We start from the raw sequence: 142,012 nt of genomic DNA, 5'->3' as shown, positions 1-142,012 counted from the left end.
CCTTATGTCTATACCCCAAGCGTGACTGTCAAGGGCTGAACAGAGGAATGACTAGCAATCTGTGAAGGGTGGAGTTCATTTAGGATAAGGCTCTGTTCCTGAGATTCAGTCCAGCATGCCCGACAGCACAATAGTTTGGCCATGCCTGTCAAGGAGCTGGCCAGGGAGGCCACTAGTGACATCTAGTGGCCACAGCTAGAGTCACAAGGTGGGAGTTGTGTTTGGCTCTGGTACCAGGCTACTAGGTCCTCCAGCTGACTGGGAGAGGCTTCTGACTTCTTCAGGATGCTGGGACAGCAGCATGGGGCAGGGATAGGGTTGTTAGGTGTGAGAATGGAGGTCTGGATAGACATCATGCCTGCTTATTTCCAAAAGAGCTTGTCTTACCCCTGTGCTCTCCAGCCTGGCTCCTCTGGGTTCTTGGAGTCGCATAAGATCTGCCATCTTCCGCTTGCTCAGATAGTCCCCTAAAGAGCTGCCTGTCCTACCTAAAGCTAGGCTTGTGGACTGTGGAGCAACCTCAAGAGACCGCTCCTACAGATGCCAGCACAGGGTAGGCCTGAGGATGGATCTGGCTACAGGATTGAGGACTTGCTGTTAGTGACACTGGGCTCTCCTGGGCCTTACGGCGGATGAGCATGCCATGTGCTTGAGATGTGCTTCGGAGCAGTAAGGCTCCCACTGAGGTGGAGGCAGCAGGGAGTTCCTAGAACCAAAGACTGTAGGCTCTCAGCGCCCCCGGGATAAACAGCTCTCCGGACAGATCTCACTTTCCCTAACAATCCTTTCCCATGAACTTTTTCCCACTCTTGAAAAGAGGGGAAGAGGATGGAGTTCTCAGAGGAGCAGTCTGCCGGAGTGTTTGTTGTACTTTACATGAACTTGAACTTCTTCTTCCTGCCCCCGCATCTCCCCTTCTTTTCTCTCTGTCCCCTGCCCTGGTGCTGCTCTCTGGCCCACTCTGTGGGTCTCTCCTTTCTGTTTCCCCTTCTGACTATCTGATGCCTGCCCCCTTCCTTCTTGCTTCCGGCTACTTCCAGGTCTTCCTGATTTCACTCCTAGCTGCTGCCCCATCCTGGTACTCCCGACAAAACCAGGCTGGCATCATTCAAGGACAATAACAACACTTTGTTGAGGGGTTGGGTGAAGAGAGATCATAACCTCCCTGATAAGCTTTTGTATCAGAGAGGAGGCAGCAGCGAATTCACTGTACCCTGCGGTGTAGCAGGCTTTCTTTCTGCCCACCAACCAGCTCCCCAATAAAGACAAGGAGATTTAATATTAGCTATGAATGCTCAGCCTTATCTTATGCTGGCCTACTAGCTCTTCAAACTTAAATTAACCTGTTTTTCTTTATCTGTATTTTGCCTCAGGACTTTTTAGTTTTCTTTCATTCTGTGTGTCCTACTCCATGTCTTTCTGTCTGGCAGCTGCCTGGCCCTGGGACCTCCCTCTCTTTCTCCCTTGTTCTCTTCTCCGTCTTCCTCAGTCTCTCTCCTCCTCCTCATTGTCTCTGCCTGACAGCTCTGCCCATCACTCTACTTCCTAGCTATTGGCCATCCGACTTTTTAATTAGCCCAATCAGGCGCCCAATCAGGCAAAGCAAGACATCTTTGCATCATTAAACAAATGCAACACATCTTTGCCTAGTTAAAGGGATGTCCCACAACACTGCAGCCCCCTCAGGTGCTAACGAACTCACCTCATCTTCCCCTCTGAGCTGGACCAGTCTTCAGAAGCCTGCCCTGCCCATCCACCTGTACGGATAGGAGCATGTGGGGAGTCACTGTGAGCATGTTTACAGGTGTAGTGGGCTCTTTCCTCACTGGTCCAGGGGCGACAATAGGAACTTTCATTTCCATCTGTAAATCGAACCCTATGTTTAATATCTCTGTGGCTCAGATGCTGTGGGTTCACATAGCAACTTCCGAAGGATGGTGGGAACTGATCATCCTCCTGTTGTCCAGAGGTGCAAAATGAGATCTGAGGATTCACCCAGATAAAAGCAGGCCCCAGGACAACTGATGGACAAAAGGTCTAATTGTATGATCTCTTCGCGCCAAGGTTCAGTTAGCCCACCCAGCAGCGATGGAAGATTCCAGAAACCGGAATGCTCAGAGCTGTCCAGGAGTATTCTTCCGCCCTGCCCATCTCCTCCTTAGACATTGCACTGGTCCCCAGTGGTGCTAATGCCTTTTGCAGTGTTTTTAAGAGGAATATGAATGCATGGTGTTCCACGTTCTCTGCATACATTCATTCCGTTCCCAAGTCACAAACCCACCCACTCCAGATGATCATCCCTTCTAATTATGACAGTCGTTGTCTGGTTGCATGCTCTGACTCCACAATTTTATTTACTCATGTTAACTGAATAATTAAGACAAGCAACTGCATGGTGGGGGAAGGGCTTGGAATATTTCCTGGCTCAAAATAGGAATCCAGTATCCAAACAGGTGCTTCTTCTGCCCCCTTTGGGAGGGCGGTGGAGACTCCAGGGGAGTAGTGACCATTTCTCTTAGCATGTTCGGGCACCACTAACTCAGTTGTTACTGTCCTCATGGCCCCAAAGTCTCTGTCGTAGTTGTACCTGTCTACACATAGTTACTAGCTTTGGGGAGCTGAGCCTTGTTAGGGCTTTCATGGACTTCATTTTGGGGAGCCCAACTCAAGTGGCCATCTCCAGAGACTTCTCATGACTGAGGCAGCTCAAAGCCTGGATAAATAATTTTCGGAGGAGAAGTTAGGGGCAGATGGCTGACTTCATCTTCAGCCTGGATGCTCCCGGCTCCCTCCAGAAGCCGCACACCTAGGGCAGACTGCAAGCTATTCCCTTCCCTGACTCACCTTCCTCTGTCCCCTGTAAAGACCACTTAGAGCTGGCCCTCCAGAAAACCTTTGAGGGTTAGTTAGTTCTGCTTGGGTATCTCCCATAGGATGGCTCCATTCCTGTCTATCCAATGGTTTGTCCACCAGGGGGGTCCTCCCCTCAAGGGACTGAGGATTCTTAAGTGACCCTTCAGAAACCAAACACATCTCTCTTTTCATTTGCACAGATACCCACATCTCCACCATGGAGCCCACAGCCCCTCCCACACTGTGTGTGCACTTGCAAATTCAGACTTACTTCACATTCTCCTGGGGAACTGGCTATTTAAATAAGTATTATAGAAAAGCCTTTGGTAAAGCCTCATATCACTTTCTGTTTTATTTTCTATATAATTTTGGATTTTCCTCTTTCTAGGGAAAGAGGCAGGGCGAAGGAGAGGCTGCAGGGCAAGTCTATGTCTTTCCCCAGTCTATGTACTTGGGTCCTGCATGACCCTGCCTGGCTCAGTGTGACTAAATTGGATCTCTTCTACCAACAAGACCATCTGTATATAAAATTCAGTGTACTGGAGGCATCATGATGAAAGAGACTCAGACCCTGCTCAGAGCGTCAGGGGGAAAGGTGGAGATGTTTGTGCTGGGCATACCAACCAGTGGAGGAATGGCATCACAGAGGGATGTAGGATTGCCTTTGCCCAAACCTGGGGAAAGGAGAGGCTTCATGGAGGAGGGGAATTTTAAGGCAGTCAGAGTTTGCAGGGTGAGTTGGTAGAGTTTGAAACAAGCAGAGACAAAGGCAGGTTCATGTGGCTGGGGCAAAGGATGAAAAGTGGGGAGGTGGGGAGGATGGGGTGCTAAGCAAAAGACCAGGCTGTAAAGACCTCAGGTGCCACAGCAGGAAAGTTTCCAAGAGCAAAAAGAGTTAAACTCGGGATTCACAGTAATTTTAGGACCATTCTTTTGCCTGTGGAATGAGCGGGTCCAAGGTAGTAGCTGCATCGAGGAGATGACAGTGAGTTCAGAGCGGTGGCTACAGTGAGGCCTCAGTCACTGGGGGCAGTGGGGGCCAGCGGGGAGATGAACTCTGGAGGACTTTTCAGCAAGAGCTTCATTGGCTGGAATTCCTGACTTGTGAGTGCTGGGCCATCTAGGACCAGAATCTGGGTCATCGGACAAGCGCGAGAACACGGGAGTGGAAGAAGAATGAGTGGAGGTAACGGTCCTGGTGCTTACGGTTATTTCTTTCAGCTGCTGTTAGAGGTCAAGGTCAGAAGGACAAGTGAAGGTTGGCTAACCCTGGGACGGGGGTTGGGGTCAGGGACTGGAAGGGCAGGCCCAAGAAGGCCGTGGTGATTGTCAACAATGTCATCCTCTGTAGAGTCAGGGTAGCAGGAAAGGGAAACGAGTAAGGCGGGAAGGGAGGAGGGGAAGGGAGAGCTTGGGTGCTGGGGAGACCTGAGGGATCCCCTGAAGCAGCCAGCACACCCATTAGGGGCATCAGCTCTTCTCTAGGCTCACTCACTTCTCAGCCAAGACAGTACCATCCTTGCAGGCTAACACGTGGCAACACCTTCAAAGGGCTTAGCTTGAGATCAACAACGCGCTGCAGGGAAACTTGCCAAATACAACACTCAGATGCCGAACTAGCATCCTGCCCCTTATGTGCCGCTTCACACCAGAGTCTGCTCAGTGCCCGGCACATGGAAGATACTGAGTAGATGTTGGTTCAGGAGGCAAGGCAAGGCCACCATGAAGACACAGCTATGTGCCTCTTGGCTGTAGGATTGAATGAGCCTGCACATTCCCCTCCCACAGGCAGGAATTATCAAAGCATCTTGTAGGTCGTGTGGATTAACTTGAGGCCATGGATATAAGACAGACACCATTAGTGCTCCTGACCTGTCTTTCTGTGCTGGATTTCCTGTGGTCTCTCCTGCTGACATCAAGAAAGTACCCAAGGCTCGTGCTGAGAAAATTGGCAGAAACGCTGTTGTCATGGTTCCTCTCCCGTTTCTCTTTCTCTGTTTCAGCTCTCTTGACATTTTATTTCCTGTTCACTTCACACTCCCCACCCCACCTCTTCTCCCCTCTTTCTCACAGGAAAGATGCTTTATGTTTACAATGTCCCTCTGCTGTTCCTAGTGTTCTGCTATGGAAATGAGCAGAACATTGTGACATCACTGAGCATTAGCTAGTGGCTGCCCAAGTGGGCTGGGCCCTTGCCCTGCTGGGAGCAGTGGCCCTCTCGTGACAGGGTCACCTATAGGGCCCTCTACCTTCAGGGCAACTGCCAGAGCATGGATCCCTCCTGATTTCTCTCTGGCCCAATGTTCCTCACGGTCAAACTGCTCCTGGGCCGACGATGCAGCCTGAAGGTCTCTGGAAAAGAGAGTGTGGCCACACTGAAGAAGCTGGTTTCTCAACACCTGCAGGTGCCAGCGGAGCAGCAGCACCTGCTGTTCCGGGGCCAGCTCCTGGATGATGACAAACACCTCTCGGATTACAGCATTGGGCCCAATGCCTCCATCAATGTCATCATGCGGCCTCCAGAGGAGGCAGCGCTGGACAAGACCCACCTGCCCCAGCCCCTGTGGCTCCAGCTGGGCCAGGTCCTAGGCAAACACTTTGGGCCTAAGGATGCCAAGGCGGTGCTGGGGCTATTGAGGCAAGAGCATGAGGAGCGCCTGCAGAGGCTGAGCCTGGAGGCCCTGGAGCAGTTGGTGGGCCAGCTCCTGGCACAGCAGCAGCTTGAAGAGCTGGCTGAGGAAAAGGAGGACCTGGCTGCTGCCTCAGAGCTCCAACAACGTGATGAAGGAGGTGGAGAAGAGGAGGAGGAAGAGGAGAAGAATGGGAAGGAGGCTGATCAGCAAACTGGTCCACCCTCTTTTGCTCACTAAACTTCCCCTGGCCTGATCCTTCCTGTTCTCGGGCAATGTTTCTCATTACCTTCTCCCGATGGAGACACATTCATCCCTCTTACTGAACCTTGAAGTAGCTGGAGGGTATCTGGATCCCTCTACACCCTCTAGCCTGTAGGTCCTCGTCTGAAGTGCAGAATGATTCTAGCACCATCAGTCTCTGCTACAAGAGTTCTGGACGAGCCAAGGTACCCTACAGGGTCTGTCAAAGTTCACCCCAGCTCTGCGGGGAGCAGTTTTGCTCAAGCTTGGCTCAGAGAAAGGTTCCATGGCTCTAGACAGTTGAGTTTGTTGTCTGTCCTCCTCATAAACTCCAGACCCCCAATAGTATAGAGAAGAGGAAGGGCTCTCAGCTGCCCTGGAATTCTCGTGAGGATGTTCTCGTTGTCCTGTTTGTGCTTCCATAGCTTCAGAGATGGGACAACAGAGACAGAAGTCAGTTAAATTGGTGGCATGGGCCAGTCCTGGGGCTCACAGAAATTCAGATGAAGTTGCAGAATGTCAGGAAACAACAGTATTAGGCAGAAAAAATGGTCTGCAAGTGGCATACTCATGGTGACAGTTATGACCTTTGCACACTTGTGGGGACAGTTATGACCTTTGACACTCTTGGGGACAGTTATGACCTTTGCACACTTGTGGGGACAGTTATGACCTTTGACACTCGTGGGGACAGTTATGACCTTTGCACACTCGGAGGGACAGTCTGAATAGTTATGACCTTTGCCACATTCTCAGTATTTAAGGTGGCACTGAACTCCCGATATCTGACTGGCTTTGCCCAGTATTCCTTTGGAAGAAAACAAAATCAAAACAGTACCAACCAGGCCCCATTTCTTCATGGGGCCTATGGCCTCAGTGAGAGAAAAGCAAAGCAGCGCTATGGTAACACAGCACAGCCTACACAGGCTCCATGACCTGGTGCTTCCAACTTGCAGAATATGCCAGAGCAGGTCTTTTGTCTACCTGGGGTTAAGAGCACAGCTGTAGATGAGAGCCAAGGAGCCCAGTACTGTGTGTGTGTGGGACAAGTTCAGGGTTGCTCATTGAGAACCATGGTCCTTCATTTGCTGTTGAAATCCCTTACTGTACCTGCAGAAGTTTGAGTCCTGGGCGCTGGAGATGGAGACTGTGCAGAGGGCAAAGGGAGACAGATGCTTGTCAAGGAACCTGAAGAAGTCCTATTGTTCTGGGAAGCACTCTGCCCTTGGCCTATAGGGCCCTTGGCTCTCAACTTAGGCCAACCAATGTCTTGGCTGGAATCCTTCCCCTGTAGGATGCTGAGGCTTTCCACTTGTACCATAGTATCCACTCACCCCAGAGACATCAATGCAGGCAAGAGGCAAAGAAGGTATAGTTGGGAGCAGTGTTTTCTAGCAGGGAGCTCCTCAGTAATGGCGGGAAGGGCCTGGGGATCCTCTACTGGGGGAGAGCTCGTTTGGTGGCATTGTCCTGTCATTTCTTGGCTAGAGACAGCTTCATTTTGCTGGTAGTATTCAGCTCTACCATGTCTGGTAAGAGGAGAAGAAAGTCAGGATTCCAAGGGTCTGATCTCCTCCTAGACTTACTGCCCACAGGTGAGGGTAGGGTGGGGTCCAGGCTGCTTCAAGTTCCTATCTGATCTCACTCTCATTCCTGGGCCATTTGCCATCTGCCGGGAGGTCTTGTGATGGGTCTGTGAATTCATTTGTGCTGGGCCTGTGCCATTTGCCAAAGGGGACAAGCCTATTATCTTTACATTAGGGGGACTAATAGTCCATTTCCCAGGAAACCTCTGAGCGATAAAAGTAAGTGGGCCGTTTTATTCTTTTTGCTGAGAGAAACTGGCATGAAGGACAGTCAAAGCCTTTGTCTCCTCTGGCTAGTCCTGGTGGCAGAGAGCAAGGACAAGCAGGTAGCCAACCTCCTGTTCCTATGGCGAGCAGTTCAGGGAGGATGTGTCCAGTCCTAAACTGGGAAGAAAAAAAGTTGGATTATCCTTCTGTCTGCACTATGTCTACACTATTGAGTTCATCCTTCCCAAGGGCTCTCAAAAGCTGAGCGCCACAGAGCATGTGCTAACATGTAAAGCTTGGCAACATTGAATTTGTCAACTTCCCCGGAGATAGTGCCACTCAATGAAGTGTCTCTTGTATAGTTATGGGCTCTGTTCCCGAAATGAATTAACATTTCTAGTCATCAGGGAAAAGCAGGTGCAGATGTATTGAAGACACACAGAGTGCATCAGTAATGTGGACCAGGTCCTCAACAGGCACTGAGTCTCCCACGTGAATCCTGCTGTATGTGGATAAACCCAGCTCTTGGGTCACCCGCCACAAGGTCTCTCCGCTATACTAGCGGCCAGTGGAAAGGTTGTCTGTTTCCTACTCTGCATCTCCACTTGGAGGACAATAGGAACAGAGACCAAGCTCTTTCTGAACTTCAGCTTTGTGCAGAAAGCTCTTCAACTCCCCACGTTATCTCTCTCCTCGCCCATGAAAGGGCATGCATGTTACTGGAGGTAACAACATTGCTCTTGGGACAGCTTAGTCTTCCTGTCCACTGAGAAACGGCATTCCCCAACATTGCCCCCTCCTGGATCACCTACCTACCTGAAGTCCCAAGCCCCTCTGGTCCCTGGCAAAACTATTTCTAATTGAAATAGGAATGGCGTCTTGGCCCATGAGCTATTGTACCATTTAGTTCATCAACAAACATTTTTGGACCTCTGTTATTGACTTGTATCAGCTCGATTGAGATCCCTTAGGCTTGGGTAATTGTCTTTTGAATATTAGATGCCTCCCATAGGCTCAGGTGTTTGAACACTCAGTCCCCCATTAGTGATGCTACTTTGGAAGGTTGTGGGACCTTTAGAAAGCAGAACCTCGCTGGATGAAGTAGACCTTTAAAGGCAGACCTTCCAATTCTAAAGTCTGCTCCTACTTCCTGCCTAATCTGATTAACTGTCTTGTGCTCCTGCCACTGTGGGCCGCTTACCTGGACTGTATCTTCCTTCCTACATTGTGTTTGTCAAACATTTTGTCACCACAAGGAGAAGAGTAATGGACCACAGAAAAATGTTGACCACAGTTTTGGAATACTGGAAGTTCAAGATCAAGGTGCCAGTCAGTCTGTCGAGCTGCTCCTCATTGGCGGTACCTTCTATATGTCCTCACACAGGTGAAGGGCAAACATGCTCCCTCCCGGGTCTTGCATGTACATACACATGAGTGTATGGGCCTGTGTATGAGTGCAGGAGCATATGCAAGTATGTGTGTGAGTACATATGTGTGAAGGAATGTATGCACGTGTGTGCAAGCGTGTCAGGGCCAAAAGTCCTCATTGTTTTCTGGGGTGGTTTGCCGCTAGCCTGAACGAATGCCAAGTAGAGTAGGTTGGTTGGCCAGCAAGTTCTAAGGATCTACCTGTCTATCTTCATAATGCTTGGGATTACAAGAGGATGCTACCCTGCACAGCCTTTATGTAGGTGCTGGGGATCAATCTCAGGTCCTCATGCTTACGTGGGTGACGAACACTTTACTGACTGAACTATCTCTCCAGTGCTTCTCCCGTCTCTTATATAAGGATAAATTCCAATCTCAAGGGCAGAGCACCTGCTAAAAGGTCAACCTCTTAATACTATTGCATCGAAGAGAAAGTTATCCATTCCCCGTCAGCCCCCTTTTGAGCTTTGTGCTCCAGCTTGAGCTGGTAATAGGAGAGTCCTGGCTTCTGGACAAGAGCAGTGCTCCCCCTGCTGTCTCTTGTTGAGGGTTTAAGTGGTTCTCCACCTTCCTGATGCTGCGACCCTTTGCTACAGTGGTGAGCCCCAACCATAAAATTATTTCATTGCTACTTCATAATTATAATTTTGCTAGTTATAAATAGTAATGTAAATATTTGATAAGCAGGATATCTGACATGTAACCCCCGTGAAAGGGTCATTCAGCACCCAAAGGATGAGAATGCTGGCTTGGGGGAGTCCCTGATATCCTGCCTTGACCTAAGATTGAGATGTGGCGGGTAAGCCACATTGCTTTTCTCCTGGCTCTGTTTTATGTATTTTGAGACAGGATCTCACTATGTATAGCAGGCTCCTTGGACTCTCAGTCTTCCTGCCTCAGCCTCTTAAACACTGAGATTATGGGCCTATGGCTAGGCCTGGAAATCTCCCCTTAGTTCTGAATGGCCAGGCAGACAATGGTCTGTCAGAGTGAAGTCTTGCAGATGTGGAAGAAGCTTACACTAATCCAGAGGTCAAAAGATGCCTGGGTACCTGATTTTAGAAGGGATCCCCAGAGCTCTCTGCTTCCACCCCTCATCAGCTCCCCACCCCATCTCAGACTATTTGCTCAGGATTGAGACTTTGGTTGTTGTTTAAAATTTCCAGCTGTTTGAAACTGGGGAAGAGGGGCATGGATGGGAGGAAGTGGAGGGCATGGCCAAACTCCCTAGAAAAGCACCCCAATCCAGTTGAGACGCCTGAGGGAAGGCATGGTAACACTGCATTGAGATGGGCACCAGATGGGATGGGCAGACTGTGGGCATCTGCCATCTGTGCTGGCTGTGCTGGGAGAGCTTCCATTAGGGGGTGAGGCTAGGGGTAGAGGGCCAGCTTCTATTTCCACATCTGGTACTTAGCTTGAACACAGGTTTGCTTTTGCTAAATGAAAACTATTATTGTGGGAAAGGCTATAATAAATGTAAGCCTGTCTGGATGTTATTCTAAAATTATTGAAGTTAATTAACCCTTACTACAGTGGAGAGGCTGTGTGGAGGCACCCATAATCTCTACCTACGGGTATCTAACCCTTTATATAACCCCTTTCCCTTGAGTGTAACTTGCTCCTAATTAATGTAATCGCAGTGTGAAACACAGTGTTCAGACCAACCCTCAGATAGGTACAGCCAGCTAGCCATCGGCTGATATGGAAGCCCTGGGTGGCCCATGCCCACTTTACTGTTTGCTTTGAGCTTTGGGCGAGTCACTTCATATTTCCGAACCAGAGATTCCTTCACTCACAGAGTGAGTTTGATAGAAGGAAGAGGGACTGGGCTTGAATTCCAAGGTGCCTTCTTGGGCTAAGTCCTATGTTGACAAGAAGGCACACCGATGATGTCGCCAGGTTGCTGGAAGCTGATGCTTGCATGGATTACTATGAGGCACTGAGGTCAGGGCTTCTCAGGAGAGGTTGTTACCAGGTAGCATGGAAATTATATATACATTAAAAAATACACTTCCAATCACATAAAACATGTTTAGGGACACACGCCTAGGAGGATATTGTGATAAGAAGGGAAATTCAACCAAGGCAAGGTTTACAGGGTGTTTGTTCTCTTATGAAGCTATGATTTGGTAAAATGGCTAAGTGGGTAAAAAGACACTTGCCACCAAGCTTTACAACCTTGGTTTAATTCCCAGGATCCACATAGTAGAAAGATAATACCAACTCTCACAAGCTGTCCTCTGACCTCCACACATGCACCATTGTACGCATATGTGCACACATACATAGTAAAAACTTAGTTACTTATATCAAGTAGTGGATACATGGGTATTATGCATGATCTCATTGTTTGGTGGCATGACTTACATGCTACATAGCGTCTCAAAACCTATTTGAAGATATTCACTGGGCTGTGTTCCCATCTGGGAGCTTGATGGGGGAAGAGCCCACTTCCAAACTCACATAGGTTGTAGGCAGAATTCTTGCTACCACAGAAACCAGGGCTTTGGTTTAATGGGATGCTGCTGCAGGCCATCCATGGTTCCTCAAAACTACCTCTGTCCTCATCACACAGGTTTCCCAACATGGTTGCTTCCTTTTTTTCAGGCCTGCAAGGAGAATTTCTAGAGAAAAATAGATCAAATTCTACTCAAGCTGATGTAATGTGGCATCTTAACCCCATTTCCAGGTTCTATCAGAAGCAAGACAGAGGCATTGTCTACATTCAGAGCTGGGGGCCATTATACACAGTCACGAACACCAAGAGGTGAAGATTAAAGGGGCCCTTACACCTCCCTGAAGAAGGTGTGATTATGTCACTGCGTTTCTGTATACATAAAAATCACTGGAAATGAGCCAGTTGCTGTATTCTGTTGATCCTAGCTGAGCACAGAGGAAGAGTGCTCATTCCTAGCTATGTCTTAAGGAAGCTTCATGGAGGAGGATACATTTGAGCTAGTAAAGTAGGGGAATTGAAGGACTGTGGTCACGGGGGGCTTTTCATGACTCCTGGGGTCCACACGACACTTGGCTGAGTATCCCACACATCTCACGTTTCTGGATGCTTCATGACAACCATGACCCTTAGAGACACAGACACACCCAAGAGGCACACTTACAAACACAGATTCTCCTATCTCCTATAGCACCTCAGACCATAGAGTGGGCTCTACAGTGGTAGTCTGATTTGAAGAAGTGAGCCAAAGGCCACTTGCACCGTGAGGATAAGATTTGGCCTTTCTGGTTCAGGCTGTTGAAACTGAGTTGACCCAGCCCAGCCTAAACCAGCCAGCATGTCAAAAGATCCTATGCTACATAGTCAAGGACACAAAGGGAAGGCCTAGCAAAGCCAAGTAGAGGCGCTGTTGGGGCTGTAGAAAGAAACAGCCAGACCAGTTCTTCTCCCCACAAGCGGTGCAGGGTACAGTCAAGACAGGAGTGTTCCTGGGGAGCCCCGGGCATGTGAAGGGTGTCACACTTCTACAGTGGCCCCAGCTGGACTTTGTCAGGTGCCTACTCACGTACATCAGCTCACACGTGTATGCACGTGGAACCCTTGCTCTGTGCACACTCTCACAGAGGTGACGAGTTTGCTTCTGGATGCCTGGCATGGCTTGGCTCATTATTCTTGTGCTCAGGGCTGGGCTTGACTGGCTGCCAGCCTATGGTAGGGGAGTGGCCAGAGGGCAGGCTGCCCTGGATCCTGCTGCCAAGCCAGCTGTCACTCCCTGAGGTGGCTAAGGTGGAAACCGTTGCCAAACTGAGGTCCTGGTGCCCTCTGGAGCAGATGGTTCCCCCTGCTGGTCACCTTCCACTCTGGCTCCCTTCTTTTCTTGGGTGACCTTCACTTCTTCTGTCCTTTCTGATTTCCTTCTTGGACCTCTTCTCTACCACACACACATCATCCTGTTCTCTCTGACCCCATGTGGGCCAATTGGACGGTATTGTATGGACATCTGGGTGCTTCCTTCAGCTTTCTGTTTCTTGCATCTCCTTCCACTCAGCCCTGCTTCCCATCCATCTCAATCCACAGTAGTTGTTTTTCTGTGAAATAGTGGCAGCCAGGCAGAGCAGTGCATGTCTGTAATTCCAGCACTTGGAAGGTTGAGACAGGAGGATTGCTGAGAGAGTGAGGCCAGGACTGAGCTACACAGCAAGTGCAAGGCCAGTGGTGACTTTTGACAAGACCTTGCCTCAAACAACAGCAACAGCAAAACATACAAAACAAAACAGATGGAGACACCATCCGTGGCCGCTCGGTGGGAACTCTCATTTATTGCCCTAGACTTATTTGTTTACTTTTTTATTGGTGTTTTCCAGACAGGCTTTTTCTGTCTTGGCTGTCCTGGAACTCACTCTGAAGACCAGGCTGTCCTAAAACTCACAGAGATCCACCTGCCTCTGCCTCCATAGGTCTGATTAAATGTATGTGTCACCAGCCCTTGGCAATTGCCCTAGACTTAGGGATCTGGAACCCATGACGTTTGGATATGTCCCTGACCCTCTACTTCCACCATGTCTGCAAATCTAATTCATAGGTAGGTATATAGGCCTAGCCTGGTACCGGGGTGCAGTGAGAAATAGTTTCTTTTCATACATACATCTCTTTGTTAACACACCTCTCCCAAACATCACACACACACACACACAAAGGGCACAGACACCAGCATAGGCAAGGTCTTCATAAATAGCCTTGGGCGAGATGAGCAAGCAGGCAGAGAGGTGAGAATCCCAGGCAAAATCTCCGCACCTGCACGGAGGGAGCCAGACAAGCTGCTCTGCAGCACAGCAACCAGCGCTTTCCATGTGGGGTTCCTGTTCTGTTCCCAGCTCTGCCCTGCTGGCCTTGGGTACCCTCATTCTCTTGACTCGATTCCTGGCTCCTTCCTAAGGGGCTGCTTGGCTCCAATAGGCTCCAGGGTTGTAAATCCCAGTCTAGAAAGGCCTGTAACCTGAGGAGTCAGCAGGAAGCCCCAGCCCCTGGATGGCTCCTACCTGCCCCTCCATTCTCTCTGACAGCATTTCCCATCAGGGTGATTTAAAGGCTCCCAGGCTGCCTTTGGCGGCTCCCACTGCCCTTGAAGAAGGGTGATAAATCTGAGGTAACTACCGTAGGCCGTCTGGCTATAAACCTGTCACAGCCTGCTGCAGCAGAGGCGTGTCTGTTGTGGGGCTAGGCAGGTCTACCCTTCTCAGGCAGCAGCCTTTGGATGGGTCCCCTGGGTACCTGGGTCTGGAGTATTATTTATGAGAGCCTCAAACCCTGGGATCAAAGCTTCCGCCCCTCCAAGAGGTCAGGGCGCTGGCCCTTGAAGCTCCCCTATGGGCCTTTCCTCTCATTCAGACCACCTCAGGCCTCCGTGCTGCTTAGAGTTGAGCTGTAATACACTGGGAAAAGCCTCAGCCCACCTGGATTCCTCTGAGTCCCTTCCATTTTCTTTCTTTTACCAACGCTGGGTGCATCCCCTTTCATGTGTGCATATAAGAACATGGACTCTGTGGAGCTTTGGTGGTGGGATTGCAGGGCCAGGCCTCTAGCTGGGCAGCTGCAGCCTGGATCATCATCAGGCCCTTGGACTTGGTCTCAGCAGGCCTGTGGCTGACATCACGGGGCAGGGGACTCTGAGGTGGTATTCTCATGTTAAACTAAGTGGCAGGATCTCTTCAGACTCAGTTTCTCTCTGTGGTACCCGAATTCCTAGAACCATCTTGGTCCCATGCCTTCTCTTTATGCATAAGATGGAAGCCCATGAGGGTAAGGAAGGCCAGTGGGGTCAGAGAATAAGTCTAGTCTTTAGAATTCTCTGAGTTTACTTGGAATCCAGGACCTGACAGCTTATGATTCTGTCTTGAGATGCTCCCGGTAAGACTTTGGTCACCTGCTCACATGGACTCATCTCTTTGATAAAGACAGCACCACTCCTGTGGGGTAGTAGATGGAGCCCATCAAGACGAGGTGTGTCAATGTTTTATAATTCTAAAGTGCAAGGCAGAAATAAGAATTCTTGTTCTCACTCTCCTACCTCCATGGGTCTCTATTGCACTTAATAGAACCCACCCTGTCCAGGTTAAGCACAAAAGAATCTATTGCAGGAAGCGGTGGGTTATAAGGTCAAGGATCCAGGCTTGGACATTTACCTGGACCACTGTGGCTCAGAAAAACATCATCACTGCCACCCTGATCATTGCATGGCCCCTTTGGTTCCATAAATGAGCACCCCAGGAACCCCAAAGTGCCTAAGTTCCTCTGCAGAGACATCTGTCATTTGGCTAATTTCAGCCTATAAGTCAAGTGAATATGTCTGCTCTGAAGATGCCACTTTGCACTGAAATCTTAGTTGAAGAGGAGTGTTGAAGAAATATATTCCAACAGTATTTTACAAAAAGCAAAGTGGTTGGATGGGTTTAAACAGTGGCTGGATATGAGATGATACTGTGGTGTTATGCTTTAAAAAGTCATCCTTGGGGTGAGAGATGGCTCAGTGGGTTAAGTGCTTGCTATGCAGACATAAAGACCTGAGTTCAGATCCCCAGACCCATGTAAAAAGTCATCCATGACATCACGTGCCTCTAATTCCCACTCTGGAAGACAGAGACAGGAGGATCCCAAAGTCTCACTGCCTAACCAGTCTAGCCAAAATGGCTAGCTCCGTGTTCAGCGAGAGATCTGCTCTCAGATAGTAAGGGAGAGGGCTGGCAAGATGGCTTAGCTGGTAGAGGTGTTTGTTGTCAAGTCTCATGACTTGAGTTTGGCCTCCATGCACCGCATGGTTGAAAGAGAGAACAGATTATCAGTTATCCCCTGACCACCACATGTATACCATGACACATTCACAGACAGACAGACAGATACACACGCACACACACACATAACACACTAATTTCTTTGTCTTTTCCTTTCTTTCTTTCTTTCTTTCTTTCTTTCTTTCTTTCTTTCTTTCTTTCTCTCTCTTTCTCTTTCTTTCTTTCTTTCTTTCTTTCTTTCTTTCTTCCCTCCCTCCCTCCCTCCCTCCCTCCCTCCCTCCCTCCCTCCCTTCCTTCCTTCCTTCCTTCCTTCCTTCCTTCCTTCCTTCCTTCCTTTCTTTTTGTTTTGGTATAGTATGATAGAGGAACACATCTGCCAACCTCTGGCCTCCACATGTATGCACGCACACACACACTACCCCCACGTACACACATAAAAAGCCATCCTTTAGCATGCATAGTGAGGCGGTGATGCATGGGATGAAGTGACACATTCATTTCCTTTGGAATAGCCCAGGGAAGCGAGAGCAGGATGGGTTGGCTCCAGGCCATGCTGGATGGTGACGCAGTTACTGGAAACTGGGGCCTGGGGGTTGCTTACTACCCCATTTTGTATTTGTTTGAAATATGTCATAATAATTTTCTAAAGAAAGGTTGACTTCATCAGCTGCTCTCAGTGTGCAAAAAACCTTCCTCCAGTTACACGGTGGCCTCAGGTGCCTCAGGAACTCTTCAAGATGAGCCATTCACCTCCTCTTTTGCTGGCCATTTCACCGTGGCCTCAGAATACTGAGAATGAGTTCCAGATCCTCATTTCCTGAGGGCCTTCTCACTTGGAATCTCTTCTGATCTGAATTACTCTTCTAAGTTGGGGGTGACAGATGCCATTCTGGCTAATGTACACAGACAGGAATTTATTAGAGGATGTTAAGTTGTTTCTAGAACTTTCTGAAGGGCCAGGAGATGCATGATTTTGAGACAAATACCCTGGAGAAATTCCACCAGAAGGATTTGGGGAAACCATTACCCCCCTGTCCATACTCTGGGAATACTAAAAACCTCCATAGATGCCCCAGGAAACCCTCATCCCCTCGGCCAGTGCTGTCTTTCATTTGCTGCCATTTTTGCCCTTTACCCCGCCTCTAAGGGTCATGTAGGAACTTCCTTGGTGAAGCCGGGTCACATGTGAATCTTAGCTGCAAAATAGTCTTGTGTGCTTTCTAATCTATCTCCTCCCCTCCTTTCCCCTCCCCTTCCTTCTCCTTTCCCCTCCCCTCCCGTCTCCCTTCTCCCTTTCCTTCCCTTCCCTCCCCTCTCTTCTGTCCTCTTCTCTCTCTCTCTCTCTCTCTCTCTCTCTCTCTCTCTCTCTTTCTTTGAGACATTGTTTTTCTGTATAGCCCTGACTGTACTGGAATTTGCTCTGTAACAGACTGGCCTCAAAATCTGCCTGCCTCTGCTTCTTGATTGCTGGGATTAAAGGCATCACTACCACACTCAGCTCACTTTCTAGTCTCTTTAACACAAGAAAACAATCCCCCCTTTGTCTCTCCCCACTCCTCCCTCCTTTCTCACTGTCTTCAGAAACCAGGATGTGCTTCCTAAGTGTTCAGTGATGTGGGAGAGCCCAGACTTGGGTGGGTGAGCAAGGAAGTTCCACACCAACATGAACTTCCCTCTGGACTGGTAGGATGGAGGTTTGGCACAGGCTACATTTCGTTTGGGAGAAGAAACATTAACAGCTAGGTCTGCTTGCCCAACTATTCATCAGGCTGAGACTGGAGGATTGTGGGTTCAAAGCTAGCCTGGGCAACTCAATGAGACACTTTCTTAAAGTTACAAAAAGGTCTGAGGATTCAGCTTAGAAGTAGAGCATTTACCCAGTATGTACAAGGTCCTGTATTTAATCCTCAATACTGAAAAAAGAGATGTGCTCTTCTTTTATGCCGTGAGACTTGCTAGGCCAAGATGGCCTTGGAAACCCAGGTCTCTTCCTCCAGCTTTTTCTGATGTGAGGTAAATGGTTTTCTGTCCTTCCTCTTACCAGACTCTCTGCTCCAGGTGAAGTTATGAAGGAATCAGGTAAATACCAGTTCAAGTCTCAGCTGCTTGTGAACTTTGGTAAATCACGAAGAGAGAGAGAGAGAGAGAGAGAGAGAGAGAGAGAGAGAGAGAGAGAGAGAGAGAGAATGAAATGACTGGATAGGTGGGTCGGAGGTTAAGAGAGTTTGTTGGTCTTCCAAAGGACCCTCATTCAAATATATAACTGAGCCACTCACGACTACCTGTAACTCTAGCGTCAGTAGATCCAAGACCTACTTCTGACCTTAGACTCCCCTCACACGTTGTACATGTACACACACACACACGGGGGGGGGGGGAGGAGGAGGCAGGAGGGAACAAGAGCCAGAGAGCCAGAGAGGGAGGAGAAAGACAGAGCCAGAGAAACAAAGAGGGGTAAGTCTTAACTATTGTGTTTTTGAGTGAATTAATTAAATTCCCTACAAATGGTTGTGCAAGACGGTGGCACTCGACTGATCTTACAGCCCGTGGCTCAGCACTCTGCGTGGCAGCAGGTATCTTTATGAAGAGATGATGTGCATGCTGGCTTCACCGACGCTAGGCGAGACCACGCTCCCAGAATTCCCTTTCCTGTGTGGTTTCACCGATAGTCAGCAAGGAGTGATAGACTCTCATGGGACTTGAGGGACACAGCAGCCGAGCTGTTTCTCTCTCTCTCTCTCTCTCTCACACACACACACACACACACACATTTATTTTATTTTATGAGGGGTTTTGTTAATAGTTAATGTTGACTATATTCTCCATCCAGGTTTCCTTCCCTCCATTTCAACCTCCCCCCAGCTAGTTCTCTGTACTCCTCCCCCCAGTTTTATTTCTTCTCTTTTATGTTGCATACACACATGGTTTTGTGTATCTGTACAAAATACAGGAACCACACATGAGAGAAAACACAGTATTTTCTGGATTGGCTTAGATCACCTCCTATAATTTTTCTCCATTTGGATCTGTTTCCCTGCAACCAGCACGACTTCATCCATCTGGAAGGACGAGAAAGACTCCCCTGTGTACACAAACCTTCCACCTTTTCTTTGTCCGTTTCTCTGTTGCTGGACACCCAGCTTGGCTCCATAGTATAGCTGCTGTGAAAACCGCTTTAGTAAAGCATTGATATCTAAGCATCTCTGAGATATACTGACGGGAGTGCTTTGGATAAACACCCAGGAGACACACTGCCCTTCAGTTAAGTGCTCAGTTAAATGCTAGTGCGACTGTGAGGGATTTTGTACCTATGATCATGGCTCCCTGTTGGTTGATTTTAAGTTAGGGAAGTTATCTTGAGCAGGCCTGACCCAATCAGTTGAAGCTCCTTAAAAGAAGGTGGAGCCACAACTCCCACCAACCAGCTCCCAAATAACCACACAGAGGCTTATTATTAATTACAAATGCTTTGCTGCCGTGCACACCGTGCCCCCGTATCTGCACACTGTGCGCTGGCACCCAGTTACCGAGCTTTGGGCAAGGGGCTGGAAGTTAAAATATACAGACACACACAGAGAGACAGCGACACGGGCCATCCTTGAATTTCCCCAAAAAGCCTCTTTTATTGTGTTCGGGGCAGATTATATAGAGATAGCCACACCCCAGCCAAACCCACCAGAAACCACTCTCCTGCCATCAGGAACTCCTGAAGATCTCGTGCTCAGAGCAGCTGTAGGCACTCAGATCAGGGAATGACAAGAAATTCAGGATCTGGTGTCTCACTGCTCCCAACACTTTGCCCATAGTTTGGGCTTATTTCTAACCAGCTCTTAAAACTTAAATTAACCCATTTCTACTCATTGTCTTGCTGTGACATGGCTAATGGCTTGTTACTTCATCTTACACATATCCTGCTTCCTTTGCATCTGGTTGGCAGCTCCCTCTTCTTCATCCCAGCACTCTTTCCCTGTCCACAAGTCCTGCCTAACCTCTCCCTGCCTAGTTATTGGCCATTTAGCTCTTTATTAAACCAATGAGAACAACATGTCTTCACAGTGTACAAAAAGATGATGCCATGAGAAGGTTTCATCCTCCCTTGAGAGGGATAGGTACCTGCCAGGTTTCCATCCACGGCTTTCCCTCCTTGACTGCTGCACAGCCAGGCTCCACTCGGCTCATCCCCAGGCATCACTCCATGGACCTCTGCAAGTGCTGTTTCTCCTGGGGGCAGTGCTGGGAGATGTTGGTGACAGGCAATCAGCCCCATATCTCCTTCAGGGACAGAGGGACTGCAGGCTGTGGACACAGTGCGTCCTGCCTCTGTCTGCACGCATGTGGTATCTGTACAGCTCCCTCTACGTGCTGGTTGTGTTGTAAACACGGTCGTTTGTAAAGAGTGGATGAGATGGATGGATGGTTAGCTCTCCTTTTCACTTGAAGAACTGGAACTTGGTAAGACAAGACACTAGACCAGGATCTCTCAGATAACTAGGTAATAGGCGGTAGAATTGACCCCAGGGGCCCTCACAGCCCAACAGCTGCACTCTCTGCCTTGTCAATTGTATTTATGTTGGCTCAGAATCTGAATGTCAAGTGTCTCTTCTGGACCAGTCCCCGAGCTGGGGCTAGGAATAAAGGAGGAACCAACAGATCCCTTCCCCGCCCTTCTTCAGCATCTCCTGGGGAAAGCCCATGAGGCTGGGGCAGAGTTGATGCTGGGCTACAGGTAAACTGCAGTTTGCACACACAGTTCCCAGGGGGATCTGGTTGCCCCGAGCAACGCACAAGCTCACATCCTTGAGGGGAAACCTCTACAGAGGAAGGTGTTCCCTTTTGCAGGAAGAGCGGGACCTCTCAGAGCACCAATAGGGCCCTGGTGTCAGTACCCCAGGGTCTCCTGGGCCTTGTTAGAAGCACAGGCAGCAGCACTAGCAAGTGCTATCCAGAGAGATGCAGAAAGGGAGGGGGTATAGAGGCTTAGGGGAGCGCTTTTCACCTGCATGCTGCCTACTGAGACTGAGCCTCTCACACTTCATTCAGTCCTGGGAGGCAGTCCACAGACGTGAGGGATGAAGACAAGTGAACGCTCCGTGTCAGCCACAGACCCTGGGAAATGAAACACTGTCAAAGCCACCTCCTACAGCCTTGGGTGTCAGACTTTTAAGAAGTCAATGTATTTTGGCTGTTTATACAAACCAGAATTGTTTTTGTCCCCTCCCTAAGTCCTAGGCTATAAGCAAACCGGCATCTCCCACACTAGTTCAATAGAATTGCTTGAGGCACCACCACGTGTCCTGCACTGGACCCCACCTCAGGCAAGGACACCAGAACCAGCTGAGTAGCTCACGGAGGGTGTCAGGAGCACAGACCTGGAAGAAGGTGGTTAAAACACCCACCTTGGCAGTCTGTCAGTTGTCGGAACATCTGTATTTCTGTCTGTGTGCATTTAGAATTTCCATCCATCAACACTTTTTAAATCCTCCCCTCTCTCATTCTCTCTCCATCTAATATAAGATGCCTGACTTAGGGTTTCTATTGCTGAGCGGAAACACCATGACCATAAACAACTTGGGGTGGAAAGGGTTAATTTCAGCTTACTCTTCCAGGTAAGAGTCCATCACTGAAGGAAGTCAAGACAGGAACTCAAACAGGGCAGGATTCTGGAGGCAGGAGCTGATGCAGAGGCCATAGATGGATGCTGCTTACTGGTTTGCTCATCATGGCTTGCTCAGCCTGCTTTCTTATAAAATCCAGAGCCAACAGCCCAGGGATGGCACCACTCACCATGGTACGGGCTCTCGCCCATCAATCACTAATTAAGAAAGTGCTTTATAGAGGGATCTTATGGAGGCACTTTCTCAAGTGAGCTTCCCTCCTCTCAGATAACTCCAGTTCATGTCAATGCCCCATTATTCAGAAGCTAAGTTATTAAATACGGGCTATTAAATGAGAAGAGTCTGATTCAATTAGAAGAAAATATCAAGCATAAATTTCCCACCTTTATTGAGCTTACATTCTAATGAGGAGAGAAACAAGCAAAATACCCAGGCACTAGTTATGGTAACGGGGGGAGAGGGGGAGTAAGTGTGCACATGTGTGTGCTACACATATGTGTATGCATTCGTACACGTGTGTGTGTGTGTGTGTGTGAGGAAGTGTGTGCTAAGCCATTCAGAGACCTTGAATGAACCTTCGTGTTTCCTGGGATAAAGGAATGACTAAGGAGAGCTTGCAATGGTAAGTAGGTGGAGAGAATGAGGCTGGAAAGGGGGCTCCCCGAATAGCTAAATATGGCCAGGGGCCTTCACCCTCACATCTGGGCCTCACCTATGGGTTCTCTGGGACTTCTGGGTAAGGTGTGGGGAATCAGGTCCTCACCACACTGTGACTTAGCCAGAGAGGCTCTAGATAGGCCTTAGGGGGGCGCTGAACTCACTGTTACCCCTCCCCCTCCCACTGCCTTTCAGTCTTCAGGCACAGGTTGCTATAGGGGTGCGAACATGTGAGGGGTTGAGGAGGTGTCCTGTCCCTGGGAGCGGGACGAGGGAGCTAGGAATTTCTCAGCAGAAATTCTAGAGGTTCCGAGGCTCTTCATACTGCTCAGGGACTCTAAGAAGCTGGGATTTACGTCCCTTCCGCGCTCCCACGTCTCTTTCTGGGGAGGGCAGCTCGTTTTTCATGGGCACCTCGTGACTTTCCAGACTGTATTTTCAGCCTCGGTTTGACGTCAGGCTCGGGCTTGGTCCCGAGGGATGGGCTTTGTACATTTCCAGGCTGGCAGGGCTGGAGCCTCCTCCTATCCCCTTGAGCCTTTCATGCTGTCCCCTCCGCTAGCTCGCCAGCTCCCTGGGTGGTGCACCAGAGCAAGAGTCCCAATGAGCAGGGACATTTTGTGAGCCAGACGGTGGGAGGGGGTAATGCGGGCGGCATATTGGGGGTGGAAAGTAAGAGGAAGGCAGGCAGGCAGCCAGCCAGGCTGGCTGAGATGTGAGGTGGCACGTTTGTCTCCCGCCTGATTCTCTGCAGATGGGAATGGGATCTGTCTCAAGGTCTTAGGAAGCTGGTAGTTGGTACAGAGGAGGGAAATAGAATGGTGTGTGAAGGCTAGCAGGTAGTGGCAGGGACAAAGGAAGGAATAACGGGGTGGATCCATGGGGCAGCTTCCCGTTTACCTTCGTAAGCCAGCTATTGTGGCTTTTCAAAGCAACACACACCACACACACACACACACACAGAGAGAGAGAGAGAGAGAGAGAGAGAGAGAGAGAGAGAGGTCTTTCTTGGCTCTCAATGTCTTACTCTTAGTCCAGCCCTGCCCCAGCTTCTATTTCACACTGGAAGGGCAAAAAGCTGAGTGCCTAAAGCAGGGACCCCCAACCCTGACCACTGCCTTCGCTTCCGAGCCTCTCCATTTAGTTCTTTTTGAAATAGGCTCTCACTGTGCCACCCGGGCTGGCCTTGTACTGCCTGTGTAGTCCAGACTGACCCTATCCTCTTAATCTTTCTGCCTCAGCCCCCTGAGAACTGGGATTACAAGCATGTACCATCATGCCTTGCTTCCATCCTCTCTTGGAGTCTAGACCAGGACTCCATCCGTGCCAGACTCAGCAGTTACAGTTGGAAGATCCCCAGCCCCTTTTCTGCCTTCATCCCCTTTCCCTGTGACTCCAGGATCATCATTGGTTTCTCTGGGCTTCAACGGATTCATTGTTTTGGTCCCATTAGTTTAGTGCTTGCTAAGCTAAATATAGGTTCTCCCTGGTCCCCAGGAGGGGCCCAGGTCCCTCTTCATCATCATTCCTGTCCAGTTAACATGACCTTTCACCTCTGCTAGCAGAAAGTGACTGAACTGTCTTTGAAATTTCCTGCTTCATCCTGCAGAATGTCTCGCAGACTCATGATTCATCTCCTATTCCAGGACTCGACCTAGCCAACCTCCATTATTGCTGATGGTACTTCCTAAATCTGAGGGGACCACTGTCCTCCTGTGTGTCCCCTGGCCAGAGCTATACCTTCCTGGCCTCCCTCTGGACGCTCTTTACCCCTACAGCTCATTCTCTGGCTTCAAGTCTCACAGTTTCCCATAAAGGACAGCAGTGGAGGGTGGAGTGGATCAGGCATAAAGCCCTGTTGCTGGTTGGTTCGGAAGAGGACCTGGTTCTTTTTCTGGTTCCATCTTCACAGAGAATCGAATGATGTGAAATATGAATATCCTTTCACACAATGGGTTTCCTGAGTCCCCCACCCCACCCCTCATACCTCTCAGTGGACAAGAGCTTTAACATAATTTCAATCATTTGGTTTTCACTATCGCTTGGGTTTGCATGGCAAAGTGGGATTAAAGACTTGGGTTTTACCTGCAGTCTCTGCTCTGTCATTAGCTAACTGTGTGGCCTGGGGTAAGTTACTTAACCTCTCTGTGCTCAGTCTCCTCACCCATAAAGCAGAGATGATATTAGGCACATGTTTCATTGGTTTATTATGGCATTAAATGAATCCTACATGTACAGTTCTAAGAAGCGGTGCTTGGCAAAGGAGTGTTCAGCAAACACTAGCTCTAAGGATCGCCTGGTATATAATAACCCCCTATGCAGTCTTCTTGCTCCCAGTTTTGTCACCTGCATTGTAGCCTTTGCTTAGAATCCAGAGGACTTTCTCTGTCACTTCCAAACAGGCTTGCCACACAAAATACAGGATGTGCGATTCCAGTTCTAATTTAACTGGACGTCTGGCATTCTCATGGCTAAATCTGGCAGTCCTACCACCATGCTTTCTTCACCACCTTTAAAATAAAATCTCAGCCCTTTAGTATAACATTCAAGATCTCAGTGATTCAAGCTATGGCCCTCAAGGTTTAATCTTTCACCTCTCTAATTCTGATCAGCTCCAGCCCCCTCATCTTATGCTCTGACCACCTCTAACTGTCCCTTTGGAACCCCAGGGGGTGAGTCTCTTGACACTTTGGTGCTAGGTAGACCATTGCCACAATTTCAGCTGGGAAAGTTGGGGGTTCAAAGGGATTAGGATCTGCACAAAACCACGACGAGTAGAAGCAGCCTTTGGGGATCAGTTAACAGGCAAATAAGAAATAAGAAAGCCAGCCCGATGGAGTGGGTGCATGTCTTTAATCCTAGCACTCGAGAGGCAGAGACAGGTAGATCTCTGTGAGTTCAAGACCAGCCTGGTTTACAAAGTGAGTTCTGGGGCAGTCAGGGCTGCACGGAGAAACCATGACTCTTAAAAAAAGAAAAAGAAAAAAGAAAAAAAGAAAGGAAGGAAGGAAAGAAAGAGACAGAGAAAGAAAGAAAGAAAGAAAGAAAGAAAGAAAGAAAGAAAGAAAGAAAGAAAGAAAGAAAGAAAGAAAGAAGAAAACCATGAAACCATGCTTGGGCCAGAGGAGCAGCAAATATGTAGGGTCAAAACCCTTGGACCCAGAAGGCCTGGCCAAGTGCTTCTCAGTTACGGGTTGGGGGACTGCTAGCTTAGAGCAATTCCTGGAGAACTGCATCACTTAGAAGACTGTAATGTCCAGGAGGTTTTGGAGAGGCAGGAGAGATAATCTGGGAGGTTTTGGGCTCAGGTACAGTTAGGACTCAGCAGAAATGCCTTTCCTGGGACTGAAAGAGCAAGGCCATATTTTCAGATTGTTCTTGGGATTTAGTCTAGAGTGGAAACTTACTTTCTTAATTCCAGGTAACTGAGAGCAAGGATGCATTGAGCTGGGGATTCTAAAAAATATATTCTTCATTTATTGTGTGTGTGGGGGTGGAGAAGGTGTGCATGTTTGTGTGCCATTCGGAGAAAAGCTTTTGAGAGTCATTTCTCTCCTTCCAACATGAGGTTCCTGGAAATGGAACTCAGGTCTTGGTGGCAAGTGCTGAGCTATCTTCCCTTCCTAGATTGGGGATTCTAGAATGTGCTAGATATCCCTGGTTGGTTCAGTGCCTACTGGTGACCACAGGGGGAAACAGAGAGTAGAAGCCATCATGATGGGAGTGGAGGCAGGTTCACCTCTCATCGTCACCCCTAGCACCAAGCACGGAGCAGACACAGTTTCCTAGCCAGATCCCAGGGACTGCCTGGCTCCGTTACAGCCACACTTGATGAAAATATCTCTGCTCAGTGCTAAAGCCTTGGTCTCAGTAATTGACTTGTATAATGTCCAAAGGCTCTGTGCCTGTAACCAGCCCCAAGCGATGCATCATCTTTAGCAGAAAGATTTATCACGGAACTCGTGGCAACCGCCCATTTGTCGGTAGCAGAAATAGGAATGACTGTCCTTGCCAGGAGTCATCCTTTGTCTTCAAAGCAAATTCCTCCATGGTTGGAGCCTTTCTGGCCAAGATCCACAGTTCTAGCATCTCTGTCCCAACGATCCCAGTCACAGGCAGCAGGGAGCAAGGCAGAAATTGAATCTCTGGATGCAGGAGCCCTCAGCTGTAGGGTTGGTGGCTACCAGCTGGTCTGTACCTTGGGCAAATCTCTTGATATTCTATGTTAGAGGCTAGACCACAAATATCCCTCCGAAGACACAGTTGGTGAAGTCTGGCCTCCAGTTAGGCACTTTTGGGTGTAGTGGAACCCAGAAGTGGTTTTAGTGGGAGGTCTTCAGGTCATTAGGGGCAGGCTCCAGCTAGGAATTATGGAGCCCGGGATTTTCCCTTTTTTACTCTTGTTTTTAAAAATAGTTTTGTTATGTGGGGCAATGGTCTTGTATCCTGTAAAGATTTGTCACTTGTATTGGTTTAATAAAATGCTGATCAGTAGCCAGGCAGGAAGTATAGGAGGGGCAACCAGAATACTAGAATTCTGAGAAGAGGAAAGGCTCAGTCTGCAGCCGTCATCCAGACCCAGAGGAAGCAGGATGAGAATGCCTCACTGATAGAAGGTACAAAGCCTTGTGGCTAACACAGACAAAATTTGTGGGTTAATGTAAGAGTTAGTTAATAAGAAATCCTGAGTTAACAGGCCAACCAGTTTATAATTAATGTAGGCCTCTGTGTGTTTCTTTGGGACTGAATGGCTGTGGGACCAGGCAGGACAGAAACCTCTGTCAACAGTTTTGTATTCTCTCTCTCTCTCTCTCTCTCTCTCTCTCTCTCTCTCTCTCTCTCTCTCTCTCTCCTATAGGTATACATATGGAGGTCAATTTGTGGAAGTTGATTCTCTCCTGTCATTTGGATTCCAGAGATCAAACCTGGAGGTCAGACTTCCTGGTCAGTGCCTTTACCCTCTGAACCATCTTTCCATCCTCTCTCTGAGTGGGAGAAAACAATAGAGCTGGCCCTGCTGGGAGAGTGTGGGAGAGACAGACTCAAGTGCGCAAGAGCAGAACTGGCCCTGCTCCTTGCTGCTACTGCATTGGGTGAACTAGCTGGGGCAGTGCTGGATAACTTGCCTGGTGGTGATGAGGGAAAGCTGGCAGGCAGGCTGACCAACCCAGCTATCACCCAGGCTCAGAACCAGGGCTATGAGCAAGCCCATCCCAACATCCTCCTCAATTATGAACTGCTGGAGTATCTAAAGGGCCAGACCTGCAGATCCAAAGCTGCAGGATCCCCATGACACAGGACAACAACGGAATATCCAGGAGGAGTCCCAGTCAGGGCCAAGTATGGATGGAGTAGCAGAATCTGGAGGCCTTGACCAACGATCCATTGCACAGGACACTTACAAGTAAAGATGTATGTACTAAGGGGTGAATTGTGTTACTCCCTGAGCCACACCACAGCTTCTACACTGAAAATTTCTGTCTTTCTTGCTTTTGTTGTAGACTATACTTTAAAATTTTGTTTTGTTTGGGGGGGAGGTCACAAAGGCAGAGGGCAGAGGTGAGGGGATGGGGAGAGGAGTGGGACCAGGATGCATGATGTAAAAACCACAAAGAATCAATAAAACGTTTTAAAAAATTGAACTATTCAAAAAATAAAAATAGTTTCTTCTTATCAGCCAGCATAGGATCTGGAGGCTCTAAAACCATAAACAAAATTCTTTTTTTTAATGTGTTGATCATCACAGTATATTGTTATAGTTACATAAAGCTAATGGACAGATTCTCTGGGTTTTTCATAAGATAGAATCTGGGACCCTGCTCGAACTTCCTCATAGGAGAAATGCATGAGGAGTCACCTGTAAGCCCTAGGTGACAAGTCCCAGGAGTCATGGTGTAGAAATCATGTGAGATTTGTGATCAGATAGATCTAGGGTCAAATCCAAGGCCTCTTTCTTATTTGTATCTGGTTAACCAAGTTTCTTAATCTCCTTGAACTTTGCCTCTGTGGGGTGGAGATACCAACAACATGGATTCCATGAAGTTTGTAAGAGATAAAAAGAAGGGGTACATGGGAACTTTTAGGACGTTGCTGGAGAGTGGCCCTCCATGACCTGCAGTTGCATGGGAACAAAAAGGCGAGAAGATGGGTAAGGCTTATTACAAGGCAGGCCCACCCCTATGGCGTATCATTGCTTGTTTGTTTACTTAGAGATAGTGTTTCATACATCCCAAGTCTGTCTTGAATTTGCTGTGCAGCTGAGGATGATCTGAACTGCTTATCCTTCTGCTTCTGCCTCTACCTCCAGAATGCTAGGATTAGAAAGCACATGCCACCAGGCTGAGTTTATGCAGAGCTGGGGATTGAGCCCAGGGCCTCAGGCATGCAAGGCAAGCACTGTTATAGCTAAGGCATGTCACCGGCATTGTGATGGTTAATATTGACATCAACTGCACACTTCCTAGAAGCACCTAGAAAAGAAGCCTCTGGGCTTAGCTGTGAGAGACTGTCTAGATTGTGTTAGCCTCTGGCTATAACTGTGAGGGATTATTTCGATTGGGTTAACTGAGGTGAGGAGACCCACACTAAAAGTGTATGGCACCATGCCTTGGGCTTGGGTCCTAGATTTCATGAAAAGGAGAAATTTACCTGGGTACAAGTATTCATTATACTCTGTCTCCTGACTACATACAATGTGACCAGTTGCCAGGGCTTCCTGCCGTGAATGACTGAATCAACAAACATTGAGCCTTTCTCCCTTAAATTGCATTAGTATTACAGTAACTACAAAAGTAACTAAGACAAACATTATTTAAAGTCATACTTGGTAATATTCAGGCTGGTCTGCAACTCACTATGCAACCCATGCTGAACCTTGAACTCATAGCCATCCTCCTGCTTCCGCCTCCTCAGTGATAGATCACAGGCATGAGCCCCTACACCTGGAATAGCTTACCTTTCAAAACCTCAACAACTCGAAATGAGGAAAGCGAGATTTGGAGAGGTAAGGACAGAATTGGGTCGATCCATTTGCGGTGGGAGTAAGCTTTATACCCGTTCCTAGCTGACTCCAAGGTCTATGATGTTTTGGGTCATGCCCGTGTACACTGCAGATGGAAACAGCACAGGTAGCCATGAGGGACAGTGCATAACAAGCTGTGGGAACAGGTCAGCCCCTTGGGCTTGGTTGGGAAATGTCCTCCACAGGCTCAGGTGTTTCGACTTTGGTCATCAGCGGTAGTGATATTTTGGGAGGCGTAGGACCACTGGGGTGTACGCCTTAGCTGGTGAGGGTAGGGCACCGAGGATGGACCTTGAGGGTGATATGCCCACCCTGCTTCACATCTGGGCTCTCCTTCTGCGTCTCTTATCACCACGGGAGCAGAGGTTGAAGTTCTCACCACCGGAGACCAATCCTTCTGGTTGTTAGATCTTTCCTGCCATGGTGGACTGCAACCTCTGATCCGTGAGCCCAAACAGACATCTTCTCCCTTTCATCGTTTCTGACGGACATTCTACAAAAGCAACTAATCCAGTGAGGGTGGTCTCCTGTTCCACCTGGGTTACCTTTCAGCTGCATGACTGTGAACAGGGATTGACTCCCGTGATCTCGTCTGTGGTAGATGCTCAGTACAGTATAAAGGTGTTCATAGGATAATTCTCATTGTCATTGTTGTTAAAAGTAAGCTGTGCTGTGCTCCTAAGGGAGGTGCCATGGCCACTAATAAGTACATAGTTGACTGAGGGACATGTTGGAGGTACTCAGGTAGGAAAGAGAAGGATGTCGGTTTGGGGAGGGGGGCATATCTTATTTAGGATTTCTGTTGCCGTGAAGAGACAGCATGACCACAGCAAATGTTTTCTTGTAAAGGAAAACATTTAAGTGGGTGGCTTGTAGTTTTAGAGGTTCAGTCCATTATTATCATAGTGCGACATGGTGGCATGCAGGCAGATGTGGTGCTGGAGCTGAGAGTTTTACCTCTTGATAAGCAGGTAACAGAAGCAAAACTGAGATATTGGGCGTGGCTTGAGCATATATGAGACCTCAAAGCCCACCTCTACACTGACACACTTCCTCCAAGAAGGTCACACCCGCCCCAACAAAGCCACACCTCTGAGGAGTGCCACTCCCTCTGGGGCCATTTTCTTTTGAGCCACCACAGGGGGTATGTGTGTATGTTGTAAGCATGCACGTGTGTGTATGTTGTAAGCATGCACGTGTGTGTATGTTGTAAGAATGCACGTGTGTGTATGTTGTAAGAATGCACATGTGTGTATGTTGTAAGAATGCACGTGTGTGTATGTTGTGAGAATGCACGTGTGTGTATGTTGTGAGAATGCACGTGTGTGTATGTTGTGAGAATGCACATGTGTGTATGTTGTGAGAATGCACGTGTGTGTATGTTGTGAGAATGCACGTGTGTGTATGTTGTGAGAATGCACGTGTGTGTATGTTGTGAGAATGCACGTGTGTGTATGTTGTGAGAATGCACGTGTGTGTATGTTGTAAGAATGCACATGTGTGTATGTTGTGAGACTGCACGTGTGTGTATGTTGTGAGAATGCACGTGTGTGTATGTTGTGAGAATGCACGTGTGTGTATGTTGTAAGAATGCACGTGTGTGTATGTTGTGAGACTGCACGTGTGTGTATGTTGTAAGCGTGCACGTGTGTGTATGTTGTAAGAATGTACATGTGTGTATGTTGTAAGAATGTACATGTGTGTATGTTGTAAGAATGCACGTGTATGTTTTGACAAGTGTGTGGATGCACAGTCTTCCTTCTCCATGTCCTGTGGGGGAAAAGAAGCAATTGTCCCATCAGTTCTTTTTCCACGTGCCACTGTGGCATCATCTCTCACCACAGTTTTTCTTCAGGGTAGGTGACACATCCCTTTTCACAAGGGAAGCAATGGAGGCTCAGAGACTAAATGAGCTCTGAAGGCCACTTGTGTAAGTGACACAGCCGGGATTCAGATTCAGGCTCTCCTCCAAAGCTGAGCAAAATGCCAGCATGTCGCAGGCCTTCCTGCATGGATGTCCCATGCGTCCTGCTGTAAGGAAGAGGAACCTTTCAGACACGGGTGCAGCAGAGTCTCCGGACTCCAGGGGCTGCTGTCCTGGTTGAGTAAACACAGGAACAGTGACTAGCATAGATGAAGTTTCGCCTTTCTGATGGAATGAATCCTCTGTCCCTTCCAGGTTGGGAAACTAATTATTGGAGTCCCTTCATTGGCTGGATAACAGAGGTGGGTGGGGACAGGAGGGACATGCTACTCTCTGATTTCTATCCTGAGGTATAGGAGGAACAGGGCAGGAGTGAAGAGAGGTAGAGCCCCTGAGCCTCTGCCTGGGTTTCTCTGGAAGCTGCTAGGCTGTAGCACACCCATGGTTTTTTTTTTTTTTTTTTTTTTTTGTGTGTGTGTGTGTGTGTGTGTGTGTGTTAACCTCTGCAGGGCCTGCTGAGCATCTGTCCCAGGAGCAGGTGATGACAGAGCCTGGAATTGCTGCTGATCTTCTAGTCCCATGACAACATCTTCATTTGTTCTCAGTCCTGTGCAGGAAAATTTTAACACAATGTTTCTTTATCTGAATTCATTGCCTCCCAGGCCCTCTGTGGCCTTCTGCAGCCCATGTGAAGGAACCATATGAATGAGTGTGTGACCAGCAGCTAATTCCCTTTCTGAACCTTGGTCACCACAGTCACACTCTCTCCCCTGTCCTCACCACCCAGCCTCTGCCCCGAACATTTCCTCTGGCGCCTTCCAACCCGTGTTTCCGGCTATATTGTTTTCCTCGCTTCCTGGAAGCCCACTTTGATTTCTGTGGTCCACTCTAATTCCAGACCTGAGAACCTCCCTGGAGCATAGCTTGTGAATTAGCAAGTCTCTTCAGACTGGGCATGGTGGTACGTACCTATAATCCCTGAATTTGGGAGGCTAAGAAAGGAAGACAAAGAATTTGATCAAGAATCAGGAGGTAGCTCTTTCTCTTCAATGAGGTGTCCGTGTGAACGCCAGCCTGCAGATCTTTGTGAAGCCCCTGATGGGTAAGATCATCACTCTTGAGGACGAGCCCAGTGACACTACCCAGAATGTCAAGGCCATGACACAAGACAAGAAAGGCATCCCATCTAACCAGTAGAGACTGATATTTGCCGGCAAACAGCTGAAGGATGGCCACACTCTTTTGGACTACAACATCCAGAAAGAGTCCCCCTTGCCCCTGGTGCCTCACCTGCATGGTGACATCATCGAGCCATCCCTTCGTCAGCTTGCCCAGAAGTACAACTGTGACAAGATGATCTGCCACAAGTGCTATGCATGCCTGCACCCCCGTGCAAGAAATGTGGTCACACCAACAACCTTGCGCCCCAAGAAGAAGGTCAAATAAAGCTGGGGCTATACCTGGTCTATGATCCCAGGACCAAATAAGGTCCCCTTCCATTGACTGGAGCAGGAAAAAGAGAGTTTGAGGACAACCTGGGCTATATAGTGAGATCGTGGCTCAAAAAAGAAAGTCTCTTTGATTTGCTTGCCCATAATAGCTAATTACTGTGGGTGTGTGCTCTCTGTGTGGAAAAACGTTCACTCCGTGTCTCTTCATTTTACCCCAGAGTGAAGCATGGACAGGCACAGGACAGGGCGGTATTTGAGACCACTGTCTGGTGGGTCTGAGACATTTTGATCAAACAGAGATCGCCATAGCTAACTAAGCCTGAACTGACTTTGCTAATTGCAGTGGGACCTCTGGTTTATTAGTCATTCCCTCCCACACTCATCAGTCAGGGTCGGGGCTGACCTGGCACAGACTGAATGAGCTCACTCATGGCCCCATCCAGATTCGGTAACACGGGAGCAGAGGAACCTCGTGTCCTGAGCATCAGAGGTCATACTTAGATCTCTATAGGCTACAGCAGACCTTGCCCAGAGGGGAGCCCTACTTGGATGGAGAGGAATCAGGGAGGACTTGCAGCGTGGGGACGGTTGCCCTAGTTTTGCAAAAGTCTTGCTGTGTGACCTTGTAGAAGTTGCCTCCCCTTTCTGGGCCTTGCTCTTCATCTGTACCAACAACAGTGATAGAGGATTGTTTTCAGCTCTGAATCTTTAATTCTCTGACTCAAAGGCAAAGAAATTTACTTCGACCTGAATTAAAAAAAAAAAAAAAAAAAAAGAATGTTTCTCCTGTGACAGGAGCCGCAGAGATTCTGTCAGAGCATCCTAACTGTCAGGCTGGAGCACCGCAATCTCTCCTGGGACTGGAGACTTCATCCTTACTCATTGTTCATCCCCTACCCTTGGTCCTCTTTCCACCTCCCTTAATCACTCCACCCTCAATCCAGGACGCAGCAACCTGCTATGAATGAAGAGTGGCTGGTCACGGGGCTAGTCACCATGGTGACGGATCCCCGCAGCTGAGGTTGGCATCAAAGTCACATGAGAACCCCGGAAAACTGGCTGAGGTATTTATAGAAACAGCTGCTGATGCTTTTATGGAAACGGGTCTATATTTGAAGCTGGTCCTGAAACCTCCATGCCTTCAGTGAGCTGACAGGATGCGGGTTTGGTGCCTTAAGTTCTCCTGGCGCCTGGTGGGACTGACGTCGCCCTCCCATTCCCAGAATTACCTGGCACATCTTCCCAGCCCCCTCCTGGCTAATGCTCTGGTCCCACTGAGCATCATTTACATTGAATGGCTGTTCACCCACCAGGCTGAAGTCAAGGCAGTTGGAACACCCTCTTTCTCTCCCTCTCAGGTACAGAGAGGAGCAATGTCCTTGCTGCTCATATTAGAGAATTTTGCTTGCTGTTTCTCTTCCTGAGCCGTTCGGAGGCAACTTGGGAAGGGAGGGAGTGTGCACATTTGAGTGCGAGGCTCAATTCCTCCTGTCCTTCCTGGCATTCTCCAGGTTTCCAGAAAATCTGTAAGCAGTAATTGTTGCTTACTGAGTGAGGGCTGTGTGCATTTTCTTCTTTACTCCTCACCAGCTCCTGCAGCCCCTCTGCCAGCCTCACTGTGCAGCCAAAGAGGGGAAGCACAGAATCAGAACCCAGCAGGTCTGCCCCAAACCCATGCCCTTCCTACTCTGCCCAACCAATGAGGAGTGCCTAGAGGGATATTATAGTTGGTGTAAGGTGTTACTTCCTTCAGATCTGCCAGGCATAAGAAGCCCACAGTGATCTATGGAATGCAGGGGTGGGGACATGGGGAACACAACACTAAAAGGCAAATCCTTATCCCATACTTGCCCCTGTTCACACAGCGCCTTACCATAGAGGAGACATGATTATTGATCTGTCAGGTATTGATCAAGAAATATCTCTGGCTCTATAGGCATACACAGCCATATCCGCTTTCTGCATTTAACCGCCCATCTTGGAGACATTTTTAGGTCAGAACATAAAGAGCAGCCCTGATCTTTTTAATGCCACTAAGAATGTCACGGCGCAGAGGTGCCATAAATGATTTAAACAGCTCCTTGCTCATAGATATCAAGACTGTTTCTGTTTTTCATATTGCAGACTCTGCACGAGGAGTATCTTCAAATGAGTTTCTTTAACCAAACGCATGCCAAATGAGTGCATGTCTTTCTATTTTATTTTATAGACATAGCCTAATGGTCAGGGGTTTGTGGCATTGGAATTTTGATAACTATAGCCTAATTCTCTTCCACTGAGACCGTACCATCTAACTCTTCTGCTAGCAACATGTGTATCCTCAACCCCCTCTCTCATGTTTAATTATTTGCCATCGTAATAGGGAAAGTGGCATCCCATTGTTTTTCCAATTGTCTTTCTCCTGTCACACATGGAACTGAACATCTGTTTGCATCTGTAAAAAAATGTAAGAGCCAATTATATTTTCACTTTTAGAATTTCCCCAATAACATTCTTCTCTGTATAACCATTTACTATTTTTCCTGCTGATATTTAGAGACCATATAGTCGGTCAATCAATCAATCAATCAATCATCAATCAATCTCTCTGACTCTCTGTCTGTCTGTCTGTTTCAGGCCCATTCACTCGCTTGCTCTTGTTCTCTCAGTGGTCTGGAACTCACAATCCTGGCTCTGCCTCCTGCATGCTAAGTTTATGGATGTGGGATGCCATGGCCTGGATTCGAAGGATAAACTTCTGGGAAGCCTTTCAGCTGTGCCATTGCTTGTTCATGTCTTCACCTTCCCTACTATCTCCAGCATCTCCTTCCTTCTATCTGTTTGGGTCCGCTTTGTGTTTTTTTTTTTTTCCTGGCGTTTGAAATGGTTGCTTGGCTCATTGATTTTTCAGCCTTTCTTCCTTGCTAATAGACCTATCTGAGGCTATAAGATCCCTCCAGGTCCTGCTCATGATGTGCAACTGTGGCTTATGTTTTTACATTCATCAATATTGGCCCATCTATAATTTATGGTGATATAAGGAGTGAGGTAAAGATTCAGATTTATTTTTGCTTCAGATGGCCAAACCAATATAATTTATTAAAATACATTTCTACCCATTTTAAATACAATCTTTACTGTAGCCCAAAACTTCTTACCTGAGATTTTCTGAGCTTTATTGCTGCTTCCTGTGTTTCTCTTGATTTGGACTACATCCATTTCAATAGTTTTAGAATATACTCTCGCTTGTGGGCTAATTCTTCGCAAATCTCCATTTTCATAATTACTTGGCTAATTTTGTTTTTTTTTTCTCTCTCTCTAAACCTCAGGATCAGCTTGTCAAGAAAAAAAATTGTTATTTATCGTAGTTTTTTTGAATCAGTTGGAGAGAATAAACATGCTTACTATGCTTTGTCTTCGAGAAACATTTCCTCCAAAGACCACAGTCTTTTGTTGTTGTTTATGGTTTTGAGACATTTTTAATATGTAGCGGGGGCTGGTCTCACACTTCCAGCCCTGCCTCACCAGCTCCCCAGGGGCTGAGATTACAGTTATGGCTCATTCAACCATCACCACTTCCTTCCTTATATTCAAGCCGTCTTTTGAACCTTTTGGTTTTATTTGGACTCTTTTTCATATTGATTCTCTACGTATCTTTAATTTATATTCCCGTTTTTCTTTTTAATTGTTGTTGCTATGGTAACAGAATCATTTCTTGAGCTCTCTGCTGTGGATCGGAAGGTTACACACTTTTAGTTTGCTAATTTTTATAACCAAACGTTGCCGAACGGTTTTCATTAGGTTTCTTAGTTAGGTTACTTTTCAAATGAAGCTTTTAGCCTTCAAGGGGAGCATGCACTATGTATTTTAAAACTTCTGGAGCAAATGGCTATTTAATGATTTAATGGTTATAACATTAAATGTTAAGAAGTTGCCCAGAGCAGTGCTTGGTGCATCTTAAGCGCTCCTACTGACAGCAGCTGTGGCAGACTGCCTTGAGTTCGTGCACTTCCTTTACCCTTACAGCATCCAGGTGAGCTCAGGGCACAGATTTCCGTTTCCATTTCTTCCCCATTTTTTACATGCCCATGCACGTGAGTGTGTGTGTGTGTGTACGCGTGCATGTGCACACATGTGTGTGAAGTGCCTGAGAGCTCCTGTGTGTGTATAGAGGACATTGGGTGTCCTGTCTTGTCACTGTCCACCTTATTCCCTTGGTGGATCACTATTTTTACCTAGGCTGGCTGGCCAGGCATCCTTCAATCTTCTGTTCCTCTAACCCCTGGCGCTGGCTACAGGTACACACATGCCTAGCTGTTATGTGGATGCCCTGGAATTCAGCTCTCATGCTTTCGCCCCATGGGTTCTTACACACCGAGCAATCTCCCTATCCCATTTCCATTTCTTTTTTCAGATAAAGAGTATGAAGTTCATAGAAACTGAACAATCTACCAGAGATTGTTTGGGTAGTGTGCAGGTAGTGCCAGCCTCAGAACCTCATATTACCTAGCTCTGCACTGCAGCCCAGGGCAACAGAGAGGAGAGCAGATCCTTTCCTGCAGTGAGATGTGTGCCTAGAATCCTGCCCTAGCATATTTGTTTCCAAAGGTCTGCTCTGGGTTTGGTACTGGATGGTGACGGTGGCATGGTGAGCTGGGATGTCCATCCTACCCAGAAAGGACTCTCTGAAGTCAGGTTCTCTAGGGGTCTTGTTTCCTGACATTGACTTCCAAGACACAAAGAAATCAGATGACGCAGCCTGCGTGGTACATCTTGTTCCTGTGAAGGGCTGTGCATTCATATCTCCACCACCAGCACGATGGCCTTGTGTTGCCATGGGAGATAAGGAACAAAGCCATTCAGAAGCTCCTCTGAGTCACGGGCAGGCGGAGGAACGTGAGGTGGCAGGCAGGAAATAGAGACCTCCATTAGTTCTCTGTGTGTCATCCTGCGCTCTCCTTCTCTGATCTCAATTCCATTCCCATTTCTCTGCCATTTTCCACCAAACCTGTTTGTCACTGGAGTCCATTTTAGGAATCTTCCTTAGGTCCCAAGGTGAGGTTATTATGAAACATACAAAGTCAACAATGAAGAACTTCCTGGAAGCTACCACAAGTGGACTCTAGGACTAGAAATTGAGAACTCTTCTGAAAAAGCAGGATATTTCTGAAAGCCTCTGGGGTAAACACCTCCCAAGTAAGCCTAGCTAAGTCCTTGTCATGATGCCTTTTCCATGTTTTTAAACTTTCAATAGCTCACTATTATTTTTTGATACTATATCAAAATACTCCCTGTTAGAGTTTGACTGTAATTGGCCCCTATAAGCTCAAAGGGAGTGCTACTATTAGGGGGTGTGGCTTTGTTGGAGTGGGTGTGGCTTTGTTGGAGTGGGTGTGGCCTTCCAGCAAGGGCAGTAAGTCACTGTAGGGTGGACTTTGAGGTCTCATAAATAGTCAAGCCATGCCCAGTGCCTCGGTCTACTTATTGTTGCCTTCTGATCAAGACGTAGCCAGCACCATGTCTGCCTGCACACTGCCATACTTCCCACCGTGATTATGGACTGGACCGCTGAACTGTAATTAGCCACCTCAATTAAATGTTTTACTTTATAAGAGTTGCTATTGTCATGGTGTCTCTTCATAGCCATAGATATCCTAAGACATCCCTCTTGTGCCTGTGAATGCACTCATGTGTGGTGTATATTTACGTGGTACATACACACGTGTACATGCTGATACACTCATACAGAACCAGAGGAAAAAGTTGAGTGTACTTTGTACCAGTCTTTTTGTATATTTCTTTGAGATAGGGCATCTTGCTCAGAGCTAGGCTAAGGGTCAACACAGTCCAGCAGTAATCTTCTGGTCTCCATGCCCATGGTTCTGGGCTTACAGGCATATATGACTTTACATGGTTGCTAAGGACCTCCTGGTTATGTAGCAAGATCTCATACCCAGTGGCCTATCTCCCTATCTCCTAAGTAGAAGCTGCTAGGCCTGAGATGTCACATTTCTATATTAAAGAACTGAATTCATCTTCCAGCTTTTCCCCCTGCTTGTTCCTTAAGCCCAGAAATGTCAATGGCCTCACTGGACCCACACCTGCCTATGAGGTCAAGGACAAAGCTGCTGTGGAAGAATCCTTTTGTATACTGTAAAGATTTGTCACTCAAATTGGTTTAATAAAAAGGTGACTGGCCAGTGGCCAGGCAGGAAGTATAGGTGGGGCAACCCAACTAAGGATGCTGGGATGAAGAAGGACAGAGTCAGAGGAGATGCCAGCAGATGCAGAGGAAGCAGGACATGCAGAAAATGAGGTAACAAGCCAGGAGCTGCATGGTACAACTTAGATAAGAAATATGGATTAGTTTAAAAATGTAAGAGTTAGCTAGTAACAAGCCTGAGCTGTCAGCTGAACGTTTACAATGAATATTAAGCCTCCATTTCTGTTATTTGGGAACTGGTGGGCAGGAAAGAAAAGTCCAATTACACAAAGTAAGTTCCTTATTGTCTTCTTTGTGCTTACTCCCATAGAGAGACACCTAGGAGGGTTTGTTCTACCTCTGCCTTCCCCTGAAAACCATAATTCTGCTAATAAGGCTCAACCTTCAGTAGCTATGTGCTGTGGTTTGCATCTGGAATATCCACCCCATAGCTCAAGGGTTAAAGGCCTGGTCCCCAGCTTAGCACTACTGGGAAGTGATAGAAATTATGAGATGGAATCTAATTGAAGAATTCCAGGTCATTTGGGTGTGCCCTCGGACGGATCTTTGAAATCCTACCTATCTATCCCACCCCCATGCAGCATGAGGCACATGGTTCTACTATGCCACATTTTCCTGTCTAGATGGCATACCACAGGCACAAGACAATGAGGCCAATGGACCATGGGCTAGAACCTCTCTACAACTGAGTTGCAATAGAGGCTTTTTCTTGACAAATGGATTATCTCATAAATTTGTTATGCTGACAGTCAGGTGACTTGACACTGTTTTATCAGCCATTTCACACTGTTATCTCATTCTTTATCTCAATGTAAGTTAAGACTCTAGGTTTCCGCGTTTATTTTCACGATCCTTGCTGCTGCCGGCTGACATGGGCAGGGAGGAATCTTTTGCAGTGGTATCGCTGATTGCAGACTCATAATTGAGAATAAGAGATGTTCTTTCCATGCCCATCCCCCAAAGAAAATAGTCCAGACGTGAAGCTATTAAAGAGAGTCCTTAAAAATTGTGATAAAGATGCAGAAGTGTAGCTCTTCACAGTTGATGACTTCCAGTGGGGCTCAGGGGTGGATAGCAGAAGGACTCCATTCTCCATGCTCCAGTGAGTATACGGGCGACACAAATTGTACTTGCTTTTTCTTTCTTGAGGGTGGGGTGGCAGTGGGGTGATATGCAAGGATGGGAGAGTGGATCTGGGAGGACTGGGGAGCAAGTGTGTTCAGGGTGCATTGTATTAAATTTCCAAATAATTAATAAAACATGATGTTATGTGTGTGATAGAGAAAAATAAACAAACTATTTCTTGCCCCTCCCCAAAGACTCTAGGTTTCTATTTTCTATAATCTCCATTATTGAAAATTTCACAGCGTGGTGGTGGCACTATGGGAATAACTTATCCATCTTTGCTTGGGAGGTGGGTCCAAGTTCCCTTAAGAAATACCAGGATTTCTTAGAGGAAATCTCAATTTCTACTTCTAGGTTCTACCTTAAAGAGAAGAAAAAAGAAAAGTCTCTAGGAGTGTTTTTTCTTTTTCTTTTTGTATAAATAATGAAATATTTATTTATATTAGTACTACTGGGAAGAGATAGAAATTATGAGGTGGGATCTAATTGAAATTAGAATGAAATATGAATGAAAATAAATCAATTAATTTTCTTCTAAAAACACAGTACTCAGACCAAGAATTGACTGGAACACCCCTGCCCCGACCACTGGGTGTTGACAAATACCCTGTTTCTTGCAACTGGAAGCATTGCTTTCCTTGATCTAGATGAAGTTCAGCATGGTCTTCTCACCACACAGGCTGCTTTGGGACGTTTACTAGGTTCTGGCCTATTACAGAGGGAAGCACCCCAACCACCTCCCAGTTGTTCTTGACTGGTGCATCAGTCATTCCTCTGCCAGAAACTGAGCACCTTGCCTGACAGAGAGATTTTCCCCATGTGTCGTTATTTGCACTTGAAACCCAGAGCACACTATGTGCCAACAGGAGGAGGTAAGCGCTGAGCTATAGGAAGACCTGCTATCCCCAAGGCTGGTCCAAGCAACCATGTGAGGAGAAGCAGCTGCCACTCTGTGCTGTCTCTGCTCATGGAAGTCCCCTCCCCTTTTGGTGGTGGTGTCCTCTTGTGGACAGGCCAAGCTCTCTCCCAGAGCTCCATTCCGTGTACACAGGGTCACAGGAAGAAGAGCACCCTCACTTCTAGACCCTACCATGTCTCCCTGCATCACCACCCCTGTTTCCAACTCATCTCTTCTCCATTGCTGAAGCTGCAGCACCTCACACGGATGGAAGCCTCACCAGGCACCCACTGCTGTTAGAAATGTATTGTCACATCTTTAAATGCCTCATCACGGTGTGACAAAGACTACAGAGGGAAGGTACCCACCTGAGAGGCTGGCATTATTCTTCTGCACAGTCAGAAGGGTGTGGAGGATTCTGTTGGGTGAGTGGACAGGAAGCAAGGGGAGAGGAGGAGGGGCTGTCACAGATTCCTGGCAGAGGGGGCAGATGGGCCGAAGCTTGAGCCAGGAAAGCGTGGGAAGAGTGGGGAGAGCAGAGAGAAGGCTGGATGGAGCAAGTGGGCTGCAGGGACGTCAGGGAGGGAGGAGTGGCAGATGAAGCTGGAGACAAGAAAGGGCCTCGAGGCACCGCAGGCTTGAGAAGGGCACCATAACATTTCACTTCTAAAAAGATTTCTCTTGTAGTCAGGTGTGGTGGCTCACACCTTTAATCCCAGCGCTCAGGATCTCTGAGTTTGAGGCCAGCCTGGTCTACAAAGTGAGTTCTAGGGCAGCCAGGGCTACACAGAGAAACCGTGTCTTGGAAAACCATTTAAAAATTCCTCTTCTAGGGGGCTGGAGAGATGGCTCAGAGGTTAAGAGCACTGACTGCTCTTCCAGAGGTCCTGAGTTCAATTCCCAGTAACCACATAGTGGCTCACAACCATCTGTAATGAGATCTGGCCTGCAGCAGACATGCAGACAGAATACTGTATACATAATTAATAAATCTTTAAAAAAAATTCCTCTTCTATGGGGCAAAGGGATGAACCTGGTATTTGAGTCAGGAGACTCTGAGGGTCCAGGTATAGTTTGAACTAAGATTGCAACAATACAATTAGAGAGAAGTGACCAGACACTCATGGCCTTTAGGAGCTAAGACCACCAGGATTTAATGGTGCCTATCATGGAGAGATAAGAAGGAGGGGCTTGCAAGGTGATGACTGGTTTTCTGTGAGGGAGACTTGGAGGTGGAACAGAAAGAAAAATGTTGACTGTTTTGCAGGCTGGGTCTCTGGATAAGGAGGTGACTCTGAGACAGTCTGGACAGGCGGAGTGAGTGTGTGCAGAGCGCAGGAGACTCTGGAATGAAGATGGCAGCAGGAGAGAGGGTGGTTTACAAGAACAATCTTGAGGGACAAAGGGACAGGGATCTGGGAAGTCCAATATATAAAGGTCAGCAGAAGAACTACAGGGATGACCAGAGGCCAAAGGGAGATAAAGACGGGGACTTAAAGAAGGAGAGAAGTCCAAGGAAATACTATAGAGGGGATAATAACAGGAGGACTGGAAAAATGTCCTGCAGATTTAGTCAGTCAGAGGTCATTGCTGACATCCATCTTGATGTCATGAGAGAGCAGGTTGATTAAGAAGTGAAGGGGAGAGGAAAAAATGGAAACAGAGCATTTGGAAGAAGAACATTGGGGCAACTTTTAAAGGAGATATCTGAACATGCTTCAAAGCCACTGAGAAAGCCCCAGAATCTAGGGTGGTCAATGTCTGAGGCTGTTAAGAAGGTGTGGGCCAAGGGACCCAGGGAGTAAATAGGACCTGGATTCTGACAGCAGGAGAGGCTCCCCTGCTCTTGCAGGGACTGGAGGGAGGAAGTGCAGATACTCAGGGGGTGCAGGCAAGGCCGACACACAGTCCTGGGTGAGCGTCAAGGAACCTCTGAGAGACCGAGGAGGTAATGGGTAGACAAGAAGGGAGGTTGAGAGAATAGAAAATTGAGGTGGCCTTGACTGGAGAGAGGAGAGATGGCTCATAAAGCCACATGGAGGCGCTAGGAAACGAGAAGGCCATTCAAAGCTGGCAACCATGAAATCAGAAACAGATGTTTTTTTTTTTTTTTTAAAAAAATATTTATTTATTATGTATACAATATTCTGTCTGTGTGTATGCCTGCAGGCCAGAAGAGGGCATTACAGATGGTTGTGAGCCACCATGTGGTTGCTGGGAATTGAACTCAGGACCTTTGGAAGAGCAGGCAATGCTCTTAACCTCTGAGCCATCTCTCCAGCCCAGGAGATGAGTTCTTACTGGAACTTCTTTTCCCAGAGAAGTTTGTATGAAGAAACCAAGTACTGAGTTCACTCAAGATTAGGGCTGTCTTGGTACCTGATAGACATGCTGTTCTCAGTATGCCTCAGATCCAGGGTCCTTCACCTTTGCTCCCAAATCTCCTCTTCCTAGGTTATCTTAGTGATAATACAGCCACCCAATAACAGTCATTTATCAAGGGTATGTGATATCAGATCATTTAAAACAATCATCTCATGTGACCATCACAACCGCATAAAACATGTATTTTCTTGCAGTGTGTACCTGTTTTACAGATGTGGAAACTGAGGCTCATTAGGTTATAGATCTTACTCAAGGTATGTAAGTAATGGCAGTCTATATTAAAAACTTACGTTTACCAGACTCAAAAGTTCTTTTCCCAACTCTACACCAACTCTATAGCCCTCCCCACAGAACCATCTACATCTGAGGCTTCCCTTCCTCCCACCCCTCTCAACACATTGGGGGGCACACTGAACTTGTTCACCCCATCACAGCTCTTGTGCCTCCTGCTTCCTTTTTCCCGCACCTCCTTCCTGCTAGTTTCCTGGCTAAGTGCACCAGGATGTAAGTTCCATAAGGGCAGGGATCATGATGGGTCTCGTCTGTTATGTCCTCAGGACCATAACAGTGTCCAGCAAACAGTAGGCTTGCTAAATACTTGTTGACTAAAAGAACCATCGATTGGGAGAAATTATTCTCAATGGGCATCTTGCATTTGCAGATGTCTCATGGGCAGAGGCACGGATGACCTCTTGTTCCAATCTAGTTCAGCGGATCTTAGCACAGTGAATTGCCTCAGAAAACAAAGATAGTGCAGGGTAGTTTTGTTTGCTGTCCTTTATGATAAAAATTCTGTTGGTACAAATCGCCAGCAGGTTTTCTTGTAGTCCGTTAGAAAACATTAGGTTTCCCTAAACTTGAGACTCCTCCCATAGGACTTGAGGAGTAGGAGCTGGCCTGAATAGGAAGCATGTGTTATTTGCCATCCCACGTAATACAAGTCCATTGTCTCTAGCCCTGGAGTTCTTTGTCTTCTGTCAGCGTCCATAAGACTGTGGCAGGACAACTGGTTAGATTGTAAGTGCAGAATCTCAGTTCCTTCCGAGTTCTTGCTTCTGGTCTTAATCAACTTTAGCTGGAATAATTAAGACAACGCCACCTTCTCCATCCCTCCCAAACAGGTACCTGCCTGTGATATGCCAAAGGTTCCCTAGAGTAGAGACAATCGTTTCCGACTCCCCAAACAGCACTTCCGGCCAGCCAGATCCTGTCCCCATGACTAACTTCACCTCTCCTCACCCTCCAGCCCTGCTCCAGCTCAGCAACCACCTGTCTGCACACATTCTTTGCTCACGTGTTTGCCCTGGTCACACTGTCCCCTCCACAATGGTTCTTCTTTCCCCTTTCGTCTATACCTTATTTAAGGCCAGCATACTTCAACAGCTTTTTGGTACCCAGTCACAATTTCCCTCTCTCTCATCGCCCCCACTCCACACATTTGTCAGGGTTCTGGGAAACTGTATTGTGCAGGGGTTAGTCTTGGTAGGATGGTGGACTGACGGTGGGAAAGGACAGCCCAAAGGTAGGAATAGAGGCGACATTCACATGGGATGCAAAAAATAACCACCAAGTAGGACTGAAATCCTGAAAGAGGGTCAAGAAGAGGTGAGTATGTAAAGACAGGTGAGGTCCCAGGCTCAGGTAGGCCTATGGCCATGAGGGCCCATTTTCCCGAGGATAGAAGCCCTAAGAAGAGCATTGAGGTCTTAAGAGGCGGCTCCTGGCAACCCTTCTGCTCCCTGCCCACCCCTCTGCTTGTGTCGGCCATCAGAGCCTCGCTCACAGCCCAGGAGCCTCGCATTGACGCGGGCCCGCGCGTGAGTCAAGCCTGCGTCACGGCGCCCCGCCGCCAGAGTGGCCTTTCGGAAAGCGAGGGAACAGTGCGCGCCGCGCTCCGCCCAGCTCCGTTCCGCTCCGCAGAGCCAGTGCGGACGGGGCGCGGGGAGGGCGGCAGTCGGTCAGGGCCTTCGCGCCACGCGCTCCCTCCGCCTCGGCATCTGGGCCTCGGGGTGGCTCCCCAGAGCCCCGAGCGAGCGAAGAGCGGGAGCAGGGTTGGGACTGACGGCGAGGGAGGGAACGAGGAGCCAGCTGAGCCGCGTGCGCCGGCGCGCGCAGCTCCGGGTCCCCCCAGCCCCGGCCCGGGGCCTGTCGCCGCCTGACTCCAGTTGCCCTCGGGAAGGACGGTGCACCCACGCCCCGTCGTGGACCACGGTCACTCGGCGGTAATCCAGGGGCTGAATCCACGCGACGGTCCACGCGGGACAGGTGAGTCGCCGTCTGATTCCCGTCTGGCGTACCCGGGCCAGCCACGGCAACTTTGCCTGCTGCGGCCCCGCCCCAGCCTGGAAGGCCGGAGGCCCCTGGTGCGTGGCGGCGCTCCACCCGGTCCGCCCGACCCAGGGCTGGCGCGGGGGCTCCTCCTGGCGCTCCAGCCGCCGTTGCCTGGCGACAGAGCCCCGGGGCGGCGATGATCTGGCGCGGCAAGGGTGCTCAGCAGCTCCTGCACAGGTTGGACTTGGGCTTCAGCTTCTGGAGCTCAGGATGCCCCAGAACTCCGGAGGTAACAGGACAGCTGCAGAGGCGAGGACCAGCGGAGAACCAGCGAGGCCAGCTCGGTGGGTCCTTGTGCCTGGAGTGCGCTCAGGGCGCAGCTCCACCAGGAGGCTCTGGCGCAGCTGGGGACCCCAGCCCCAGCCACTCGGTCTCGGGCCCGTGACCTTGACGGTAACATTGGCTAGAGAAGCAGTACATTCGTGCCGGGATAAATATTTAATTTCCAGTTCCGGGGCTGCTCCTCAGTGAATTTGGAGTTAGAATGGAAGAGCTCCTTCCTCCCCCGAGGAAAGCGCATCTGGGGACCAATGGATAGAGATAGAGGCGTGCACGGGGGGCCACAGTCTAGAGGGGCCTGCTGTCGGGAGAGAGGCCTCCGCCACATTTATACCTGTGCAGACAGACGGTGCTCTGAAGGGATGTTCTCAGTATGCCAAGGCTGCTCCCCCAGGGGCGCGGCCGCCTTGGAAGGAAGCCCAGTGCTTCAGCTATCTCTTCAGCTCTGTCACGGGTTCAAGTTCAAAAGTTCTGAGGCTACTCGGACCCAGCTGCTGTCAAGTGGGCTTTATTCTTTGAAATTTTCCCTCTGTCCCTCTTCCCATCCTCCCTTCCTCGGTCCCCCCCCCCGTCCCTCCTCCCTTCTCCTTCTCTGTCCCTTTCTCCCATCCTTGCGCTCCCCCTCTTTAGAAACAGTTTAATGGGCCATATGAATAAGGAGATTTTTAAGTAGAGCTACTTTGGAAGGCAGTTTAGCTGTGAAGAAGAGGCAAGCTGGGTTGGGTTGGGTTAGAGCTATGGGGATGAAGAAGAAAGATCGCCATTGCCTCTGTTAACAAGAACTTCCGGGGACTGGGAAAATCCTGGAATGGCTCTATAGTATCCGTCAAACTTTGGTGGGTTTCAAACTGTGTGGAGCATAAGCATCTTGTGCCTTCTGCGCTTCTCGCATTGTATCCTATCCAGTAAAGTAGATCCATCTCCTGGAAGGAAGGACTTTCAGGTCACACCTGGCTGCCCTTGGCTACAGACAAGGCCATCAGAGCTTGTAGCTCCTGTGGTGCCTTCTTCTCTAATGGAGCAGCTGTGGCCAAGTAGGTGGTTGAGTTGAATAGAGGATTTCTGCAGCTTAGCCTTCGGTGACTCAGTGCAGGAGGTGAATCGTGCCCACAAGCTGATCGGAGTTTGCTTAGCCTGAGTCACACAGAGTCGTGTTTCAACTGTTTGTGGGATCATCAGTGCAGTTCTTTAGCAGCACTCGTGAGGGGACTGGCCTGAGCGCCAAGTGACTTAGGGGTGGGTGAATCTTCAGAGTAGATCTCAGTTTGCCTGCTGTTAACATGGGCCTGTTGAACTCTATCCCCATGGGGATGGCCAGCAGGGTCAGGCTGCAGAGGAGGCACTGTGTTTATTGTCACGGTCTGGCCAGTCACTGCATCACAGAGCATCTATTTCCACAGTTGTTAAGGAGGATGCTGTTGGTACCATTTTACCCAGTCTCACTCTGTGACCGGTGCTAGACATAGCAGGTGCTGCCAGATATTGGGTTCCCACCTCTTCCACTGTGGATCTCAACCAGAGATGATTTCCCCTCTCCATGCTGTGCTCCTGAGTGAGGGTGTGTGTGTGTGTGTGTGTGTGTGTGTGTGTGTGTGCATATGAAGGTGGCCAGATCCTGTATGATTGAACCCACAGCTCAGCTTGAAGTGAACCTGTTTTTAAGTCTCCCCTGGATGGGAAACCTGGGGACGAGAACCAGGCTGGTGTGAGATAAGTAGTGTGATCATTTACAACAGCTCCTAAACGGCTCCAACAGAGAGACCTGGACTCACTGGTATTTGTTTATGACCGTGGCCTGCCCCCAAGCTGGGGTACCTGCTGAGTAGATTTCAGGGGTTCTTTCTCTTTGAATGGGTCTTGCCGTCTCTCTACTCACCAGTCCTGTCTATAACAGATCTGGAAGCTTCAAAAGGAATTGCTCAGTAGAGCTGATGTTGGCCTTTTCCTATAAGGAAGGAGAAGAATGGGTCCCCTACTTTTCTGAGGGATTCTGGACGTCTTGTCCTCCCCTTATAAAGGGTCTAGATCTAAGGCTGACCTAAGATTTCATCAAGATAGCAAGAAAAAATGGAAATGGGAGCTGACTCGTGGAACTACAGTTGGCTACTGGAAGAGAGAGAGAGTTGACATTGTCTGTCCACTCTGAAGTCAATGCCTTCCCTATTTTGTCTGGACACCTATTCCATGACCAATAGAAACAGATGCGAGGACTCCAGAGCATCCTCCTGCTTGGTGCTCTCCCGCCCCTTGGGCTCTCCTGTCCAATTCTGCTGCAGTAGGACGATTCATCATTAATCCGTCTAAAACCGCTAAGATAAGCAGCAGAAGAGTTTTAAAAAGAAGGTGGATTGGACGCTTCCCTTCCCCCCACAGGCAAAGTCTAACTTATCACTGACTTCCAGGCTATGCTGCAAGAAATCTTGACAGCCAAACATCCAAGAACCAGGGTGGGAAACGAAACAAAACCCTTGCACCTCAGACCCTGTGCCAGCCTCCTCTGAGGAGCGCTCTAGGCTGCTAGAGGTTGGAAGCACAGTCCTGAATTGCTGGTATGCTATCCCAGGCACAGTGAGGCAGTGCTCTGAGAGAAATGCCCCCTGTATCCCAGGCCCTTCTGGTACCTCTCCTCCCCTTCCCTCTCTCTATTCCTCCCACCCCTACCTTTTCCCACCCAGATAGTGTCTCAGGTAGCCCACCCTGTAGCTGAGAATGACCTGGAACTCCTGACCCTTCTGCCTCCCAAGGATTGCAAGTGTGTGGTAGCACATGCAAGCTTTTAGCAGGGGAAAACGCAACTCTGGACTGCAGCACTTCGTGCCGTGGCTGGCATGTACAGCTAATAACCAGCTTTTTATTGAGGCCTGTGTGCTGTGCTGAGTATTTACAGGCCATCTCCTTCAATCATCTCCACGGTCCCAGGAGATGGATATTGCTATCTGTAGTTTATAGATGTGGATTTTGAGGTTCAGAGAGGTTAACTAATTTGCTCAAGGTCATTCAGATTAGTGAGTGGCAACCTGAGACTTGGCACTTGCTTCTGTCAGACTTCAAATTCCAGGCTCTTAACCACTTTGTGATGTGTTTCCAATAGCAAGTTCTTAATAAGTGTGGCCAAGGCATAGGCATTTATCAAAATGAAGCTTTATTAAAATCTGTGGGCTCTGATCTTCAAACTAGTACCCAAGGGAAAGAAGAATCAGATTTCTGCCAGCGGGAAACTGGTATAAAATGACCAGACCCATATTGCCATGGTTTAAGGGCTATGACATTTGGTTCCAGGAGAGTCAGAGTCCAGAAAAAGACCTTAGGTTCTATCTTGGTGCTTTCTGTCCTGGTCCTGTCTTTATCTTCTAGATTTCACTCCCTTGAAGTGTGTCCACTTAGGGCTGGTGCCTGGAGCCGGGAAAGATGAGGTGGAGCAGGTCGGTCGCTGCCCTGAGAATCTCTGCATCCGCAGAATCAAGGACAGCCGGGCGCTGCTGGGAGCTCTGGTGTGTCAGGTTTCCCTGCTGGACAGTGCGTGCCAGGGATTTACAGTCTCTGATGAGGCCCAGACCCCAGAGCCAAGCTGCTGGTACAGCACGGTTATTCACCGTAGCTGCTGTCAGGGACTGGTGAAGGCCGCTTGCTGCCTGGTCTCACATTCCATGGAGACTCGCCTCTTCTCAGGCCTCTACCCCTGTTTCCTGGGCTGTTCTAGGATGACTGGCATGTGGCTCCTATTGTCTGTCTGTTGTCTTTCCCTGAGGTCCATATTGTCTTAGCCTGCCTCCCACCCACAGACCACCAGAGAAAGACCTTGAAGGGGAAGTTTCTGTAATAAGGAAGGATAACTGAAATGTAAGCATGAATGGTACCCTGCCTCAGCAGAAGTTATCCAGAAACCTTTGCTTCAGGGGCAGCCATTTTGTGGTGATGCAATCTGCTGGTGCTCGTTCTTTCTCTCCTCTCTTCATGAGTAGTTTTCTTTTTTAATACCAAGGTATTCATCGATGTGCAAATTCAGCTATTTAAAAACACATAATTAAATATCACTGTGCACAGGAAGCTCCTATGTGAGAACATACTCAGAGACAGTATGAATTTTTACTGAGTCATGAAGGAATTCTTATCTCAGAACCAGGTAGGTTTTGTTGGAAAACGGTTCTGGGTCCAGTGAGTCTTAGGCTGCCTCTGTCTACAGCTTGGAGTTGAGGTGTAAAGACCATTTTCTTCTGTAGTTCTTGTGGGATGGGAGTGAGGCCTACTAAGGGCCAGAGGAACCCCAGCTCTAAGCCCAGCAGTTTATCTGAAGACAGCAGGTCGCCTCACCCCACTCCGTCATTTATTCTTATTGGTTTAGCTAGAATTTCTTATGCGCTACTAATTTGCCACCTATTCTTTTGTTCACAAATAGAATTCACTGGTCCATTCTCCCAAAACCCTGTCAATTATATTTTTCTCTCTGCGACTGGAGACCCCTGTGGTTTAATGACCCGCAGGGGCTGTAAGCAGAGCAGAAGGGCCTGCTACAAAAGATGTGACTGTCACCGATAGGGTGGTCCCAGCAGGTGCTGCCAAATGGGAGGCTAGTGAGGATTTACACTACCTCTTCTTGAAGGGAAGAGGAGCTGGCGTTTTTTCTTGCTGAGCAGTTGGGCTGGTTCCCAGAATGGCTGGTGGGCGCTGTCCACGGTCCTGCCACACCCGGAAGCCAGCTGCCTACTGGTAATCAGGGGCTTCCGTATAACAGCCAGGAAGACTCTGCTTGACCTCTTGACCCAAGAGTAGTATGGTGTTGGTTTCAGAGAAGGACCCAAGGGAGTAAGGAAGCTCTTGACCTCAGGGAGAGGCCATGGTTCATCAAGTTGTTCCACTTGGCCTGTGGCGGTGCTCCGTTGTGCACGGCCACAGGACACACTACAGGTCTTCCCAATCAGTGCTAGAGGGTACCTGTGATCCAGAAACCACGATGCCCATCTCTCTGGGAATCGCTTGGGGATGGCCCAGGGTTGTGAAGCCTCCTTCATTTTCCGCAATGTTCCAGACCAGTTTTCCCAACTGTTTACAAATCGTGGTTTCTGGGTACCATGATTTGTAAACAGTTGGGAAACACCAGCACGTGCTACAGAGCTTGGTAGGTCGCCATTTAAAGCTCAACGCTTGCACTTAATGGCTGGGTAACCGTGTACACGATGGCTAGAATTTCTCTGCCTCAGAATCTTCTCCTATCAAACGATGGTGGCGCTTTCTTTGTCATTGCAAGCATAGTAGGTCTTTGCTGTGCCTTGCCCCCAGGAAGGAACAGTTTCTTGCCCAGCCATCCACCAAGCTGCACAGAGAGCTAAGGAAAGAGATCTGACTCTTCTTGTTCCCAGGAAGGAGACGCCATGTGGGGACTGTAATTAAGGGTTTCTGATTACTATTGCTTCAAGTGCTCTTCAGAACTCTGCTGGCTAACTCAGGTAATTGGACACTCTGATCCTTCTCTGTGTCTTTGGAACCAGAGAGAATAACGAGTTTAAGAAAATCCAGGTCAGAAGATTTGGGCAGATGCGAGGAGACCCATCTGCCACCATCCTGAGTCCCCATGGGTAGGAAAAGAAGAGATCAAGGCCTTCAGCTAGTCACTTTTGTTTTCATGTCTAATTTTAACCTTTTTCGTTCTTAAATTTGGTGTACACATGGACCTCATGTCTGGGGCCTGGAGTTTCCTTCACCATCCTGGCTTCCTGTGTTCCTCTCTTCAGAACTTACGCCTCTTGCAACAGCTTGGTCCAGGTTATGTCATCTTTCGTCTACCTTCCCAGTTTCTCCAGTTGTTGAGTTACAATCAGCTATTGATCCTTCTGAAAACATTCATGTCAGATCCTATCTGAATTCACGAATCTCTGAGATCTTTCTTCCAGCTTCAAAGAAAGCACAGACTGTTTCCCATGACTGTGGGTCCTGCCTGCTCTAGACAATCCCTATCTTCCTGCCTCAGCCCCTCCCAACTTCCCTTACTCAGGGTGTTCTGGTCAGGAAGCTTTCTGTTGTTTACATTTGCCAAACACCCTGGTCCTATCTCAGAGCCTTTGTGCCTTCTGGTTCCTCTCTCCTGAATGCATTCCCAGGATATCAGAATGGCTCGTTCTCTCTCTGTTTAGGCCCTTGTGTTAGCTTACCCGAGTGTGCTGACTTAACGCCTCTGTATCTCATAGCATCCCTGCCCCAACTCTATTTTCTCATACTTTGCATTATGTATCATGTATTTATTTGCCTCCCAGCATGAGAATATAAATCTCACAGAGCAGGAACATAATTTCCTCTGTTCTCTGCTGTCCTAGAACAGGGCCTGACACACAGTGTATATTTATTGAAAGAAATAAAGGAAACAAAACGAAAAAAATGAGAATGTATTTTCAGTAGTGCCTCTAACTTACAGAACTCTGGGCTCCACTCCTCCAGCCCAAGAGGACAGTGAGAGTCATTTTAGTAATGAGAACTTGCATGTCCCCAGCAGCTCACCATGTCTGCGGGCCCCGGTGTACCTGTTCCACATTTATTTCAGGGCATCATAGGATCGCAGGTGTATGTTCCTGTGGGTTGAGCCAAATTCCTAAAGGAGGCAGCTGGTATTGGCTCAATTGACCACAGTCCTTACGTTTTTATACACATGAATTAGTTTTCATCCCCCACCTTTCCAGGTCCAGAATGTGGGATCAAAAGAGCCTACATACTTTCCCAGAGACTCACTGCTGGCAGATGGCAGAGCAGGACACGTAGCAAGCTTACCTGACTCTAAACCCCATGTCTTCCTATGATGGCAGCTGGGCTGGAGTCAAACCCTGGAGTCAGCCTATGGCAGTGCAGATCCAGTGGCCTCTGCTTTCTGGCCATGCACTAGTTGCCTTATTCCACCAGTTCCAAAATGCATGTTTATGCTCACTGATACATCTTAAAAGCAGTCCGTAATGTGTAATCAATGTCCATTTCAAAATGGCAGCTGGTGTGTGGCAGGGGTGACCTACTTCCCTTGGCCTGAGATCAAAGACTCTTGAGCTCTATGAAACATAGGCCGTTCCCCATAACCTGCACTTCTTCACCAGTGGCATTTTCCTGTTAGAATTACGGAGGGATTAAGGGGGAGAGTGAGTGAGGGGTGTTAGCTCCGTGGCTTGCATAGCGGTGGAACTGAAGCCCTGTGACCTGTGTGCTACAGCTGTCATTGTTATGGCTACAGCCTGCTGTGTTTCCAGAAACCCCCAGAAAAGAACTCAGCACCCAATTCCGTCAGAGCGGACTCACGCAGAGGCACCATGCTGCCCATCTAACATACTGAGCGTGCATTTCCCCCTTGTGTGAAATGGTAAACAGAACCAAACGATCTTATTTGCGCTGACCACGCCCACGTCCTCCAGTGCCAGTTCCTCCCCCTCTGGACCATCTGCCTCTTTTCCTGCTTCTTTTCTGTCTTGACTAAAAAAACAAAATATTAGCCACACAGAACACATCCAGCAGACATGACAGGAAGGTGATGGGGGGCGTCGCAGAAGTTACAATCGACTCCTTGGCCTCATTTGTTGTTGGGAACCATCTCCCCCTAGACCCCTGGCACATGGTGCCCATCCACACTTACTCCTGAGATGAGGATGAATCCCAGTGAGGTGGTGAAAGTGGAATATAAATATTGCCTCCTTTGAAAGCAGAAAAAGCCAGTGGATCATGGTCAGGCTTCTTGGTGTACCTCAGGTTTTAAACTACCACCAGAGGACATCCTTGGGGCATGACATCAGAATATTGCATCAGAAAATGGAAAAATATCTAAACTAGGAAACTAAACTCAGGCTGGAAAAAATTAAGGGGCTTCAATATGCAGGTTCATTTTTTTTCATAGCATATTTATTGAGCATGCATGAATAGAAAAAACATCAGAATTTAGTCTCACCAAATAGGAGACCAAAATACAAATCCTACAAGCCGGCAAAATGGATGATCAGACAACCACCATTCCTTGTGTTTGACTCCTCAAGGAGTTTCTGCTCCTTTTCCTGCTGTCCATGTGGTAGCCAGATGCAGTTGGTAGGTAAGTGATGCTCTCTATTTTGCAGATGAATAAGAAACAGAAACCTGCCTTCTATGTGCTGGGTTCTCCCCACATGCTCAGAAAGCTGCATTCAATTCAGCTACTCTGGCAGAGCCCTGCAATCTTCTGGTCCTGCTTGGTGTCTCCCCAGTCAGCTCTGCTCCTTCTTTACTCTTCCCATTTGTTTTAAAAGCAGTAGTTGAAATTTCAACATGGAAAGAAGGTTGTTTTGGAGGGTGGGAAAGGAAGTTCACCCCTGGAAATTTTTCCTGGGTAACCTGTATATAACAGGCAGTAGTTGCACAAGAAATAAGGAAGGTGGACAAAAAGCTGAGCCCTTGCTTCCTGCAATGAGGAATGTCCTGTTTGGAAAAGGAATGGGGCATGTAAACAGCCGACTACCCCAGGAGCCAAGGTAGTCTCACAGAGTATGCGGAGAAGGGACGAGGAAGCACAGTTGTGCTTACTCAAAGAATTACAAAAGGTGTTGCTACGGTAAGGTGAAGAGGTGGACTTAGAAGGCTCCTGGAGGTTGAGAACATGGAAGGGTTGCTGTAGAGGGGGGAATTGAAGGACAATATTTATGTGGACATGGAGGGAATCAAATGACTTAAGAAGAGCTATAGGGCTGGGCATGGTGGTGCACACCTTTAATCCTGGCACTTGGGAGGCAGAAGCAAACGGATCTCTCTGAGTTTGAGACCATCCTGGTCAACAAAGAAAGTTCAAAGACAGGGCTACACAGAGAAACCCTGTCTCTAAAATAAAACAAAACAAAAACAAAGCAAAAGAAAAAAAGAAGGGCTATGGATTCTCTTTAGAGGGCAGTGAATCTGAGTGAGATGGTATTTCTAGCAGTTGCTTCTGAAGGTCACACGTAAGGGCCAGCAAGATGGCTTAGTGGGGACAATTATTTGCTGCTAAGACCTGTGGTGGACAGAGAGCACCAGATCCCACAAGTCATCCTCAGACCTGCACATGCATGCACCCATGCACACATACACAAACACACACACTAACACAAACATATATGTATGTGTGTGTGTGTATATAAACAAAAATGTAAATGTTCCTAAGCAAACAAAGGGCCTGAAGAGGAGCAGGGTGGTGGGGTCAGGACAGAGATGGACATTCCTGCAAGACTTCATGAAAACTGGATGGAGTGAGAGGAGTTCAAAACAGGACTGGGAGTCCCTGCAGGCATGTCCTGGGAGGGGAAGTCCAAGGAAAGCTGTCTCAAAACCATGCAGGGCGTATCAGCTTACCTTTGGTGACTGTCAGAAATTTGGAGAAAAGAATTATAAATAATTTGGAGGACAATTTGTGTCTCTGATAGCAGTCCAACCTGTGTTGAGCTGTGTGGAAGCCCAGAGGCACTGAGGTAATTAGGAAAGCTGAGGTGATATGGAGCTCAGGAAGCCACTATGTATTCTCTGAGGGAAAGGGGTCTAGCCACATTTTCTTTTTCACCACCAGATATTCCTGAGCTGGACCTTGGCCTTGAGGCCCAAAGGGTAGAGTTCTCAATTCCCGCTTAGCGTCTGCCTCCGTGTGAAGGGTTTCCTTCAGAACGACTGGGTCACAGGATGCTTTCCAGAGCCATAAACTTTAGAGAGCAGAACTGGGCACACCCCAGACTGGAAAATGTGTGCACTGTAGTGTGAATAGTTGGGCGAACGCCTACTTTCCCAAAGATGGCATCATGTTCACTCTGCTTCTCCGGGGAGCTCATATTTCCAGTGACCTGGTCCAACCTTTCTGAACAAGAGACACACCAGATTCAGAGGAGCTAATATAGCATTCCAGAAGAGACTTTTTTTTTCGTATTTAGTGGCGTTGGGGTAGGGGGCTCTGGGTGTGGTGCTGCTCACAGGGTGAGAACAGCCATGCCCTGCCCATGGCTGATTACCAAGGTGTTGTGCCTGAACATTTGTTGTGGGGCCATTAGAGCTCTGGCAGGAGATATTTCTACCTATCTGCCTCCTAGTCTCGCTATATTTTTCCCTCTCCTTTAAAGAAGATTCACAGTTCATTGCTCAGTCCTGCTTTTCTCACATGAGCTATTCCGAGCGCTGAGCTGCACGGGTTGCTAAGTGACTAGCTGGCACTGAAGACTTGCTCTGCTCTTGAGCCCCTCTGTGTTGTGCTTTAAGTCATTGAGGCGTTCCTTTCAGAGTACCGTGCAACTTCGCCGTCTGATGTGCTGCTCCTGAAAGACGTTACAGCCTACCCCAGCTACTACAGGGGGATAACTGGAGTATGGTGTGGTTGGTTGTCAACACCTCCTTACCACACTCCAGCAGAATCTCAGCCGGTGGAGAGGGGCAGAACAGACAGACCGCAGAACCTGCTGCACCCAGTGCCTGGGTGGTCATGTTTTGCTCATACCCACGTGCAGGAGTGACACTCTGGATGTATGCTGGAAGGCTGCACTGATTCCTGATTCTTGCACACAGGGAAACTGAGGTCCTGTGAAGTTAGGGTGCTGGCTACATATCTTGACTCATGGCAGGTCCTAAGGGATGTAAAGGCAGAGCAGAGAGAGTTTGCCCTCTTAGGGTTCTAGTATCCTGGTGTTTGTCCAAGGCTGTTTTAGGGCCATTGGCTAGGTAACTGTGGATCCCCATACCCTGATCTGAAATCTGGCATTTAGTCATAGACCAAGCCAGTGCATGGTCTCTAAGCTTGTAGGTTGGTGTGAGGGCTTGGGTTAAGAAGCATCATTTCAAGCTGTTGGTACCACCTTCCTTCTAAAGAAGCTCTACATGGCTCCTGAGATGGCCTAGGAGGTAAAGAAAACTGTTGCCAAGCTTGAAGACCTGAGAACCAACTCCCACAAATTGTTCTCCGATCTTCGTGTGTGTGCTGTAACATATATATATATATATATACACACACACACACACACACACACACACACACACACACACACACATATGTGCTGTGGGATAATGCTCTTGTACACTGGAAAGATTTGTCACTTGCATTGGTTTAATAAAATGCTGATTGGAAGTATAGGTGAGGCAACCAGACTAGAGAATTCTGGGAAGAGGCAAGACAGTCAGTCACCAGCGAGATACAGAGGAAGCAGGATAAGAATGCTGCACTGAGAAAAGGTACAAAGCCACGTGGCTAAACTTAGACAAGAATTACAGGTTAATTTAAGTTGTAAGAGCTAGTTAATAATAAGCCTGAGCTAATAGGTCAAACAGTTTATAATTAATATAAGCCTCTGTGTGTTTCTTTGGGACTGAATGGCTGAGGGACCTGGAGGGACAGAAACTTATGTTACACACATGTTGTTGGATTTTTTTTTTTTTACTCTAGCCCCACATTAGAACACCAAAATGTAGGAACTTTTTTGTTTGCTTGTTTGTTTTATTCTTTCGGCTCCCAAATAAATCAAACATGGAGTCTTATTCTTTCTTATAACTGCTCGACCTTAGCTTGCCTGGTTTCTAGCCAGCTTTTCTTATCTTAAATCATCACATCTATCTTTTGCCTCTGGGCTTTTATCTTTTTCTATTTCTGTATACCTTTCTTTACTTCTTTCTCCGTGACTTGCTGTGTAACTGGTGGCTGGCTCCTGATGTCCTCCTTTCCTTGTTCTCTTGCTCTTTCTTCTTCTCCACCCAGATTTATCCTTCTATTTATTCTTTCTGCCTGCCAGCTCCACCTATCCTTTCTCCTGCCTTGCCATTGGCTGTTCATCTCTTTATTAGACCATCATGTGTTTTAGACAGGCAAAGTATCACAGCTTCACAGAGTTAAACAAATTCAACATAAAGGAATGCAGCACATCTTTGCACCCTTAAAACAAATGTTTCACAGCATAAACAAAGGTAACACATTTTAAAATAATATTCTACAACACACATAAATAAATAAATAAATAAATAAATAAATAAATAAATAAATGCAATAAAAAATTAAAGCATGTCAAAGATGGCGAATAGCCTGGAGAATGAACAGGTAGAGGAGTAGACCTGTGAGGTGTGGCCCTCTGCTCACTCTGGTTCTTTCTTTCTTACTTTTTCTTTTCTTTTCTTTTCTTTTCTTTTCTTTTTTTTTTTTTTTGAGACAGAGTTTCTCTGTGTAGCCCTGACTATCCTGGAACTTGCTTTGTAGGAGATCCATTTGACTCTGCCTCCTGAGTGTTGGGATTAAAGGCATGCGCCACCACCACCACCCTGCCACTCCAGTTCTTTCTGAAGAGAAAGGAGAATCATGTAAGCAAATATAAATGAGATCTTACATAGTTTAACGTGCAAAGATGAATACTGCCAGGCCTTCAGGCTGCAGCTGTTGGTGGCTGGGCCCTAGCTCTGTGCTGGGCATTTCCAGCCATGTGTTCTAGCTTTCTGGGAGAGGGACCCTGTCATTTAATAGAGCCATTTTCATCACGAGGGAATTGGCACTTGGGTAACTAATGGGTCTTTTCCAGGAGCACACGGCTAGTATGTGTTCAACACTTCATGGAGAATGCCCTTCCAAGTCCTTACTACCCATCATACTTTCCCTGCTCTCCCTCTTCACCCTGGCCATGTGGGTCACACTGCTGTTCTTGAATTACTCACAGAGCTTCCTTTCATAAGTGTGTGTGGGCATGCACACATATGTGCATACATGAGTGAGTGCGTATGTGTGTGTGTGTGTGATTCATCTCTGCAGTGCTCTCTCCTGTCATTTGGGCCTCTGCTCCAGATGATGCCCTTCCTGACTTCTTTCCTCCCCAGCATGAAGGCAGCTGGTACCATTCTGCCCATGCTGTTTCTCTTTGCAGCGCACATCACCCCTGGCTATTACATTTGATATTTATTTCTTTAGTACCTGGCCCTCTGAAAGAAAGAGGGTCCGTCTTGCTAACTGCAGCATCATATTCCCCAGAACAGATCCTGGGATGCCTGCCTCCTTCCTGCAACCCCCCCCCCCCCTCAGATCAACAACATCGATCCTGGCAGGATACCCTGTTAGGGTGTCAGGAGGATCTGAGTACTCTGAGTAATTTATTTCCTCTCTATAAGTCTTAGTTTACACACACACACACACACACACACACACACACACATCTATATACCCAATGTCATATTGGGTCATCACCTGGAAGTATCACTGGATTCAGAACTTCCTCGTTTTGGCTACAGCCCAGCAGTGCAGCTTGTAACATGAGCTTGCGTCCTGCCATGGTACAGGGGTCCCTGGGCACCATCCCGTAGATTGGAGGACACTCTGAGTGACATCAGGAGGAGGAAAGCCACACTGAGTGTGGCCCTGTGGCCGCTGGTCAAGCAGCTCTTTCTTCCCAACTGTGTGCTGCCTCTGTCCTTGAGTGTTCCTAGCTGAAAGTGGTGGCCCTTTTTTCCACATTAGCGACTAGAGCTGCTACTCTCCAGGTATTTAGGGGAAACGTGCTCTAGCTGGTTAGCATGGAGACGGATTCTGCAGCTGGTGGGGATCTCCCCTGGCTTTTTCCACTTCGAGCCTAATGATCAGACCTAATGCGCTGCAGAACATTCCTGAACTCCTATGTGAGAAAGACAACTGGAGGAAATTCTAAGCCAAGGCATCCCAGATTGCAATCTCCAGACCCCACAACCAGTATCCCTGGCTCTAATCTGCAGCAAAAGCTTTCAAGGCTAGTTGCAGGGGAGGAGTAAGTTCCCAGACAAGGAGCGCGTGTGGATTCCTTAGGCTTCCTCCAGTTGAGTGTTGTAGGGTCCGTGGGGGCACTCGCCCTGACATGCCAGGTCCAGACACAGGCCTCCCTATCACATAACTCCTGTAGTACTCTTCACTGAGTACTGCATGGCTATATGGCAGCGGGGAAGAGAGTCCTGAGGGCTGAAGGGCTTACAGATGCACAAGTGCCACCTTGAGCACCCTCTATGGGCATGGAAAAGGGTCACAGAAGTCTCAGCTTGGTTACCTAGGTACTCTCTCATGCTGCAGAGGACACCCATGAAAAGTGGGGCACAAATTCCTTGGCCTGTCTCCCCAGGGCCTATCCTGTTCTGTGAGGCAAACCATAGAAGAGAGAGACACAGTGCGATTTTCAACTAGCCCACTGTGCCAACTTGGGGGATTTTCCAGGATGCAATGGAATATTCAGCTAGCCCACTGTGGAGTCTCAACAGAATGTCTTATTGGGAATTCTGAGGCTGACTCTGCCCCAGTTCCTCCAAAGCCCAAGACCTTGATGTCTTGTTCCTGGGGTGGAGAGGGCAGTTGCAAAAGATTCACTGCTGTTCTTGAACAAAGAGTGCAGGTCGGTGTCACCTGCTGCTGTGCTCCACAGCCTGGCCTGGGGAGAGCTAGCCAGTCTCACAGACTAGCATGGATGCCCCCACCCCTGTCATCATAAGGCCTCACAGGTTTATCACACATACAGCAGGGTTAGGTTGGTCAGGTCCTGGCTGGAGTTAGCCAGGACGGTTATGTCAACCCCAGAAGCAAGAATGTCCTGTGCCCTTCTGCCGCACAGTGACCTTGCCTGTGCTTTTCAGGGGGCACAGACACATGAGAAGAATAGCAAGTCTGGCTTCCAGAGACAGCTTGTTCCCTTAATAAAGTAATTACAGAGCTGGCTAATTTACATCCCTAGAAAGATGCAGGGCAATGGTAGGCTGGGGTGTGTGTGTGTGTGTGTGTTTTATTTTAAATTCTCCAGCCTCTCCTTAATGAGGAGGTGCCTTGAAATATAACAGAGCATTGGATTCTTCAAAGCACTTGCTTTCTTGGTGCTTTCTTTCTGTGAGGGAAAGTGTAAAAGACAAATGAGGGGTGGCAGAGGAGGGGAGGGCTTTGCCGCCCCCGCCCATGTTGTACAGACGTTATCTGCCATAAAGCTGTCGCTTGAAGGATGGAGAACCAGCTCTTGGCTGCAGTGGCCCTCAGATAATGTCAGTGCTGAGCAATGACCCAGGATTTGTTGGCACCAAGCAAACATTTCTAGGGCTCTGGTGCCAGAATCCATAGCGGAGCCTGGGCAGCTTTCCTGCCAGGGAAATAAGAGGAACCTGGTAGCTACCGTCCAGGAGCCCCATAGTGAGACTCAGGGAGCCTTCTGAATCCTAGGGAGGCTCTTATTTCTACCAAACTGGTGACTCCTTGGCCCATGGGTTATGTTTTGAAAAGGAAGAGTTTAGAGAAGTCAGACGCTGAGTTTCTCTGTGTATAGTTATTGTCTCATGGCTGTAGCCAAAGATCTGACAGGAAGCAACTTAAGAGAAGAAGGCCTTTGTCTTAGTTAGGATTCCTATTGCTGTGGAGAGACCATGACCACAGCAGCTCTTATAAAGGAAAGGCATTGAATTGAGGTGGCTTACATTCACAGGGGTTTAGTCTGTTATCATCATGGAGTGACATGGCGGCATGTAGGCAGACATAGAAGGAGCTGAGGGTCATATGTCTTGACCTGCAGACAACAGGAAGTGGTCTGAGTCACTGAGCATGGCTTGAGCATATGAGACCTCAAAGCTTGCCTCTACAATGTCACACTTCCTCCAACATGAGCATACCTACTCCAACAAGGCCATGCAGCCTAATAATGCCCCTCCCTATGGAGCTTGTGGGACCAATTTCATTAAAGCTACCATTGACTTCTTTTGCCTTATAGATCAAGGAAACACAGTCGGTCGTGGGGCAAGCATGGTGGTGAGGGTAGTGGCAGGTGGGCACATGAGACTGCTTGCTCCTCTCTGCACAGACTAGGAAGCTTGGAAAGAGAAGGCTGACTTATTGGCTCCCTTTTACCCTTTTTACTCCATCTGGGACCTCAGCCAATGGGGTGGCCTGGCAGACGTTCAGGGTGGATAGTACCCCCTTGCTTCATCCTCTCTGGAAACACCCTCTTAAAACACTCAAGGTGTTCCTTAATTCAGCAAGTTAACAGTTGAAATCAACTACCACCCCAGGGTCCCACCAAGTGGTTTTGGCTAAGTAGAACACAACAGAGGTAGGTGTGAGTCACAACCACACTACCTCAGAAGGGGAAGAGTGTGGGCATCTCCAGAGGTCTTGACCACTCTAGGCTGTGATGATAAAAGATGAAGGTCATGGTAGAGGACCTGTATTTGGGTTTTGCAGGTTTTGCTCCATTAGGTTTCCAGTATCTTCTAGTGATACCCAGGTAACACCTATGGGAAAACAGCTCCCCAGTGATCATCCTGGTGAGGACAAAGTTGAGCTCAACACTTGGAAACTGGGGGCCAGTATGGGATATATCCCGGTACTTGATTTGGGTTCTGTCTGTCTACTTTGGGCTCCCCATTTCTGGCATTGCCCACCAATCCTCCATTGTTTATCTGCTTCCACAGGCCTTTGGATGAGAAAGAGCTGACAGGAGCCGAACCCCACCTTCTCTGTGTGCTGGGGAACAGGGCTACACAGCCCCGGTGGCACCCATGCCGAAGAACAGCAAGGTGACACAGCGCGAACACAGCAATGAGCATGTCACCGAGTCTGTGGCTGACTTGCTGGCCCTCGAGGAGCCTGTGGACTATAAGCAGAGTGTACTGAATGTGGCCGGCGAGACAGGTGGCAAGCAGAAGGCAGCGGAGGAGGAGCTGGATGCAGAGGACCGGCCGGCCTGGAATAGCAAGCTACAGTACATCCTGGCCCAGATTGGCTTTTCTGTGGGTCTTGGCAACATCTGGAGGTTCCCCTACCTGTGCCAGAAAAATGGAGGAGGTAAGAGGTAACCGTGATTGATCAAGGGTACCTGGAAAATGGGTTGGGCTGGGGTAGAAATGACCACGCCTTTGCTGAGGCAGACCTGGAGTCCTTAGAGATAGGAGTGCAGAATTACGGAACAAGAATCATTGAGTCACACAGTGGCTCATAGGCTGGAGGTTATGATAAGAATGGGGTTCTGACTCCAGACTGCCACGGTTCAGATTTCATTCTAGCATAGACAGTGAGGCCTGGGCCCTAGTACAAGCTGCTGGACCTCTACTTGTCAGTGCTTACCCTGTAAATTGAACGTAAGAGTGCTTCCTGCCTACTCTTGATAGCTGGAAGGATTAAGTGAATTTTATATACTAGATTGGTAAAGAACAACTGTTGGCTGTTACTATCAAACACTTAGAGACAGGAAGCACTGTTGTAAGTGCTTAATGGCTTAACTCCTCCTCTTTGAGCATCTTGGAACAACTGAAACACCAGCTTCACACGGGTCATCCATCCATTCCTCCCAGCGACCTTGTTTAAGGAGGTCATTGTCTTTACTTTAGAGACTATAAAACCAAGGCACAGATAGGTTGGGTAATTTTCTCAGGTCATGCGACATGAAGGTTTAATGCTGTGGGATTCCACCTGGTGGGTGTGGCCTGTGCACATTACACCACATGGGCTGGCTGCCTGTAGAGGAGCCTCACGCTGCACCTGGTTACAAATTCCTTTGGCGCATGTGGTGTCCTATAAAATTGTCATCAGAGCTGACAAAGCCCAGAGCAGACAGATATCCCTAGGTGCTGTCTCTCCAGAGTGTGGAAGTTTATCAGAATTTTCCAGAGTTAGGCTGGCTTGAAATGATGGGAAGATTGCAGAAAATAAAGAAAACCTTGGTTGGCTCATGTTTTAGTTTCTTTTCACTAAAACATGAAACACTGACTAAAAGCAACTTCAGTGAGGACACAGGCCATCACGGAGGGAAATCAGGGCAGGAAATCAAGCAAGAACTCAAGGAATCATGGAGAAACATTACCTGCTGCCTTGCTCACAGTATGACACCTTGTTTGCTTTCTTTCTTTTTTAAAATATTTATTTATTATGTATACAATATTCTGTCTATATGTAGGCCAGAAGAGGGCACCAGACCTCATTACAGATGGTTGTGAGCCACCATGTGGTTTCCAGGAGGACCTTTGGAAGAGCAGGCAATGCTCTTAACCACTGAGCCATCTCTCCAGCCCTGTTTGCTTTCTTTTATAGCCCAGACCAGCTTCCCAGGGAATGGTGCCGCCCATAGTGGGCAGGGCTCTTCTGGATCAATTACTAATGAAGGAAATCCCTGAGAGACATGACCAGAGGCCAGTCTGATCTGGGAAATCCCTGAGCTGTTGAAGGAGCTGCAGGCTGTGTTCCTGCCACCCCAGCTCCTGGTCGCCTGGCTAAGCTTATGCCCCAAAATAACGACACACAAACTGTATTCATTTAAACACTGCTTGGCCCATTAACTCTAGTCCTTACAGGCTAATTCTCATATCCCGATCAACCCATCTCTAATAATCTGTGTAGCATCAGTCTTACCGGGAAAGATTCAGCATGTCTGACCTGGCGTCTGGCTGCATCGCGTCTGCCCCAGAGAGGAGAGGTATCGAGTCTGAGCTCACTTCCTCTTCCTCTTCCTCCCAGCATTCTGTTCTGTTTACTCCACCCACCTATGTTCTAACCTATGAGGGCCAAGCAGTTTCTTTATTTTTTAACCAATGACCTTCCTCCATCACTCAGCCAAGATTCTCTTCTCACATGACTGTAGTAAAGCTGACAGTTAGTGCTAACACAGAAAGCTAGAAGCTGCATTTCCAAGCCCACACCTGTGTTCCGGAGAAACCTATCCTTTCTATGAAAGCTATGAAGGGAACTGCATAGCTCCTGAGTCCCCTGCCCTGGGACCACCACATCCAGCCTGTTGGATGACTACAGCTTCCTAGGCATTTTGACTCAGCTTCTTCCTGCCGGCGAGTTCCTACTATTGTAGCCTCTCCCAAAATTTCTGCCCCATTCAGAGAGGGACATCTCACCTTTGTATTGGTTACTTTTCTCCTTACTGGAACAAAATAGCTAACAAAAGAAACTTGAGGACGGAAGGACTTAGTTTGTCTGAGGGTTTCGGGGGAGCTCAACGTGTGAGGGTAGTAATGCGAATGAGTGTCTGTGTCAGAGGAAGTGAGTTGGGGAGCTCATCACAAGGCAGGATGTAGGAAACAGGATAATACAGAATCAGGGACAGGCTATACCTCTCAAAGGCCCACCCAGGGACCCACCTCTGCCAGCCAGACCTCCTGAGGTTGTACAGCATCATTCTTTTTTTTTTTTTTTTTTTTTTTTGAGACAGGGTTTCTCTGTAGCTTTGGAGCCTGTCCTGGAACTAGCTCTTGTAGACCAGGCTGGCCTCGAACTCACAGAGATCCGCCTGCCTCTGCCTCCCGAGTGCTGGGATTAAAGGCGTGCGCCACCACCGCCCGGCGTACAGCATCATTCTTGCTTCGTCTTCTTGTTCAAAGTACCCCATTCCTTCTTCACAACACTCTTTAGAGAGTGGAGGAGTATGGAGTGACATTTTTGTAAATAAAAAATGGACACATATTAGCTGTCTCCTATGGCTTTGTCTAATACTTTCATTCTGTCTGCATCTATGACAAAATAAGAGCAAAGAGAGATCAAATAATTTGTCCAAAGTTGCAAAGTAGTTGGCAGAGCCAGGATTCCAGGTTTGACAATCTGATCGCAGAGTCTGTTCGCAGCTCTTTTTCTATCCATATTTCAATTGACTAGAGGCCAAAAACATGAGCTCTTAAGCCCCAGAAATAAATGGGTTGTGCCAAAAGCAAGGCACGGTGTATAGAAAGAGATCTGGCAAGTGCAGAGAGTCAGGCTCCACCCAGTGTCCTAATGCCCTCAGTGATGCTCCCAGCTGCTCAGTCCTGAGACTCCTCAGAGACACTGTTGCATCCAGGTTGTGTTTTCCGAGGTAGAAGAAGGTGCCGTGTGAACTCAGTGATGATTGGCACACAAGAGTGCCTTTGATTAACTATGAGTTCGGCTCACCTGAGTGTCCTGGCCTTGAGCTCCCTGGCTAGACTAAACTCCATGTGGCCTTGACCTGCAGTCATGACTCGGACAGAAGGAAAGCCAGTCCACCCTTTGGCCACAGATCACTTTTAGAGGATCTCCCCAGCTGTAGGAAGGGGAGAGAAACGTACATAGGAGACAACAGTGTGCTCTGACACCCTGATACTCATCTCCTGTACATTGTGTCCCTCCTGAGGACCCTGAGGCAAAGCAAAACACCAGCGAGGCTCCTCCTTGTCTTCCTGCAATAAGTTGCTTCTGTTGCTACTGTTTCTCTCTACCAAAGACCAAGCCAGACTAGAGGTCCATACCCACAGCTTTTCAGGCCCTCCCTTTTCTGGGCATTTGATGGGGCTGCTTGTGAGTGACAGGCTGAATGAGTGAGTACATGGGTGGGTGCCTGCACATGCATGTGTGCGTGCGTGCATGTGTGTGCATTTGTGTGAGTGTGTGCATGCATGCATGCTTGTGCATTTGTGTGAGTGTGCGTGCGCATGCGTGTTAAAATGATGTTACTCTGTGAGACTCAGTGGGAAACTTCTCTTGAAAGCTATCCCCCGTGAGTTCCCTCAGCAGATGTGTGCTCAGGTGGCCCCCTGTAGTGTGACCAATCCAGAATGTGCCTGCTGACACTGCCTAAATGAATCTGAGGAACTTGCCTCCTGTGAGGTCTCCCAGGATGGCATCTGGGTCTTCTGTTCCTCCTGCATCCCCCAAAGCCTGAATCTGGCATGGAGGAGATCCATGGTAAACAACGTTTGCTGCTGATTGACAGATTTTGTGTCCAGTAGTTGCCTGACCTCCAGTGTTCATTGGCAGATTAGGCGTGCACTTGAGAAGGGTAAGTTGCAGGGGACAGTGTAGCACGAACTCTGGTTGTTCTTAATAATAAAAACTCAGAGTCAGATATTAGGGGGTAAAGGCTGAACGATCAGAGAAGCAAAGGAGCCAGCCATTAGAGAACCTTTACCTTAACCAATGCTCAGACCTAAGGGGAGATACTGTTTCTACAGATTCTCAGACTGACTGCTGTCTCTATGAAACCGCAGACTGCATGCTCAGACTGAATCCTCAAACTGCAGCAGAGCTCTTGTCTCCTCCTGCCTTACAGTCCTCTCTACGCCCAACCATATCACCCCTGTCTCCACCTCCCTAGTGCTGGGATTAAAGGCATGTGGTTCCCAAGTGCTGGGATCACCTTTTTTTTTTTTTTTTTGACAGATTCAGTCTCACGTAGCCCAGGGTGACCTTGAACCCATAGAGATCCATCTGCCTCTGTCTCCCTAGTCCTGGGATTAAAGTTTGTGCAATCACTGCCTGACATCTATGACTAACTAGTGGCTTAGCTCTGCACTCTGATATTCAGGCAAGCTTTGTTTGTTAGATTATAAACAAAATACCACTATAGGACAGAGCAGTATAGCCAGGGCTTTTAGAGACTCCTCTCTTGAGTGGGTTTCCCTGAAGGTGCTAGGTAACCCAGGAGACAGGAACAAGCAAGGCAGTTTGATAGGCAGGGCCTGACTGATAGTGTTGCCAACAGGGCTGTGCTCTTGGCACAACTCTTGGTGGGGTGCACTCGTCCATGTCCAGCCGTGGCTTTAATTCTCTTGCTAAATGCCCTGTCACTTGGAATTGAGATCGTGTCTGCAGCTAGGTTTAAGACAGCAAGATTAATTTGTTATCTGTAATCTTTAGCAAGATCATTCCATCCTTTATGATTCCCTTATCACGCTTTCCTGAACAACTAATTTCTCTTCCATTCCTCCCAATTAGCTGTGGATTAATGGTGATGCTGATCAGACCCTGTCCCTGGAGAGCGTCCAAGCTCGGCTTCTCTCGAGTTGCTCAGTCTGCTGTGTCAGCATCTGTCTCAGATGCCGGCAGGCTGGACCACAGAGTGGGAGGGAGGGTGGGTGGGAGTGAGCCCTTGGGAATGAGTGAGCAAGACCTGTGGCATCTGGGAGGGTTGTGGACAGGTGTCCACAGAATGCTGTGTGAGGCCAATGTCTGTGACTTGACATGTGGTTCTCTGAGAGGCAATGAGGTATCTGCTTCTGAATTCAGCCTTGCAAGTGGAAGGCACTGGTGTCCGTATGCTCCCTTGTGTCCTATTCAGAATCAGAGGATCAAAGAGAGGAAAAGTCTGAATGGGCCAGCATTGGAGAGATCACAGCCTTGAGCAACAACATTCACGGGGAAGCTCCAGATGGCCTAAGCTGTGGCTGAGTCTGTTGGACATGCCACCTTTCCCTTCCATTGTTGTCACTGCCCACACACTATGTCTGAGACTGTTGGGCACGGCTGCCGCCCCTTCCCTCACTGTCCCTCTGATCGGCACCTTCTCTTCTCCTTGCAGGTGCCTACCTGGTACCATACCTGGTGCTGCTGATCATTATTGGCATCCCTCTCTTCTTTCTGGAGCTGGCTGTGGGCCAGAGGATCCGCCGTGGCAGCATCGGTGTGTGGCATTACGTGTGCCCCCGCCTGGGGGGCATCGGCTTCTCCAGCTGTATTGTGAGTTCAGAGCTGGGAGCTGGCACTGGGTGGGAAGTAGAGGGTCCACTTTGGGATAGTGTGGAGGAAGTCACCAGGTTTACAGGCCAGAGTCCTGGGCTGACACAAGGGGAGCGAGAGGGGTCATCAACAGATTCTTCACAGATGGTGACTCGGGGCCATAGTCACCACATTTCCTAAACTGGAAGTTGATGCTACTTCCAGAAACCATATGTGACATTCACCAATGATTCAAAAGAGGAAAACATGACACGTTCACAAGGATATCTCAGTCCTTATCATCCGGGAACAGATGGACCATCCAGGTCCCCACCACTCCTTGCCACTTCCTCATGGACTCCTTTCCCTTTCCTTGGGAAGTGAGTTTCAAATGTACGTGGCTTAGCATGCCTTTCTAGAGCGCCATGCAATTAAACAGTTGAAATATTCAGACGGGAGCCTTATGGCCAACCCAGGAGGCATGAGGTTTTGGGAGACCTCCTGAGCCTCGGATGGGGACTTCCGGGCTCATCTGTGTAGCTGTCAATGAAATCTTGCTGAAAGCTGTACATAACTGAAGAAACTGAGCATCCCTTAAAGGTGAAACCTGCAGGTGCCCATTCTCATACTTGAGATAAAAACTGGAATTCATTTCTGGACGGGACTGAGGGTTCTGTCAAACACGGTAGGAGGATTATCCTGTTGTCAGACCAGGCATCGCCTTCACGTGGCCAGCTCCAGTGTAAATACCAGGCTGGCCATGTTTGCACATGCAGGAGGAGGGGAACCCTCTACTTGGGCTGGAAACAACACAGTTAAGGAAAGGGCTGCTTCTCTGCGTGTTTATTCCAACGCAGCCCCCTCCCTCGTTTTTTCTCTGTGTATGTGAACGTATGCTCCTCCACATAGTTGCTCATGTGAAATGGGAGAGACCAGGAGCCCTCTGCGTTCACACTAACAAACAATCTGAATCGTCTGGGACAGCCAGGCCTCTGGAAGGGGCCTCGGAGCATCCAGAGCAGATGCAGCCAAACCCTGCCTGTTAAACATTGCTAGATCCCGCCTAGTTTAATAAAACTCTGTCAAGCTTACTGCTTTGTCTCTGGAAGCTAGAAGCAGGCTGCTCACTGTTCTGAAGGAAGAGCAGCACCCGAGAAAAGGGAAGAGGTGGAAAAACCAGCGATCCACACAGTCTCAAAAAGTACCACCATCTGGGCCTAAAAGAACCAATGCTGTGGTGTGTCTCCGTGGTCCTGGAGGGCATCTCTGATTAGAATTCCGAGTCATCAGGAGATGATGGGGGAAGGGCTTCAAGTATCTTACAGGAATTTCAAACTGGAAAGGATTAACATTTTAAGAGTTTATTGCTTAAAGGAGAAAATTTTAATATCCCAGGAATTCCTTTGTGGACTGTCTGAGTACCAGATGAATGGAGGAGGACTGGGAGCAGACCCCTAACCCCTGCTCCATCTCTGCATCCCCCCCCGCCCCACCCACATCCTCCATCAGGGCTGGTTTTGAGCTGCTGGGCCTTGAATGGAGTGCAGGGAGGGGAGGCTTTACCTGCAGCCTCCGTGATCTTACCCTGGTCCTTGCCCTCAGGTCTGCCTCTTCGTTGGGCTGTACTACAATGTCATCATTGGGTGGAGCGTGTTCTACTTCTTCAAGTCCTTCCAGTACCCGCTGCCCTGGAGCGAATGCCCTGTCATCAGGAATGGGACTATGGCAGGCAAGTGTGGGGACCCCGGAGGAACCCCAGCTGTGGTCTCCAGCCAGCCCTGTCCAGGGAAGGAGTCTAAACTGTTTAGTACTAAGATTCCGGGTTTCATTGGTTCAGTGAGTCACCTTGGAGAAACCACTTCACACCCCGATACTCACTTTTTTTTCTCCTTCTCCTGAGGAAATGATCTGGCACACAGAGGTCTCAGGACTGAATTTTGTTTAGTTATTATGAACTACTCTGTTTCTCCAATAGCATATGTCTAAGAACAATTTTGACTTGTGTGCCCCACTCTATAGACGGGAAAACAGATCCCAAAGCCCCTGTTCCCACGTTCATGTTGTCCATCTAACCAGTGACCTGACATCTGGATTTCCAGCCTCTGTCTCAGGGCGTCCCCCAAGAACCTTTAGACAAATTTGGCACTTGTGAGCAGAAGATGGTCGAGGTGGGAATTCAGCCATGTGATTGTGGCTCAAAGGCTCGTAGGTCCCACCAGAAACTCAGGATTCCTCGGGTTTCTCCAGATCATGGCACAGTCCTCCCCCAGCTACCCACTCACCCACTGCTGCCTGGGCAGGGTCCACCACAGGAGATGGCCATAAGGCTGGAAGCTGAGGCCTGTGGCCTTTCCTGTGGTTTCAGTGGTGGAGCCCGAGTGTGAGAAGAGCTCAGCCACTACCTACTTCTGGTACCGAGAGGCCTTGGACATCTCCAACTCCATCTCAGAGAGTGGGGGCCTCAACTGGAAGATGACACTCTGCCTCCTTGTGGCCTGGAGCATCGTGGGCATGGCTGTGGTCAAGGGTATCCAGTCCTCTGGGAAGGTGAGCTGGAAAAAGGCAAAGGCAACAGGGACCCAGAGAGCAGGAGCTCGGATCCCAGGCCATCGGGGAAGAATACTTGAGTGACAGCAATAGCCTCACGGGATGAATGGGAGCATTACCACCACAGGTAGCCCAAGGATGAGCTTGCTGGGTAGTTGTTACTGGGTCCCCATCTGTTTTGGTGCTTATAGCTTAGGCCTGCTCTGCAAACACCGAGGAGCTAGAGGTACTGACCTTGATATCTAGATGGTGCATCCCCAGGTTCCTAAGCAAAAGCCCTTGCATTGTGCAGTCTAAGCAGTTTTTGATGAAACTCTGCCCTATGCTGTCTGCTGATAAAGGGCTGTTAGAGCCGCAGAGAGCTTGGGGCCCCCAAACACTACAGTCAGTGAAGGTCATAACAGCCCAGCCCTGTCCTTCTTTCCCAGCATTTCCAATCCTTATTATTTATGACCTCATAGAATTTATGGGCTGCCAGGGATGGAAAGACTGACAGACATCTGATAGCCCTCCACTCATTTTATAGAAAAGGAAGCTGAGGTCTGTACTGGGGAAAGAGCCTCATCTAAGGTCTTACAGCTAGTCTGTCCAGGTCCAGGGCATGAGCTGAGGTTCTTGGTTCTTTGTCAGACTTGATGAGTCAGGATGCTGAGTTGCAGAAAGGTGGTACCATCTCAGCCACCAGCCTCTTCCCTCTCTGGAGGCCGGAATAGTAGCTGACACTTCATGACATTTATCAGGGCTGTCACATCTGCATATCCCTGGCTCTCACCAACGTTATGAGTTAAGAATATTGCAGTCCTTTAGCGATGGATGCATACTAAGCAGGTAGCCTGAGGCCCCAGGATTGGTTGATGGTAGCTGCAGGATCAGTACTCATGCAGATAGCTCTTAGCCTTCCTGTTGCCCTGTCTTAAGTGCCCCAGGGTTGGTTTCACTGCAGCCGAGGTCCCGTGATCAAATTCTTTGTGCGTGACTCTGTGCCAGGAGCATGGGGCTATAGAGAGGTGCGTGACATATATGAACTAGTAAGAAAAACATGGTTCAGGTTCGGGATGCCTAGGGGCTACTCTCTCTTCTGATGGGCTCTGTTGGGAAACAGCGTCAAGGCCCCCTAGATGTCTTCTGCTATAGAACTTCTGAGAACAGTGGAGATCCTGGAACTGTCTACTAGGGGCATGAGACTTAGGAGTACAAACTGCTAGTTCGGTCCTACCAGCTCTTGAAAGGCAGACGAGCTCCAGGCACAGCCATGCTGACTCCAGCTTGTTCTGCTCCTGCCTGGGCCAGATGGATGGTGGGTTTGGCTCAGTGCCTGGGGGCTCCAGGCTCCGAGTTCTGCTGCCTGATATCAGAGGAGGCTCATGGGCCCCAGCTGTGAGCAGGGAAGGAGGGTTCCGGCTGTAGAAGGGGCTCTGCCTGACTGGGGGGCTCTGTCTTCTCTGCAGGTAATGTATTTCAGCTCCCTCTTCCCCTATGTGGTGTTGGCCTGCTTCCTGGTTCGGGGGCTGCTGCTGCGAGGGGCAATTGACGGCATCCTGCACATGTTCACCCCTAAGGTAAGGCTCTGTGGTGTCCACATGGGGGGAACCCTGGCAGCTCCACTGGGCCTGCTCCACTGCATGCAACTTTACACCCAAACCCAACTGTCTGGCAGGTGTTTTGTGCTTTGTGCTCAGAGAAGCCCAAGAAAGGGGTCTAGGCTCTGTCCTCAAGTTTCAAGGAGAGGGACATTACTTCAATTTGGGTGAAGTCAGAAAAGGCTCCAGAAAAGAGGTGGCATCTGAAGTGAGCCTTGCAGAGCAGGAAGGGCTTCAGCAAGTATCAATATGATTTATTAATCAAAGGAGACCGTGTGAACAAGGATGTGGAAAAGCACCAGGTATGCCTGCAGTGATGGCATATTCCATTTAAATATGAGGGATGGGGCTTCAGTCATTCATTTTAGGGGTGTCTTCATTTTGTGGGCCTGTGATAATAGGAGCCAAGAAGATGAACTCACCTCAGGAATTCCAGTTTGTATACAAATCAGGGAAACAAGGAGCCTACACAGGCACCTTCCTAATCCTATCACTAGCCCGTGAAGGGACTGCGAGGGATGTGCTGAGAAACAGGTGTTCTGCATATGCATACCTAGCCTTCAGGAGGTGGTCTGTCCCCACCTCATGACCGTGACCATTTAAACCACTGGGCACAGCTACATGAGTCAGGCTACAGGGGAATCATAATTTCAAATTGTCCTAAACAATGTATGTCAGTGCCTCCAGTTGATGGGGCTGAGAATTTCACCTCCAGATCCCTCTGAGCTAAACCATGAGCTCTGTGTCAGACGGGGCCAGATGAGCTTGAAGCCTCAGGACTCAATAGTGCCACCATACATATGTATACATATGCACATACACACTCTCTTTCACGGGGAGTTCACACAGAGTGATTAAGAAAGCCCCAGATTCTATGGAGTTAGAAGTCCCCAGGTCCCATTGACTCTCCTGCCCTGCTATTGTGAGTGGGCTCCTGGTGTGTGGAGGATGGCCATGGTTAGGACCTATGCTACCCATAACTGCACAAACTGGCCTTAGACATCCTTGGACTGAACAACCAAGACTTCTACAGACATGCTCACGAAGACTCACCTTCTACAGCAGGAATTATGCCTCCCAAAGCAAACCATAGGGCTCTAAGCATGTGATATCTCCTAGAGAAGCAGTCTGCTTCCTCTGGGGTAAGTGATCACAGGAAGACCATGAGCCTCTGTGAATTACTTCAGCAGTTGCCCTGGTCGCACAATCAATCTCAGGTGAGTCTTTGCGTTGTACTTCGCTGAGCTATATGAGCGTGTTATATGCTCTGACGATGCACATGAACACGGAGCTTCACAAACATCCCCAGATAGGCTGCTGATGGACTTAAGAATCATTGGTGTGACGTCCAATAGCTTGTGGCCCAGACTCACCAGACTTGGCCACCAGCCCCAGAACACACAATACTTCAGTTCACCTCATGGGATTCAGACACCATTGCAATGTCTCTTTAATTCTGAAATATCTCAAGCTTATAATTATATATCTAGTAATATAATGGATATTTTTAAAAAGGAAAACATTACAGGTGCCTTTGCAATGCCCTCTGACATCACAGTTATTTCCTTTCTCAAAGGCAGCCATTGGCAGTCTTCTCTTGCTGTTATAACAAAATACCTTAGACTAAGAGATTTATAAGCAGAAGAAATGTATTGCTTACAATTCTAGAACTGGGAGAACCAAGGTGAAGGCACTAGAAGATTCCATGGTAGAAGGGCAAAAGAAACAGCTTGAGCCTCTATTATAAAGGCACGGATTCCATTCAGAAAAGTGGATTCCTCATGTTTTAATCACTCCCAGGGAACGACTCCTGAATATTACTTTCCAGTATGCAAATTAGCGGGTTACAGAAACTGTTATCCTGAATTTGAGATTTATCCCACTAATGCATTCTTTGAGATTTTATACATAGACCTATTTCCACAAACAGTACACAGCAATTCTACAGACCCTTAAAGTTTACGTATCTTCACAGGTATCCTTCAGTGACTCACTTTTGATTTTGCATGACACCATTCTCTTTTTATTATTATTATACTGGCGTGTAGGCTATAGCACATCTATTTTCAGTGTGGTATGATATTTGACCACACTAAAAGGTTCTCTACTTGGCAGACATTTAAGTTGTTGCCAGTTTTTCCTATTACCGATAAGGATATGTTCTGGTTAGTTTTCTTATTGCTGTGATAAACAGACAACCAAAAACAACTTAAAGAGGAGAGGGTTGACTTCATCTTACACTTTCAAGTCCCAATCGGTCATTGAGGAAAGTCAGAGCAGGAACTCAGGCAGACGCTGTGGAATACTGCTGTCTACTGGCTCACTCTCAGAGTCTAGTATATAGCTCAGATCTCTCTGCCTGGGGACAGTGCTGCCCACAGTGGGCTGGGCTCTTCCACATCAATCATTAATCAAGACAATCTCTTGCAGGCAAGTCCACAGGCCAATCTGATCTGAGTGGTGTCTCCGTTGAGATTTCCTCTTCCTAGTGGTGTCTAGTTGACAATAAAAACTAGCGCAGGCTATACTAAACCTTATTACCCGAGTCTTTGAACAAGTTTCTCTAGAGTAAATACAGTAAAAATTGAAATTGCTGTCTCAAAGGGTATGCAAATCTTCAGCCAAAAATACTTTCCAAGTGATTGCATCCATGAGCACGCACACCAGGTATATAACTCCACATTCGACAGGCTTCAGTTTTGCCCGTCAAATAGACACATATAGCTTAAGTACCCATAGAACAACAGAGCCACTCCCTTTCTCAAACCATTTCCTGGATGTTCCAGAAGCCATGTGAAGCTACCTTGGCATTTGCAGAATTTTCTGAGCTGTAAAATTAAACGTAGAAGCCCCTAGAGGAACCAAGTCCTCAAGAACCAGCATGGTGCAGCTCATGGCTCATCTGACTGGTTAGTCCCCAGGTCGAGTCTTTGTGACCCATCTTGATATTGCCCACGGAGCAGTTTCATTGTGTAGCTCCTGCACCTGACTCTGGAGGACTGCATTGAGCAAGGAGGCGTGGCTAAGAAGACTTGAACACTCTCCTGCCCAGGGCACCCAGGCAGCCTGTGCTACTGTTCACCTGGAGTGTGGTTTCTATTCCCAGATGCCCCCAGATGCTGTGCAGCAAAACATCAATCCACCCGCAGCAACAGCCATCTCATCTGACAGTTCGTCAGGATGAGGACCATTGCAGAGAGGTGGCTGTTGTAGCTCAGGACTGGGAGATACGAGATCTCTGGGGTCATTTAAAGTTCTTGGTGCCATAGAGTACCACCAGGTCACTGTCCAGAGATGCCCAGGATGAACACTGTTTCATTCATTCCCATGGATTACAATATTAACAATATCCCAAGAGGTCATGTCATTCGACACCCTGAACAAAGTCCAAGAGAATTTTGGCGAAGGCATCTCAGACTCTTTTTTTAGACTATGCTGGATGATGTGAGAGGTCCTTCTTCCTCCCCAGACCTCTTTAAACATCAGAAAATATCCAGGCTATAGGACCTATCCTTTCTGTCCCTGTCTGAAAGCAGAGAGCTAGTGGATCTGGTGTGCTGTGTGACCAGGATGCTATGATGACTCACTAGTGGCCCTGATGAGATAGTAACTTGTGTTAACAGCTAATTAACTACTTGAAATTCCCAAACAGCTTTTCCTTATCATTTCTTTCATCCAAGGACAAAACCAGGTCAACATGGGGTACCATGCAATTCTCATGTAATTTGCCCAACATATAATGGTGAATTATGGAGAGTTTTTTTTAGTCATATAAACTCCCAAACAGTCGGAATTATGAACATTCATGTCATTTTGCCCAACAATTTCACTTTTAGGTATTTTCCCAACAAATGTAGTCATATATAAGCAAAATGGTTAGTACTCAGTATTGGTTGCTACAGCATTTGTTTTAGTCGCAAAAGACTGGCATGCTCCAAATGCCCAAATGTCTATCATTCATGTTTGCATTCATCCAACAAAGGCTTGCTAGAGCCAAACACTGTTCTAAGATGGATATCAGCCCATGAATACAACAGACAAACTCCCCAGCCCTCAGAATGGATGATAGAAGATGCAGAACTGTTATTGCACAGTGTGGTGAGGGGAGGAACAAAGCAGAGAACAGAGAATCGGAGCTTCTAGGAACAGAATGCATTTTATTTTATTTTATGTGTGGTCAAGGAGTGCCTCACTGAGGAAGAGCATTTGAATAGTGACCCTCAGGCTACACGCAGGTGTGGAGATCCATTCTAGTCAGATAATGAGTGAAAGAGGCTTGAGCTGGAGCAGCTTGTGAATTCTAGGAAGTGTGCGAGAAAGAAAGAAGAGAGGCAGGACTGTGGTCTGACTAGGGCTATGAGGGTCCCGGAGGCCATAAAGGCACTTGGACATTTTTCCCTGTGTAAACTCTGGCCAGTGGGAGGTTATGGGCAGAGGGATGAGATGCTATGGCTACCCTGAGCCTCTTAGAGAAAACTGCCATGGGGAGTCCAAGAGGAGAAGAGGGAGATTTGCTGTGTGGGTCACGGGATGAGAGGAACCATGAGCCAAGCACTGATGGAGGGCTGAGAGTTGATTGAGCTGAAGAAACGCTTAGGAAACAGGCTCAAGAGGGTTTGCTGTGGCTTTGATATGAGGCGTGGGAGGAGCCAAGAGTGACTCCAAGGTCTTTCACCGGGCAGCCAGAAGGATGAAGATGACATTTACAGAGTTGGGAAGGATGGTGGGAGAAGCAGAATTTGGGAAGAAAACCCAGACTATTGTTTTGGATGTGGCAATTTTAAAATGTCCGATAGATAGGCAAGTGAAGACGTGGTGTGGTAATTTGGTCCATAAATCTGGAAGTAACAGGTGAAGGAGCAAATTTGGGAGTTCTGGGTAGTGGGTTGGAAGCTATGTCTTGGTTTATAATGACTGGAGATGAGCTCTGTCAGAAAGGAGGACTCGGCTCGGAGCCGCAGTCTTCATGGGTTGAGGGAAGGGTAGCAGGTAAGGGAGGCAGAAGAGAAGAGGAAGCACACATATCCACGCCCCCAGGCAGAGTCAGGGAAATGCTTGAACAAAGCTGAGATGGGCAGATGATGAAGACAGGAAATAACCAATCATCTGACAATAGAAGCATCATTGGTGACCTTCATAAGAGATGTTTTGGCAGAACATTGGGGACAAACTCTAATGGTAGTGAACGCGAAGTGATGAATCAGAGACAAGTAGGAGAGGGCGTTTGTATTCAGTAGCTTCACTATAAAAGGAAACAAAAATGAGAAATGCAAGAGTAAGTGGAGAAGGCCCTGGGGTCAAGGATATTATCACAGAATTTATATAATGATGAAAATAATTCACCGGACACCGACAGACTAGAATTGATTCAGTAGCTTAAAAAAAAAAAAAAAGTCTAGTGTTTCCGTATGATGCAATAATTCTACTCTTAGACGTGTATTCAAGAAAACTTAAAATGTATATTCACACAAAGATGGAGCATAAATGTTCATTGCAGCATGGTTTATAATAGCCCCAAAGCAGAAACAACCAAAATGTCAATCAGCTGAGGAATGGGCAAACAAAATGTGGTAGACGCATAAAATGGAATGGTATCCAGCCATAGAAAGGAAGGATGTGCCAGAGCTGTGATAATGGCACAGTCGGTAAAGTGTGTGCCATGCAAGCGTGGGATCTGAATTTGAACCTCAAAATGAAAGAGCCAGGCATAGTGGCGTGTACCTGGAATCCCAGCTCTGTGGATGTGGACATGGGAAAATCCTTAGGACTTGATGCTCAGCTAATTTAGCTTCTATTCTAGCCACCCATGTTCAATGAAGTGGTAGTCCAGGGAGAAACCCATCTCAAAAATAAATGGTGGCGAGCAACTGAGGAAGAGACACAAGGTTAACCTCTGACCTCCACTAGTGTAAACACAGATCTAGACAACCTTACCCCTATGAACACGTGTGCAAAACACAAGAATAGAGTACTGACACATGCCACGGCATGGAAGATCCTGGAAAATATTAAGCAAATCAAAGGATTCAGACTTGGGAGGCCACATTGTGTGGAATTTTAAGCATAGAAAGTGTCTAGAATAGAAGAATCCATAGAGACAGTGCACTAGCGGTCACTGAGGGCTGCACTTGAGGGGAGGCATGAGGAGCACCTGTTAGTTGCTTCTCTTAAAGGCAAGGAAGAGGCTCCAAACTGATAGTGGTACAGACGCGGGTTGCTCAATGCTGGTATGCTAAACGTTGCTGAACTGTACACTTTAAAAAGATCCAGATGACATCAGGGAGGGGCCCAGTGTCTTTGGGGGAAGAGTTGATGTTAGCTGCATCCACACTCACCAAGGGAGAGGACAGCCCTTGGCACCATGCTGGCAGGAAGACGCTGTAGGGAGGGGTTCTAATGGTCCTCCTCTGATAGTGGCATCTTTCTCAGTGAGGCAGGAAACCAAGTGGCCAGCTTGGAGTAGGAATGAAGGAGGGACCCTGGAGGGCTAAGGAGGTGTGAGTGTGAGGTCACTGTCCACTTGGGAACAGTGGACAGGTATGACCCTAAAAGCCGTCTGGTAGATGTGGCTCCGGAGTGGGTGTGACCTCAGTAGCACGGGCCACCCCTAGCTCTCAGCAATCTGAGGTGCAGCTTTTTGCAAACGAACACTCTGAGAGCACATTGCTTTTCATGTCAGTGAGGTGCTTACACAGTTGTGTTATACTCATTGTGTATATTCATTTAAGCCTTCTAATGCCTCTCCGGGTAAGTGTTCTGATTACAGTTGCTTTCCGAAGAGGCGAATTAACTATGGAGTGAGACAGAGCAGAGCAGCGCACTAGGCATTCTGGGACTTTTTGGGACGCCAGTTCAGCCCATTGAGGAAGTGTGGAGACCAAGAGCAAGATGGTGTGCTCTGAGAAAGGGGGAGCTAATGGAGTGTGGGAGGAACATACACACGCATCTGTATATATGTTGTAACATGAGATGTCTATCTCATGTGCTGGTGTCTGTCTGAACCTCTGGAATAATACTCAGAAAGAAAATCACAGTTACTTATTTCTGGGGAAGGAAACTAGACTTCTGAGATTAAGCGGTAAAGAAAAGGATCCTGTAGCATGATTAATAAAAAGCCAGAGACAGAAACTGGGTTTCAACCTGAAGGTTAGAAAAGCAAACAGCCACTGGGTCTTACCTCTACCTTAGTCTGAAATGGCAATTCTGCCTCCAGGAATCTCAGAATGAGACTGTATCTGAGAGCTATCTCCTCCCATTTTATATTCCTCTCTAGTGTTGGGATTAAAGGCTTGCACCACTACTGCCCGATTTCTATGGCAAACTAGCGTGGCTACTGGGATTAAAGGTGTGTATCACCACTGTCTGGTCTTTAAGGCTAATCAGTGTGACTGTTTTACTCTCTGAACTTCAGACGAGCTTTATTTATTAAAATACAAATGAAATATCACTACAAGAGACAAAGGACTAAGAATATATATTAACTCTCAAGGAAAAGCAGAGAGGTCCCTGCAGGTTCCAAGATCCCAGGCAAACAGTCTGGTTGTGGGACTTGTTGACTCCCGTTTGAGCAAAGACCTCTCGAAGAAGATGCCCAGCCTTGCGACCCCTGTGACCAGCTCACCACCCAGTTTCCACTAGGGAGGTTCCTTGACTCTTGGGGCCCACTTCTACAGCTGCAAGAGGGGGTGCAGGTGATACCCCTCTGCAGATCTGTCAGCAGAGCTCATAGGACTGCTCGTGGCAAGTGGAGTACACATGGCAAGCACAAGCTATTATTGTCTCTGTCCCTTGTGAAGGTGACACCGTTCTTAGGCAGTGGGAACTCTGCACTCCAGTGCCATCTGGTGTCTTGTAGCTCAGTCTGGCTCTGCCGGGGCAGGTGCTAGAGAGAAGCACCAAGAAGCAAGGCTGTGTGCTTCCGTCACGCGTGTGCTGCTATCACGTGTCACTCAGGCCGGTGCTCAGCAGCTGCTTGTGCATTCAGAAAACATCTTCTGTGCTGCAAAATACCTCGTTCCCTTGGCAGGAAGTGACTTAGACACTGTGTGAAAAAACCAGCAGGAAGCCAGTGCTACATCACACTGGGCGCCAGGCAGGGAATAGGCTTCTCTCCAGAGCAGAAAATCCCCGCCCGCCTCTCCTCTTGTAGTCTCATCCCAGTGTTTGGAAGGGATGTGGAGCATCCTGTCTCAATTGACCTACCCTGACATTTCCTGAAACTACATACTGTCATCCCGTGAAGCCTGACAAGAGCCTCCTTTAAAATCAAGTAACGTCAGACGTTCCGTCCCGAAGCCTCCTAATGTAGTCCACTTCCAGATTAGCTTTGGGTATCTCCAGCAGCAAAAGCTCCCCCATTTAAGCTATGGACTAGGAGCAAGGGTGTGGGAGAACATTCACACAGGTCAGTCACCCCTCCAAGGGCGAGCTTTAGTGTTAGATGATTTTTATGGATCTTCAAACCTCAATATGTAGCTATCAGTCTGCTTCAAAATCATCTAGTGCTGGGGGTGGGGGTGGGGATCAAGAAGAACGAGATTGGTCTCCTGTTGATGGTGTCTGAAACTGGGTAATGGCTATAGCAGGGGCTGGCTGCACTGCCCATCTCTACTTTTGTTCATTTTATAATATATAAAAAGAGCAATGATAGCTGTGGTCCTAATAAAAGAAACAGTTGTTTCTAGCCAAAATGATTGCGTGTACCTGAACCCTGCCCTGTCCTTTGAGATGTCCCTCAAGCTAATAGACCAGATCCACTAGTCAGTTTAGGACTGGGCTGTCTCCCTTGGTATAGCTGCTTTTGTTTAAGAATTTTGCCCTGTACGGTGATGGGGCTTGACCTATCACGGCATTCTCACTATAGCTTCAGGGAATGACAAGAATCCTAACAAAGTCCCATGCTTAGGTCTCAAAGACAGGTGAAACCGTCACAGTGGACATTAGGAAACACCGGTGATGGCCACACAACCACAAAGTATATGTAATCCCTCAGCCCATTTCTGGAGTCTTCTGGAGAGGGGTGTTTAAAGAGTCATTTCTCAGAAGCCAATGACTGCTTTCTTCTCCTTTTCTCTAATCTCTGCTTTCCTATTAAACCCAGTACAGACTCCTGTTTCTTAATTTAAAAAAAAAAAAAAAAGGTGCTTTGATTCCTGTAGAACTCACTTGGAGGGCAAACAACCTGCACAGATTCGAGCCTATTTATAATCTTTATTGACTTCACTTGGTGTGAAAATTCCTATTGTGCTGCTGACATCCCCAAGTGTTTGATTACAGGGTCCCGCCCCAAATCTTGCTGGGGAATGTTCATGTGGCTGTGTCTCACAGCACCATATTACTGTCCTAAATTAAAATCAGAAGCAAAGTCTCACTCAAGTCCCAAGGTTTTACATAGGAGCCCTGGACCTGGGTACTTCTGCAAAAACAAAACAAAACAAAAAAAAATCAAAACAAAGCAAAAGTCAAAACATTTTATCCTGTATCAAAAAGCCAGACTTCTGTATTAGGGGTAGAGCTGAGAAGCAGAACAGGATCCTGGCATGCAGGAGGCCCTGAGTTCTACCCCTTATAGTGCACATTTACACACACATACGCACTCACACACACAGTGAAAATGTGTTGGACATAGTGGTGTACACAGGAAAAGCATGAGTTCTCGGCAAGTCTGAAGTACACAGTGAGACCCTTTCTCAAAAGACAAACATCAGCTTTTGCAGACCTTTTCCTATGCACACGCAGTGGCCCACAGCAGTGCAGGCGATCCCTTCCCTATTCCCAGGACCATTTGTCTTCCAGGCTCCTCCATGACCACTGATACAGCATCTACCCTTCCGCATCTACCCTCCCCTCTTGCTTTTCAGGGAAGGCAGAGCTATCAAATCAAAAACCCCTCAAACAGTAGGCAGAAACTGGAGGTGCCAACCTGCTTGCAGCCTGTCCTGTCCTTCTCCCTCTTCCATTTCTAGTGAGGACTTCAAAGGGCTCTTGTGGAAGACAGTTCCACTCTTCACTCCTACATGCCTGCCCCCACCAAGTTTTTCATCCAGTCATCAAGTCATAGCGCCTGAAACAAAAAAATGACAATATAGAAAAACAGCAACACTGATTTCACAGATGTTTCCTGATAATACCCGCTCTGCTGCCCAAGGCTGGCCCTTCCAAAAACTAGCTTATATGCCTGGACTCTACTCTTTCCCTAGACTTCTTGACTTCCCTCCCTCCACCTGGCTCCTGGGCCTCTGATCCCTGAACAGCTGATTCTACCCGTGACCTCCTGCTGCTGGCACCCTCCCTGAGGATCTGTTACTGGGAATGCAAACTTTCCCTGTATGATGCACCACCCCAGGTCCTCCTACCCCTCCCCCAGAACCCCACTGTATGGATCTCCTGCTCCCTTGGAGATGACTACCTCTTCCCTGCATGAAACTCTAGAGATGGGTTTGGCCCCTTCTGTCCTCTTCTCGCTGTCTGTCTACAGGATAACCTCTCTCTCCAGCTGTGCTCCCTGCAGTAAACTGCACTGTCTACCTGTTCAACAGTTCCCAGACCATTAAACTCAACCTCTATAAACTGTTGTCTAGACCTGCTCTGCCCAGCACCTTGGACCTCTCTTCCCTCAGCCCCCTCTCCAGGGAGACCACAAACATGGCCGGCCAGTCTAGCAAACCCAACTCCAGTTCATCTTTCAGGTCTTCATTCTCCCTTTTACATCTCTCCCTCAGCACCACCTGGCCACAGGAAAGCCACTATCCCAGGCCACTTGAACCTCCAGAAAGTGCTTCCTTGCAGCTTCCTGGCTCCATGCACCAATGACTGTTGTGTATGCACATCTAATAGTGGCCTTCTTCAGCTCCCTATTGTATCCTGGATCAAGTGTTTTCCTAGAATGAATACCAAGATCTCTACAGGCCTTTGCCTCTTTGGGTTTCATCAGCACCACTGTGCTACCCTACCCAAACTATCCCCCCTGCACTGCCCCTCCCCTACAGCACTGTTGCATGGCGTCTTCTGCTTACATTACCCCAGCTGTACCCCGTGCTCCATCCCACCTGTATCACCTCTCCTGCCCACATCACCCCAGCTGTACCCACTGCTCCATCCTACCTGTATCACCTCTCCTGCCCACATATCCCAGCTGTATCACCTCTCCTGTATGTATCATCCCCCCCCGTACTGCCCCACTTGCTTGCCTCCCCTGCACCCCTATCTGTGCCAAACCATTTATACCATGCCACCAGTCCAGTCATGCCCCCTCAGGCACTTCCATGTCCTTTATAAGCTACCCTATGCTCACACTGATTTCTCTTCCTCAATATTCTTCTCGTCTCTGCTGTCCCTGGTCAGATGGCCAGCTTGAGGATTCCCTCCCTGGGCAGCATCCTGACCCTCTTGTCACGACTGTTCTGAACACCGAGTGCCGACTGTCCCAGCCATGTTTCAATTTAGCATCTGTTAGTTGGATCAGTTTACCAATGTTCATCTCTCCAGTTAGACCATAAACACCAAGGATGCTGGAACTACCTCGTTCCTTCTCCTTGGCTCCTTTCTTGAGGAATGAAGAGGGAAAGAAAATTTGAATTGAAAAAGACTTTGGAAATAGCTCCACACCACCCAAATTGTCTTATAGTTCAGCCTCCTGCGTAAGCAAGCACTCAACATTTTTAATTTTTGAGGTTGACACTCTCACCTGTCCTTTGCACTCGAGGAAGCTGAGGTGTGGAAGAGTTAGGGGAATTGCCCGGAATCTCCCAGCCACAACTGCTTAATACCAGGCCATGTTGCATCAGTTCTGGAGGCTGCGGAAAGGGTGGGGATGGTGGACACATGGGTAAAATCATCATCTCTTTGTTTCTTTCTTTGTCCCCCTGGTCATCCCCATAGCTGGACAAGATGTTGGACCCCCAGGTGTGGCGGGAGGCAGCCACCCAGGTGTTCTTTGCTCTGGGGCTGGGCTTCGGAGGTGTCATCGCCTTTTCCAGCTACAACAAACAGGACAATAACTGCCACTTCGATGCTGCCCTGGTGTCCTTCATCAACTTCTTCACCTCGGTGTTGGCCACCCTCGTGGTGTTTGCTGTGCTGGGCTTCAAAGCCAACATCATGAATGAGAAGTGTGTGGTCGAGTAGGTGGCATGACCCTTCCGGTCCCTTCTTTCTCTGCCTGCCTCACCCAAGGGTAGCAGGTGGGCTGGGCAGGATGAGAGGCCCTCTCCATCCCATAAGGGATGAGGTCATCATCTTCCTCAGCCCTGGCCCACAAGAACAGGCTCCTGGATGTCTCTGTCAGTGGCCCATGGGTGCCCTGCCTGGGTTTCTGGGAGGGGTCTCTCAGGTCCCACACTTCCCTTCTTACCTAGTCCTGCCCTCTTTGCAATGCAGGAACGCTGAGAAAATTCTAGGGTACCTCAACTCCAACGTCTTGAGCCGTGACCTCATTCCACCCCACGTCAACTTCTCACACCTGACCACCAAGGACTACTCCGAGATGTACAACGTCATCATGACTGTTAAGGAAAAACAGTTCTCAGCCCTGGGTCTGGATCCCTGCCTCCTGGAGGATGAACTTGACAAGGTACTGGAACAGACTGCCCTTCCTAGGACAAGCAGGAATCCAAAGATAGGCTCAGTGGCTGGAGCATGGGCCTTGAAAGCCTATAGAACAATGGTTCTCAACCTTTCTAATGCTGTGACCTTTTAATACAGTTCCTGATGTTGTGGTGACCCTCCAAACATAAAATTATTTCATTGCTACATCATAACTAGTTTTGCTACATTTGTGAATTGCAATGTAAATATCTGATATGCAGGGTATCTTCTATGCGACCCCTGTGAAAAGGGAGTCACGCCCCACGGGTTGAGAACCGTGAAGACTCACTGTGCACACAGATGGAGAAAGGCTGAAAGCGTCAGGATGCCCAGAGGGAAGCTTATGATTAGATGGAGGGCCAAAGGAAACACTGAAATTGCAGGAGCCATTGTCAGTTTGAGTCGGGATTCCCATTTGTTGAGCAGGCTTCTTCTACACAGAACCCTGTGTAAACAATCCACTTAGAACAACAGCTGTGGACCAGGTAAATGCTAATTCCCTCCAGTTCCCATTTCCTTTGACCCCTGCGGCAGCTCTATGAGTCAGGTATGAATATTGTTCCCAGTTTTATCGATAAGCAGCCTGTAGGTTGTGGGAGAGGGTTGATCAGGGTCTCTCACAACTAGTTAGTAAGCAAGAAAACAAATTAGTGCTCTTGTTCCAGAGTCCTTGTTCCGCCTCATCCCTTGAAACGCCTGCTCTCGTCAGTGCTCCCACTTCCACCGTCACAGTGAGACTTAGCTCCTGGGCTAAGCAGAGGTGCTCCTCCCCATTAGTGCTCAGCCTGAGGTGGGGATAACTTTCTTGCGTTTGCATTTGCACCTCTGGGCACTTTCAAAATTACTGTTCTGCTACAGTGGTACCAGCAAACCAACCAGACAGATCCACAGATCCCAGGCCTCTGGCTAGAGCCAAGGCTCATGTTGGGGATAGCAAGCCCCATTAGCCCCTGAGTTTCTTCGCGAGACCAGAAGCTTTCCCTAGTGGTGTCTGAGAACCATGCCAAAGGCGGCTCCATGGCTTGGAGCTGTAGTTTTGTTGGTAGACTGCCTGTCTAGCATCCTGGGTTTGATTCTGTGCCCTTAAATAAAAAGGATTAACAGAAGAAAAGCAAAAAGACAGCTTCACTAGTCCGTGGGCGCAGCATTCCACTATCTCTGGCTTCTCTCCCGTGCTCAAGAACAAAGGAGCCCAACTGGCGGCATCCTCTCCTTCTACCCCTTCTCACGGCCGTGACCTGATCTTCTGACAATGCTAGGAATACAGCAGGCTTTTTCACACTGGGCAGCCTCAAGAGCAGCTAAATGACAACTGAGAACTCATAAGTTCCCTCCGGGTAACAGGACACTTGTGAGTGACGTGAGCAGGCAGTGTGGTTGTTGTATTAAAGCAATGGCTCCGTACTTGGGCTGTCCACAAGACCCCTGATAGCTTTAGAAAACGTCATACCACCTTAACCTTCGCCCAGTGAAATCGTGGTCTCTGCAGGAGAACCTGACAGGGGTGGGTATTTAAAGACTCCAGTTGCTTCCATTGGACAGCTGAGCCAGGTGTCTGGAATTCAGCAGTTCAGAACTGGGAGTGGTCACTGGGGTTGCAGCAAAGATGAAGTCTTAGAGAGGAGCAGGGTCCTACATTATGTGTGTTTCTAGATGGGAGCACCTTCACCTGGACCACTGGGGTCCTGAAACAACCTGTAGAATCTAGGTCTCCTAGGGAAACTCTCAGGGACTTTTTTTTTTTTTTAACATTTTAGTTTAGTGTGGTTGCTTTGAGACAATCTTAATCTGTAGTCCAGGTAAGCCTGAACCTCAATGTGAAGTCCAGCTGCCCTTGAACTCATGGCAGTCCTCCTGCTTCAGCCCTCTAAGTGCTGGAATTATAGGTGTGAGTCACTACAGCTAACTTTCTCCAGAGACTCTGATGTTCACTATGGTTTGAGATCCTCTTTCAAGCTGAAAGAGTTCAAGCAGCAATGGGGAGCCCTATGAAAGAGGGCACGGTGATTCCTGTTCCTCCAGAGGGAAGGAGGCAGAGGACTTCTGGAGTAAGAGTAACCCCCACTCTCTGCCCCACCCTCAGTCTGTGCAGGGCACAGGCCTGGCCTTCATCGCCTTCACTGAGGCCATGACACATTTCCCGGCCTCCCCCTTCTGGTCTGTCATGTTCTTCCTGATGCTCATCAACCTCGGCCTGGGCAGCATGATCGGGACGATGGCGGGAATCACCACACCTATCATCGACACCTTCAAGGTACCCAAGGAGATCTTCACAGGTAACTAACTCCCTGTCACCCTGCCAGACACCAGCCTGGCATGCACGTGACAATCAGGTTCTGAATTGATTGGGCGGTTTGTCACCCCATCTGCAGAAGGCTCTTCTCCCTGATGATAGACAGTTGGACCTGGATGTGCCGTTCAGGATCCCCGTCTACCTCTTCCCTACATCCCTGGGGAGGAGGAGTGGCGTAGTGGCTTCCTCCTCTCAAATGGGAAAACTAAGGTTTCCTGGGAAAGGATCGTAGGACTAATCAGTTGAATCATCTCAATTCAGTTCAGAATTTAAGTGGAGCAGCTGCCTTGGGCTTGGTGCTGTGCCCGGAGCAGGGAGCATGGGGGAAAGAATGCAGAGTTGATGCCTTCCTCAAGAGTCCTCCGCCTGATGTAGGGGGAGCTCAGATCCTCAGCTTCCAGCGCTCTCCTGCAGGGCTGTGCCTGTGAATCATAGAGGGGGCAGGCTGCAAAGCCTGCTTGGGAGCAGCATGCTGGGGGGTAGCCGGGTCCCCCCCACCCTGCACCTTTGCCCCCACACCGGCCTCTCGGCTCTCTGTAGTGGGCTGCTGTGTCTTTGCATTCTTCGTGGGGCTGTTGTTCGTCCAGCGCTCCGGAAACTATTTCGTCACCATGTTCGATGACTACTCGGCCACCTTGCCACTCACCGTCATTGTCATCCTTGAGAACATCGCTGTAGCCTGGATTTATGGGACCAAGAAGTAAGGAGGTCATTGAGGAATGATGGGGACAGGTGGAGGAGGGGGGTTCTTTCCCATGAGGACTTTTGGGGGAGTCCTGTGTTCTGGAGGCTGCCTCTGAAAGGGGCAAGAGATTACAGACTATGGGAGCTAAAGGGCCCCTTGGCACCAGGAAACTGAGGCCTCTAAAGAGGACAAGAACATTGGAGGCTGCTTGGTTAGTAAGAGACAGAGCCATGCTAAGGACCTTGGGATCCTAGGTTCCGATCCTGACGTCAGCCTAAACAATTAACTACCGCAGCCCCTTTGCCGAAGACCAGTCCGGAGATGGCTGCTTAGCTTGTGTAGCACTTGGCTGGGATTCCAAGGCTCCCCGCCCTCCAAGTAGACTCCAGCAGCCTGATTTATAATTTTAAGGAATGGGTTTTGGCCTCAAGTTTTGGGTTTGAAGAGAAAGGGGGTTTAGCAGTAAGGTCAGATCTGGTTTCGTGGCCTGACCCCAAGGCAGATCTCCACTTAGAGCCAGTTCTTATTTGCGGTCAAATCCTCATTCCCGGGGACTCCCAGGACTGCCACCTTCCTACCCTCTTGGTGTTTACTGTGTTCACTGTCCTTGTCCTCAGAGAGGCCCAGGCCTTCCACTACCTAGCTCAGCCTGACCCTCCTTGATGTCCAGATGGGTTTGGAATTCAGTGTGTCTCACAGGGGACATCTGTTTCCTGGGAGGGCACAGGAGGAGGAGGAGGGGCAGAAAGCATAAGAGACGGAGCATCAGGACAGGGGTGAAGACAAATGCCTATTATTCCATCACGTGTGAGACTGAGGCAGGATTGCCATGAGTCTGAGGCCAGCCTGGGCTACACAGTAAACCCCTGTCTCAAAAGACAAGAGAAGGGAAGGAAGGAGGAGCGAATTGATGGCGGGATGAGAAAAGGAAGGGACAGCGGACTCTGTGTTCACCCCATGCGCCGGGGCTGGAAGGCTCTGCCAGAAGGGCTCGGGCTGTGGTGCTGTGGACTCCTGTGCAGCTTCTGGAAGCCCTGTGCCTGTTCACAGTGTCCCTTTCAAATGCATGCAATCAGCTATCCATAATTATATATAAAAAACCAACAGTACTGAAAACTGACTGAGCATCGTTTAGTGTGGTTTAGCGTGTACTCTATTTGTACCACAACGAGTCTGGTGATCTGGTTGTGGGTCTAGTAATGGCTGTCACTTAAAAGCAGTGGTGGGTATATGTGTTTCTGGTATCTTCCATAGCAGGCTATTGATAAGATAATTTCTGATTCAGTCACAAGTAACGCTAGCACTCTTGAGGTTGCTTGCGCTTACAACAGAAGGAATGGCCAGGTTCGGTTAGCATGATTGAGCTAAAGATGCATTTTGTATACCACCCAAAACTGTAGCCTGCCTGCCTCCTTGAATTCTAGCACACGGTCTAATTTAGAGACCTTAGGACTTTTAGAAGCTTCTTCCTTCCCTCGCTAGGTAGGTGCATTACTGCCTCTTGTCCAGCAGGGGGAAGCATGAGCACAGCAGGTGGCAGGCCGCAGCACCCTGAGAACTCAGCTTTCTATCCCCATCCACTGGTCCCGGCCTGCCTAAGGCATCAAATCTCCCTTGTGAAGTAGGCAGACCAGAGCCTCCTGGAGACCACTGGGGCTTCACACTGTGAACCCCGAAGGCAAAGGCTAGCAGAACCCAGAAATGATTGGTCAGAAACAAGTGACCGTAAGGGAAAGGGAAGGCTTGGTGGTGAAGGTGCCTACTGCTCTTGTCTTCTGCTCTGCCTGACAGGTTCATGCAGGAGCTAACAGAGATGCTGGGCTTCCGACCCTACCGCTTCTATTTCTACATGTGGAAGTTCGTGTCCCCATTGTTCATGGCTGTTCTCACCACAGCCAGCATCATCCAGCTGGGGGTGTCGCCTCCAGGCTACAGTGCCTGGATCAAAGAGGAGGTGAGTGGTGACCCCACAAACCCCAGAACCACTTGCATCTTCTCAGGCCTTTACCATAGCAGATAATCGGAACAAACCTGTCTAGGACAGCAGCTCCGTGACAGGTCTTACCAGGTGCCCTGTATTCCTAACGTACACTCTGTTTGACAACCCTAAGGAGTGGTGTTATTCCTCTAGCATAAGCGGAGAAACTGGAGTTGGGCAAAATCAGCATACTCCTCGGGTGTTCTAAGGCGGTGTCTTTTCGTGTCTATGGTGTGGAATTGCCTGCCCTTTCTACAGATGTAGACACTGAGCCCCCTTTAGCCAAGGTGATCTACTGAACTCCAGTAGCGCTCCCTGAGGATGCCATCTCTACTGCTACTTGGTCAGGGTGGAGGGAGGGGAGGAGGGGAGGAGGGGAGGCCATAGGCAAGGGTGGGAAAAGATCAGCCTGTAGGCTTGGGAGGGGCGTTGCCTGGTGCCCTGCAGCACCCTTCCTGCTCTCAACCCTTAGGCTGCGGAGCGCTACCTGTACTTCCCCAACTGGGCCATGGCACTGCTGATCACCCTCATCGCCGTGGCAACCCTGCCCATCCCTGTGGTGTTCATCTTGCGGCACTTCCACCTGCTCTCCGACGGTTCCAATACCCTCTCTGTGTCCTACAAGAAGGGCCGCATGATGAAGGACATCTCTAATCTGGAGGAGAATGATGAGACGCGCTTCATCCTCAGCAAGGTGCCCAGCGAGGCTCCCTCACCCATGCCCACCCACCGCTCCTATCTGGGGCCCGGCAGCACATCGCCCCTGGAGAGCAGCGGCAATCCCAACGGACGTTATGGAAGTGGCTACCTCCTGGCCAGCACCCCTGAGTCAGAGCTGTGACCACTGCGCCATTCTGTCCGCCTCCCCTCTATACCCAACCTGCCCACTTGGCTGGGCCTGGTCTCTTCCTCCATGGTAGCCGCCAGACCCAGGCCAGTCCATGGAGAGAGGATCTGCCCGGCCTTGTTCCCCACCCAAGTCCCAGCAGACTCCCTACCTATGAGCAGGGGACTGGGGACAATTCCATCCCCTCGTCCAGGCCTCCACCCCATGTAACTTTTTGAGAACTCTTGCCAAGTTGCAACCATGTAACCACAACAACCCCAGTATGGGGGAACTTCAAGTGGGCACTTTAGGAGTCGCCACCCCCTCTCCCTGTGAAACCTACCACTTGCAGTTCTCAGGTCTTGGGGAGGTTCGCTCTGTGCTATTGGTATTGGTGGTAGTGGGCAGAGGCTTCAGGGCCGAGGGCACAGGAGGTAGACTTTAGCCCAGTCTGCCGTAAGGACAGAACGTATCATCCTGTCAGCCCAGCATGGCTGCTCCTGAGCTAAGATGGGGATAGGGACACGTGTGTCAGGGAACTCCTCAGTTCTATCTTACGAGATAGGCGGTACCCTCTGGCTTGAGCGAGACGCTGAGCACTGAAAGGAATGCTCCACGGCCAGCTCATGGAATCTTTGGAATGACTCTGTTTCTCCTACCAGGGGCAGATGGGGTATGTTCCTGATTCTGCCTGGAAGCATGGTGAAGGGAGGGGTCACCTTAACTAGGGTTTAGCCATTTTTGATCTCCACTATCCAGCCTGGAGCCAGGGGCGGTGGTCTTGGCCTCTGTCCCAGGGAGAAAAGGGGCAGCGCCAGGCGAGGTTTGCAGAGCACAACCTAAGGGCCCCAGCACAACCTAGGTTCGGAGCACAAGTGGAACACTCTCTTCCACTCTCACCCGGAGCTCGCTTTCCTCGTGGCAGCTTCTCTCCTGGAATGGGGGTCCCTGGAGTTCAGGGCCGTGTCACCAGGAACCCTCGTTTCTAGGGAAAGACAGGTCATTTCACTGCCCCTTTGGGCTGCCACTCCCTCTCCCTGTTGCACAAGCACAGCCACAAGTGTGCACCTCGTGTGAAGACACCTTGGAAACTTCCTCAAACTCCCCCAGTCTGTTCAGAGACATGGCACAGGTAATTCTGGGCAGGATGGAGGCTGCCGGGGGTGGAGGGCAGTGGCAAAGCAAAGAGCCTCTGGTTTTAGGCCCCGAAGAAAGGTATAGCCTCTGGTAGTGTCCCTGTCCTTCTATCAAAGCCCCCCTGGGAGAGGGACTGTTTCAGAGCAGCCTTTAAGGACTCAGAAACTGACCTGAGAATCAGGGTATCTCTCTGCAGTATGACCTCAGAGAGATGGTGTATGGATATATATATCCATATATGTGTGTATGTGTGAATGTGTATATATATGTATGACTGGCAGACTAGGATGGATGGATGGATGGGTGGATATATATGTATATACACACATACATAAATGTATATATATGTATGTATGTGTGTGTGTATATATATATGTGTATATGTGTATATATATATATATATATATATATATATATATATATATTCCAAAGTTTTGGTGGACAGGAACTGACCTGAGTAACTTCCAGAGGTTCCTGGGGTCATTTTCATGGCCCTGACTTCCCTCAGTACTGAGAGGGGCAGACTAGACCCAGGTGCCCACTTTCTACTCCTATGCCTACTGGTTCCTTCCCTTCCCAGCCTGAGAGGTCCATCCCCCCAGCCTGCCATCTCTCTCGTTCCCCAGTTCCTCATGCCTTCCCTCCCGTCTAGCCTTCTCCATTCCACCTGCCCTAGTATTTGAGGTGAGAGGGAGTCCGAATCTCCCTGAAGAGATGCGCTTTGGGGGTGCGGCATCCCATCCTTGGCCCCCTCACCTGACAACACCTCCTCCCTGGCCCCGTGCCTAGTCCCGAGCAGAATTAGAAAACAGGAAGTGCAGGCCCCAGCGGACTCCACTATCTGTACTCCTCTCTATGCTATTTCTATTGTGCATTCAATCTGTCCATGTGGGTGTCCTTGCTGTGAAATGACAAACCCCATATTATACTGCGGCTGGTGGGCTATTTTCATCCTCAGTGCTGTACAGATCTATTTTCATTGTGTATTTGATATATTTTTAATTTTGTAGCGTGGCTGGGCCAGGCCCCAGCCTGTGAGCCTGCAGTGAGTGGGGGGAGGGGAACTGAGCTGAGGCTGTTTGCTTATGTATTGTGGGCTCTGTAGTGTTTGTTGTAGCCTTTAGCCGTAGGCCGGAACCTGTCCTGGTTGGACATAGGTCCTAGAGCACGTGCTCTCTTTCTTCGTGAGCGTGTGTGAGGAGTGTGTGTGTGCGTGTGTGTGCGTGTGTGTCATGTTGGTAGGTGTGAGTGCATAAGGTGCTGATCTGTGATTCTCCCACCCACCCACCCACCCACCCAGTGTTCACCACCTTCTGAAGACCTGGGTCTTCCTCTCAGCTCTATGGGGAGGCCTCAGGACAGACTCTTCAGAGAGCACTAGCTATGGGGAAAGGCTTGCTTCCCACAGGTGACTCATGTCTCATGTCCTTACACGGAAGGAGGGCCTTGGGTGGCGGGGGAGCCCTATTTATTTTCCAGCCAACCTTCTGTTGTTCACCCTGGAGGCACTCGGTCTTCAGCAGACAGCACTGGGTTTCTTAGGACAGCTGTCTGAGGGAGGCATCTCTCTGCCTTTCTGTCCTGTGTTTGACCTTGAAAGAGTCCTGAGTACCCAGAAAGCAACAGCTGCTCCTTAGACCTCTGCTGGCTCCTCAGGAGAGATGAGGTGAAGTCTCCTGACACTGACGATTCAGCCCCAGCTTCCTTGGAGGACCTGGCAGTGAGGACCAGGGTCCCCACTGCCGCTGGTTAGTGCTGCCCATACAGTGCCCACCAGAAGACAAGGGGTTTCGGGGGCTGTGAGTCAACTGAGTTGGGGCAGGGCAGAGGTACACCTAAGGATTCCCTGTTCTGCCTGTCCCCCAGCCCCAATCACCAGCCTCTTGCTCGGGGAGCGTGAAGCCTGAGGCCCAGTTTGGGTGGTGGGGGAGACGTGAGACACCCAAGGGAAAGCAGGTGAGGTTGGCATCTGCCATCAAGCAATAAATCTTCAGGGGCTGCCGCTTTTTAAGTGCCAGGAAATGCCCTCCAGAGGCAGCCTGTGTGAGCCCTGAGGCTGTGAGCCAGCCCCACGCAGGCCTGCAAGTATTAACAGGTAGGGACTGCCCTTCTTCCTTTCCTTATCGTACCCCACCCCCAACCAGAGTAGGCCCCACTGTGAAAAGGGAATGAGAGCGAGGAGGTCCAATACACCTGTGACTCTGTGCCCTGCTGGTCCCTCCCCTTAGGTCTGAAAGGGCAGGGAACTGGGGGAGGAGGGCCCAGGGTCATTTCTCATGAGAAGTCCTGCTTTAAACAGACCTAAACACATATCAGGCAGTCTCTTCAGGGCCAGGCACAGGTTCAGAGCAGTTGGAATCCATGTCTCCTGGACTGGCCAGAGCCCTGAGTCAGGATACTCAGCCCAGGAGAGGGGATGAGGCATTGCCACCCCAGGGCCCCTCTTTCGTCTCCCCTACCCTGGTGTACAATAAAGTGTCTGTTCTTACCACTCTCTCTTGCCTTTCTTACACTTACAGGGGTGCGGGGAGCTGAGGGGAGCTTTGGGACAAAAGTGTGTTTTTATTCTCATGGATGCAGGCTGAGAAATTTGAGGATGGTCCAGTCAGTTTCCTGGGAGCTTCCCTAGGTATTGACGATGTGCGCACTGTTCTTGGCCTTACTATGTCTCAGCGACTGTACAGCTAAGGTCTTTTCTCTGAGGGAAATGCTTGGGCGAGGAAAATGAGGCTCTGTCTAGTATAAGGATGTGCTCAGTGTCCTCTTCCAGGACTTTTCAGGGGTCATTCCTCTGCCTGGCTTCAGGGAAAAGCGACATATGTACACTCTGCAAGGGTGCAGTACCAGAGATCTGTGGGAAACACAAAAGGCAGAGGCCTGACTTGGTCCCTAGGGAAGTGGGCTGGTTCCAGCAAGCCGTGCTCTAAGTGCTGAGAGTCCCCCCACCCCTACCCCCACTGCAGATGCTGTCCTTTGGAATCTTCAGCAGAAGCTACAGGTGAAGTATAAGGCGTGATACCCCAAGTTTTGTTATATAAGCACCCACTGAATGCAGGACCGTGAAGAACAGAGAGAGCTGGTGGCAGAGAAGCCCCTTTTTTGCCTCCACTTGCCTTCCGGAGCACAGTCTCCGGAAGAACCTCACTCTCATCCAGCCCCATTCTGGTCTGGATCATGCCCTCTCTGTCTCATTCAGCAGGGCCCTCCAAAGGGACCTTCCATTTCCTGTCCCTGTCTCCCATTGTTCCACGAGCAGCCGCCAGGTGGCAGGAACCCCTTTCTGTCCACGTTTTAGCCTGGGAAACCTCCTCTTGGACTGTCACAGACTCTGCAGGGTACTCATTAAATAAACATTAAGAACTACCGTGGGGCAGACTCCCTGTTAGCCAGAGACACCCCCACAACAGGCAAATCAGCACCCAGTGCCCCGATTTCACCAAAGGAGGCATCTCTTTTGTCCCATCAAATCCCTCTACTTATCTCTCAGACAAGGGAATGTCCCAGGGTTAGACAAATCATTCCATATACAGCTACTCAGACTTTTGGGAAATTTGGTTGAAATGGCAGCTATCCCTCCAGGAGGGGTACACAGACCCTAACACACTATATAAGGGCTTCACGGCAGTGGAGCTCTGAAGCCAAGTCCTCAAAGTCAAGTTTAAATGTCAGGTAGGTCTTGTCTTTTCCGAGAGACCTCTCTGAGCCTACCTTTTCTAATTTGGAAGAGGGGAGGGGGGAAGTAGGATTGGGAGAGAGTAGTTTGAAGGAGATAACACACCCTGAATCAGTTATCTCTTGCCGTGCTCCGAGTCAGTCCAAATTTAAAACAGCCATCATACCATACCTCATGATTTTGTGAATGGGGAATTCCAGTAGGGATTAGGCCAGCAGACCATGGGAAACTAAGGGGTATTCAGTTGGTGGAAGAGCTGGTCTGGAAGTCCCAAGGGAGCCTTTCTCACATTCCTTCAAGTATCTAATTCTTGCGTAGAAATGGGTAGGAGTGGGGTTCAGCTGGGCTTGCTGGTCAGAGTGACTTTCTGCAACTGACCTTTCTGACACAGTTCATTTCTAGGGACCGGATTCTCACCTGATGGCTCACAGTGCCCAGGGAGACCATTTCAAGAGCAGAAAAATGGAAGCTCAGCTGGAAGCTGCCTATTTCTTGAGGCCCCGGCTTGGGGATATATCAGCTCCACCATGGTCTATGGGCCTTGGCACCTGTTCATAGGGCACCCAGACCTCACTGTAGATTAGAAATAGGAGGATGCCCATTTAACAAACCCACTCTGGGGCATTGGACGTCTCCATCATTCATCGTGGGCATGTTTGTGGATGCTTTTCCTGAGAGGCTATCAGTATGAAGCGCAGAACTGAGACACACAACGAATCTCTCCTAATGAGGAGGTGAGCAGCTAAATTCGGGTCCTGAATTGGAGGCAGTGAGCAGGAAGAAGATAAGGGCATGCTGAAGAACACGAGAGAGTTTTGGCCCCATTTTCACCCCATGGGCAGGCAGTATGAGGTTGTTCCAATCATGAGTCTCTCACCAACCTTGGGCAGGCCACTTAACCTTATGAGCCCTGTATGACAGTAAAATCTCTTCCTTGAGATGCTGGAAGAAATAAACGAACTCCTGAGGTACCAGTTGGGACCCAGCAGAGAAGTTTTTTCCATAGGGGGTTCTAACACATGATAAGTAAGCACTGCTCTCTTCTCGATTCCAAACCTGGGTGAGTGCATCTACCCTGTTCCACCCGCGCAATAAACCAGCATCCTAGGACCATTGTTAAAAAACAGTCTCAGCCTAACCCTGGAAGAAGCCAAGGAAGGAGAAAAGAGAATGTCCCTTTCCAGGGAAGTGGGTGCTTACTAATCCCTTCAGGGTTGTGTTTGGTCCTTAGCCACAGCCAGACACAGAGCCCCATCCAGCCCGTAGGCATGGGCTAAAGAATGCTATAAGCTCCAGGAATGTGGTGGCTCATTTGTTGGTGAATTTTCAAAGGATTCTTTAACCCTTCTCCCATCAAGAAGATTCTCTACCTTTCTTCTTGAATTTGGGCAAGCAAATCTCTCCTCTGACCAGCGGAAAATGGAGGAAATAATACTATGTGACTTGCAAGGAAGGCTGCATCAACATGGAGCGTTCCACTTCCTCGCGGTGTTCTAGGGATAATGGTTCCTGGGGGAGCTCGCGGCTTTGTAAGGTTAGCACTGGTACCTCACAGAGACGACCGGGCTAGGAGCCGTGTGTTTATGCTTCTATTGACAGCTTCAGCTGAGCTCTTAGCTGATGGCCGTGTCAACCACCAGCCATGGGAGTGTGTCGTATTGAACATTCGGCTCAGGAGCCTCATGCATTTGCAGTACCAGTGGATGTGTGGTTGCAGTTGCATGAGTTCCAGGTACTGCTCAGCTGAGCCCTTCCTACCTTTCTGGCCCATAAACAAGAATGAATGAAAGAAAATGACTGTTAAACTTACATTTTAGGTCAATTTGTTTCACAGTGAAAATAACCAGGAAGTGAATCTGAGGGCTTCTCTGACCAAATCACCTATATAACAGTTGAGGACATAGAGGCCTGGGGTAAGAATTCCTACAACCAAGCAGAGGGGAAACAGTGGCCAAAGCCTGCTTTCCCAATCCAACCCAGTGGATTGTCTACCTCGCTGCAAGGCCCTGATGGGAGGGACCCCAACCGTCTCCTACTTCTAACCTTCCTCCACTGATCCCTTGCATCAGGCATGGCACGGGTATTCAGAGTGCCTAGAATTGTACTAACCACTGAGAATCTGCACAAAGGCTCAGATCAGGCAGGGTTCCTTGTCTTGTACAATCACAATGAGACTTGATGTGTCCACCTTCCCGTGGTGCCAGGCACACTAGCTTAGGTGGAAAGGAACCTGGGAACTGGGGAGAAGACAAGCAAGTCAACAGAAAACGTATCATGAATAAGATCACCCCATGTAGGCCAAGTGCTGGCTGCACAGCAGAAGCACCTAGTAGGGGGCCACTCTCGGGCTCCCAGGGTCTTCCCTCATGTCCAGGGCTAAGCTCAGAAGGGCTGCATCTGTGCACTTTATGATTGACCTAACAAGAGCCTAGGTTTGAGTTGTCGCTCCAGACAGCTGCTCCCCTTTCTCCAGGATCCTGCTGGAGGGGATCCGGCCCATCAGTACTAATTAACTACTCTACTGGAATGAACCTGTTCCTTTGGAACTTAGCCCAGGTAGGAGGAATCTGTACTTTTCTGGATGGAGAGATGTTGAGTGCCAGGAGTCATGCCAGTTGGGCCCTGCACTGTGTGTGTGTGTGTGTGTGTGTGTGTGTACACTCCTCAGTCCCAGCTGCCTCCCAGAGCCCAATAGCCTTGAGGGAAAAATGCCTGGAGGGGTCCCTTAAGCTGCCTCTGTGATTCTCATTTACCTTGTCCTACACGTGGAGACCACATAAGCCTCTGTGTTTTCTCTGTTTGGGGCCCAAACCCAGCTGTGGGGCTCCATCTCCAAGGTTCACGGCTGCTGCATAGACCTGAAATCCCTTAACAGGAACATGCTTCTGAGGCAGCACTGGGTCCCTCCCAGCATGCCCTGCTCCCTTCCAGCCCAGCCCTATGACACTAAGCCAGTTTCTGAAGCCCTGATGTCTGTCTGACCCAGTCCAAGTTATGATCTACACCTTTCTGGTCTCTTCCTTTTAAGAGATGGAAGGGCATCAAAGGGTGCCTGGAGTTCCCTGAGATCTTTAAAGCAATACAACCCTGCCTGCAGCTCTTGTCAGAATCAGTGTAGCTGGCCTCCACATGGCCCACAGTGCTCTGGGCCATTGTCTTAGGTACGTTCTTTCTAGACCCTTCCTGAGACAGCTCTCCCATGTGATTTGGAGCCCGAGAGGCTGGCGGTGGGAGTGGAAAAATAAGATGAGCTGTTGAGCAAGCAGGTTTGCAGTCTCCTCTTGCCTGCCCTCCTCGCCCTGCACAGAATAAAAGCCAGTCGCATGTGCCTGGTGATGAGCTCCGATAAAGCAATTCAATTTGCTGGGCCGAGAGGGAGCGGGGCATGCTGGGAAAGGATGCTGGCTCCTTGGCCTGGATCTGAAAAAGGAGGGGTTGGTCCTTGGCAGGATCTGGAATGCTAAGAGAGAGACATGAGCGCCAAAGGATTATGACTTTGCCCTGATAGCCACAGGCCAGTTCCTTGGCCTGGAACCTCTCAGAAAAGGGGATCCCAAAGGACGGTGGAAAAATGGTCAGATAGCACCTGTTACCCCAAAGAGAGAGACCATATACATGTTCTTAATGGGGGAAAGACTTTGATTTTAGCCTTTCAGTTTCCCTTTGGCCTCTGTAAGGAGGGGAGAGGCTTCTTCGAGAGCCCTACAAAGGATACAGGAGCTCAAGAGCATGTACTGGCATCACTCTAGATTTCGGCTTTGCCTTCTGCCCTTATTTTTTGGCTAACCCCTTAATTCTAGCTAGGGAACTTACTTGGTTTGCTATCTGATTCCACAGTGTGAACTGGCTCTATATGCTCTTGTCGACAGCCCAAAAGAAAAATCCCAGGTGAGAAAAGTAGAGGAAAGACTAAGATGGAGAGAACCGCAAGACTAAGATGGATGAAGCCGCAAGGTAAAGTTGGGGAAAGGATGGGGTGAAGCAGGGATTGGGAGTAGGCTTGCTTACTTTTGTACGCTATCAGGATCTTAGGAAATGAAAAACAGAGAGAGTGGGCATTTTCCTGGGTATGTTAGGGTGCGGTTAAGTCTTGAGGTCTTGGAATCAGCAGGAATCCATGGACCAGCAGCTATTAGGAACCCATAGCAAGCAGCCCGTTTCCTACACACCTAACAGCTTGGAGGAGAGGACAAGCTAGTTAAGCACCACCAGGGGGCAGCACCCACCCACTCACAGTAGGGCAGGAGGCTCACATTTTTCAGGAGTGTAGGTTTGGAAGAGAGTAAATAGCATTACCTCACACACAGAGACCAGAGCAATAGGCCTTGGCGTGCCAACCTTACTATCACAGAGAAAAAGGCTCATGAAGTGGGTTAATCCAAAGCTTTAGAATAAACTGTCAGTAGGAGCTGGCCCTCCTCCTAGAACACCTTTACCAATTTTTTTTCTTGAGCTCTTCTTGGGACCCCCTAGCTCCAGACAAGCTTTCTCATCCCCCTCTCTGATTTTGTGGCCTTTTCCCCCCTTCCTGGCTGTGTTCCTCCTGCATTCTCCGCAGACACTCGTCACCACCCCACTAGGATTACAGATGGACGCACAAACTGGACAGCCGTTTCCCGGGGCTAGAGATGGGGATTTTCTCAATCATGTTGCAATATTTGTTTTTGCTGCAGACAAGCTCTGTAATCCCGACAGCGTGTCTAAGGAGTCAGGGGGTGCACAAAGAGGACCCCACAAATGAGTGCTTCTGACTGTAGTGAAGATGAGGGTGTGGCCCTTGCCTGCGTGCTAGTACAAATCATCAAAGATGATGATGATGATTTTATTATTATTATTTATCTCATTTATGATGAGACCCTAGCTTATAAAAATCCCTTGCATTTATGTTGGGCTTTTAGCCTCTCTCTGAAGAAGAGGAAAGCCCCAGGCTTGTGGATAGTGTGCTGTTTTGTTCGCCTCACCCAGAAATCGGATGATACACAAGTAGTATGAGGTATGGCGTGTCAATCACCCTGCACTCTGTTTAAACCTCCTCTTCATATCACACAGCAGCCAGCAGCAGAGAGAGGCAAAGGAGATGGAGAGGGAGGATAGTAAAGACACAGGTGTGGTTCTGGGCTTAAAAAAACAAAACTAAACTAAAAACCAATGAATCTGGAAATTGCTCTTGGGACACGGCCAGCAAGATCCAATGCTTCATGTTTTGGATATGGCAGCTTCTCAATTACTTAGCAAATGGGTCCTCAGAGGCAATATGAAAAAACAGTGCAGCCTAGAGGAGCCCAGAGACAGGGAGAGAAGACGAACCACAGGAAAAGACAAACTGCAAGGAAAGGGACAGTAATAGGACCTAAGATGGCATAAGGCAGAGTGTGGCACTTCCTGTGGTCCCTTCATAGCAACAGGGAGCAGGGCCACACTCATCACTTCTTCAAGGAGAGCCTCAGGTTTAGGACTTCCCTCCACCTAGACCAAAAAAAGCACTTCCCTGTTCAGGGCCATGCTGTCCTGGCTCCAAGGTGGAGGCTGTGATGACTATGGCAGAGATCATGACTATCAAGATCTAGAGCCGGGCGGTGGTGGCGCATGCCCTTAATCCCAGCACTCGGGAGGCAAAGGCAGGCAGATCTCTGGGAGTTCGAGGCCAGCCTGGTCTACAAGAGCTAGTTCCGGGACGGACACCAAAGCTACAGAGAAACCCTGTCTCGAAAAACCAAAATAAATAAATAAATAAATAAAAACCAAAAAAAAAAAAAAAAAGATCTAGAGCACCCAAGATACGGGCCATGGTGGTCAGAAGGCCCTAACAGTGTTTCCGGAGGAGGAGAGGACAGCTTCTTTGATGTACAACCTTACCACTCTATTCCATCCTGGATTCCACTCAGCCACAATGAAGCATTGAAACCGCAACAATACGACCGGGTTAGCTGCAAGCCAGACACAGGTTAGGTTCTGTGTGAAGAGGCTAAGAGAAAGAGAGAGGTTAGAGGTCAGGAGTCGAGAGCGCTTGGGTGTCACCAAGGGCTGCAGTGGGTGGAGCTGAGGGCCAGGGAAAGGCGGGGAGAGGGGCGAGAGGTGGATGGCGGCGGAGGCGCGCAGGGGCGGCGCGCGGCGCTGGGCACTAGCTGTGAGCGGGGAACGCGCCTCGGTTGGTTTGGAATGCGCGGAGGAAGGCTGAGCTCCGCCGCCCGAGCTCCGCAACGCACCTAATCGGCCCGGCGCCGCGCCGCGCCCATCCCGCCCCGCGGAGGGCGCGCTGGGGTCAGGCGGGGCCGCGAGGAAAAGGCGCCACTTGGAGTGCCGTAACCGCTGTCATCGCGGGAGGGAGACGCAGAACCCTCGGAGCCCCATTCTTCTGGCGCCCAGGCGTTCCCTCCCTTAGACCACCTCGCGCCCGCCCCTAACAGCGAGCCAAGGCCGGCGCCCCGCCCGGAGATGGGCAGACGTGTAGATGGCGCGGCTCCTGGCGCCGCCAGATCGCAGGAACCCGGCGCCGGGGCGCTGCGCTGAGGCTCCCTCTTGGCGCGGCCCTGGAAGCCTGCAGGTGTCCTTGGCCATTCGGCCGCCGCCCGGGATACTCTTTCGCCAGCGCCGGGTGCCAGATTCTTCAGAGCAGCCCCGCCCTCCAGGCTCTGCGCCGCGCAGGACGCCCCGTCTGAGCCCCCCCTCGTCCCGCTGCGGCCCCCGCAGCGCGGCATCCAGCCCGGCGCAGATCCCGGCCGCGGACGCAGGACCCGGGCTCTCTACTGTGGGCGCGCTTGTTTTCCTGCTGCCGCCTGGTCCTATACAGCCCCCGCCCGCAGGTCCCTCTCGCTCGGTTCAGCCCCGCCCGCCATCGGTACTCCGCGCTGGATTTATGAATGGGGGGAAGAGGCCACATGCAGCCACCGCCGTCTCCAGTTGACCGCACACTGCCCAGCCCCGCAGAGCTCCGGCTACCCTAAGAGCATCCGCCTGGCCCCGGTTGCCGCTCCGAGGACTTGTTGCTGTTACGCTGCTGCCGTTGCCGCCGCCGCTGTTGCCACCCGGAGAAAACCAGCCGCCTTCAGGCTCGACGCGGTCTGGGAGCCAAAAGGTGGCCCGCGTGAGTGTGAGCGCGCGCGCCGCGGACACTCGCAGTGCTCCGGGACTGTGCGCTTCTCAGTCTTTCTGGGGTTGGGGGGCGTGTCCCCGGCCCCGAGCATCCTTAGGCTTGCCCCTACCTCCCGGGACCTCTGGCTTGAGTTCTCGACCCTGGTCTCCACTTCCTGCCTCCCTAGGCTCTGCCTGCCCAAATCCCAACCACCTGTACACCAGAGAAACCCAACTCCTCCTGCTCCGCGCCCTGGGAGGGAGGGAGGGAGGCAGGGGCAGAGCCACGCTGCAGAAGGGGCCGCTACTGCCTCCTGCCTCCTCCTCCACCTCCTCCTCCTCCACCACCTCCTTCTCGTCTCCTCCCCCTCCCCGGTCTGACGCTGCCTCCTTGGGAAGGGTGTTTGGAGGGCAGCGGCCGCCCCAAGCCGGAGCCCCGCAGCGCTTCTTATGATCAGCTCGGTGTGTGTCTCCTCCTACCGCGGGCGCAAGTCGGGGAACAAGCCTCCGTCCAAAACATGTCTGAAGGAGGAGATGGCCAAGGGCGAGGCGTCGGAGAAGATCATCATCAACGTGGGCGGCACGCGACATGAGACCTACCGCAGCACCCTGCGCACTCTACCGGGCACCCGCCTTGCCTGGCTGGCGGATCCCGACGGCGGGGGTCGGCAGGAGTCGGATGGTGGCGGTGCAGGCAGCAGCGGCAGCAGCGGTGGCGGGGGCTGTGAGTTCTTCTTTGATCGGCACCCGGGTGTTTTTGCCTATGTGCTCAACTACTACCGTACCGGTAAGCTGCACTGCCCCGCCGACGTCTGTGGGCCTCTCTTCGAGGAAGAGCTCACCTTCTGGGGTATTGATGAAACTGATGTGGAGCCTTGCTGCTGGATGACCTATAGGCAGCACCGCGATGCTGAAGAGGCACTGGACATCTTCGAGAGCCCGGACGGGGGCGGGGGTGGCGCAGGGCCCAGCGATGAGGCTGGCGACGATGAGCGGGAGTTGGCCTTGCAGCGTCTGGGCCCCCATGAGGGAGGCGCGGGCTCTGGTGCTGGATCCGGGGGCTGCCGTGGCTGGCAGCCCCGAATGTGGGCGCTCTTCGAGGATCCCTACTCATCCCGGGCAGCCAGGGTGAGTGGCAGAAGCCAGGGTCTCCCCATCTCGGTGTCCAATGGGCTCTTGGTGCTGGTGTTGGTGGGTCCGATGGGGGCGGGGAGGTGGAAGGAGATCGACATACCTGGCAGACTGTACCTACTTGCCTCCCAGCTCCCTCATGGGCCCTTGGAAGTCACCCCTCCCTCCTGCATGCTCCATTAGGAGACTGCACACACTTGACTCTCTACTTGGACCTAATCCCAGCTGTCGGCCTTGCCACATGCCCCTCAGTGAGAGTGGCATGCCTTCAACTTGGCTTTTCTGGCTCCTCTTTGGTCAGTGTAGTTGCCCTGTACAGGACCACAGTCCTGGAGTGCTTGAATTTGGCCTTTATGCAGGGAGTAAGGCAGGATCAAGAGAAGGAATTCATGGATTGGGTTGGATACTTACCTGTTTCCATCTTGCCAGCAGCTCCCTGTGCAGGCAGCTAAGCATGGCAGAGAAGGGGGCAGTTTCCAGAATGCCTAGCTCATAAGAAGCAGAGATCCTCAGAGCCCAAACCTTTCCCAGTCTAGGACCTTTCTTCCAGGGAGCAGGCCCTGTCCCAGGCTTTCTGCACCTCTGTCATAGCCTGGCCTCTCTGAGGTGGACAGGATAAAGCCACTGCTTTGGGCTCTTCAGGGTCCCCAGACACTGGATAGCCACAAGCTTCCTAGTGATGGTATCAGACTTGTCACTGCTCTTTTCTCTCTGCTCTAGCACAAAGTGGCTTCCCAGAAAGCCCTGGTTCAGGTTACACTGGAAATGGCTGTGTGGGGAGAAGGGGAAACAGGTTGATTTAGACAAGACCTAGTCCCTACCCTGAAGGTGGTGGTGGTGGTGGGGTGCTAGAAAGATATGTATTCATTCACTCGGGCATGCTTGGGCAGCTAAAACCCTAAAGAAGGCTTTAGAAATTAAAAAACAGAAAAGCCTGCAGGCTGGTATCTACTCTCATGGCCTTAACCTCAAAGGTGGCTGAGAGCTGTCTAGGAGACAGGAGAAAGAAAAGAGAGACAGGGTGATGAGCTGTGTTTGAGATCTGTTTCTGTGAGCTGAAGCTGGTCTGTTTGGTTCCTTTGGCATCCCAGGTTGTCATGTTAGTGAATCTCAGAGCCTTGCTCTCCATCTCCCCTCAACACCCCACGGACTGGTCCTCACCTTAGTCATGGGAGAAAAAGTTCCACTTCCTACCCAGGGGAGAGTGGAGGGTTGAAGAATGCAGCTAAAGGGATGCGTTAGGCTGGTATAAATACCAAGCCAGGGCAATGCAGCTCCTCCCTGGAAGAGAGAGAGGAGTTGGAGATCCACACAGGGCTGGGACTTGAAATAGCCACTGGAAGTCTGGACTCTTTTCCAGGCCCTGTCTATTCTAGCTGCTTTGGTTTAAAGCTTTGTGGTCCTGAAAACCAGCTAAGAAGTAGGGAACACAGCAATGCCTCCGGCCAGTGCACCCCTGCTGGGAGTTTATTAGCCCTGGTGGCCCTTAGTTTGTCTTTACTAGGAGAGAAAGTCACAAGCCATTGAGACTTTTTCAAAGTCATGGGGCAGGGAGGAGGCAGAAAGGGGCCAAAACCAGGGAAGCCTTTATGGGAAGAGATGACTAAGGGAACTGGGCCCTGTTTCTGAGCATTCTGGGGCCCCTGCTTCCTTTTCCCCTCTGTAATTGCGAGAGCCTCTACCATCAAGTAGAGGGTTAGTTCTCCCATTTAAGCAGGGGAAGAACCAGGATTCGAACACATTAACTGTCTGGCCAAAGCCATCCTTAGTTTCTAACCTTCAGATCATTAGCATGGATGGGAATAACGCTGTGGAGCTCTGGCTGACACGTGTCAAAAGACTTGCCCACAGCTGAGGAACACAGGCAGAGACCAGTTCTGAACCGCTCTGGTCACACAAGTGAGAAAACACAATTTATTAAAAAATGAATAACAACTCTTTATTGAGCATCCTGTACCAATACTTTGCTGTGAAGACATTACATTTATCTCTACTCTTCCTAAAGAACTTTAAACAATGTCCAGTTAACAGATGGAGGCTGGGAGCAAGTAAACCACTGGGCTAGGATTACAGTGCTCCTGCAGAGCTTTGAATCAAAGCTGGGGCTCCTTACTCTGTAACTACCATAAGCCTTCCCTACTGGGTGAGGCTGTTTGCTGGGTCTAGAAGTGGCTAGCTCCTTGCTCCAGCCTGCTTGGAGTCCTGAGCCTCTTCTCTACTGTGAATAAACATCAGAAGCCCAGGAACCAATGGCACTCAGAAGTCCGAGGGGACGTTAGAAGGGCTACTTACTCTGTTACTCCTTAAGACTTGAGGTCCCAGTGGTAAAGAGAGTTCGGAAGCTGCATTTGTTTTCTCCACTGACCCCCAAGTTGGCAGAACTGTCCCCACAGGAGCTCTGTACTGTTGGATATGCATGCATCCCATCCCAATCAGCTGCAGTTTCCCCGGAAGGAGTTTGCAACACTAGGGATTTTGTAGACTCACAATGTCACCTAGGAGGGCACGTGAGGGCAGAGGAGCTGTGCTCTCGGCCTTGAGGCGTCTCTTTACATACAGCAGTCCAGCCATTTGAATAGTACGTTATGACAGGAGCAAAACAGACGCAAATACAAAGTGAACTGAGCTAATTAGGAGAGCCTGTTGCCTAGCTACTGGCCGGGCTATCAGCTGGTCTATTCAGGAAGGCTCCTAGGCAGGATGATCACCCTTACTGCCTCCACTGTTGTCAGTCAGGCCGCTCCAGCTGAGGGCAGGCTGGTTCTGTCTTCAGCCTCTCATGGACACTGCCCTGGGGCAGAGCAAAGGCTTCCTTAGGCTGTTGTATAACCCAGGAGAGGCCAGGAGGGGTTTGCGCAACACTCAGAGCTATAGAATCTTGCCTTGTGTTTTCTGAGAACAGACTAGAGGCCTACCTCAGGGACCCTGGGCTACCTTGCTTCCTTGTTCTGTTCTTTAGAGGTCCCAAGCTGCGATGGATTTAATTCAGCTGTCAGCTATATAAAGGGCTACAGCCCTTCTCTTTTGGCTAAGGTTCTTGGTTGGATCTTTTTTCTTTCCATGTTTCTCTTCAGAATAGAAGGGGCTGGTCACAGGATCCCCAATGCCTCAGGAGGGCAGCTAGACATGAATGTTTCTCTTTCTCAGGCTGTGTGATAGAAGCTTGGCCTGGGCTTTCTTCTGCTATCTCCTCTGGCTCAGGAGAGGCAGGAATCGTTCACCTCAATGAACAGATAAGAACACGGAGTCACAGTGACACCTGTCCAGATGGCACAGCCTGTAGCATTAGAATCCAATCTCAGCTCTCAAGAGTCCACTTTGTGGCTACTCCTGCCTTGCAACTCCAGCCCAGAAAGGGTCTCTGGCTTCTGGAGGGCTTGGGGGTGGCCCTCACTGGAGAGTCTCCTCCTCCACTCCACTCCTAGCCCCTTCTTATTTCTTATCACTTCTAGAATTGCTTTGGTCTGACCCTTCGCTCTCACTTTTTCACCAGGTAACTCTGATAAAAATAGAGGCCAGACTTAATTACAAATAAATATTGGGTTGTGGGGCAGGGGGTCAAAACTTGTGCCCCTTTAGAGGTCTGACATTGTTGGCAGTCACAGTAGTCATGACGGGCTTCGGAGTGAGGGCCAGCACCACTGATGCTGTGCCCTCTGAGCCTGGGTACAGGGTGAACATGAAACATGAGTCCAGAAGGGTAGTGCCAGCCCACCTTGGGCGGTCAGAGACTGCAGACTCCCCGCAGATCCTGCCTCAGGCAGCCTCTCGGGTTCCTCCAAGTGTTGTTTCTCTTTCTCACTCTGAAGAGATCAACATTTGCCTCAGAGCATCTTGTCTATGGATGACGAGTTGTTTCTGTTTGTCACCATTTTTGTGAGAATGTGGAGTGGGGGAGGGGAGTGAAATTAAACAGCCTCTTTTGGAGACCCGAGGAAAAAGCAGGCAGGAGCAGAGAGTTAGGTAACTGGGCCCTGGGGAGAGCTAGCTCCTTGGTCTTTCACCTCCACAGTGGACATTGTTAGTCTAGGTGCTGAGAGATGCTGGGTACCAGCCACTCCCAGCAGCCTGGGTACTACCAACCCACCACAATGGTCCACCTCCCTGCTGATTTTCCTTCTGGCCATGAAGTAGTCACCCAGTGCTTAGCAAGGAGTCCTGTCAGAAGTGTGGGTTTGGCCCACTCTAGAGCATTGTCAAGGTGCTAGGTCTCTGGAATCTGGAGGTACTCTTGGGTATACCTTTGTCACCTCTCGCCCCAGTCCTGTAGCTAAATGACCCCTTCTCCTGACAGCTAGCCAGTCCTATGAGAAGAGGCTACAGTTACCTCGGTTCTAGGTATCTAGAAGATACTGACTATGCACTTGCTGCATGGTAGCTACATGTGACTGGGTTCTAGAAACGTAAAGAAGAGGCCACTGGATCTGGGGAGAGCTAGGGCAGGTAGAGAGGCATTAGTGACAAGGACCGGCAACAGTAATTGCAGATGTGTCGTGATGGGTGATGTGGTAGTTGTAAAAGATAAAGCCCGATAGGCAGAGAGGAGTGACAAGCCCCACCTCCAAATGGGGTGATGACTTATCTCCTTGAATGATGGCTAAAAGGAGGCATTGCTATAAAAACACATGGTGCCCAACTCTGCAGAGTCGGGGACAGGATTGTCTGGCCAGGGAAGGCAAGTCTGCATGGGACATGGCAGAATGGAAGCTGACCAAGGAGAGCTCTTGGACAGTGACTTGGGTTGGATCAGGTCCCATTTGGTTGAGGACTCACAGGAAGGGGGAACACGGGAAGGGCAGCACTAGTTGCTGGAACTAGGGATTGCTGGCTCACAGCCAGGTTTGATAAAAAGAGAAAGGGGGAGTGGCCCTCAGCTAGGATAAGGCCTCATGTGTGTTTCACTTAGGAGCCAGGAGCCACTTGGAGCTGCCTTTCTTAGCAAGCCCTGTTTCCTCCTTCTTTTTAACCCCAGGGCTCCCCACTTAGTACCCAGCACTGCCTGGGTACTAAGATCTGACTTCACCAGGAGGCTCAGCCCCTCACCCTGTCTCCACAGATCTTCTTCCTCTGCAAGCGTCTTTGGCTGTGTTCTCAATTTTTCCTTCTCCTACACGTCTTCCTTAATATAGGTTTTGGGCATGAGTCTCCTTATGTTTATGTGTCCATCTGTCTCCCTGGTCCTCCTTCCTTGGACTCCCCTGCCCAGCCCCTACTGGTTGTATCCAGTTCCCATTGACTAGTGTCGCCCTTCCACTCACCCAGACTCTGCCAGATTCCGGGCCCTTGGGGCTCTGTGCTAAATTTCACAGGTATCATTTCTTTTAGATCTCAAACAACCGCAGTAAGTAGATTCTGCTCTCATTCCCTCTAGGACTCGGGGTCTTTGCATGGTTGTTCCTGCTGCCTCAGGCGCTCTTTCCTTCACCACTCCAGTCAGATTTCATCTTGCCCTTGTGGTCTGGCCTGGCCATCCGGTTTGAATTAGCTCTCTTTCTCTCTTAGCCTCCTTCTTCTCTTTTCCTCCATAATGCTCATAACATTGGATGTGCTATGTAAGATGTCTGTCAGCAGTTTCTATCCACTAGGATGTAAGATCCAAAAGTCGGAAGTGTTTCTCTAGATTTTTCCTGCTGTTCCCAGCATAGTGGCACATAGTAGGTATTCAAGTTTCCTCTTTATAAATGACGAATCTGAGGCTACTTGGGGCTAAGAAAGTCACAGGGGTCTCATAGGCATTTGATAACAGAACCCAGTTTGAACCCAAAAGTGTGACCTTTCCTTTGTTCCAAGACAGTGAAGTAGAAGGAAAAGCTGGTAATTGTGTTGATAGTTGCAACGCTTGGGCCTTTAGAGATGGGCAGGTCCCTTGAAGGCCATTATGGCCAGCATGTGTGTGGGTGTCTCAGGGGAACAGGGAGCTGGAAGGAGTGTTGTCCTGACATCCAGGGTCTCCTGTCCCCAGTGCTGAGGCCCAGCTACCTCCCCTAGCAGATACAGTCAGTTCACTCCAGCAGTCTTCTGCCTGGGCAGTTTTGACTGCCGTTAGAATCCACAGCCTGTGTCCTCATGCCAAGGAGAGAGCTGCCAGTTTCACCCATGGCCTCCAGGACAAACCGCTTCTAGCCTTCAGGTTTCCTTGTCTCTAAAGGCAGAAAGGGAGTTGACTTGTATAAACTTCTGAGGATTTGGTGGCTTGTCAGTTTTAGACGCAGAAGGGGGGCTCCCCCAGAGACTGCCTCCACCTCAGCTCAGCGCTTAGCAGATTTTAGACACCTGCTGTGGTGCGGCTCACGCATCCTCCAGGGAGAGTGTGAGGTGAACACTTGTACTGTCCCAGCGTACAAGGAGAGAATGGCACGGAGGGCACACACTTACCTGACTGATTGTAAGAGACGGCAGACACCCAGCTGACGCCACCAGCCCTGGGCTCTTCAGCTCTGCTTTGCCCTCAGGCTGGCAGTGCCGGGCCTGATGAGAGGGAGGCTTAGGCACACCTGACAGACCTACAGAACTGCTGCTCATGGGGGCTAAAGTTTAAACACAGGCCATGACCCCTTGCAGGTTGCTATTGCTGTAGCTGCTGTCTCTTGGGATCCCTTTTGTCCTGGGCAGCCTGAGTCAAGGGCCTTGTGGGAAATGAAACAGTATCCCTCCCTCAAGGATGAGGCCTGGCAAAAAGCTCTAATTACACCAGCCAACCACTTAGGAAACAATTGCCTGAGAGTAATATAGAGGAGAGGAATACTGGAGGTCACTGGAGGCCCTAAAGGACCTGTACCACCTTATGGCAATCTTGGGATGGCTCTGTGAAAAAAACAAACAAACAAAAAAAAAAAAAACAAAAGAGACCACAGGAGTTGGGGATGTTTCTGCCCCACATTAAGGTGGTCTGGGCCTTCCATCAGTACCTGCGGCAGAGGCAGCTGAGGAATGTAGGCTGTGGCAAAGGCTGGGCACCTCCCTCCTGCCTCTGTTCCTTGTACTCAGCCCCTTGGCAGCTCTGCCTGACCTTGTTTTTCCACATCACTAATTAACCGCACACTCAGGATCCCAGGTGGGCAGACTCTGTTGGCTAACGGTCCCTCAGAGAGAGAGAGAGAGAGAGAGAGAGAAAAAAAAACACGAGCTTGGGCTTCTGTGCCTCCTGGCAAAACCAGGAAGTGCTGTGCTAACCCCTCACTCTGACTCCTTCTGCTTCTTGGAGCACAGGGTGGAGCCAGGACCCTGGATTCCACAGCCACAGGCAGGCACTGTCATGAGCTCCTAATGGATGGCCATGGAGGGTCTGCAGTAGCCTGCGTTGTCTTGGCAGCCCATGTCTCAGGGGAGAAAAAGTGAGGCCAGCAAAAGCACTTGAAATTTACTTTCCCAAGGAGAAGTAGGTAGATGGACCCTCTTCCCCAGCCTGTCCCTCTCCGTGCTGTCTAAGCTCAACCCATCTAAGGAGTAAGGGAAATAACCCTGTCTTATGATGGGGGACCTGTCCTGGGAAGGCACACGTCCTCATGCTGAAATAGCAGGCACAGGGAAGTGATGGCACAGGCTGCATCGGGGCCTACATTCCTGGGCCTGTGAAGCAACTCTGCTCAGGGGATAGTAAAGATGGTATGGTATAAAGGAATGTACAGACCGCATGGTTTGGGGGGCCATACCCGGTTCTTACAGTTCTGGGCAGTGTGGTCCTAGAATAGACGTGCAGCCTCTCTGACCATCAGTTCTTCCTTTGTGCAATGGAGAGTTGTGGTCTGTCTGCCTTGTCACTGAGGAGATGGGAGGCAGAGACACAGGTAGGGTGGCTGATAGTTCCAGGGAGAGAACAGATGGTGAATGTCATGACCAAAGTTCCTTCCTTGACTTCTTCTATCCCAGAGGACTCTGGGGATGTGGTGTCTTGCCTGACTTTCCATATCCCCCGTGTTTTCTGTTAGTGTCTTGTATTGCTTACTCCCTTTCAGTGTGGGCACACTATGAGGAAAATCCCGACAGGCAGAGCTGAGTGCTCGCTGCTTGGGCATAAGGACACGGCCAGGTAGAAATTGGGGCAGGGCAGGTACGGAGTCGTCAAGTGTTGTACAGCCACGAAACTCTCTCGGTTACCTGTGTAGGTTCAGTTCTCCGCCCAGCGGGGGAAGCCAAGTCCCATCCACCAAGCAGGACCAGTAGCAGGAGAGCGGACCTGACAGTGAGTGTCTCGACAGTGCCACCGAATAGCATGGCATGAATAACAGATGAAGGCTCTGTAATTGGTGTTATTACACATGAATCTCATCTCCATTCGTCATGACTGGACACTTAGTCCAGCCGTTCCTCTGCCTGATACTGCTGTCATCATTCTAGCTGAGATCCCCACGGCTGTCAGGTCAGCTGCCACCATTCTGGCCCTGATAAATACAGTTCATTTGACTTGGAAGCTCAGGGTCCCGCTAGCATCAGTTTGCAGAAAAGGAGAGACTGGTTGTTCTGAGAGCCTCCTCACCTCAACCTCCTGTTGTAGGCCATGGCTGTGAAGAGACTCCATGACCACGGCAGCTCTTAAAGGAAGCATTTCATTGGCGTAGCTTACATTTCCGGCGGTTTAGTCCATTATTATCGTGCAGCGTGGCAGTTTGCAGGCAGACATGGTGCTGGAGAAGTAGCTGAGCGGCCTACATCTTTACTTGTGGGCAATAAGAAGTGGTCTGGGATTCTGGGAGGTCTCTCAAGCATATGTGAGACCTCAAAGCCCGCTTCCACAGTGACACACTTCCTCCAACAAAGTCACACCTCCTAACAGTGCCACTCCCTCTGGGGACCATTTTCCTCCCAGTCACCACAGCCCATGTTTGTCTTCATTCCTGGATTTACCACCGAGGCAGAAGGTGATTCTAGGTGGCAGGGCGGGGTCATGGAGGCAGGTCATGTTAAAGGGGTCAGTTGGCAGAAAGTGGGTATTCCTTACAGCCCTTGTCTCTGGACATCCCCTAAAGCAACGGACCTTTATCTTGATGTATATTAGGGTCAGCTAGATGATTTCCTAACGTTCTTCTTACGTTCTGTGTCCTCCAAGTTTATTTTTCAGTAGGTCTGTGTTGCTGAAATTTGCGTGTCTAACCCGTTTCCATACACTTGATGCTTCTGGTGTAGGCCCCCACTTTGGGAGCCTGATTATTCCAGGGGTGATGTGTGGACTACCCTTCCCCTGGGAGCCTGTTAGAAAGGGAGGGATATAGACCCTTCCCTAAACCTCCTGAGTTAGCCACACTGGAACAGGTGATTTCAGCTGATTTGTCCACACACCACAATTTGAGAAGCCTTTAAAGCATAAATTGGGCAGAGCTGTACTAGTCAGGACCAGGAAGCTATGGTACCCTGACTTGTGGTTTCCTCTGTCTTCTGAGCACCCTGGCAAAGATTAGGGGAAGCATTGCCCTGGAGCATCAGTGCATGCAGATAAATCCTCTCATGTCTCTCCCTTACTCCCACCCCTTGACTAGCAATGGGCTAGTAACCTATACGCTCTTGTTCCATGAGTAGAAGTCACTGTTTTCAATGAGGCCAACTATTGCTGACTTGACAACCACTCCCTGTTCTCCTGACCTACAGGTGGTAGCCTTTGCCTCTCTCTTCTTCATCCTGGTCTCCATTACCACCTTCTGCCTGGAGACCCACGAGGCCTTCAACATCGACCGCAACGTGACAGAGATCCACCGGGTAGGGAACATCACCAGCGTGCGCTTCCGGCGGGAGGTAGAAACAGAGCCCATCCTCACTTACATCGAGGGTGTGTGCGTGATGTGGTTCACTCTAGAGTTCCTGGTTCGCATTGTGTGCTGCCCGGACACACTGGACTTTGTCAAGAACCTGCTCAACATCATCGACTTTGTGGCCATCTTGCCCTTCTACTTGGAGGTGGGACTGAGTGGCCTGTCATCCAAGGCGGCTCGGGATGTGCTGGGTTTCCTGCGCGTGGTGCGCTTTGTACGCATCCTGCGCATCTTCAAGCTCACGCGCCACTTTGTAGGGCTGCGTGTGCTGGGCCACACACTCCGAGCCAGCACCAATGAGTTCCTGTTGCTTATCATCTTCCTGGCCCTGGGTGTGCTCATCTTTGCCACCATGATCTATTATGCTGAACGAATTGGGGCCAGGCCATCTGACCCACGGGGCAACGACCACACCGACTTCAAGAACATCCCCATTGGCTTCTGGTGGGCCGTGGTCACCATGACAACACTTGGCTATGGGGACATGTACCCGAAGACGTGGTCAGGAATGCTGGTTGGGGCCCTGTGTGCACTGGCTGGTGTGCTGACCATTGCTATGCCTGTGCCTGTCATCGTCAACAATTTTGGTATGTACTACTCCCTGGCTATGGCCAAGCAGAAGCTGCCCAAGAAGCGAAAGAAGCACGTACCGCGGCCAGCCCAGCTTGAGTCACCCATGTACTGCAAGTCTGAGGAAACTTCGCCCCGGGACAGCACCTACAGTGACATCAGCCCCCCTGCCCGGGAAGAGGGTATGGTTGAGAGGAAACGGGCAGGTAAGTCGAGCTTAGGCACAGGACTCCTTTTCCCCAAGTAGTCAGGGGGTTCCCTTGGCCCTTGATATTTGCGTCTGTGCTATATTGTGCAAACTTGCTGTGTGTCAGGCATGCCTCTAGGAGGGCGACGTATTAAGATCAATTGTTTTGTCCATGGTTTAATGATCGCAGCGAACACCAGGGTCTGTGGCATGAATTGTCCTTCCAGTGTTGAATGTGATGGCAGTGTATAGGACTGTGTGTTAGAAGGCATGGTTTCTAGTTCCTCCTCGGCCCCCTTGTTTTGTTTGAGAGTCCCCCACCCCTCTAGGCACAACATATCAATAGGAATGACGTATCAGGGTCCTGCCCCCAGATGAGGGGTGGACGTGCCTCACTCTGAGAAGTCAGAGCAAATGCTGGTGCTGATCCAATTAGCCAGAGACCAGGGCAGCTGCTCCTCCAAGGTGCATCAACACATGACTCACTTCTTTCCCAACATGCATGTCTGCTGTCTCTTGGCCTAATAGATGTGATAACGTAACCACGTGGGAGGCTGCCTTCTGTTCAGCTAAAGCTGGAGTGAGTCCTGGGCTCAGGGTTTGACATGGGTAGAAGGGAATCAGGGAAGAAGTAGCCCAGGGTCTTGGAAAAGCATGGGGGGGGGGGTAGGGACATGGAAGGTGCTAGTGTTTGTGTCCTGACAGGAGTAAGACTGGGCATCAAATTCTGACCTTCCATGGAAGGACCACTCCAGAAAGCTCACCTGCCCTGGGTCAGGAGACCAGAAGGGAAATCAGTCTGGTCCCTAAGAACATGGAAAGGAATTAGAAGACAGGAAAAGCACTATCAGATTCAATGGGCAGAGCTCCCAGGAATGGTACAAGCCATCTGGGGGATGACTGGGTGTCAGGCCACCGAGGCTGGGCTGGGTAGACCTGGGAGACTGAGGCAGCAGCTCCTGGTTAAACTCTAGAAGTGAGGCTAGTTCTCCTGAGAGGTGCCTGAGTTGAAACACTTACTTGTGACCCCTTGGCATGCAGCCATCATACGTGTTGGGGCTAGCTGCTGTCTGGAATTAACTGGGGTCTGGATCTTCCTTGGTAAAGACCTTAATAGGAAAGCTTCCTTCTGCTCCTTACCACAGTGGTACCCCTGATCCTGTTGGAATCAGAGATGTGCTCTGAGGCCCAGGCAGAGCTCAGAGAGGATCCGCATGTCCCAATACAGAGGACCTTAGGCAGCTTCCTAGATGCGCACATTCCTGAGGCTTGACTGGCCACATTGAGGTCTTGCATGGCCAATGCCAGCATCTTCAAGCTAGGTTAACCCCACCACATACAGTCAGGGCCCATAGTAGCTGTGCCCCTCTTTGACGAAGACAAGGTGTTCCCACAGAGTAGAGTTGAACTGGAGCCTCTTCCCTATACCTTCCCAGACAGAAGAGAGCTCTGCCCAAGCCCTTCAGCACTGGCCCGGGTGCCCGAGGAACAGAATAACTGCCTTAAGTGGTGCAGGGAGAGAGCCAGAGACACTACTGAATACGCCTGGCACACGAGCCACCACCCATTACCCCTACTAGTCAGGTATTCTCTGAGGAATGCAGACTCATCAAGAGCCTACCCGAGCCAGACCAGAGGGGAAATAAGAATCTGTGCCTACAGGGGTTGATCTCCGGGGACCTCCTTAGAAGCCCATTGGGGGACTACTGCAGGATGTAGTAGTCCTGCAGTAGTAGGATGTCTGTGTTGTGTTCCAGCCCACAGGGGAGTCTGTAAGCCAAAGCTTACAGAAGAGTCTCCAGACCAGGCACCGCCATTTTGCTTTTGCTTCCTGGACCTGGAGTCTGAGAGGCTCCCTTAAGAAGGCCCCAGCAACTGTCTTAGCTTCTTTTCTCTCTGCCCCCTCCAGACTCTAAGCAGAATGGTGATGCGAATGCGGTGCTGTCTGATGAGGAGGGAGCTGGCCTCACCCAGCCCCTGGCCTCGGCCCCCACCCCTGAAGAGCGTCGGGCCCTGCGACGCTCAGGCACACGAGACAGAAACAAGAAAGCAGCTGCCTGCTTCCTGCTCAGTGCTGGGGACTATGCCTGTGCCGATGGCAGTGTCCGAAAAGGTATGGTGGCTCCCTGGGCTGGGCAGGTTGGGAGCCCCTCCAGAGCTGAGTCTCCCCAGCCCTCCCCACAGAGCTTGAGGTCTCCCCCTCCCCTAAGCCCATGGCCACCATCTCCTCTGCCTTGGATGCGCCCTCGCATTTAGTATGCGTATCTGGATTAGAAAGGCTTTTAGTATTCCCTAGGAGTCTGTGGAGCCCCTCCTTCTCAAGTACCCACCAGGAGGAGCAGTGCTAGACATTTTATGGGATGCTCTGTCGCCTCCCCGGGTCTGGTCCTGCAGGCCTAGCCTACAGAGTCATACCCAGCCATGTCCCTAGTCCCAAACACTACCAAAGCCAAGAATTCCAGGTTCTAGGTCTTCAGACCACACAGGTCCTGTATCTCCAATTCTTCACTGCAGGCCTGGATTCCATGTCTGGCAGCTGCTGGGGTGTGACGGTCATGGGACCCGTCTGGAGTGTCTAGGAGTAGGTGGGCAGGGAACATGGTTCTCTCTCAGGAGCTAGCAGAAAGATTCTCGAAGTTAGTGGAGCAGCCCCTTACCTGTCTGTCAAGGAAGTCTGGAATTCTGTCACCAGACTTCCAGCGTGTGGCAGGGACAGAGCTGAAGTCGGCCTGTGCAGCTAGGAGCCTTAACCTTAAAGGAGAGGAAACAGAAACCGTTGGAGTGACAAGTGATGACAGAGCCTTGTCCTGCCTGTCTCCAGATCCCACTTTACCTTGACTGTCCTGTGTCCTGACCTCCCTAACATCCTGCCTATTTCCAGAAGAAGCTGTGTTTCTCCCTAAACAAGCATCATCTGCAAGCTTTCCCTTGACCACCTCTTAACTAGCAAGGTTCCCCCTCTCAACTTCCCAGGGTCCCAAATCCCAGACTGTGACAGGTTTGAATCAGACAAGAGTAGTGGTTGCTACAGTAATAGCCTGCAATGTCTCTGGGCTCTAAAGATGGCCCCTAGCTACCCGGTCCAGGCAGTCTCTGGGGCACCATCCCCTGTGCTTCTTAGGTATCCTGATCTGATAAGCCGTGGAAAGTGGCCATTCAGCTGTGCTGGGCACCTGTCTCACAGGAGCAGCAATCTGGCACCTTAAGGAGATGGTCCAGAGGTAGAGAGTGCTCAGAGCTCATAGACCCTCGCCTGTGACTTCCATGCTTCAGCCTTCAGGCCCCGGACATGCCTTTCTCTCTTGCACCTCAAGAATACAGTAGTACCACTGTATTCTCTCTCACACCTAGAGAGCCTTGCTCAGGCTGCAGCCTGCTAAGCCATGGTGTAGAATGTATCCCCCACTCTTGTGGAGGACTTGAGAACACAGAGCTGAAGGAGGAACACCCTGGCGTCCATCCTCAGGCTATGAAATACTTGGTGGCAGTAGAGTTGAGGAAGAGACCCTGAGAATACAAGTCAGGAGAGCCCTGAGGGCAGGTACTCCTATATGTATAGGCACGACACAGAAGAACCTCTATCCCTCCACGCTGCCTCCCTGGGGTTCCTTTGGGGGCCCATCTGCTCTGTTTTCAAGATGCCTCCACACTGCTTCTTGGCAACAAGCATGTAGCTAGCCAATTAGAGTGACCTTCGAGAGGGAACAGGTGGGTTGCTGGGAAACAGGCCCTGCTAAGCAAGTGTGGCAATTAATATCATCAGACTCCCAGTGCGCACTTCACAACTTTCTCCACGCCACACTTCTCCACAGTCATCTAGACCTAGGACAAGGGGAGGCTGAGTGCAGGCCTGTTGCAGCCGTCACGCTGACCCCATCCTTAACCAGTAGTTTCCGATGAGCCCGGAGTATATGTGACACGGGTGCTCACGGGGGAAGGCAGGTGCTGGAAGCTGTGCAGCTGGGCCACTGAGAACAGGACAGGACACAGGTTAGCTGTGCAGAGGTCCTATGGTCTGCCCTCAGGAGCCCAGGAGACAGATGGCAGGGAGTGGCAGGAAGCCACTCACAACAAGGAGAGATCCCTTCACCCCAGTCCGGGGCCACCCACCCTATAGAGTCTCTTGAAGTAGCATGGTTTCCATGGAGCTCCCTTGTTGAGGAGACAACCCCACTTTGACCCGTGTGCCTTTTCTTCACCAAGGCTGCGAAAAGTCCCGGAGTCTAAACAACATAGCAGGAGCGGCTGGAACCAGTTTGGGGCTGTCTCCACTGGCATCGCGGTACAGCTCGCCCTATCCTCCGAGAAAGCTCCTGCTCTCGCACCCCTTCCACCCTCTCACCAGCCCCCCACCTGGCCACTCAGGTCCTTAGCTATACCACGGCCTTCCTCAGCTCTGACACTGGGGCACATATCCAAGCAGGCATGTTTACATGCCAGCCCAGCCCTTATCCCTCCTGAGGTCTGAGAAAACAGCAGAAGGGAACTTCAGTCAGGATGGAGAATTCGAGTCCCTGAGCCTGCCCTACACGGCACCTGGCTCCCCCAAACGGTCAGCCGTGGAACCTGAGTGCAAGGGGGAGATACTGCCAGCTTCTCCCTGAACCATAGGTGCTGGCACACTCAGGACCTGTGTCTCTGGGTTTTGCCTTCAGCTCAGGATCCTTATAGGCCAGGGTGTGCGTGGTACGCAGAGTGTCTGGAACGGCTCAATCTTGCCTGCAAGTCAAACCTACATTTGGATTTTAATCACAGAAATTTAATTTGCATTCCTTATGGCCTTTAACCAGTAACCAGCTTGTCTGTCTGTCTGTCTATCCACCCCACACCAAGATCAGCAGGTAACAAGGCTGTCTCATGGGGCATCTCTGCTGGTGAAAAGGATGTTTGGCTCCTTGGACCAGCAGCACCTGTCGACAGAGCTGCCCTGGAAGCGGGACCCGGTGTTTCCCAGCTGTGCCCCAAGGCACAGCTGGGAGTTCCTAGAACCCAAGCCCCAGGCTTGGTGCAAGCCCTGGTGTGGCAGGGTGTGTAAGTGCAGGGAGGCCCTCCTCCCTGAAGCCCGTGCCCAGATTCAGCGGGTGACACCCAGCATCCCATCTGTGCCCTGCGCTGCAGCATCTCCACACTGCTTCCTCTGCTTCAGCGACAGTTTGCTCCCTCTCTCCCGCTCCCTCCGATTCCCAGCCCTGCCTCTGAGTCACCTGCCACTCCCACCCAGCCTCTGCTCTGTATTCCTGCCAGAACCGGAGACTCATCTAATTTCTATAATTAAGTGTATTCATTTACCTAACGAGCCCAGGAGCACAACAGGTTTGTGAGTCATTGGGTGAGCAGGGGTACACCTTGCACAGAGACAGCTGAGGGGAAGTGAGGAGACAGGAGCGCTCCTACCCACACCTGCCACCAGGCCCCTGCCACCAGGCTCCCAATAAGCCCCTCCCTCAGCCCAGAGCTAAAGGACAAAAGCCTCTACCAAGCCTCCCTGCTTCACCTGATGGGAATTGACCTGACAGCAGAGCCACGTGCCTGCCTATCTTAGAGTCCGATTATGCAACTTTGAAAAGGGCGTGGCTAAGGAAGGTCCACATCTGCTCCCTACAGGGTAATAAAGGGACCTAGTGAGGCAGCTTTAGGGACCTGGCAGGAAACTGGGAAACCAGGGGGGGTCAACACAGAAGGTGGCCCAGGCATAAATGTAAGATCGTTTCCCAAGGTTGGAGCTTTGCAAAGCGTGTGACAAGCACTGTCGCATGAGCAAGCACTGGCTGACCGTCGGAAGTTCTGCTAGATCAGGCCCTGGCACACTCCTGTTCAGCCGTGCTCTACAGGGTCTGCAGCCACTGGCTCTCAGAAGAGGGTATTTTCTGTGAGGGAGATGAGGGGATACAGGGAAGCCTGGGAAGCAGGCTGCGTCTGAATCGAGCCTCCTTGTGGTAGCTTGGGCCCCACCCAGCGGGGCTCCTGGCACCAGGAGACTGTGGTCTGACAGGATGAGCCAGGTGTCCAGTTTAGCACGGGTACCACAGCTATTTTCTCTGGCTTGCCGTTCTGGTTTGGGGAACCGAGGCAGCTATTTCTGTGACACCCTCAAGCTGTTCGGAACCCAGGTTTCCACGGCACCCACCGCCTCCTCCCTTCTTCCCTCCTACAAGGATGGGCATGCTTACAGCACCCCTGTGGGGGGCACAGATGTCCCTGGGAGACACAGTGTGTCTGCCAGGTTGAAGCCCCTAGCATTTGGTTGGAGAGATGGGCTCCTATACCCACCCCTAATCTCCTAGCTCCAAAGGGAAGAGCAGGGCCCAGTTGGTGGAAGAACTAAGTGAGTTATCTGTCCTCAGCTACCTCTTAGGACTTTTGTGTTTGCCCAGAGTCCCAGGAAAGAAAAAAATCCATTATGTAGAGAGACCCCATGCCTCCCCTGAGAGACAGTTGCCTATACAAGCCTCAGATCCATCCAGGTGTTGAATGTCCTTCACCAGGAGAAAGGTTTATCTCACGGAGGCGTCCCCAGAAGGCCATGTTGAACTGAAAGCGTGCGTTAGCTTGTCTTTGCATTGGACTTGGAATTGGACCTGTTGCTTTTGCTTTTAGGACATGACCCTGTAGGTGGGGTCTGGGGCCCTGCTTAAAGAACAAGCAGGCAGCCTAGGATCAAACTCAGAGCCTTACCTTTCAGACTGTGCCAGGATTTCTGACAACCCTAGAGGTAGCTGTGCAGCCCAGTCTTCTAAGACAAGTGGCTGTGAGGCGTCACCAGTGGGAAGGGGTCTGACCAGCCTTCAGCTAGGTCAACAAGGAGTTAGAAGGGATTCTGAGTACTGGTCAAGGCTCCCGAGAGCATCCCTGGGCCAAGACTGCCCTTCACAAAATATCAAGAGAACAGGACCTCCCTGCCTTGGTCAGTCTCTCTCTGAAGCTCCTGCCCCGATCCTAGTAAGTCATGTAGGATAGATTCCAACAAAAGACTCCTAGAAAGAATCTCCCCAACTCTCAGAGGACCCCAAGTATGGAAAACATAGAAACCATTGACAAAAGCCACCCGAAGCTATTCTTTCCCCAGTGCATCTTAGGATCTAGTGACGACAGGGTGCCCAAAGCCACTCCCCTTTTCCTGGTGAGTAGGGACCAATGGCTGACACTTCTGAACGTACACAGACAGAGCTGGTTGGGGCCACAGTCTTATGGAGATGGTAACGGGTCATGCTGAGATGAGAATATATATATATGTATATATATACACATATATATATACACATATATACTATATACATATACAAATATATGTATGTATATATATATATATATTAAAAAGCCTTTAACATGTCAGGTAATATATAAAGTAAAAAGCCTTTAACATGTCAGGGAACCCTAGCATAGAAGCGGTGAGGCTTGGATGCCAAATGACGAACTGAATAGCTGTACTAATCAGCCTTGGGGTTGAAACTTCACCACACTGTTAGCTCAGCCTCCCTAGCTGTCTAGCCAGTACTGCCGCTGGGAGGTAGGGAAGAAGACCCAAGCCTCAGATATCTGAAGCTGGTGTCATGTGCCAGCCTGCCCTCCCGAAGCGATGTGCCCTCCATACCCACGCCCCAGGACTCTGCCTATCACTTTGAGGTCAGGGGCTGGGTGTGACGTGTCTTCCCACTCTAGAGCCATCTTCACTGGCTCATTGGGGACAGTGGGGTTGTCCATGGTGGTGAGGACAGATGGGGCTATTTGGGGGAGAGCACAAAGAGAGCAGAGGACAGTTAGAGTGAGGGGCCATGAGCCATAGCCTACAGCAGGGATTTTCACCGCTGCCTCCCTGCTGGGCTCTATGGAGTCTGCTATGGTTCATCTCCTGCCACAGTAGAACTCCGAAGACCTGAAAGGCTAGTAGTTCTTGGAAATGGCTACCTGAGTTTCAGCGTCACCAGAGTCTCCTCAGCCTGGAGGTGGGTTGGCAGAGGAGAGATGAAGGTTTCACCCCACTTGCTGTACCACCCCGGTTCTTCCTTGCCTCTTAGCCCTGGGTCCCCTATGCCTTCCAGCTCTGCTCTTGGCTGTTCCTTAACCCACAGCCCGTGGGTCAGCAGCTGGCTGGTTCCTTCTAACATCTCACTCTTTGTTTCTCCCTTTCTTTTGCTGAACTCTTGACCCCCCCAGAAGGCAATGTTGAACCGAAAGCGTGCGTCCCAGTGTCTCACACCTGTGCTCTTTAAACACAGAGACCTGCCAAGACGCCCTCTCGTCCAACTATGCCCACGCTGAAGTCCTCACCCTCTCTTAAGGCGGCACCAACGTGAGAAAGACAGGCAGACAGACAGAAAGCCAGAGGCTTAGGGAAACTCTGGAACCCAGGCACGAATCTTGCTGGGAAAGACTCAGATATCCTTGTTTGCTCAGAACTGGTGGAAAAACCTCTCATGCGACTCTCGGGCCCCAGAGCCATCTGGGTCTGATGCTCTGTTCTACTGTACATTGAAGAGACATATATGCACATATAGTATCTATATTCATACGTACTATATACTCTTGTGTGTAGTGCACGTACTACTGGTGGTCTGTCTTCATTGTTAGGCTATGTCTCCCAAGTCTTCTTCCCACCCTGTGTCCCCTCCCCTCTTCCTTCATGGATTGCTCCTTCTGACCATGTTGTATGGAATGTCCCAGGGAAAGTAGTGGGCCTGGCACCTGCCCCTCCAGCTGGGTGGTCCCAGGCTGCTCTCACTTGGGGGTGTTTCCCCTGCCAGCAGGTGGCCTGTTGAAGTCTGCTAAGGCAAGATTGCCCTCCAGGGTCACTGCTTCACTAGCCCAACCCCACCCCAGATTGGGGTTCTACCTCCCACCCCACACTGGGGGCACTTCCAGGGGCTCTTCTGTAGCCTCTGTAGCTCCTTCCAGGACCCCCTTCTGTGCCCTTGACAGAGGGGAGTTTCATTTCTTTTGTGTGAGTCTCCTTTGTCCATTTGTTTTCAAAGATGCTGCTGGGCAGATGGAAGGGGATCTGTTTGCCCATCTGGCTCAGGGGTCTGAGAAGGGGACACCTTGGGCGAGAGGAGACCAGTCGCAATACTGTACTTCCTGGCCGGCGGCCAGAGGATGCGTGCAATAGCAGAGGCCAGGTGACCCCTTCAGCCTTGGCCTCTGCCCCTCCCTCGGCCCTTCCTGCCCACCCTTGGTATTGGTCAGTCCTTTTCTAAAGCTGTTCCCTCGTGTGTGTCTGAGGCACGCTTAGGCCGGGCCCCTTGTGCCCTGTCTGCATGCCCTCAACTGTCATGCTGTGCCCGAGCACCAATAAAGACATCCAGGTGTCCTGCTGTTCCTCTGTGGGCATCTGCCTCGCCTCTCTTTTCTGGCTGTGGGTCTGTGGTGCGGGGAGGCCTCCCTGAGTTCCAAACAACCTCCCGTCTGTGTCTAAGGATTGCATGCACACCTGAGCTCCTACCAGGGATCCTCCCTGTGACCCAGCTCCTGCATTTTACAGCTAGCAGGAAGTATACCCAAAAGTGAGCTGCTCAAGGCAGCCAAGGGTATAACACTGAACCCCTCACTCCTGGGCAGTGTCCTGATACTGCTGCTGCCACCTGAGTGAACCCCCCGCCCCCCCCCCCACACACACCATAGCATGGAATAAGTCTTCTGTGTTTAGGGAAGTCTTCTGTATGCCTGCTTGTTCGTACAGGGACTTCCCTCACTCTGCGACTGCATCAGTTTTAAGTGGGCCAAGGCTCTGGGGAAGCCAGCCATTGCAAGGACTGCATGAGGGCTGAAGGACCAAAGCCAACACTGGACCGGCGTGATACAACCAAGGGGTCCTTGGGGATGGAGAATGGGCAGACCTGGAGTACATGGACTAGGGAAGTGGCAAGTTCTTGAACACTGGTGACCCTCACTATTCCTTTCGCCCCGCCTAGGGGCACACATGAGGCTGGCGTTATGGATGCGCAGCCCTGCCGTCACCCAGAAGGGATCCCCATACTGTCATCACTGATCCTCAGAAAGATCTATGGTTTCGTTTGTACTGGGCTCTACAAATCACACAGCCAGGTCCAGGTGCATGTTCTTGTCTCCCTACTCCTCACTGTCTAAATAAACCTCCATAGGTGCCTCCATTTAGTCTTGATCTGCCCCTTATTAGCTGGGAATCTTGGGGGTAACTCCTCAGATCTGTTTTCATGCCTGTAAAATAATGGTGCTTATTCCAAAGACAGCTTAACAGCCTGGCCCAAGGTCAGGTGTCTGCACAGAACATACAGGAGACAGGAGATCACCCATAAATTCTAGCTCCCCCCCTCACCCTTGCCTTCAGTTCAGGCTTTTTTTTTCCTGCAGATTTCTTCATGTCCAAACACACTCAGAAAAGACAAGAGCACACCAGGAGCTGTCTAGGGCAATACAGAATGGCAGGGTGAAGACCGCAGGGCCCTGGGGAAGGAAGAAACAAGGGGAAGCCTATTCCTGAAGTGGCTTGGAAAACCAGCCACGAGCCTGGGCCAACAGTAGAGGCAGGGTGGTGGCAGGCGGCCAGTTGTCAATTAAAGATGAAATCTCTCCTCCAACTGGAGGGCAGATAGGGCTGTGCTCTCTCCCCAAGAGAAAGCCATTTGCAGCCAGGCTGCTCGGAGAAGCTTGGCCAGGCGATAATGGGATAGGATGTACTGCTGACTCCCTAATGACATTACGCATCAGGGCCCACATCCAGAATGGCTGTTTTTTACTTTAGCTGGGTTTTTTTATTTTGTTTTTTTTTTTTTTTTTTAAAAAACATGAATCCATATTTATGGGCTAAGAAGCTAGCAAACAGCACATGAGTATTGGATGCCAGGAACATCCCAAGGGAACCTACGGGGATGTGGCCGGGATACGCAGTGACACCTTCAAAACTCTGGAATGGGCAGATGCAGAGTTGCCCATGTGTCCCAGAAGCTGCACCATGAAGGGAGACACACGGTAGGCTTCTGCTCTCCCTGGGGCCCACACTGAGTCCTAACTTGGGGGGGGGGCTGCCTTAGAGAACAGAATCACTGTGCTGGGGTGGGCTTTTAGAGTCGGAGGGATTCGGATGTGAATCTCAGATCTGTGACTTATTAGTTCTGCGTCGCCTAGGTTGCCTGAACCTCCCCACCGTCATAGCAGTAGGTATGCTGAGCTGTAGGAGAATGATGCCAGGTGGTGCCAGGAAGTTTTCTGCACAGCATAACCACCGCCCACTGTGCTGGCAGGATTGCTCAGTGGGTAGAGACCCGCGTTGCCAGGCCTGACAGCCCTGAGTTCGATCCCTAGGACTCTCATGGCGGAGGGACAGAACTGATTCCTGCGAGTCATCCTTGGACCTCCACATGCACACAAATAAATAAATTACTAAAAATCATTGCATTTAAACAAATATAGATGGGGGGGGAGGTTCCTGTGGCGCAACCTTCAGCCAACAGCAGCGGTTTCGTTTGATGCATTCCCTTTTCAAAAGAAGTGCTCTGAATTAGCCTCCTTTTCTTTTGACAAAGGAGACAAGGGACTGATTAAACAGCATGCATGTGTTTCGCCTGAGACACGCGTGTAATGCGCATGGAAATGCATTCTGAGGTTGATGTGATGCTTTGCTCCACAGAGAAGAAAATGCAGCACCGCATATAAGGTCATTTCTCCAAAATTACAGTCCTGTAAGAGCCACCAAAGCTGAGACCGAGGCCCGACAGAAGAGCTCCACTGCCCCAATGCCTGAACAGCATCTGAACCGGGGAAGGCTTGGGAGGAAAAACCCCTGGTGTGGAACTTAGAATGTTTTTCATTTCCTTAATCTCAACTGACGCCTTTAGTAAAAGTATTGGTTCCCTCTTCGAAGATAAGAAAACCAGGGCTTATGAAAGTGGGTTTAATTCACTCTCATGTCTGTGTAAACACACACACACACCCTGGGGAAGAGGGGACATCTTGACTTCATTAATTAATGACCAGGTGGCAACACCTAGCTCAGGGAGAGACAAGTCCCTTCCCAGTGACACAGAGAAGGGAAGCCTGGGTGGGACTGGCCTGGAAATCAGGGGACAGGAGGAGCAGCTCCTCCTGGAGAAGATCTGGTGGAAAACCAGCTCCCTGGTTCAGGTATTTGACGAACACTGCGGTAGGGGTACCAGTTATTAGTAGAAATGTTAAGGAGGCCAAATGAAAAGCACTATTTTGGGGTTGGGGCGCTGGCTTAGTCAATAAAGTACTTGCTTTTCAAGCAGGAGGACTTGCATTTGATCCCCAGAATCTACATCTTTAAAAAGCTGAACATGGCGGTGTGTGTTTGTAATTCTGGCATTGGGAGGCAGGACAGGCAGAACCTTGAAGCTCACTGGCCAGCTAGGCTAGTCCACTTATCAAGTCTCAGGCTAGCAAGAGATCCTGTCTAAAAAACAAAGGTGCATGGCTCGTGAGGATCGACACTCGAGGTTGCGTGCATGTGCGCGCGCACAGATACACACACACACACACACACACACACACACACCTTATTTTTGTTTCCTTCATAGACTTAGTAGGAAATGTTAGAAACTCTTCCACACTGACTCAGCAGAGAAGGCTGGATCTCCTTCCCTGCACTTCACTGTCCCCCAAGAGGTGGCACTGTGAACACCTGGTCAAGGTCTTCCAGGCCTTCCGAAATCAAGCTTCTAACATTAAAACAACCAAGAAACGGTTAGGAACAGACTTCCCTATAGGCTGAGGGGAACTCCATTCCTAGAAGTATGAGGGAACACCAGGAGCCAAGTGCTGGCTGTGGGAAGAATTTCTGCGTGGCGTGCAAGGTGGTCAGACCTCTGACTGGAAGGCTGACTCAGCTGGGGCAGGCAGAGAACTTGGAGATTCAGGGAAGACTCAGATGAACTCCTTTCCTGATGGGACTTTCCCAGATTCCCTGCCCCGACAGAAAACATCTGAGACATTACTAGACAGCAATGACTCAGTAGACGTGGACTTGAGTTGCCATGTAACCCACCACCAGCCCCCAGGGATCCCTGTGACATTGTCACCGTGAGCCCCTGTGTTTAGCTCAGAGCTCCCAGCCCTTTGTGCATGACAGTGCTCACACGCTAGCTGGCCCGTGAGCTAGCCCAGTCCCTGAGGACTGCAGTCATCACACAGGGGCCCAAACAACATGCATTGCTCCCGAGGACTGTCTCAAGGTCTCGAGACCTGGCTGTCTCTTAAGTATCCCAGTTTTACCTTCTGCAAGGTATCTTCTTGCCTTCCCAGGGACTCCTGGGAAGGTCATGGTTAAAGTATGTACTAGGGTCATTTGTGACTAGATTACTGGAAATGCAGAGTCTTGGTCTTGGTTGAATTTGGGTCCCTGCTACCTAATGCAACAGTCCCTGGTTGTTGGGAGGGCCCCCTTTCTCTTCTATACTGTCTCTTAGGTGACCTTACCCGCTCCCATGCTTTAAGCATTTATAGATGCTGATAGCATCCCTATTTCTAGCCCCATTTCAGAAATCCCCGCTCACATCCGTTCCGCTAGCACACAGTGGGGCTCCTTCATCTCACACTGCTCTCAACACTGCCTGTGTGGCCCTGGCGCAGCATCTTTCCTGCAGCTCCACAGGCCTTTGATTTCTCCCTCTGCCTTCCTTCCCTCTGTCCACACACGCTACAGCTGGCTGGAAGCCGGGTGGAAGAGCGCAGCCATAATCTCACCTTCTCACTCCGGTATTACTTCTCTCCCTGTTTTCAAACACAAGATTATTAAATGCTGTGCTAAGTCCTGGGGAAAGAGCAGTAAACAGGACCCCTGCCCACATGGAGCTTGTGTGCTAAGTGGGGAAACAGGCCAGGCATGCTACTTTTCTGTCTTGGAAATGTATTTCAGATATTCTCGTCCTGCTCCCTTCCCAGATTGTCTGTTCTGTCTGAGGTCCCCAGCCTGGGCCTTTTGCAGGAGGCGCCTCCCAGGCCTCCCTGTGACCCTCAGCTCTTCCATCATCATCTCCGGTCTCTGCCCAGCAACCAGAGAGCAGCTTAAAGTGGAATCAAGATCCTGTTACCCTTAAAACTGTTGGTGGCTTCCTTCCCACTGCATTTCAATACAATTCAATTCAAAGCCTTCAATGGGGGCTTGGGGCATGGTTGTTTCTCAGCCCCTGTCCCTATCCTCCCAGCCCACCTCCACTTTCTCTCTCTCTCTCTCTCTCTCTCTCTCTCTCTCTCTCTCTCTCTCTCTCTCTCTCTCTCTCTCTCTCTCTCTCCCTCCCTCCCTCTCTCTCCAGTCTCCTGAAAGTGTCTTGACACATGCTGGTCCCCTCATAGGAACCATTTCCCTTCCCCACCCACTCCAGCCCTTCCCTTGGTGGAGTCCATCTTCCCTTTGCATCTGGCGAAACAACCCACACTCCCACCTTTAGTATGACCTCCTCACCTGGCCCCAGCCCTCACCTCTGGCCTCCATATATATTAGTTTTATTTGCATTTCCTTTTCCGCGATCATGGGTGCTGTAGCAGTTTACGTTTATTTACTTGTATGAATGTGGTGTATGTAGGTGCTCCTATTGCACGTGTGCATCATGCCATGCCATGCAAGTGCAGGTCAGAGAACAACTTCCTAAAGGCGGGGCTCATCTTCTACCAGTTTCTGCCACTGCATTGCCTATTTCAGGCTAGTTGGCACCTGACCTTCGGGCAGATTCTCCTGTCTCCTCTTTCCCTCTTGTAGGAATGCTGGGATTGCATTGCATCAGGCTTTTTGGGTGGGTTCTGGGAATTAAGCTCAGGTTGTTGGGCTTGTATTAGTGCGGCAAACACCTTTCGCTGCTAAGTCATCTTCTAGATCCTCTACTTTTTGAAACACTCAATCTGGGTCTCATCAATTTGTCTAGACTGAGTGGCCAATGAGCTCCAGGGGATCCACCTTGTCTCTGTTGTCCCTCTCTCCCCAGTACTATGGTTAAAGGTGGATACCTCCCTACCCGGATTTTTTTTTTTAATGTGTGCCAGGGATCTTAATTCAGGTGCTCACACCTGTGCAGCAGGACCTTTTAACAACTGAACTGTTTGCCTAATGGAGCCGCAGCCCCATCCTCTGCCCTTTTCTATGTCAGCCAGCTGGTTTTCTTCATGCTCCTCTCTGCATCGCTGCATGTTTGCCTCATGTTGGCCTCTGTGAATGTCTAGGTCCTTAGCACAATGCTTGGGGCTCAGTCCCTATTTTATGAATGAATGAATGAATGAATGAATGAGCGGGAGGCCAACCTGGCTCACAGCTGCTAAGCTCAGCCTTGCTTCCAGCTGGCCCTTGTGCCTCACTTCTAGGGCATTCCTGGGAGCCCTTTGGGAACATGTGAAAGCTCTTCTCTTTCTATTATGCATTTCCTGCCTGAGAAGCTGTCAGAATAATGAGAGAGAGAGAGAGAGAGAGAGAGAGAGAGAGAGAGAGAGAGAGGGAGGGAGGGAGGGAGGGAGGGAGGGAGGGAGGGAGGGAGAGAGAGAGAGAGAGAGAGAGAGAGAGAGAGGAGGAGCAAGGGCAAGCATAGCAGCTCCCCTGTTCTTCAGAGTTCTCCATTTTCTGAGTTTTGGGGCACTGGTAGAGTACCCCTGCCCTGCTGCAGGCTTCTCAAGAGTGCTGATTCCTGGCTTCTCCCTCATAGTAGATGCTTAGTGAAGTGTTTGCCTGGATGAGTAAATAGCAAGGAAGAAAGACATGAGCAGAAAAAAAAAAAGACCAAGATAGAGGAGGAAAGAGGAAGAAGATGTGAAGAACTGATGAAGAGCGGAAAGAGGAGAGCTGGAAATGAGGCTGGGGAGTGGCAAGGAGAACCCAGCTGCCTGGCCCAGCCTCAGGGGGGATGGCAGAGCTCTCTGGCCCACTGACAAGAGGGGCTTCCTATGCTGTGGGCCACACACCCTGGGGTCGCCGGGTGTGACTGCCCATGAGGAAAACATTTGTAGGGGCAAAAGACCAAGATGCCTTAACCAAGGCTCAGCTCCGCTCCTGATTTCCAAGATGCCTTAACCAAGGCTCAGCTCCGCTCCTGATTTCCAAGATGCCTTAACCAAGGCTCAGCTCCGCTCCTGATTTCCAAGATGCCTTAACCAAGGCTCAGCTCCGCTCCTGATTTCCAAGATGCCTTAACCAAGGCTCAGCTCCGCTCCTGATTTCCAAGACCCTCTTAGTATCTCATCCTTTGTCCTTTGTATCTGGTCCTCTGGCCCAGCGACATTCAACGTCCTTATCTGTCAGTGGCGAATATTTAGAACAAACCAAGCACCAATAGAAGTCTTTGCAAGCTTACAGACCCAGAGGCCAGGCTTAGAGAAGTGGCTGCCTCCGCCTCTTCTTTGAGGCCAAGATGAGCCAGCCACCCCCCAGGAAGACCAAGGAGACAAGCCCGGAAGGCCTGGAAGCCCAGAGGCTCCTTGCTGCTCTGCAAGAGCTGTTGCCATAGTGGCTTCCCTGGGGTGGCAGCTCCCCAGTTGCCATGGAGAACAGAAGGGTACCGCTGCACCACCACCATCATGGATGCCTCTGTGGAGAAGTAGCACCTTCCTGAGCTATTAGGCAGTCAGCCAGGGACTAGTCAGTGCAGTCTTCCAGGGCTGGGGAGCAGAAGCTAGGCCAGCCTCACCCTGTCTTCTTGTGATACTGGTGTGATAGCGGGCCCTCTCGTCCCCTTAGGGGACAGCACTGTTTATACTCCTGCAAACCCACTGAGGATGTCATTTCTCTTAGGATCTCACTAGAGGTAGCAACCAGCTCCCAGGAAGCCTGGGCAGGAGCAGGAGGGGCAGTGCACGAAGGCCCTGGGGTAACCATTTTCTCTCTCTGGACCTCAGTGCTGGATTGTGACAAACTGGATTTCCTTACACAGGACTAAAATGTTCGTTTCTAGAATTCTCCATTTCTTCCTCCCAGGCAGGAGGCTCTCACTACTTTCCCCTTGCTATGGCCGTCTCCACCGCTGTTAAGGGGCTCTTCTGGTCACCCTCATCTACCCTAGGAACAAGAAAATGCTAACCGCCGGGCAGTGGTGGCGCACGCCTTTAATCCCAGCACTGGGGAGGCAGAGGCAGGCGGATCTCTGTGAGTTCGAGGCCAGCCTGATCTACAAGAGCTAGTTCCAGGACAGGAACCAAAAAGCTATGGAGAAACCTTGTCTCAAAAAAAAAAAAAAAAAATCCACAGCCTGGTATAAACTAGGCTCCACGCGTGCTTTATTTCCCAGGAGATAAAATTGTAAGACCTCTCACCTTTCAGAGCGAAAGCCCTGTTCTCTATTACAGAAATTATATCATCAAAGAGCCCTAAGCAGGGTAGTTTTTGTTTGTTTGTTTGTTTTGTTTTTTTTAAACTTAGAGAAGAAAGCAGATCTTCCTTGTGTGGGTAAAAAATGGGATTGATATGTAAAATAAGAAAAGATAGTTTTTAAAAATTAATTAATTTAAAAATTAAATTAAAAAAATAAAATAGAGAGGCAAAAAAAATAGACGACAGGGTTCTACATGGAATTCTCACTTGGCTCTGATTAACCACAAAGTATATGAAGGTGCTTGGGCTGTAGTTCAGTGACAGGGAGCTTACGTGACATTTAAAAGGCCTGGAGTTCAATCCCCAACACTGAAGAAAAATATCAGAAATGCTATGCACTGGCATTTGCCTTCTTCTAAAAGGTCCCTCTCCTTTTGGCCCCTCCCCAGCCTCGTACTGAGTCTTTTTCCTGGTAATCGTGAGCATCTCTCACCCCACTCAAGCATCCCCTCCGAGAACCATCCCTGCTCTCCCAGGGAGAGCGTTCTGTCCTTCATTATGCCAAGTGCACAATAAGCACTTTGCATATTTATCAGTGATGACTTCCTTGCTGGTTTTACTCAGCTAAGCCCCTGCTCCATGCTCAGGAGCCTAAAGGGGAATGGATAGACCGGTAGTGAATGAGTTGGCCACCCACCATTGACTCTTGTCAGCTTCTGGCTTCCACGTCTGTCATTCCAGCCTACAGCTGAGTCTCAGAATTTGTCCAGAACAGTTCCCTGGGATGCTATGCCCTACAATCCCACCACCGAGTCTCCCTGCCCTCCCTCATCCTTAGCTCCCACCTCAGCCCTCCAGCTCCCGGGATCTAAACAATGAAGTTTTTTTTTTTTTTTTTTTTCCTGGGGTTAGTGACTGTGGACCTGCAGCATTTTCTCCAGACAGCCAGGTTTGTGTCCTGGGCCCTTCAGCCTTCTTCCTTCTCAGTCTTCATGAAGAGTGCTCTGTGCTTCTTTCCCTCCCCAGCTCTCACTCAGTATGTGGTTTTTGCTCCTGGACAGAAATCCCTGCTGTAGAAGGTGCCACAGAAAGAGCGGCTTGGAGAGGGGAACAGTGCTCCCTGAGGTCCAAGCCAGGCCCACGATGCTGCCGAGCTTCTGCCTCCACATTTGTGAACTGGGGATGAACCCACACAAACATCACATTTCCTGAAGGTGTTCTGGAAAATTAGACTCTGAAAGTGTCCTCTGGGACTCTTGTAAAGCAGGAGTTGGGGTGAAGGGCTATCAATCCCCTTCCCTTTTGAGGGTGTGAGTGGGTGTTCTGTATCAGAGGCAGTTAGTTCCTCAGGAAGTTAGAGAAAACAGCTCCCTCTGACTCGGTACTTGCAACAGGGCAGAGTTTGTTCTTACTCTGTGCAGTCCCTCATCGGAACAACCCCATTACAGACAAGAAAAGCAAAACACAGGGAATATTTCAATAGAGACTGCAGGCCAGTTTCAGGGACACAAACCCATTTGGGCTGGTTCTGGCTTTGCGCAACCCCCCCCCCCCACTGAGATTATTCCCAGACCTAGTGAGGGGTCTCACTCAACACCACCACGACTATCAATTCACACTGTCTATATCCAGCTAATTCCATCTGCAGCTCTTTGGGCTGCTTTGGAACTCTATGGCCTCAGGCAAATGACTCTCTGAAACTGGTTTCTCCTCTAAGGAACCCTGCATCTCAGACTCCACTGAGAGCTGAGAGATGGGGCGTGTGAAACGCTGGACAAACCCAGGCAGCTGAACAGCCATCAATGTATGTCCTTGGGGAAATGAGCCAGGAGATAGTTTCAGCCCTGGTTTTCACCATAGAAAGTGGCAGAAATCATATCCCTCAAATCTCTTGCTAAGATCATTCACTGTGGGATGCTGGGATGGTGTGTCTCTAGCTTGAGGCCAGGCCCTAGGACATTAATATTCATGAGACTCTTCACAGGTACTTCATTTCCTTCTTGGTGACCTCAGAAGAAGGACAACATGTGTTTGCTTGCTAACCACGATGCCATCTGCTTCCTGGGCCATGCTGGGGGTTAGGGTAACTCAGCCCTTATTTTAACAAGCTGTTCTTCATCTCTCTCCCAAGGTCCAGGACTTGTGTACACACACACACACACACACACACACACACTGCCAGTGGAGTCAAGGAGACGGTGGTATGGGAGGAAGTACACAACACATTAGAAACAAATGCTACAGTTTGGATCTTTAGTATCCCCTAAGATTGTCCCCTGTTCAAGGTGTTATTGCAAGGCAACAGAACCTGTAGGATACAAGGCCTAGTGGGAAGAAGTTAGGCTACTGGGGGAGTGGCTTTAAGAAGGATATTGGAGTTCTAGTCCTTTCCTTCGTCTTTGCTTCTGGGACTCCATGAAGTGAGCAGACTTACCCCTAGTTGGACACCAGCCCCTCCCTCAGCCCCATCGCCGCTATCAATTCACATGGTCTTGCGTTGCTCTGCCTTGGGTCGTACCATGATATACTGTTTACCCACGGGCTCCAAACAACAGAGTCGCGTGACCACAAACCAATGCCCCTGAAACCATGAGACAAATAAGTGTTCCTCCAACAAAGCCAATTATCTCAGGTATCTATTACAGTCACAGGAAGCAGACCAAAAAATCAAGAGTCTAAAAGTGGAGGAGAGGGAGAAGAGAAGAATGGGAAAATAGAAGATAGAGAAGAGGGAGGGAGGGAGAGAGATAGAGACAGACAGATGTGTGTGTGTGTGTGAGAGAGAGAGAGAGAGAGAGAGAGAGAGAGAGAGAGAGAGAGAGAGGAAGAGGAAGAGAGGAGAGCCTGACCATTGAAGGCCGAGGTTACGAAACCTAAAATGAACCAAACAGGCTAGAAATAGAATCACTGGGCAAACCCCACACATTCGTCTGCTGAGCAAATGCCCACATGGATGGAGCAGGCACAACAGTTCACAGAAGATGCAGATCATTTCACCTCAGAGGTAGGTCAGTTCAGGAGACAGACATTCCAGTCTGGCACAAATTAGTTAAGGTTCTTTTTCTGGGGATGTTTTCCTCATGTAATCATTACTTTTAACAGGCTGGCTTAGAAGTGAGTTAGCCTGACACCACCTATCTTTGGCAAGTGTAAAGTTACTTTACTTTGTAAAGAGACCAAGACTATTCTGGGTTTTTATTCTATGTATGGATGTTGCTGGCTGCAAGGGAAAAGATTTTTTAGAAATATAATTTTGTATTATGTGTATCAGTGTTTTGCTTGTGTGTGTGTGTGTGTGTGTGTGTGTGTGTACCATGTTCATGCCCAGTGGCTACAGAGGCCGGGGGAGGGGTTATCAGAAGACAGCATTGGATCCCCTAGAACTAGAGTTACAACCACCATAAGCTGCCATGTGGGTGCTAGGAATCAAATCTGGATCCTCCACAAGAGTAGCAAGTGCCCAACCTGCAGGCAGCTCGACAGGTTAGTGTCCTTTTCAGGTAGATCAGTTGGTCTTAGGCTTTCTTGGGCAGTTCAGCTCATCTTTCTGCTTCTAGACAGCTGGCCTCTGCTTCTTACAGGCTGCTCAACTGGTCTGATATCTCTCAGAAGTCCTTGCTGTTTATATACACACTTAGAGAGGGAGGGACCTAGTTTGTCTGATCAGTTTCAGGGACTGCCTGAGCTAGTTTGATTGTTTGTTTTGGGTCTGAAAGAGCTTCCCTACAGGATGGGTGTTCTCTTCCCTTTAGAACTTCCCTGTTACTTCATCTCCCAATAAGCATCCTGTGTATTCAGTTTCCAGAGTGGAAGGTTTTAATTTTGGAAGAAACTGCTACACAACACCAAGACACCAGCAAGTTTCACCTTGGGAAGTGCCTGGGCCCTCCACTACTGCACAGCTGACTCTCTCTCTGGTCCCACTGGCATCCCTCTGCTCCTTCTCTGCCCCACCCCCATTCTACCTGCAGCAGTTATTTTCTCCCAAAGCATCCTTCCTGTAGATTCCTGGCCTTCAAAGGAAATTGACTGACTCCCAGAGCCCATGAACCTCCGTCCATTGTAGCAAAGGTTGCAGGTATCTATGGGTTAAAGTACACTTTTCAGGAAAGAAGATCTAGAGTTCCATTAGAGTCTCAGTGGGGTTTGCTTCTTTTCCACTGCACTCAAACTTGAAGTTATACACTCTATGGCCAAGGAGATGCTCAGCAGGTGAAGGCACTTGCCACCAAGCCTAATGACCTGAGACTGACTTCCGGGACCCACATGGTGGAAAGAAGAGAATGAACTCCGGCAAGTTGTTCTCTGACCTCCCCATGCTTGTCATATTGAATGCATGTGTACACACACGTCAACACACACATACACACGTTATTAAAAAATTTTAAAAGTATGATCCACTACATAGACTTTAAAAACAGCCATCCCTGACTGATGTTTTTCTATCTATTCCAAGAAGTTTTTGTTTCTTCATTGTTTTTTTCTTTACAGTTTAGATCATGGCTCTTTGGAACTGACTGCAGACAGGACCTGGGGATCTTGAACGCTAGCCTGGCTTCCCCCAGGGCTATGTGACCTTTGGCAATTGACTTAGCTTGTCTGAGCTGCAGCTCCCACCTGCCATCATTCAGGGGTAGCACTGTCAACCTTCGTCAGTTCCTGGGGCTTGAATGAAATCCCATACCTGCTACCGAGCTCAGAGACTGATGCTCATGAAGCTTCCTGGACTTCTCACATCTTTCCCTTCTTAAACTGGGGCAGAGTGACTGAGCACAGTCAGCCACAGCTTCCCCTGAAAGGGATGGGGCTGGGTGCTTAGATCTGGCTGGAGGTGGGAGATAGTGAGACCAGAGGTCTCCGCAGAGGCGCTGGCAGCTGAGGTGGCTGGTGGAGAGACAACCAAACGTGCGTGTGATATTTGGAGCACAGCTGGAGAGCACACTGCGTCTTGGCTTTAACCAACTATTTGACATTTTATGGAGCTCACTTCTAAACATGGAGCTGGAAGCTGGCAGGCTTGGCTCCATTCCTGAGTTCCAATTCAGTAGCCTCTGCTGCTTGGGGCTTTCATTTTCTCTCCCCTCACTATCATCAGAAAGCCCTCTGTAAAATGCAGCAGCAATCAGTTCATAGCACAAAGTGTGGAAACTGAACCAAGGCAATGAGATCAGCATTTCCCTGAGCCGACTGGATGCTTAGTCTTGCCCATGGTAATTGTGTAGCCCTGAGTGGAATGAGGACCCCAGCTAGAGTCTGCAACCTCCCAAACACACTGGCTCTCCAAGAAGCTGGCGTAAGACCCAGCCCTGCCCCCATGAACGCACGAGTGTGCAGGAGAGTCAGCTGACCGCAGAGCATCGTGAAATCTCCCCCACACTGCCTCTTCCCTTCCTGGCAGCTACAGACTCCATGCTATAGATGCTTTTTCTGTGTTCATGTACCGTTTCTCCTATAGAACTAGGAGTGAAATGAGTCAGTTTCCTCCTGATGCTGATAGGTTGGGGGACCCTGGAGGATAGCTCTGAGAACTGAGGCTTGGTTCTTGCTCTGTGATCTATCCCAGCCTATTCCCTTTTGGCCTGTCTTTACTAGAAGCTAAGACCAGTGACTTAGAGACCGCCTGTAAAGGACTCTGAGCTTCTCACTTGAAAAGGGCAAGAGAAATGAAAGTCACCTCTTCATCCCCCCTGCCGATGATGAAGATGAAAACTGTCCAGCTATGCCCCTTCTTGCTCACTTGGCCAGGAGGGGAGCTAATGTCAGGCTTGGATGTTCATATCTCCTGTGAACCTGACCCAAAGGCTGTCTGTGTATCAACCATGAAGCCACTTATCCATAAATCATCTTTTAGCCTCCCTCAGTCCCAGGAGTCTTTGCTCACTGGAGACCTTAGAAGATTTAGAGACTCTATGCCCCCTCTACCAATGCTTTCATCATTCTGGGTTTGGGCATCATCTCTGTCATCTGATGGCCAGAAAATGGTTTGAGCTACCAAGCATGATACAAACGTTTCCACCCATTCACAGTGGTGGAAACGAGGGGAAGAATATGAGAAGATTTGACCAGCTGCCAGGCTCAGAGTCCCTTGAAGGAGCTCACTGTAAGACGTGTCCTTTTCTTTCTGGATGTAGATAGAGATGAGCCACCATGACTTCTCCAGACCCTTGACCTCAAGGTCTCAACCTGCCTACCAGACCTTAGTCATCCCCAGCCTCTCCTCCACGTACCCTGTTCCCCAACCACAGCCCACATCACTGTTTTCCCTGAACTGGGCTCACTTGGCCTTCTGCTTAGAGTGTCCCTCCTCTATATCCTCTGTCTCGCAAACTCAAATCTGTCCTGTTCCACTACGTCCTATCCACAGGATGTTGTGTCTTATAGCCCTGCACACCCACGGCTTTGCATAAGCCCCGTTAGAATCCATAGTTCAGAGTCACCTTTCCTGGGGCCTTTGTCTGTTGGGTCATAGGAACCTAGGAACCCTTGTTAAAAAGAATGATCTAGAGTACAGGTGAGACCAAGCGGAGGACTACATTTCTTCAATGTCATATGCAAGCTTTGTTTAGCACATCCACACAAAGATTACTGAATTCTCTAGAACTATAATTCACAGATGGCTGTTGAGTTCTTGAAATGTGGCTAGTGCCATATGCCAAAATGACAATATTTTGGACTTGTCGGGTTAAAACATATTATTCACATTAATTTTGTGTCTGTTATTGCTTCTTTGGTGTGTGGGTTTTTGTTTGGGGATTTTATTTCTTTAGAGACAAGGTCTCATCACACGGTACACAATGACCTAAAACTCAAAATCCTCTTGTCTCAGCCTCCTAAATGTTGGGACTGCAGGTGTGTGGGCCACACCTAGCTTTTGGTTCTCTTTCTTTGTTTTCTCCTTGATAGATCTCACTATTTAACTCTAGCTGTTCTAGACTTACTGTGTAGACCAGGATGGACTCACAGAGCTCCACCTGCTTCTACATCCCGAGTGCTGGGATTAAAGTCGTGCACCATCACACACAATTTATGGTTTTGTTTATTTATTTATTCATTTATTTCTTCTTTTCCTTTCTTCCTTTCTTTTTTTCTTTCTTTCTCTTTCTTCCGTCCTTCCTTGTTTGTTATTTTTATTTTTTTGACTTTTTGAAGCAGAATTTCTCTGTGTAGCCCTGACTGAACCATCCTTTCCTCTAACCCCCTCCCTCTGCCTCCCAAGTGTGAGATTAAAGGTATGCATCACCACCACCCAGCTTGCTTTCTTTCTTTTTAAAAAATCAACTTTATTATTTTATTTATGTGAGTGTTTTGCCTGTTTGTATATGTGTGCATCACCAATGTGTCTGGTGCTTTCCGAAGCCAGCACTGGCTCCTCTGCGATTGGAAATTAGACATGGTTGTGAGCCACTATGTGGGTGCTGGGAATTGAACCTGGGTCCTCTGAAAGAGCAGCAAGTGAGCAGCCCATGGTTTTATTTCTTAATGTGGTTACTAGAAACCGCTAAATCATACTCAGGGTGTACATGTATTAGAAAGTAGCTCTGGGATGTAGGCTGTCATGTATTATTAACATTAAACTGCGGATTCAGACTGTGAAGTTGCATGCTAACTTGAACCGTGTTTTCTTGGGTAGAGCTCCAATGACTCCTTTCCTGTATAAGTAAACTCAGTTTCATTGTCCTGCTGTTAACCAATTTGTCTTAAGTGTTATAAACAAAACACAACAACAAGAAGAAACAGAATCTTCATTTTTTTCTTTTCATTTAAATGCTATTCCTCAAATGGTCTTTAAATCAACATTATCATTTTATTGTTAATGAATTCAGTGAAACATTTTGTTGTTGTTGTTATTTTAAAAGTAATGTCTGGGAGCACTTGTTTCTTTTTTTTTTTTAATTCTTGAACAATTTTATACAGGTATACAATGAATGCTGGTCATTTTCAACCCCCTATTATTCTCCTTCCCCAACTCCCCCGCTGAAATTCCCCTTACCAATCAATCACTTTTTTTTTTTTTTTTTGCTTTTTAGAAAATTTTTGGATATTATACTTTGAACAAACAAGCAACAAAAGAAAATTATGCTTTGATAGATTTTGTCTTTGCCCATCTTTAAAGCAAATTACCTATTATTACCCTCAAGACTCTGGAAGTGTTGAGTGAATAAAAAGCACTTGTATGGGGCTGGGGCCTGAAGTTTGCACCGCCAACTATATTACCAGTAGGATTCCTCCGAGTTCCAGCTCCAGGAGGTAGAGAGGCAGAAAAAAGCATGAGATCCTCTTTCCAGACCCCACACTCTAGGTTCTCCAGTTCCTGGGGTCTGTGACCCCAAAGGGAGGCTGGCCAAAGCAAGCTGTTCGTGAAGTGAGAGCTAGGTTTGACCTCTTAGGTATCCTGCCCTGGAACCTGACTGCTTGCCAATTCTAGCTCTTCAAAGATTCTATCAGCCAAGCCTAACGCTCTTCCGTCTAGACCCAGGCATTTTTATTGTTAGTGGTCGGTAGTGAGGTCAAGTAGCAATGCCCACCTCGAGAGCCAGGTCATATGGGAATCTCAGAGAAATGTCTCTAGGTCCTGAGTCTTGGCCAATAATTGGAAAACTATGTCTCTTTCCCTTTCCTTCCTAGGCATTCTCAGAATGAAGCCTGGTTGGCTGGCAACTGAGGGCCAAGGTGATTACAAAGTCCCTGAGGACAGAGTTTCTCATTTGCATGCCTGGCACCTGGTTAGCACGTGGCCTGGTATACAGTGTACATGCTTCTTCCTTCTCCTCCCTCTCCCCGCTCCAGCACGGATGCAGCTTCCAATGAGCCTCATCTATAGACTTCTTGGCCTGAACAGAGAACCATTAATCAATGCCCCCTCTGGGAGTCTGGGCAGGATCAGCTGATAATTGGTATCAAGCTCAGGGCTGCTGACCTTTCAGAAGTGCCACGGCGAGTCTTCCCTTGTCCACATTCTTCAAGAGAAAGAAGAAATCAGTAAAAGCTTTGCTTCTAGACTGGAATAAAAGCAACATTTTTTTTTTAAATTGTTAAAACAGCGACAACATAGATTTCTGCTTTAACCATTTTCATTGCACCCGTGACATTAAGTACATCTCCACTGTTACACAGCCAGCACCATGGTCCGTCTCCAGAACTCTTTGTCATCTCTAAATGAATTAAACACTAATCCCTCAGTCCCCCAACCCCACACCTAGATGCCATCAATCTACTCCTTTTCTCTGAGGTTGACTACTCAAGTACCTCATCTAAACAGAATTGTACAATATGTGCTCTTTAAGAGCAACATTTAAATTAGCATAATATCTTAAAGGCTCATTCAGGTAGGATATGTCTGAATTACTGTGCGCCCATGTGTGTGTGTGTGTGTCTGTGTGCGTGCGTGCTTGCGTGCGTGTGTGTTACTAGTATGAAACCCAGGGTCTGAAATATGCTAGGTATGGAGATTCTCTACCACTGAGCTGCACACCCAGACCTTTATAAAACACCCTTATTCTGAGATAAGGTCTCACCGAGTTGCCCACGCGAGCCTTGAACTTTCTCTGAAACCCAAACAGGCCTTGAACTTTTGATCCTCCTGCTTGAGCTTCCTAAGTCGCCAGCATTACAAACCTGGCTGTTCTCCCTTTTCAAGGCTGAAAAATGTTGTTGTATGTGTAGATAATATTTTATTTATCTCTACCCATTGGCAGGCACTTAGTTCCCCCATCCCCTTGGCTTATTGTGGATAACATTTCCAGGAACATGGATGGACCAATATCTACTCAAGTCCCTGTTTTCATCCTTTGAGGGAATATATTCACAAAGGAGAGTTCTGGGACCTGTGTCAATCTTATGTTTAGTTTTTCAAAGCAAAAGCAGCATGCCTGAGCCGTTTTATGCTGGCTCTCAGGTATAGTCACAGAATCTTCTTTCACCAGCACAGCAGGATGGAGATGATTCCACTTTATAGAAAGTGAGGTTTTAAAAGAACTGACTTCCTTCAGTGACTGACAGCAAGTTTTGAACCCAATAATGCTTAATTCCAAAGCCACTGTCATCCCTGCATTGGAACACTGAGTCATGGGAACCCAGTGTTTGCAGCCTGTGAGGCTACACTGGGAGAAAAAAAGGAAAGAAAAAAAGGGGGTGCAGAAAAAAGCCTCCAAGAAGGGGTCCCACCTTGAAGTCATAAAATAACCCTTCTGTTGAAAGAAGGCCTCTAGTTTGTTCCCAGCTGCTCAGAAGCGAAATAATCACACAGAAACTATATTATTTAAATCACTGCTTAGCCCATTAGCTCTAGCTTTTTATTGGCTAATATCTTAACTATTAATTTCTATTAATTATATTAATTTCTATTAATCTGTGTATCACCACGTGGCTGTGGCTTACCAGCTACAGTTGTGGCGTCTGTCTCTGGCAGAGCTACATGACTTCTTTCTGGCTCTTTCTTCCTCCCAGCATTTCCCCAACTACCTCTATTCCCAAGACAGTTTTGTTATTAACCAATGGTATTCACAGCACACAGAGGGGAATCCCACATCACCTCCCCTTTTCTAACAATAACAGCTTAGGGAAGCACTTGTTGACAAGAACAGGCCATAGCTCCCCTTTTCCTTATATCAAATGAAACAGTCTTCTAAATGGTTTCCGGACCCAGCCCAATCATTGCATTCCAACCCTTCTTCCCCACCGTGCCAGGCTATCTCCCTAACCTGACCTCTTAGCACAAACCTTATATTCTCTAGAAAATCAGCTGTATCCACAACCTCACATCGGTTCTTCCATGGTTTCCTGTGGCTCTGGGCTTTCCACACAAGTGTTTTTTTGTCCTTGTTGCTTTATATACTAGCTCCCTGGGGCATAGTTCACATAAAGCCCTCTGTATAAT

The 142,012-nt window shown here is 49.4% G+C and overlaps 3 protein-coding genes across 5 annotated transcripts; all 3 read left to right on the top strand.

Annotated features, from left to right (window-relative positions):
* The first annotated feature begins 5,153 nt into the window (after positions 1 to 5,153).
* Positions 5,154 to 5,723, top strand: Ubl4b (ubiquitin like 4B). Its single transcript, XM_057792988.1, has one exon. It carries the CDS (start codon positions 5,154 to 5,156, stop codon positions 5,721 to 5,723), a length of 570 nt encoding a protein of 189 aa, XP_057648971.1.
* A 39,111-nt stretch (positions 5,724 to 44,834) lies between these two features.
* Slc6a17 (solute carrier family 6 member 17) lies at positions 44,835 to 94,040 on the top strand. 2 transcript variants are annotated; one of them, XM_057793126.1, is made up of 12 exons: positions 44,835 to 45,237; positions 61,945 to 62,317; positions 67,782 to 67,939; positions 69,521 to 69,647; positions 70,284 to 70,465; positions 71,914 to 72,024; positions 83,926 to 84,167; positions 84,424 to 84,616; positions 86,714 to 86,906; positions 87,464 to 87,623; positions 89,400 to 89,562; positions 90,059 to 94,040. In XM_057793126.1, exons 2-12 carry the CDS (start codon positions 62,032 to 62,034, stop codon positions 90,425 to 90,427), a joined length of 2,184 nt encoding a protein of 727 aa, XP_057649109.1. In that variant the 5' UTR covers positions 44,835 to 45,237; positions 61,945 to 62,031; the 3' UTR covers positions 90,428 to 94,040. The 2 variants fall into 2 exon arrangements, with proteins under 2 accessions (XP_057649109.1, XP_057649110.1); XM_057793127.1 differs by lacking the exon at positions 44,835 to 45,237 and adding an exon at positions 45,376 to 45,587.
* An 8,703-nt stretch (positions 94,041 to 102,743) lies between these two features.
* Positions 102,744 to 123,232, top strand: Kcnc4 (potassium voltage-gated channel subfamily C member 4). 2 transcript variants are annotated; one of them, XM_057793147.1, is made up of 4 exons: positions 102,744 to 103,421; positions 113,007 to 113,943; positions 115,834 to 116,037; positions 122,141 to 123,232. In XM_057793147.1, exons 1-4 carry the CDS (start codon positions 102,744 to 102,746, stop codon positions 122,200 to 122,202), a joined length of 1,881 nt encoding a protein of 626 aa, XP_057649130.1. In that variant the 3' UTR covers positions 122,203 to 123,232. The 2 variants fall into 2 exon arrangements, with proteins under 2 accessions (XP_057649130.1, XP_057649131.1); XM_057793148.1 differs by having other exon boundaries at positions 122,079 to 123,232.
* Positions 123,233 to 142,012: the final 18,780 nt, after the last annotated feature.

This window comes from Chionomys nivalis, chromosome 18, assembly GCF_950005125.1.
Source record: "Chionomys nivalis chromosome 18, mChiNiv1.1, whole genome shotgun sequence".
Lineage (NCBI taxonomy): Eukaryota > Metazoa > Chordata > Mammalia > Rodentia > Cricetidae > Chionomys > Chionomys nivalis.
This window is presented reverse-complemented; position numbering and strand designations above follow the sequence as displayed.

Bases quoted from the DNA above. Each gene is read 5' to 3' on its own strand.
- Ubl4b (XM_057792988.1), top strand. From the start codon at position 5,154: ATGTTCCTCACGGTCAAACTGCTCCTGGGCCGACGATGCAGCCTGAAG.
- Slc6a17 (XM_057793126.1), top strand. From the start codon at position 62,032: ATGCCGAAGAACAGCAAGGTGACACAGCGCGAACACAGCAATGAGCAT. The intron at 67,940-69,520 runs GTGAGTTCAGAG...CCTTGCCCTCAG, and splicing joins TCGGCTTCTCCAGCTGTATT to GTCTGCCTCTTCGTTGGGCT. The intron at 69,648-70,283 runs GCAAGTGTGGGG...CTGTGGTTTCAG, and splicing joins CAGGAATGGGACTATGGCAG to TGGTGGAGCCCGAGTGTGAG.
- Kcnc4 (XM_057793147.1), top strand. From the start codon at position 102,744: ATGATCAGCTCGGTGTGTGTCTCCTCCTACCGCGGGCGCAAGTCGGGG. The intron at 113,944-115,833 runs GTAAGTCGAGCT...TGCCCCCTCCAG, and splicing joins GGTTGAGAGGAAACGGGCAG to ACTCTAAGCAGAATGGTGAT. The intron at 116,038-122,140 runs GTATGGTGGCTC...CTTTAAACACAG, and splicing joins CGATGGCAGTGTCCGAAAAG to AGACCTGCCAAGACGCCCTC.